The 122,442-nt window shown below is 43.2% G+C and overlaps 2 protein-coding genes across 2 annotated transcripts; one reads left to right on the top strand and one right to left on the bottom strand.

Moving 5' to 3' along the window:
• Window positions 1-37,777: 37,777 nt before the first annotated feature.
• OR10J5 (olfactory receptor family 10 subfamily J member 5) lies at window positions 37,778-91,232 on the bottom strand (the record flags this gene model as incomplete). The annotated part of the gene is given in 5 exon segments (XM_082703063.1): window positions 37,778-38,410; window positions 38,413-38,613; window positions 38,998-39,096; window positions 85,441-85,501; window positions 91,138-91,232. Coding segments are annotated over 5 exon segments (1,089 nt in total).
• Window positions 91,233-98,267: 7,035 nt separating this feature from the next.
• APCS (amyloid P component, serum) lies at window positions 98,268-99,406 on the top strand. The gene is made up of 2 exons (XM_082701780.1): window positions 98,268-98,475; window positions 98,588-99,406. The coding sequence occupies exons 1-2, from the start codon at window positions 98,412-98,414 to the stop codon at window positions 99,196-99,198; spliced, it is 675 nt and encodes a 224-aa protein (XP_082557906.1). The 5' UTR covers window positions 98,268-98,411; the 3' UTR covers window positions 99,199-99,406.
• Window positions 99,407-122,442: the final 23,036 nt, after the last annotated feature.

The raw sequence follows: 122,442 nt of genomic DNA, 5'->3' as shown, positions 1-122,442 counted from the left end.
GATGCGGGAAATGAACATGTAAAGATTGAGTCATTTTCCCCCACATTCACCAGCACTGAGCACTTTCCATCAACCTTCACCCTATCTGCTGTGTTCTTACCTCATGACCAGGTAATTTACACCATTATAGAATCATTACATCATACAATCATTGTATTATTATACCAAACTTATCAAGACATTTTGACATGGATTCCTCCAAATCTCTTAACCCAAATCTATCTAAATTCTCCCTTTCTTTGCCTGTGACCCTCTCTCTGGGGAAGCGTATGTTCTCATGGCCAACACTAATCTCTCCATTTGTAACTGCAGACAAGCAATGTAGTGGTGTTCTCAACTGCCAAGAAAAAATTATGCATTTCTGCCTCCAGGGAACACTGCCATTTTCACAGACTACGAATCAGAAACTGCTGATGCTTCATAAAATAAGACTAATGAATCTCAGTGCCACATTGAAAAAGGACATGTTCAGTAAAGTGTTCGTTAATTCATCACTTAGTGAGCACCTGCTAATGGGTCTGGTTCTAGCGGTGATAATAGAAAAGATAGCCAGCACCCCAAATCTTCGACCAGCTGTCTCCTGCTATAGATTGTTAATAGGGCATTCTAAGAATTCTTAATAGAGCTCATTCTTATAGATTCCTAATAGGGTATATTTTGTATGGAATACACTCTAGGAAAATGCATACTTGTCCCCCAATAAAGCACAGTGCCCTATTTTTGCTGACTTAGGCCAGCTCACATGTGCTGCTCACCATACCCCACAGCCAGTCTAACTTGAAAAGTCTTAAAATGACCTCTTGGCTTTTTCTACCAAGTCTACTCCAGGAATTAGACCCAAAGATTTCAAAAGAATAGTAAAATGAGGGAAAGACAGAACTTACGAGTAGGAACCTAGCTTCCTAAGGCCCAGAGTACAGTGACCCAAGAAGTGTCCTCCAGGCTTCCCTCTGTGCCCATTCCAGCACTGGTGGCTTTTCCTGGATCAGAGATGCTCCAAAGCCGAAGTTACTGGTTACTCCCGCCCCAATTGCAATAAGAGTAGCATCAATAATCCCAAGTGACAAGGCTCTTGACAGACAGATCTAATGTCTTTGATCCACCTGGTGAAGAACAGAAACCTGCTTCTCCCCAATATACACACTAAACCAGAGATTCCCAAGAAACTGAAGAACTTTTGCTTTATTCTAGGGTTGACAGTCACTTCTGTTGTTGAGTGCTCATCCTGCTTTTCAGGACCTGTCAAAAATAACCACATAAGTTACTGAGAAACCAATCCACAAAGAGGCCCAACATTTTCTACATAGGAGGATGGGGGTCCAGTTGACATCCTCACCACTGGGGTCTGAAAAGTCTGAAGAGTTGTCTCCATGGACAGACATCACCCACTCAGACCTTGCCACTCGAGTTTCATCCCCTCTCCTGCAGCTTCATTCCTACTTCCCAAATTGGGATTTCCTGCCATTGTAGAAACAATGGAGACTTCAAGAGCCATGGTGATGGATTTATAGAAAATCTTTACCCACTTCACAACTGGTTGAATCATTATTTCTCATTTAAAAAAAAAAAATCAAGTCTTCTACTTGTCCAGAATGCAAACCCAGCACTGCTAACTTTTTATTTATTTATTTATTTATTTTATATTAACATATAATGTATTATTTGCCCCAGGGGTACAGGTCTGTGAACCATCAGGCTTACACTCTTCACAGCACTCATCATTTCATATACCCCCCCACTGTCCATAACCCAACCACCCTCTCTATATGCCCCTCAGCAACCCTTAGTTTGTGAGATTAAGAGTCTCTTATTGTTTGTCTTCCTCCTGATCCCATCTTTTTTCACTTTTTCCTTCCCTACTTCCAAACCCCCACTCTGCCTCTCAAATTCCTCATATAAGGGAGATCATATGATAATTGTTTTTCTCTGATTGACTTATTTTGCTCAGCATAATACCCTCTAGTTCCATCCATGTCATTGCAAATGGCAAGATTTCATTTCTTTTGATGGCTGCATAGTATTCCATTGTATATATACATACACCACATCTTCTTTATCCATTCATCTGTTGATGGACATCTAGGTTTTTTGCTCTTGTGGACATTGCTGCTGTAAATATTCAGGTGCATGTGCCCCTTTGGATCGCTACATTTGTATCTTTAGGGTAAATACCCAATAGTGTGATTGCTGGGTTGTAGGGTGGCTCTATTTTCAACTTTTTGAGGAAACTCCATGCTGTTTTCCAGAGTGGCTGCACCAGCTTGCATTCCCACAACAGTGTTGGAGCGTTCCCCTTTCTTCACAACCTCTCCAACATCTGTCGTTTCCTGACTTGTTAATTTTAGCCATTCTGACTGGTGTGAGGTAGTATCTCATTGTGGTTTTGATTTGTATTTCTCTGATTCCCAGTGATGTGGAGCACGTTTTCAAGTGCCTGTTGGCCATTTGGATGTCTTCTTTGCAGAAATGTCTGTTCATGTCCTCTGCCCATTTCTTGATTGGATTATTTGTTTTTTGGGTGTTGAGTCTGATAAGTTATTTATATATTTTGAATACTAGCCCTTTAGCTGATATGTCATTTGTGATATCTTCTCCCATTCTGTCAGTTGTCTTGTGGTTTTGTTGACTGTTTCCTTTGCTGCAGCCACATCCCTTCAAGTGTTCGGGGAATCCTTTGCAATGTGTTCTTAGGCACAATGTCTGCTCTGATCCTCCAACACCTATGACATGAGAACTGTTTTAGGAAAACTGCCTTCAGCCCCAATATGGATGGCCTGACTCTCAGAACCCATCTTTGTACCATATGACCCCATCTCTGGTCAAAAACTGGTTGAGTCAGGAGCGATCCCAATGGGATAAGTCTTATTCCCTCCCTTAGGAATCTGGAACTGGAACAGAAAGAGAAATGTGCAGAAGTGGGGAGAGAAGAAAGAATAAACAGTGAGGAAAGATGAAAAGCAGTGGTCCATGGAGATAGAACATTAAGTTGGAGAGCTTTGGTCCGAGAAACAGGTCTCTGAGGAAAAAGAACTACATAGTTTATAGAGAGAAGTAGGCCCCAAAATGAGACATCATGCTGAAACTTCAGGGCCATGACCTAAAACTTCTTCTCAAGATCTGGCTACATTCTTGTCCCTGAGCTTTATGGGATATTTCTATAACTTGCAGTGATTTTCTTTTTCCTTAAGCTTGGCCTGATTTCTAGATTTGCAACCACCATAAAAAAGGTAAAATTCAAAATGATTAAATTTATCCAAGATCACATGGTGGGATAATGGATAAAAAATTCAAAATCAAAGTCCAACCCCCTGACTTCCAATCAATTAATTATGAAGAGATGTTCTACCCTAGAGACAGCTACTTAGATCAAGAGATAGTATGGAAAGTTTTGTACATTAAATTCAGAACAACACAAAAAATGAAAAAGCCAAGATAATTGTAAGTTGAATTGTGTCCTCCAAGAAGATATGTCTGCCAAGAACGTGTACCTGCGACCTTATTCAGGACTGGGATGCTGGAGGGAGTCTTTGAAGCTATAACTAAGGATCTTGAGGTGAGACCATCCTGGGTTAGGGTAGACCTGGATTCCAATGATAAGTGACCTTATAGCAAGGAAGAGGACAGAGAAGTTGAGGTAAGGACCGAAACAGAACATTTAGTTATGTATTTATGAGCCAACAGACACTGAGGACTGTCAGCATGCAGCCACCAAGCCCCCGGCCACTAGGGGACAAGCATGGAATGGGACACCCTGGGAGTACCTTGACTTCTGACTTCTAGCTTTCAGAAGTGTCAAGAATAAATTTAAGTCACCAAGCTTCTCATCATTTTTTATGGCAGCCACAGAAGTTCATACAATGACTAAAAGTGTAAATAAATAGGAAACGTGGAAAGAACTTAAGAATACATTATGATAGCCTGTGATATTTGAACTGTCATGTCCTGGTGAGAAGGGAGGTCAGCAGTCCCTGGGTCCTGTGCTAGGCACCCAGCCTCTCACACCTGCTCCATGCGCGCTGGGGATACTCACGACGTGTGAACCTGTGTTGGAGTTGCACTGTTGAGGTCCAGGCCACACAAGAGCAACTAATCTAAACCTTTTTATTTTTATTTATTTATTTGGTAAAGGATTGAGGATTTTTTTTCTCTTCTCTTTTCTGTTAAGGCTTTATCAGGAAAAAAAGAAGATATCTTTTTCCTTCCTCATTAACACCAACCTACACACTCTTTGCCCCTCCACCACCTCCATCACTTCAACACAGAAATGGGGAGTTGTTTCTCACTCTAGAAGCTCTGTGAGGCAGGACAGAGGTAAACACTGTTCTCTGTATCATTCTCAGAACTAGAAATCTTTGTGTTTCAGAAATGGAGTCCACCAGGGCAATTAGGATGGTGTTTACACAAGTGGGAATGATGGATGTCATGGCTTGAAGGAGAGGAGTGGGTGGCACAGATCCAGGGGGGCTGACTTCTCTAAAGCCCGAGAGGATTTGGTGGGCTGAAAGGGCTTGATGTCATGGAAATCTGCAGGCTCCTCATGCACAGCACCCCATAAATAGAAAGATCTCAGAGGGAAAAAACAGTTGTATGAATACCCATGGAGACTAAACTCTATGAAAAGAGCCAGCTTCATATTTTGAAATTAGAATATCTAAGGGCATCTTTTATTTGTTGCTTGAGAAAAAGCAGGTCAGGGGACGTGAAGGGTATCCCCCCCCCCCACTACCACTTTCTCTCACATAAAAAAAAAAAAAAACAACACACAAAAACCTAGTGATTTACAGAGTAATGTGTTAGATTAACATATGGTTGATTAGCTCACTTGCAATTTTAATGAAAAATTCCATTTTCTGCAACATAATGTATAATGTATTTTTATACAGAAAATGGAGACAGGTCTTATATGCTCCTCAGTTGATGGTTACATCTCAAGAGGAACTTAAATAACTCACACAAGTTAGGTATTTAATGAAAGAATATTCTAGGAGGAATTTGTGACAAATAACCCCAGAAGAACCTGTGAGTACTTCAGGAAGCTTAACAGAACCAGACAGAGAACCTCTATACAGGTAAGTTTCCTCTTTCAGTACTCTATGCTCACAAAGTTGCTGGACCATGAAAGTTCTGCAACCTCTTCTCATTGACCTTCTTAAGAAATGACCAACTCTGTCAAAAATGCAGACCACCTGACACAAGAGGGATCTTTCTTATTGGAGGGTTTTCATGGTTACATTAAAAATAATTTTTGAGGGGTGCCTGGGTGGCTCAGTGGATTAAGCCACTGCCTTCAGCTCAGGTCATGATCTCAGAGTCCTAGGATCGAGCCCCGCATCGGGCTCTCTGCTCAGCGGGGAGCCTGCTTCCCTCTCTCTCTGCCTGCCTCTCTGCCTGCTTGTGATCGCTCTCTCTGTCAAATAAATAAATAAATAAAATCTTTTAAAAATAAATAATAAATAAATAAAAAGTGAATAATTTTTGATAATGGCTAAGTGAAATATTTTAAGATTATAATCTTTATCTATAATCCTAATCATGACCCTCCATGGCCAAGCTTGCACAGAAAGGAATGAGCTTCAAAAGGACTCCCAGATGTAGGCATGAAACTTCCTCCTCACTGATGAATGGGAATTTCTGACAAACGTCATTTGACTTAGAAATGCAACACTTATTGTTCCTAAATACTTGTGAAGTGATTCAAATCTACCACTTTTCATATGAAATATCTATGCTCAAGATACTCAGATGTTTGTTACTCAAATAGGATCATGTGAGTAAAGTTGAATAATGTTGACTAAAAACTCATCTTTCATCTTTTGTAATGAGTATATTTAAGAAAATGTGATCTACTCTTAGTACCTAAGTTCTCTTTTCTTTAGTACCTCGGATCTAAGAGCATAGGTGGAATCCATTCTTTCCCAGTCACCAAATTTGGAAAAGCTACACCACTGGGACCCAAACGAATCATAAGAGGAAGAATCTTCACCCTCATACCTTCTACACATGACCTACTCCCCAATACTACCAGAGCAGCTTGTCCTTTGTGTTGAGGTAGAAGTACTGGTCACTCTCTGATCTCCAACTAAGTCCTTCTGGGCCTTGAGCATAAGTGAAAAGTTTTCCTGCTGATTCTCTTTCTGCTTGTGGAGAACACAAGCCTGCAGAACCCCCATGCTGGCGCTTCCTGCCTGTGCTCTCTGCTGCTCCCCCAGTTCCCAACAAGCCTCAGTCAACACTAGGGAACAGGCTCTCAAGGGATCGAGGATACCCACCTCTACCCCAATTCCCAGCTCAACCATCTTGGTCAGGCTTAGAAATGCATTTACTGCATAAAATAACATTTGCCTTTAACGCAACAAAATCCCAAGTTTCTGCTGCCTAGTCCTTAAAAATATATTTATTGAGCACCTATTGATCTGTTAGTAAAATAAATTTATGTGCATATTTTGTTATTGGCAATGAACAAAATGCCCAAAGCCCCTGCTGTTTGTTTGGTTGTTTTTTTTTCTAGGTGGTAACAAATGATCCAGAAATAAATCTATAATCCAGGAGATGATAAATGCTATGGAAAAAAAAAAGCAGTCAAGGGGGCTGGGGTACTAGGGTAGGTGGGGGGTCCTATTTTATAAGGGGTAGCTCAAAAAGGTATTATGAATAGATATTTACAGCAGAAACTTGGGAGTAAGGAAGCCAATAAGCAACTTTCTGGGGGAAAGAATATTCCAGACGGAAGAGAATCCTTTCAGAGACCTTTCAGCAGAACTGTGCTGGGTGTGTTGGAGGAATGGCAACATGGATGAGATGTTGTTACTTCAAGGAGTGCAGCAGCCAACACGCTGCAGCAGTGGCTCTTGGACATGGCCACACCTTGGAACCAGCCTGGGCAGGTTAGAAACAACAAGCTGAGGCCTCGGTCCACCCCCTGGGACTGGGACTTAATTGGTCTGGGAGCATGGCCTGTCATCAGGATTTTTTTTTTTTTTTTCCCAACAGTTGTCCAAGAAATTCTCATGAACAGGGAGGTTTGCACCATGAAAATGCGGTAAGGTTGCCTTGCTGCCTCTCAGCCCACATTAATAGTCAGAAACAGAATAGTCAGAGTGGTTGTGGTCTTCTCCAACCAGTTCTATTGCCTATAGTAGGTGCAAATAGATGGAAAGTGGATTGATCTTGGTTTGGAGGCTTACCGAGTGAGTACAATGAAGAAACAAGAGCATTGAGACTATGTGAGAGACTGGTTATCGTGAGAGACCAGGGAATCTAAGCAGAGGAAGAAGTTAGGACCAGAGAGGAAGGAGGAAGATTGTGATCAACCAACCTTTGCCCTGCTCCCAATTACAAAGTGTGGTGTTTTCCACACCACCAAGCAAGTTTCTGACACAGCTGGGGCCCCTACAAGTCCATGACACTGGCTACCCATAGGGGAGACGCTTAGTTCCACACAACTGCCACACACCACTCTTTAGATGCCAGTGGCAAGTCCAGGTGGTCACCTGTGCCTCTGACCAGACTAGCTAAAATAAGAGGTCCCACCACCTGTCCCTCAGGTTTGACTAGTTTGCTAGAGTGGATCACAGAACTCAAGAAGACAGCTTATTTATAGGGAAGAGCCAGATGGAAGAGATGCACAGGGCCAGGTGTGGGGGAAGGGTGTTGAGCTTTCATGCCCCCTCCAGACATGCCACTCTCCCCAAACTTCCACGTGTTCACCAACCTGGAAGCTCTCAGAATCCTGTCCTTTTGGGTTTTTAACGGAAGCTTCTTTACATAGGCCTGATTGATTAAATTGTTAGCCATTGGTAATTAATTCAACTTCCAGTCCCCCTCCCCTCCACAGAGGTCAGGGTTGGAGCTGAAAGTTCCAACCCTATAATTGCATTATTGGCCCTGCTGGCAACCACCCCCCATCTTTAGGTGCTTTCCACAAGTCACCTCATTAACAAGACACCCTCACAGTTCTCATTACAGGAAATTCCAAGAGTTGTAGGAGCTCTATGCCAGGAACAGGACTAAAACCAAATGCATTTTTTTTTTTCTTTAGAGAGGGAGTGGATAGGGGGAGAGGGAGAGAATCTTAAGGAGGTTCCATGCCCAGCACAGATTCGGATGCAGGGTGCAAACTCATGACTCTGAGATCACGAGCAGACCCAAAATCAAGAGTCAGATGCTCAACCAACTGAGCCACCCAGATGCCCCATAAATACATATTTCTTATAACCACAGTATCACAGAACCCAAGTCATATTTGGGCTGAAGATCTGTTCCTTTTGGTGCTAGAGGGACACATGGAAAGAGAGGCAGTTCTGGTTTTAGAGATTACACAGGAGATAGAGTTCTTAGTAATGGAAAGATCTAATATATGATCACTGAAGTAGGGGATCAAGGTATAGTGGAAAAAATCTTTGGGGGCCAAAACAAAAACTGAGGAGCCAGAGTTTTGGAAAGCTAGTCTATGTATGGTTACCAAAATCACCATGGACTACAGCAGAAGAGAAAATAATCTACGAGATAAAAACATTCAAGGAATGGAAAAGAGTAACCAGGGATATCTCTGAAGTACGACAACAAAGAGGAGTCCAGACAGTGGAGTCTGGTATCAGGAGCAGCAAAGCTACAAGGATTTTAAGGAAGGTAGAGGGAGGTGGACTGAAAGCAGGAGTGAGGAGCAAAGGGCTATCACCATGCCTGGACCCGGTCATACCAAGGAAGAAGGAGAGGAAACACCTGCCGCAGGATAAGACCACAGACGCTACACCTGCCCAGGAGCCAGGTTTTGGCATGAGCAAAAAGGTAAAGGAAACCTTCCAGAGAAGAATTAAAGATATTGGGGATGTTGTCACTGATGGGTCAGGATTCTCCCATGGGAAAGCCTGGGCATCGAGGGGGTGGGAGAGCAAATTCTGTTGTGAACGGAAACCTGAGCCATGAGTGTGGATCTGGTGAACTTGGCATGTTCTGACATGCATGGAGCCCGTCAAACAATGCCTGGTATATAGTAGTTTCTGTGTAAATGTCAGTTATTAACAGTATGGTGACTCGTGGGAACAAGTAGAATGTACAAGAGTGATGGCACATCATTTCTGAGACATGGTCATAAAAGGCGCTGTGTCCTTCTCCTTGCCCCTCTTCTTGGATCAGTAGCTCTGGTCAAAACCAGCTGCCACATCGCGGAGACTCTAAGGAGTCCTATGTCAAAGCACACATGGGGGAAATTGAGACCTTTCTCCAAGCGCCAGCTGTGTGAGTCAGCCAACACGGAACAGATCCTCCAGGACTGGCCAAGTCTTTGGCGCACCCAGGCCAGAACTTTGACCTCATGAGACACGGAGCCAGAACCGCACAGTGAAGCCACTCCCATCATCCTGAGCCACAGAAACCATGAGACAGTTTGTCCATCTTAAGCAGATTAAAGTTTTAGGGTTTTGCATTATAGGGTTTGCACAGCTAATATGTTAGACGAGACTTACTAATTTTTGAGAGTAAATCTTCCAAATCCCCTTCTTCTCTTTTTGGGTCTGACACGTTACCCCCCCACACCCTTCCTAAACTGGATGCACACCAATTTAAAAACAGAATGGAGAGAAGGTGTGAGGAGAGAGCTCTCCTTTCACTCATTCACTGAGCTTTGACCACCAGACATCTCAGACTGGGAAGCTGTGCACCAAATTGTCCAGGGGTCGTCTTTTGTTGCCTTTGTTTTATTTCTATTACAATTTGTTGGATTCTCCTTCCAAGCTTGTCCTACTTGCTGTAACAGTAAACTGCCAATGTAACAAGAGAAAGGTAACAATCTTCCCTCTCTCCCTCATTCCTGAAAAAGTCAATGTTCAGGGCTTGTTTGGTATCCTTTACTGCCCCCCCGCCATGTTCATGGACCTACACAAAGATATATATTTTTATTTTTACCCATCTTATGCCACATGCATTACTCAATATGCATTTTCTCACTTAAAATATAAGTGCCGTTTCGTATAAACACACACAGATGTAGCTATTGTTCTGCACAGATGCACAATATTCCCGAGTAAGGGACTCTACACTCTTCAACTATTCTATTGATTAAAACCATTCAAGATTAAAATGTAGTAGAATAACCATCTTTTCAAGTATATTTTTAACCTACTGAGACCTATATATTTAGACCTCATTTCTCAGTGATTTATGAGTCAGTGGTTAAATTTTTTTTTTTTTCCGGCTTTCCAGCCTAGTTGTTGAAACGTTTGTAGCCTTTCACAGTTGTGCCAATAGTACGCACCAAGCCATTTCTCCATCCTCTTGACGGGAGCTACAAAGTTCTGCAGCCTGTGGTGAATGGCACCTTCTCTTGACTTGCATGTCCACAGTATTCCCTGGACACCTTCTCCTAGGTTTCGGGACACTGGCTATTCTTTTTGTTTTCATGAGATTTTCTGAAGGAGATAAGGTGGGTTTTTTGTTTCTGCATTTTTAAATTAATAGGCTTTAGCTTTGAGAGTAGTTTTAGGTTCACAGCAAAGTTAAGCTGACAAAAAAAGTTCCTACATCCCCTGCTCCCAGCCCCCAACAGCCTCCCTCCTCCACCACCAGCATCTGTTCTAATCCATGAACCAACACGGATAAATCATTATCAGCTAAAGGCAATAGTTTAGAGTTCTATGTTGTACACAAAATTCTCACGAATTTTTAATATGATCTACCATTATCATGAATCCTACAAAATAGTTTCACTGCCCTAAGTAAAATCACCTGTAAAATCACTTACTGGTCTCTCCTCATAATCCTTGGCGGGGTGGGGAGGGGAGTGGGGATACTGAAGTCCCCCAACAGTTTTAAAGGAAAGGTACTTTCTGAAATAGGTGCATGTGAAAAAGGTCTCAGGCTGAGTTTCCCAATTCAATGCCATGGGCTGGACTCCATGTTCTGGTGGGCCTGCAGGCAGGGCCTCAGGGTCAGACAGCCTCACTTGGAGCTCCGCGATCAGGCAGGGCCAATGGCTGTCCTCCCCTGTTGGACAAGGCTGCTGGCTAGATTCTCTGTTCAGTCAGGGGCTCCGGGGGCAGCTTGTGGTTGGGTAAGGCTGGACACCATTCCCCATAGCTGGGCAGGTCATTGAATTCCCTGGTTAGGTGGGGACATGGGTTATTCGGCACCCTAAGTGGTTTCACCATCTGGACTCCGTCCCTGGGTGAGGTCACAACTGTGATCAGAAATCAGGCAGGGCTCTTTGACTGGGTTCCTAAGCTGTCCAGGTTCACAGTTTAGGCTACCTGATAAAGCAGGGTCAGAGGCTACACTCAACCACTGTACAGGGCTGCTGGCTTGGCTCTCTGCCTGAACATGGCTAGAAGATGGCTGCCTGTGTTCTCTGGCCTGGCTTCCTGCTCCAGTGGAACTTCAGGCTCCGCACCACAGTTGAGCTACCCTGCAAATCGGCTTCCATGCCTCGGTGTGGCTTGGGACTCAAATCGGACAGAACTGCCAGCTGAGCTCTCTGGACAGACAGGGCTGCTGCCTCCACACTCCTGCACACAGAAATATAGTCACCCAGGATCTGAGCACCTGGCTGCCAGGAGCCCACAGTCCTTTCTCCAACTCTCTCTGATCCCCAGGGACTGAGCCCCATCCTTCCCCAGTGATCTCCAGGAGGCAAGACCTGAGTGGGCCTCCTGGGACGCATCCGCAAGCTGTGGGAGCTAAGGGTCCATCAAGTGCTCTTTCCCACTGGAGGAGCTGCAGGCCCAGAGGCCCCCTCAGTGTGGTGCTCTGCCATTGCAGCCTGGGAGAGGGATGATGCTGTCAGCGGAACCTCTCACCTTTCTACCCCTCTCCTGCAGTCCCCCCTCTGGGTCTGAGTTCTGGCAGTCGGGGGAGAACACTTCAGCCTCACCCCCAGATTCGGGGATCTTTGCAAGGGTGTCTTATCTATGGAGAGCTGCTAGGTGGTCTTCCTGGGAGGAGGGAGACTGAAGCTGGGAATGATTGATGTCACCATTTTGATGAGGTCACCCCCCAGGAGTTCTCAGATCAGTCAAGAGGAACGGGCGCCTGGGTGGCTCAGTGGATTAAGCCGCTGCCTTCGGCTCAGGTCATGATCTCAGGGTCCTGGGATCGAGTCCCGCATCAGGCTCTCTGTTCAGCAGGGAGCCTGCTTCCCTCTCTCTCTCTCTCTGGCTGCCTCTCTGTCTACTTGTGATTTCTCTCTGTTAAATAAATAAATCTTTAAAAAAAAAAAAAAAAAGAGGAGCTGGAGTTGGTTCATTGCCCACTTCAAGGCCCACCACCAGGACTGAGGTCTGTGTGCATACTGGTCAGGCCTGACTCCTCCTGGGTCATACCTCCCGGGTATGGTGCTGGTGACAGAACCAAAGCCAAACAGGGCTGTAGCCAAGGTCTGAGGGGTTCGGAGGTATCTGCAGATGCATAACTGGGACCACAGTCAGAGCCAGTCCTGTTAGAGCCTGCCTTCTCCAAACAGCTCTCCCTGGTCTTGGGTGATACTGGGGTCCTCACAGGGTCCCACCTGGACCCCAGAGCTCCCACAGAGGCACTTCAGCATGAGGACAAATGGCAGCGGGTCAGGTCTTATTCAGCCATCTTGCAGATGTCACCCTCCCCAACCAGTGTTCTACAACTTTGACCCGACACCACGAACTGAAAAGGACAGCAATCATATTCAAAACTGACAGTACCTCAAAATCATGTTGGGTTTATGCCAGGAATACAAGATAAGGTTGACACATTATAATCCATTTATTTCACAATTATAGAAAGGAGGAGGAAAACTATCCTCCCAATGGATACAGAAGAAGCCTTTTACAAAATTTAGCATCCAATCCTGATGGACCTCAGCAAACTTGCATCCCATAGGAAAACTGAAAACGCACTGTACAGATTATGTGATGGCATTCCGGCTGTTCAAAATATATTCTGGTTTGCTCCTTAATTCCTTTTTGCTCAGGGCAGTAAAAAGCTGATTAATGAAGAGCTTAATAACTACACACAAAAGCCCTCTGTTTAGACAAAAGAAGCATTTCACAATGTCGACAAAGCATTTAAGAAATTAACAGCTTAATGGGCAACGTAAACAATGCAAAAGTAGTATTAGAAATAGAAGGAAGAGATTCTAGAAACAACGACCTTCAGATGCCAGTCATATTTGTTTCCCACTTGGTGACACAAAATACTTGACCTGAGTTCAAAGATAAACTCTTTTCAACTACCCTAGAATATTTGGACTGGAAAGGCACCTCTCACATGCACAAGACCCAGAATCTCAGAGTCAAATCCAATTATTTCCACAAGGAACAATCCCCATGGAACCCGTTGCTCACGGGAATCCTGCTCCTGTCCCACGGCGGTCCCGGGAGGAGCCTCCTTAAGGATGACTACCACATACTCTTCCTCACCAAGGCCTTGCCATTGACCCAGATCCCACTGATGTCTCCGCAGGACCCTCAGCACCGGCACTGAGGAGCAATGAGTGGTAAAGTTGCTGACCATGTTGGAGGCAATACTGTAGCCCCATTCTGCAAACTGTATTCTCCAATCACAGGCCTCGCAAGAACTAAATCAGAGCCCCTGTTCCAAGTAGTAGAGGAAAGGGGCCTGACAGTAAGGGAGAAGGCGCTGAAGGCTCTGTGACAAAGGACAACGTTCTACAGAAGCTGCTCCAGCTACGCAACCAAGCTCACACAGCAGACAGTGGGTTCTCTGGAGAATAATAACCCCTCCTTATGGTTGTCCATGAAGAAGCAGAAAAATATTTACACAATAAAATAGCAGGTAGGAAAAAACAGATGGAACTTGTTTTTTTTAAGGGATCACTTTCCTCCTGTTAGTGCCTAACTCTCCTCCCTGTCCGAGCAAAACCTACGGCCAAGAGCAGTGCCTGCACACACACAGCACAACCACCTCACCAAGTGCGAGCTCACCAGTCGGTAGGAGCTCAGACCTTCCAGGGTTCATTTACATACACGGAATGGGAGGGAGAGGGGGCTTCAGAGTATCAGTCTGTCAATGATTTTTCACGTCTGCAAACAAGTGCCAAGAGTCTGAATCTCTGAAAGGAAAGAAAGGAATGGCCCTTGGCTGAGAGATCAATGGTAGTTAATTATTAAAAGCACCAATTACTGCATGCATCCCAACCTCTGTGGCCCAGATTCCAGGAACGAAAGGACCCAGAATCATTCAAAGGCACTGAAGTCCAGGAATTGCCAGACTGAGGAAGAATGGTTACAGCTCACTCCTCAGTGTCCCAGGAGCACAATCTTAGAGGTCCTTGTTTCATGCTCCAAGGACACCTCTTTCCATGGTCACTGCCAGGTGACCATTCTCTTTAGCCATGGGAAGCTCTCCCTCAACTCCAGTCTCCAGATCAGACTCCCAGGGCATGTGTGTTGACTTCTCCTACCCTGCTCAGAACAGTCATTCTCCAGAACAATGTCCTCCATCTTCCTTCCTTCCCAGGGCTTTCTGAATCACTGCTGAGCCCAGAGCACATGCTGTTCCTGGGACCTGAGCTCAACATGGCCTCTGAGGACTTCTCCAGCACCCGGTCACTCCAAGGCACTGCTGTCTGTACTCCTGTCTCTGTGGGGTTGGACCTCCCACCTTCACAGATCACTCCTTTAGTTACACACTTACACTTGCATGGAGACAGGCCCACTCTTGGGGTCTTGGAAACATCCCTCAACATTGCTGCTTTGTCATCAATAGAAGATCAACATTCAGCTGGGGTCAACACTGCCATGTAGAGGTGGATACAAAGAAACAAACAAATAAATATAAACCTAACCTCTGACCTCCCGAAGCTTACAGTTCCCCTGCCACACTGTGTTCACAAACTCCCTCTTCAGCTCCTGTCATGCCCTTCATTACACTCAGTCCCTTTTCATTCGTCTTTACAGACCTGCAGGAACCTCTCCCTCTCCTCCTCAGAGCTAAAACATCAGACTCAGAACCCTTTTCTAATGCTGAGCACTTGGGGTACCCTGGATATTCAGAGTAGAACTGGCTAATGTCTCTTGTTCCCAGGTCACTGGTCTCAGGAAGAGACTGGGACACCCTTGTCCTCAGTGTTGAGGGATGTCATCATTTGATTCATTTCTTATTTGCATACCAGCCCCCACTGCATCGTCCATGGGCAGGCAGGGGGAGGGTCTTCCCAGTCTCTCTTCCCAGTACGCAAGCCCCCAACCTCATTCAGCACCCTCATGCTCAAACTGTATCAAGCAATTTCTTAAGGAAGATTTAAGGGGTCTTTTCACTTGGAACCCCAAAACCCATACTTTAACCCTCTCTCTCTCTGGCCTAATCTTTGGAAAAAACAATTCCCTACTGCTTCCCCAAGCCCAAAGATAAGAACTAACAGCACTTACAAATAATTTCTGCTTCATAGTCTGAGGAAGACACTTGGAAACTGCTGAGGGTTCATAAATGAGACCGTGGAGTCAGCACCATGTCAGAGAAAAATGCACTAAGGTGCTAGTTCTGCAAGTAGTATTCCCTATCATCTTAAGCTTTTAATAAATTTCTGTTCAAGTTTAAAGTTTTGCTATTACTAAACCAAAAAGACTTATTGGCACCTACTCCAAATATGCATATGGCAGATGTTCAAATTTCTGAAGAAAACATTTCCCAAGGGCAGCCACATGTTGCTTCTTTTCTAATAAAAACTTCGACATTCAAACATTAAATAACCATGATTATAATCAAGGATTACCTTCACAATGGTTCTCAGACACTGCTACTTCTTCCTTTTTCTCAGAGTTCCACCCACTACTGCTACAATAATCTAATTCTGGCCAAGACTTGGTAGGTAATGGCAGTGAGGTCCTGGGAAATATGAAAACTCAAAATTCAACCGTGGGAAAAACAAACTGAAAATAGACACAAAAAATGCATCCAGATCATGGAATACTACTCAGTAATATTGAAGAATGAGCTACTGATACATAGAACAACTTGGTTGGATTGGCTTACATTGGGTTTAACTAGCCTTCAGCTTTTTAAGGTGGATAGGTCACTGACTTTAGCCTATTTTTTAATCTTACATGAAAATTTAATGCTATGATTTCTCCCTAAGGACGGCTTTAGCTGCCTCACATACAAATGTTATGTACTTTGTTCTCATTTTCATTCAGTTCAAAATATGTTCCAATTTTCCTTGTGATTTCTCCATCAGCCAATGGATTATTTAGAAGTCTTGTGTTTAATTTCCAAATATTCCAGTATTTTTCACACATATTAGTTATTAATTTCTAATTTAATTCCACTATGGTCTTGATATTCTGCATCATTTTAATTGTCTTACAATGTAGTCAGACTTATTCTAAATCCCAGAAAATGGGTTGTCTTGGTGAACATCCTATGAATACCTGAAAAGAAGGTATATTCTGGTTGTAGAAGAAATATACTCAATAAACAGCAATTAGCCAATTTAGATGAAACCGGACTTTATTCTTCAATATATTTTTCTTCTTCATCTATGCTCTTCTAGATCTTTTTCTTCTATATTTTTACTGATATTATGTCTGTTACATCAGTTATTAAGAAAGAAGGGTTCAAATTCCTACTTGTTTTGAACCATGGTAGTAGGTGTACAGACATTTACAACTTAGGTTCTATTGAGAAGTTGACCCCTCTGTGACCCTTTATCACATTTTGAGCAGTCCCTATTTATTCATGGTAATATTGCTTACCCTGAAGTCTCCTTTCCCAGATAGCATATATCCTCCAAAGCCCTGTGTTCATATGGCATGTATTTTCCATTTGTTTACTTTTAACATAAGCTGGTATTTATATTTAATATTCATTACAGAGAAACCTGTAGCAGGTCCTGCTTTTTTATCCATGTAGACAACCTATCTTTTAATTGAGATTTTTTCCATTTATATTACATTATTTATAGAGTTCAAGTCTCCCGTGTGGCTACTTTTTATCTATTTGTCATTCCTTTGTATCTTCTTTCCTACTTCCCTTTGCAATATTCATGCATTTTTATAATTCCATTGTATCTTCTCTGTTAGCCTTTCATTTCCTCTTATTCCTCCTCCTTCAGTTCTGCTAGAATTTACAATATGGACATTTAAGTTGCCAGTGTCTACCCTGAATTCACATCATTTTTAGGAAATTTAGTATAATATCCCATGGTCCTTCCTCTTCCTTGTGCTTTTTAAAATTCATTTTATTTCCACACATATTATAAACCCCATAACACACTGGTTCTAACATTACACAGTTATCTTTTTTATAAAAAATAACCAAAATAATCTTGAAAAAGAACAAAGCTGGAACACTCACATTCCCAATTTCAAAAACTTACTATAAAACCAGAGTAACTAAGGCTGTGTGCTGCTTGAATAAAGACACACATAGATCAGTAGAATAGAACTGATGGTCCAAAATTAAACTCACCTTTTGGGCAACCAGCTCACAAGGGTGCTAAGACAACTTGATGGGAAGAGTAGTCTTTTCATCAAATGGATCTAGTACAACTAGACATATCATCCAACAAATTGTGGACTCCACATCTTTCTCAAGCTCCCATGGAGTGTGCTCCAAGACAGACCATATTAAATTTGTTTTACAGCCCAGAAAAGGACAAAATCTACACTGTGTCTGTTCTCAAATTACTGTGGAATTAGGTATCAATAACAAAGATAACTGGAAAATCCCAAGACATATGGAGATTGAGCAAAATGCTTCTAAATAACACAAGGATCAAAGAAGAAATTGAGAAATTTAAAAGAAAAATTTAACTGTGAAAATGAAAACATGACTTAATCAGAATTTTGGGGATTAAGCAAAAATAGTACTTAGCGGGGAAATTATAGCTTTGAATCCATATATTAGAAAAGAAAAAAGATCTAAAATTAGTAATGTGAGTTCCTACCTAGGGGAACTAGAAAAAGAGCCAAGAAATCCAAAGTAAGCAGAAGGAAAAAAATAATCCAAGCAGAAAACAATGACAAGGAAAACAGAAAAGAAAGATGATCAATGAAATAAAAACCTGGGGGAAAAAAATCAATAAACTCAACCTCTAGAGCCAGGTTAACCAAGCAAAAGGGGACACATTACAATATCAGAGGCCATGAACTAAAAGGACAATAAAGGAATACTATGAAACACTCAATGCCACAAATATGATAACATCAATGAAATGGACCAATTTCTTGAAATACAAACCTGCTAAAATTCACACAAAATGAAAAAGACAATCTGAATAGGCTTTTATGTATAAAAGAAATCTAATCGATTATTGATAAACTTCTAAACAGAAAGCACCAGGCCGAGATGATCAATGCTGGTTCATCAAGTGTAACAAGTGTACATTTCATTGGGGGATGATGGTAATGGGGGAGAAGCTGTGTGTGGAGGGAGGGATATATGGGGAATTTTGGTACCTTCCCCTCAATCTTGCTGCAATCCTAAAGCTTTTTCTAAAAATAGTCTTAATAAAAAATACAACCCACCCCCCCCGCCACTTCAAACCCCTCAGATTGTTTTTCAGAGTCTGAAAAAATAATGAATACTATTTTTCTGAAAATAAATTAATTAATTTAATTAAAAAAATACAACCCACAGGATGGAAAAAGTATTTCCAAATTACAGAAAGGTCTAGTAGCCAGAATATAGAAAGAACCCTTACAACCCAATAAAGACAAATAATTTAAAATGTTTGAAAGCACTGGGTGCTTATACACAACTAATGAATTGTTGAACACTACATCAAAACCTAATGGCTAACTGAACATAATTTTTTAATGTTTAGAAGTATTTTTGTATTAAAAACATTAGCCTTACTGTTAATAATTTCCTTTATGTGCATAGGATCTATTTCTGTATTCCCTCTTCTGTTACAGTGACATATATGTTGTTACCCTGTAGCTATGGTATCTAGATTAATGTAGATTTATGGTAAACCTTGATAGTCTCCTTTTTAAATATGATTTTGCTAGTTCTAAGTATTTTGCATTTACATATAAATTTTAAATTGACTTGTCAATTTCTATTTTTAAAAGCCTTCTGGAATTTTGGTTGAGATTATTTAAATTTATGCACTAACTTAGGGAGAACTAACAACAATTACTCTCCAGTCCATGTGTATCATACGTATCCTCGTGTATTCATGCCTTTAATTCCTTTCAGCAATATTTTATAGTTTTCTGTGCAGATGTTTTCACCTACTTGTAGAAATTATATTTTGATAAAAAATATACATTGTTTCCATTTCTAATGTTCACTAATATTTGAATACAATAAGATTCTACATACTGATCTTTCATTCTAAAAATGTGCTAAATTTACTTTTAATTCTAGAATATTTTCTATTGATTTCTCAGACTTTTCTCCATACGCAAGCAGATTATATCTGAATAAAATCAAGTTGGGTTTATTCCTTTACCATCTTAATGCCCTTAATTTCTTTTCCTTGTTGCACTAGCTGGAAATGGCAGACAATGTTGACTATAATTGACAAAAGAAGGTACCTTTACCTTACCCTCATTCTGACAGACAAAACTTTCAATGATTCACCATTAATTACAGTTATGCCTGTCAGTTCAAGTAACTCCCTTCTCTGCTAGGTTGCCAGTTTTTTTTCACAAGTCAGGGCTAAATTTTGTCCTTTTTCTTAACCGAGTTAATCATAGAATTTCTCCTTTATTAAATATATGGCATGTATGATGAATTTCATTTTTTCAAAGGTTAAACATTCTATTACTTGAAAAAGACTTACTTGCTCATTGTATAGGATACATTCTGTATAATTTTCTTTTTAAGTTTCCTCACCCTACATCCTCCAGAACTTCTTAGGTCTCAAGCAGACCTCGGTTAGGGTGATGATGATAGCATCTTCATTTTTATGCCCTTTATGTAGACATATATACATACACACACATATATATACAGAAATATATATATATATAGATATAGATATATATACCACAGAGCCAACCAGTTTATATATATATAAATAAATTCTCTTCAGCAGGCTCTTTACCTAGCATGGAGCCCAACACAGGGCTTAAACTCACAACTCTGAGATCAAGAGCTAAGCTGAAATCAAGAGTCAGATGCTTAATTGACTGAGCCATCTAGAGACTCCCATTTTGTGTATTTTAGTTCCTAGCATTTTTTTAATGAGTTTTGCACGTAGGTTTAGGAGGGATATTTTTCTTTTGTTTTCTTGTGTGTGTCATGTAGAAAGACTGTCTGATTTGGGGATTTGAATAAAGCTAGCCGCAAAGTGGAAAATACTCATTTTCCCTCTCACCTAGAAGTTTGTAAAGAATTTATACAAGTAATTCATTAACTGTTTGATAGGATTTACCTATGATGCCACTGAGAGCCCTGCAGTATTCTTAGTGGGGAAAGGCTATTCGAATTTTACGGTTTTTCTTGGGCCAGATTTGATCATCTGACTTCCAAAGGTTTTTTTTATCAACTTCATGTAAGTGGTTAAACTGGTTGACACAGTTTCTCATAACACTTCTTCCTTAACCTTATTTTTTTTTTTCAGTGTTCCAAGATTCATTGTTTAAGCACCACACCCAGTGCTCCATGCAATATGTGCCCTCCCTAATACCCACCACTAGGCTTACCCATCCCCCACCCCCATCCCTTCCAAAACTCTCTGTTTGTTCCTCAGCATCCAGAGTCTCTCATGCTTCGCCCCCCCCCTCTGATTTCCCCCAATTCCCTTTTCCTCTCCTTCTAATGTCCTCCGTGTTATTCCTTATGCTCCACAAGTAAGTGAGACCATATGATAACTGACTTTCTCTGCTCAGCTTATTTAATTCAGCATAATCTCTTCCAGTCCCACCCACGTTGTTAAAAAAAAACTTGGGTATTCATTCTTTCTGATGGAGGCACTATATTCCATTCTATAAATGAACCATATCTTCTTTATCCATTCGTCCATTGAAGGGCATCTTGGCTCTTTCCACAGTTTGATGACTGTGGCCATTGCTGCTATGAACATTGGGGTACTGATGGCCCTTCTTTTCATTACATCTGTATCTTTGGGGTAAATACCAAGTAGTGAAATTGCAGGGTCATAGGGTAGCTCTATTTTTAATTTCTTAAGGAATCTCCACACTGTTTTCCAAAGTGGCTGCACCAATTTGCATTCCCACCAACAGCATAAAAGGGTTCCCCTTTCTCCACATCCTCTTCAACACTTGTTGTTTATGGCCTTGTTAATTTTGGCCTTACTAACTGATGTAAGGTGGTATCTCAATGTGGTTTTGATTTGAATTTCCCTGATGGCTAATGATGATGAACATTTTTTCATGTGTCTGTTAGCCATTTATATGTCTTCTTTGGAGAAATGTCTGTTCATGTCTTCTGCCCATTTTTTGATGTGATAATCTGTTTTGGGGTGTTGGGTTTGAGAAGCTCTTTATAGATCTTGGATATCAGCCCTTTCTCTGTAGTGTCATTTGTGAATATCTTCTCCCATTCCGTGGGTTGCCTCTTTGTTTTGTTGGCTTTACTGTACAGAAGGGTTTTATCTTGACAAAGTCCCAAAAGTTCATTTTTGCTTTTGTTTCCTTTGCCTTTGTAGACATGTCTTGAAAGAAGTTGCTGTGGCTGATGTCAAAGAAGTTACTGCCTATGTTCTCCTCTAGGATTTTGATAGATTCCTGCCTCACACTGAGGTCTTTTATCAATTTTGAGTTTATCTTTGTGTATGGTGTAAGAGAACGGTCAAGTTTCATTCTTCTATGCATAGCTGTCCAATTTTCCCAGCACCATTTATTGAAGAGACTGTATTTTTTCCCACTGGTTATTTTTTCCTGATTTGTCAAAGATTATTTGACAATAGAGTTGTGGGTCCATACCTGGACTCTCTATCCTGTCCCACTGGTCTATGTGTCTGTTTTTGTGCCAGTGCCATGCTGTTTTGGTGATCACAGCTTTGTAGTAAAGCTTTGTAGTAAAGCATCAGGCAACATGAGGCCCCCAGATTTGTTTTTCTTTTGCAACATTTCCTTAGCAATTTGGGGTCTTTTCTGGTTCCATACAAATTTTAGGATTGCTTGTCCAAGCATTTTGAATTAATTGTTGAGGATCTTAACACACCACTCTCAGTAACAGACAGATCACCTAAGCAGAAAATCAATAAAGAAACAAGAGCTTTGAATGACACATTGGCCCAGATGGACCTCATAAATATATATAGAACATTCCACCCTAAAACAGAATACACATTCTTCTCAAGTGCACATGGAACTTTCTCCAGAATAGACCAATACTGGGTCACAAATCAGGGCTCAGCCGATACTAAAAGATTGAGATTATTCCCTGCATATTCTCAGACTGCAATGCTTTGAAACTGGAACTCAACCACAAGGAAAACTTTGGAAGGAGTACAAACACTTGGAAGCTAAAGACTAGCCTGCTCAAGAATGTTTGGATCAACCAAGAAATCAAAGAACTTAAGCAATTCATGGAAACCAATGAATTGTCCAAAGCCTATGGGATACATATGGCAAAGGTGGTCCTAAGGCCAAAATACATAGCCATCCAAGCCTCACTCAAAAAAACTGAAAAATCTGGGGGTGTCTAGGTGGCTCAGTGGGTTAAAGCCTCTGCCTTCAGCTCAGGTCATGATCCCAGGGTCCTGGGATTGACCCCCGCATCGGGCTCTCTGCTCAGCAGGGAGCCTGCTTCCTCCTCTCTCTCTCTGCCTACATGATCTCTGCCTGTCAAATAAAAATAAATAAAATTTTTTTTAAAAAATTGAAAAATCCTAAATACACCAACTCTCTTTACACCTCAAAAAATGGGAAAATCAGGGGTGCCTGGGTGGCTCAGTGGATTAAGCCGCTGCCTTTGGCTCGGGTCATGATCTCAGGGTCCTGGGATCGAATCCCGCATCGGGCTCTCTGCTCGGCAGGGAGCCTGCTTCCCTCTCTCTCCGCCTGCCTCTCTGCCTACTTGTGATCTCTGTCTGTCAAATAAATAAATAAAATCTTTTAAAAAAATGGGAAAATCAACAACAAATTAAGCCAACCACACACAAGAAGGGAAATAATTAAGATTAGAGAAGATATCAGGGAGTTAGAAAATAGAGATACAGTAGAACACATCAACAAAACCAGAAGCTGGTTCTTTGAAAGAATTACTAAGATCTATAAATGACTAGCCTAACTAATCCAAAAGAAAAGAGAGAGAACCCAAATTAATAAAATTATGAATGAAAGGGGGGAGAACACGACCAATACCAGGGAGAGAGAAACAATCATGAAAAATTATTATCAACAGTTATATGCCAATAAGTTAAGCAACCTAGAAGACATGGATGCATTCCTAGAAACCTATAAACTTCCAAGACTGAAACAGGAAGAAACTGACAACCTGAATAAATCTAGTAATGAGATTGAAGCAGTGATCAAAAACCTCCTTAATCTTATTTATGCAGTCTGTAGTGATGTTCCTGCTTTATCCTTTCATGGTTAGTCAGACTACACGTTTGTCAATTATTTTTTTTTTTTAAGCTTTGGTCTCCTTGGTTTGGTTTCCTGTTCCATCAATTTCATCTTTTACCATATTTACTTTTATTCAATTTGGCTCTAATTTCCTTTCTAGCTTCTTAAAGTGGAGGCTTAGATCATTGAATTTGGACTTTACCAATATAACCATTCAAAGCAATAAAATCCCAAGAACTGCTTTATCTCCATCACACTAGTGTTTATATCTTGTGTTTTCATTTTCATTCAGTTCAAAATATGTCCCAATTATCCTTGTGGTTTCTCCTCTAACCTCTGATATAGTCAGAAGCAGGTTGTTTACTTTGGGAATTTTGTGATATACACTTCATATGTATTTTCACATGCATTTCTGGAACTTATTTCTAATATACTCCCATTATGATCACAGAAGAAACCAGGATTTTAATTCTGTTAAATTTAAGCCTTGTTTTAAAGCCCAGAAAGTGGTCTTGGTGAATGTTTCATGAACAATTGAATGTGTATTCTGCTGCTCTTAGATGAAGTGTTCTATAAGTAGCAATTGGGTCAAATTGGTTGGTTCAAGTGTCCCATATTTTTACTGATTTTGTGCCTACTTGTTAACGATTACTAAGAGAATTGTTGAAATCTCCACGGACAATTGTGGCTCTATTGTACTTTTAGTTCTGTCCATTTTTCGATCATGGGTTTTGAAGCTCAGCTATTACATGTGCACATGTGTAAGACTGTTACATCTTCCTGATGGCTAGCCACCTGATTGTGAAATATCTCTCTTACGTCTGATAATGAATCTCACAAATACGATCACTGTACTACTATGTTTGGTGTTTCCATGGTACATGATTTCTCATCATTTCAATATTTTTCTTTATATATGAAATTTCATATAGAAAGCACAGTGTTAAGTTTTTTTTCCTTGCAAACTCATCTTAACTGGAGTGTTCACAACAATTAGGTTTCATGTAATTATCAATACAGTTGGGTCAAATAGAACAAACAAGATGGTAGCCCATCTGCTCTTTCTTCCATTTTCCCCCTTATTCTGACTTATTTGAATCAAGCATGTATTTGATGAGTCATTCTTATCTGCAATATTGGCTTAACTAGATTGGTTTCACATTTTAGGGGTTGCTTAGAGTTTATACGATGCACCCTTAAGTGGTCAGTAGGCCTGCAAAAAGCATTATACCACATCACACAGAACATAAGATCTCAAGAGTCCTTCCCTCTCCTGTCCTCTGTGCTATTTTGTATAGCTCTGCAGGTCTTAAACCCCATCTTACATTTTTAAAGGAAATTTAAAATAAGCTGTGTATCCTATTCACACAAATTTACTACTCCTTTCTTTTATATATATATATATCCACATTTCCATTCAGGATGATTTTCCTTCTGTCTAAAGAATTCCATGTTTCTTGTGGTGCAGGTCTATTGGTAATACATTCTTAACTTTGGTTTCTCTGAAAAATTATGTAGCCTCATTTTTTTAGTTCTATTTTCTCTGATTATAAAATTAAGCTTACAGACTGTCATTTAGCACTTTAAGGATATTGTTCCATCATCTTCTGACTTGCATTGTTTTTGATCAGAAATCAGATTTTTTTCTGTATTCCCATGTACATAATTACTCTTTCCTCTGGCCTTTTCATCCTCTTTCAAATTTTTATTAAATTTCTAATTAGTTAGCATAATGTGATATTAGTTTCAGGAGTAGAATTTTATAACTCATTACTAACTTGTAACACCCAATGCTCACTGCAACAAGTGCCTGCCCTTAGTACCCTTCCCCCACAACCTCCCTCCATCAACCCTCAGTTCATTCTCATTACATGTCTCTCGCAGCTTCCTTTTCTCCTTCCCATATGTTCATCTGTTTTGTTTCTTAAATTCCACATGAGTGAAATCATATGGTATTTGTCTTTCTCTGACTTATTTGGTTTAGCATAATACACTCCAGCTTCATCCACGTTGTTGCAAATGGCAAGATTTCATTCTTTTTTAAGGCTGGCTAGTTCCATGTATACACACACATCATCATCATCATCTTTATCCATTCATCAGTCAATGGACATTTGGTCTTTCTCTATAGTTTGGCTAGTGTTGATAATGCTGTTATAAACCGGTGTGTGTGTGTGTGTGTGTGTCCTTTCGAATCTGTATTTTTGCATCCTTTGGGTAAATACCTAGTACAAATATAACTCCCCTATGAACCAGCAATTGCAACTTTTCACGTTTCCTTTATTGCCAATCTCAGCAATGTGATTTGGATGGGTCGTGGCCTGGATGGGGTGTAGGTGTATTCTCTACTTTGTAATTCCTTGTTATATGGGTTTGTCATCTTTTTATCCGATTTTAATATGTTACTGCTGTTATATATCCAGATAATTTCATTGTCCTCTTCATGGTCTATTCTTTCCTTCTGAGATTCTGTCTTTGCATGGGGGTGCTAGATTTTTTTCCCAACAGCTTACTGAAGTGATCTTCAATCTCTTATTTATGGCTCTCTTTTAGCTGATTTCTATTGTTCTTTCTTTACATGCAGTGATCTTCTCTTCTACAGCTCCCAACTATGAACCTTATCCAGGGAGATTCATTGCAGACCATGTATTTCCTTATACATCTAGAAGGTACATCGCACATGGACTTCTTTTCGATCTTCCATTCTTCTCATTACATCTGTGTTTTCTTTTAATCCTTGGATGTACCCACAGTGTTTGTGATTACTTTAACATCCTTGTCTGCTCATTCCATTCTTTTTTCATTTCTTCTGATTTTTTTTTTCCTGTGGCCTTTTCCCCCCACTTCACATATCTTCTACTAGCAATTCAATGCTAAAGATTTTGAATTTTAGTAGAATGTTACAGTTTTTCTGGTTTACTTTTAAAGAGCATTGAGCTCTTTTCTGTTATGTAAGTAGGTTATTTGTAGAGCCTATTGAGCTCTGGTCTCCTTAGCCTTCAGCTTAAGGTTAGAGTAGCCCTATTCCTAAGATATGGTCCTACTGGAGTCTCAGCAGAGGACCCAGGATGCTAAGCTTCTCTACTTGGTCCGACACCAATGTCTCACAGCCTCATGCAGACTCCACAATCCTTTCAGCTCCCATTCCCCTATAGTTGTTTTGTACCAACCTTAGAGAGCCCAGTCCTACATATGTGTAGCTTAGTATTCAGCTCAAGACCAAGAGATGCTTATGCACCTTTCCAGGGCTTCTCTTTGTGTGGTTTCCCCCACCCCAACACACACTGCCCCCATTTTCCAACCACACTGTCAGATTTAATTTCTATTTTTAATCTCCTCAGCCCAGTAAGACCCTGTCTTCTGCTTAGACTTCACTTTCCTATCTTTTGCCAAGTACCTTTAGGCAAAAGGTCAGAGGAATCACGGAGCTCATCACTTGTGTTGGTCTTCCCTCAAGAATCATTCTTTTGGGGCACCTGGGTGGCTCAATAGGTTAAGCCTCTGTCTTCGGCTTAGGTCATGGTCTCAGGGTCCTGGGATCGAGCCCCACATTGGGCTGTCTCCTCAGTGAGGAGCCTTCTCCACCCCACCCCCCTCCTGCCTCTCTGCCTACTCGTGATCTCTGTCAGATAAATAAATCTTTAAAAAAATCATTCTTTCACTGCCCATTGTCCAAAATCTGAAAGTAGATTTATGTATATTTCTACTTCATAATTTTGTATGCTGCAAAGACTAAACAAGTAGTGGTTATTCCCTCCTGCCTGACTGGAAGCAGCGATATACAATTGTACAAATTTGTGTGTCATTTATCAATTTACTGCCCTTCAATTTCAAATTTCCTTCCTTTGCTTGCTTTGAAGAAACCAAACTGGGCCTCTGACCCTGGGCACATTAAGCTCTGTTTGGGACAGGACCCTACAGACGTATTTCAGGAGGAAGGGCCTTTCCATCCTGGGCCCCAAGTGCTCTGCTTGGCAGGTTTCTGTAACTTGCGCTGGCTTCACCAGCACCAAGGTCTTACAACATGGGCAGCTTCTCTAGCATCCAGCTCCTGTGGTTCATGCCAAATCATGAACACCCAGAAATAAGCAGTTTCCCTCAGCATCCCTCTTTGCATTGTTTCTAAAAAGACACCATCCTTGCAATAGCTTTCCCCAGCATGCTACAGGGCAAATTTCTGGCCAATTCCAAAGTGAGTCACAGTAAGCCAATATCATACCCTCGCTAATAAGGTCCAGATCTTAACCTTCATACAGAAAAGGTTGCCTCTTCCTTGGGTGTTTGCTGGGTTTTTAATATTCATCTTTATTAAATTTTCCTGAATGCACACATGAGGTTTCTGAATCAGAGCAGATTTCTTATTATGCTCCCTGCACAATCAACAGTCAGGATGACATTGGAACATCAGTCTCCCCACATTTGCAATCCTGCAGAATGATGTGATAAGAGCCAGATGGAAAATATATCCTTACAAGTGGCACACTTACTCTGGATTCAAGAGGTGAAGAAAGAGGAATGTCCTCCATTGGTAACAGGGAAAGAGACGATTCTTCCTCTGAGTGTCTCCTTGGAGACAGGATGTGAAGGATCTTTAATCCTTTGTTATGTAAATAAATCTCTCCAGGAGGAAGATAAACCCAGTGTCTATGGCTTTTACAACTTAGAAAATTTCTTCAGGGCTCCAAACTCCACCCCTTTTGAAATGTAAACAAGCAAGGAGAGAATACTCTAACTCAGGTGTCTAGCCTAAATAAATAAATAAATAAATAAATAAATAACCACCCTTGGCTCTGGGGACGATAAGTGCATCTTCATTGTATAGAAGCAATTAGCTCCACCATTAGAGAAACACATCGCTGCAGAGCTCATCTTCATTGTATGTAGAAAGTGAAATGATTCTAGGGGAAATAAAAGCAAACCCTTTATTCTGATAATGTGTACATTTCCATGGTTCAGGAACACCAAAATCCCTGGGAATATTGGTCTTCCCACCCTACCCTACCTTGGGCCTGGCGATAGTGGCAGTTCCTTTTATCTGCCATTCCAATGTTCTTCAGGATCACCTTTACTAACTGCTATGAATATTTCATTGCTCCAGTTCCTTGAAGTTAATAATTCTTTATATTAAACTCCCTATTCTAATTACTGTGACAGGTCTTCAAATTAGACCCTGACTGATGGAGAATTAGGATTTACCCTCCCATTTACGTCTTGCTAAACACCTGTAGTAATTGCTACTTTCTGTTCAACAGATCCAATTTGTACAATCTCATCAATATAGTTGATAAGTGTGAGGTTTTATGAAATGTTGTGACAAGCAAGATTTCTGTGGTCTATACAATGACAGGGAGAAGGATGGTCCTAGCTTTACGGCAAGACAATGCAAATATATCATTGGTCCTCCCAAATAAAAGCAACTGCTTCCAGTTACCTTGAAACTTGGCATGTAGAAAAATTCTTTATCCAGGTCAATAGTTACACACCAAATAACATGTCAATTCATTCCAGCAAAGATAGGACACCTGAGGACAAGAACTGCAACTGATATCACAAGGTGATTAGGTTGACAATACCCCATAGTCATTCTCTAACATATACAGGACTTCTTCACAGGCCAAACAAGAAAAACTAAATGGAAATACAATGAGCGTTACCATCCCTGTTTCCTTCAAGTCTTTTACAGTGCCATGAATCTCTACAATTTCCATAGTAATACCATAGTGCTTCTCGTTTATTATCTCGATAGAAAGAATACTTGCTACTAAAAGGGTAATCAGGGAGCCACTGTGGGGACTCTGCCAATTGCTAAGTGTATCTACCCTCATTTCACATTCAAGATGAGGAAATAACCACCGGGTGAGACCTGGAACCAAATGGCTCCAATGGGTCACACCCGAACTAACACTACATCTGTCACCTGACTTCAGTCACCACAGTAGAGTCAACCAGTCCAGTCTCTCCACCAGGTTCCAAACCTCTATCAATCCAAGACCCAGAGCCTCCTGACTGAAAAGGAGGCCAAGTCTCTTTGACAAAGTACCCTGCACCATTAATGTAAAAACACACTCTAAGTCTTCCACCAAACCTTCCCCTCCAAAGGGGACTTGTGCCAGTGTATTAGAATGACCTCAATGAGAGATATAAAATACCTGGACCTTTTAAGGACTACTTGATGTGGACCCTGAAGTGATGCCAGTATATTGGGACCCAAAATCTCACCATGGCTCACCAATCAAAATGGGGGCTCACAGTGGTCATGTGGACAAAATGGCATGCTCTAAGGATATCAGTTGGCCTCTTTCCCCAGCTACCTAAGCATTTGTTCAAAGGCCCAGGAACAAAGTGGCCATATTGGCAGGGGTAACCTCAACAATAAGGATGCCCCCTTACCAAGACTGACCTAACACTACTGTTAACACCTACACTGCTACAAACACAGACCAACCCACAGCCCTAAATGTGGCACCATTCCTTGTTGTAAAAAAAACAAGCAAGCAAGCACAAACACCATCCCAGTGGTAGGTTAATTATATTGGACCTCTTTCATCATGGAAGGGGCAGAAATTTGTCTTTGCCGGGATAGGCACATATTCTGGAAATGGATTTGCTCTCCCTGCCCATAATGCTTCTGCCAGCATCTGCCAGCATACCGTCTGTGGACACTCAAAATGCCTTAGCCATCATCACAGCATTCCCCAACATTACAGCTGATCAAGAAACTCATTTTGCAGTTAAGGAAGTACAGCACTAAACTCATGTTCATGAAACTAGTCTTACCACATACTCCATCATCCAGAAATAGCTGATGTATTGGGAAGATGAATAGCCTACTAATGACAGGGTTACATCACCAGTTGAGAAATATCTTGAAATGACAGAGTTCCGCTCTGAAGAAAGCAGTGTAAATTTTTGAATCAGACAATTCTACAACCAGAATTCATGGGTCTAGAAGTTAAAAAGAGTAAAAGAAGATGCTCCTTTCGCTTATTATATCTAATAACTCACTTGCAGAATATTTCTTCATGTGCCAACATCCTTGAGCTTCACTGGTCTTCATCTCCCTGGGGAAAATATTTCCACTAGGGAATAAAAAGATGAAGCCACTGCCTGGCCATTTGTGGCCCCATGTTGCCTGAACCAACAGGCAATATCATTAAAATTTGTTATATTAAATTTGCATATTCCAAGTACTCTGATTTCTGTCTCTTGAATGGACCACAACTAATACCCTACTTCTCTACACTTAGTATAGTGTATCATACTTTCTAAGCACTGCTGGATTTCACTTGTTTTAATATCCTACATTCCAATATCTTATTCAGATCAAAATTTTTTCCAATTTCTATTATTATTTTTTATTTTATTTTTTCAGTTTTCCAAGATTCATTGTTTATGCACCACACTCAGTGCTCCATGAACTAACCCATCAGTTACCAGTCTTTTAATTTCAAAATACGTAAATATTTTCTCCAGATTTTTTACTTATAATTGAACTCCATTATGGAGTTCATTATGGAGAATATATCAATCCTTATAAATTTATTGAATCTTGTTTTACAACATGTCATATGCTGTTGGTTCCATGTGCTCTTGAAATGATATTCTGCCATTAGTCGTAATGTTCTAAAAGTACCAATAGATTCAGTTGATTGAAACTGAAACAGCTTTTTTAGTACTTATCTTCTGTCTACTCAATTGCTAAGAGAGAAGTATTAAAATTTCCAACCAGAACTATAGATTTATTGACTTCTCTATTTAACTTAGTTTTTATTTTGGAGCTCCAGTATTAAGAACATGCTCATTTAAGACCGCTAGGTCTTACAGATGGCCTTTATCTTAATAAAATATCTCTTTGTAGTATTATTTGTGATACTTTATCCAATATTAAATTTAAAGTACAAATGAAATAATGAAACTTTGATCAAAATCAAAATCAAAATACTTTCTTTATTGCCAGAAATGTTATAGGGATTTCTGGAAGGTATAACCACTCCAGTATATATAGAGAAAGAGTTTGTATTGTATATTCTTACCCCCTTCTTTCAATTTATGTATTTCAAGTATCTCTCTTATTAATAACCTAGAATTGTCTTGCTGGGTTTTATCCATTCTGACAACGTCTGCCTTTTCATGGTTAGTATATTTAGGTTAAACATAATTATTAATATTGTTGGGCTTAAGTCCACTGTTCTGCTGTTTTTAATTTGCCCCATTTGTTATTTGATCCTCTGTCCCTCCCTTTATTCCTTCTTTTGAATATTTTGTGCGCTGTTTTCTCTACTGCCTTCTTAACTATACTTCATTGCTCTATTAACACGTTCATTTTTAAATTAAGTATTTTATTTATTTGAGAGCATGCACATGCAAGCACGGGGGGAGGTGGGGCAGAAGGAGACGCCAACTCCCTGCTGAACAGGGAGCCCAGTGCAGAGCTCCATCCCTAAGACCATGACTCATGGTGAAGGCAGACGCTTAACCAACTGAGCCACCCTGGTGCCCCTTAACACATGCATTCTTAACCTATCACAATCTTTCTTAGGGTTAGAATTGTACCATTTCTTGTCAAAGGCATCTCAAGGGTGTAATTAAATTTACCCTTCATTGAGCTACAGTTATATGTACAACATGCAGATACATTATGAGTCTGATAATATTTTTTTAAATATATTCCTTAAAAATCATTCAGAGAAGAAAAACAGAATATGTTATATTTACTCGCTATTGCCCATTTCCTGTCATCTCCATATCTATCACTTGCATCTGGTGTCCTCTCCCTTCAACCTGAAGAACTCGTTTTAGCATGCTGGTAGTACATAAATTAGTTCAATATTCACTTACCTGAAAATATCTATTTCACCTTTGGTTTTGAATGATACTTTTACTGGATTTAGAATTCTGGCTTAACACTAAACAATGTCATTTAATTGTTTCCTGGTCTCCATTGTCTCTAATTAGAAGGTATTGTTATTCCCTGGTATGTAATAGGTTTATGTTAATCTGATGACTTTCAAAGATTTTCCTTTATTTTTGGTTTCAAAGATTTGATCTCTGAAATACAGAGATTTGATAATCTTTTCACTTATCCTACTTGAGATTCATGGAGATTCTTAGATCTGCAGAAGTTTCTATTTCTCATTAATTGGTGAAACTTTTGGCCAGTAGGTCTTCAAGTACTTGACATGTTCTATTCTCTTTTTGAGGCTCCAGTTACATGGACATTAGACTTCTCATATTGTTGCATGAATCGCTAAAACCTCATTTTGTTCATTTTTTGTCTTCCTCTTATTCTAGAATTTATTGAACCATCTTCAGATTAATCGACTCTTCTACCAACTCCAATATACTATTTACAAATTGGCCAACATTTCATTTGTTTTCCAACATTTCATTTTAAATATTTTTTCTTTTTGTTCTCATGTTGAGCATTTTATAACTGTATGTGAGACATAGTGGGTGACCCAGTACAGAAATTTTGGATTCGTTAGTTGTGGTGCACTTGCTGTCTCTGTGCATAGACACAATGTTGGGATGTCCCCCAGAGCAATATTTGGACACACCAAACTCATTCACTGTGACCTGTTCCTACCATACAAAGGATATCCGAAGGATATACAAAGATGAAGGTCACCAACTAGGTTGTGCTGTTTTCTTCTCTGTGGTTCCATGGTTTTCTTGTATCACACTAATCTTTATCAAAATGGGTTGCAAGTAAATTATTAGCCACTCAACAGCAGGGCTCGAGTCTTATTTCTGTCTCCCTAGTGCCTAAACCAGAGGTTGATACTCAGAATGGACAGGCATAATTATTGATGTAACAAACAGAATTGTTTAAAAATTCAGGAATCCTGTAATGTTAACACAAAACTCAAAATCCAAGAAAATGTGGGTCATCTAATTCAGAAGAAAACACTCTATTATAAGCTCTGTTCAAGTGCAGACATCAGTGAACCATGAGATAAATTTAAGTGCCACGTAGTAAATATTTAAAGAAGTATATTCATGATCTTCAATAGGCTTTGTTTACAAAGGCAGAGGAAGAAATAGGACATTTCAGGAAGAGTCCATCGCTACTGCTAAAGCTTTCAATGAAGGTTTAGCATTTAAACACAAGGTTTACTCCTCTTACCTTACTCCCTGGTCAGAACAAGGTGTATGCATGTACATGGAACAATAGCATGGCATTCAGAATCAACAGATCTGTGAGGCTCACTTCTGTGTTCATCCTCTCACTCTCCCTCTTTTTTTTTTAAAGGTTTTATTTATTTATTTGACAGATCACAAGCAGGCAGAGAGGCAGGCAGAGAGAGAGGAGGAAGCAGGCTCCCTGCCAAGCAGAGAGCCCAATGTGGGGCTCGATCCCAGGACCGTGGGATCATGACCTGAGCTAAAGGCAGAGGCTTAATTGCTGGGCCACCCAGGCACCCCATTCGTCCTCTCTTCAATGGTGCACGTGACCTCGGGAAAGTCACCACATCTATCCCCATTATATTTGTCTGAGAAATGGGGAAGTACTATGTCCCTTACAGGAGTGCTGGGAACCTTGAGTGAGGTCATGAATGTAAACTCTAAAGAGCTACATAAATATCAGCGATACTGAAGACATAGTAAAAACAAGGCATTAGTGCTTATCACGGCACCCATCACATCTAAAACTCCGAAATATTCTCTCTCCCCACAAAACACATATGTGTGCTCAAACACACGTGATTGGATACACACACGGAGACACACTTCAGCAAGGGTACAAAACTGACTTGAAACCTTGCACCTTTTAAATTGGGGGAAAGATGAACCGTGAGAGACTATGGACTCTGAGAAACAAACAGGGTTTTAGAGGGGCGGGCGGTAGGGGATGTGTTAGCCTGGTGATGGGTAGTAAGGAGAGCACGGATCGCATGGAGCACTGGGTGTTGCACGCAAACCATGAATCCCGGAGCACTACACTGAAAACTAACATAATAATAAATTAGGTATACCTCTGTGCAAGTTAAAGCAGTGTGTGCCACATACTCCCTGGCTGCCTTTTGGCTTCATTATCTTTCCTGCTGACCCCCCTCCCCTGAGACATTTGTGTTCATTAAGAAAATGTTTGTTGTACTTACTGTTGGGAGAACTGCAACTCTTTTCTCCTCCGATCCATCATGGATCATTGTAAGTAGGATGCGGAAGGGTCTCACGTGAGACTAGTTTTCTCTAGAGAAGCTATGAAGTCAACACCAAAAATTTTATTTCTGAAGTTCAAAGACCCCTAATAGTTGATTTCATTTTTTTTTCTAAAAAGTTTTAAAATACCTTAACTCTTGGCTTTATATGTCAAGCTCTCAATCACTTTTAAGTCTGTTATTAACTTGGTTATAGCTAAAATACACTAACCTGGCACGAATCCAATTTCCTTCAAAAGGAGGATTTTTCTTTTGTCCAGTTTTAAGGGACCAACAAAATACATCAATGTCAATAGTTTATGAAGTGAGAACTGCTTGTAGGCAATCCCACAATGGGGGAAAAATGATTTTAAGTAGCTTTTCTGTTCTTTTCTCTGTTGGTTTACTATAGGTGAGGGTAGTCTGTAAAGCAGACAGAGGTAATAGGACAGATCAATCCAAAAAAACCCCTGCAAATCCACAGATAGGATCTTATATTCAATAGGTGTTCACACGATCATCTATCCTAAGACATATGAAGAACCTACTATTTGTCAGGTTGATATCTGACATGGCAGCAGGCACACAGAGATGAATAAACTACCCACTGTCCTGACACACGCAGCCTTTATAGGCTCGTATTCTCTGCTCAGGCTCCTTCCCTTTCCCTGACCACCTCCTAGACTTCAACTGACCCAAGGCCACAGAAATTTCATTTCACATCAACAAATGCTTTCCTAGCCTTAACAGATCTGAGCAATTCTCTGTGTACAACACCCTTCACCCCAAAGAAGAATCCTGTGCACATGCCGGTAGCACGTTTTTGCTCTTTATGCTAATTTGTCTCCCCTACTGAACTGTGAATAACACGAAACGCCCTGCATTCCTCATGGTCGAGGAATAGTTCCTGTAGACCAGTACCTGCAAGTACGGGCCTGACACAGTGCTTGAAAAATATAGATTTAATAAGTTATGGGCATTTTTCTGATGAACAAAAGAGCTGAACAAAAAGACGACTAAAAGGATAGAGGTGCTGGTAGCATGCGAGATGAAGTGGGTGGGTGGAGAGAGTCTGCAGGATGATGATAACGACGATGAAGAGAGATGGCTGGCTGACATGAGGGCTAAGCGTTACGAATTTAGGAGCCGCCAATAAAAGGAGTCACTGATCTGGATTCATCCTACTGGGAGGCTCTGTGGCCACACTGGCCTACACACCCTTGTACTGTCTGCTGCACATCCCTTGTGGGAGAGGAGTCCTCCGTGGAAGCTGAAGCCATGCAAAGTAGGAGGACAGGGGCTGCACCTGTTCGTGAGATAGGAGGGGAGTGGCAGGACTGATGTGTAAAAACTTAGGGGATTTGGCGGGAGGGGTGGGAGAAGGCAAGAAAACTCAGTAAAGAGGAGCACATGTCCTTGTGATAGCCACCCACCCCTCTCCCCTCAGCCTCAGCCAGCAGCTCTGACCGCCTCCATTTCCTCAACTTAATGAAAAAGCAGCAACATGAACATGGGCGAAAATGGACAGGGCCAAAGAGTGCTTCTTTGGGAGAGTTTAAGGAAATTGTGGAAGCAAATGATCTATAAAAGAGGGAAGTTGGATCTTGTCTGATTTCTGCTAGGATTTCAGGGAAGCAATGGTTATACCAGAGAAAATTTTATAAGAATATGAAGGAAAAGGCCCATTCATTTTTGTATTCACGATGTAATAATTTCAGAAAGTTCAAATGCCCTCTGAGGTCTCTCCAAGCACTCCTCACAGGACCAGGACACCTCTTTCAGAGGGAGAGCTGTGCTGGTCATCAGCTGATATCAGCGACTAGCTCACTCCACTGTGACAGTCAGCCACAGGGGACACTGCACAAAGACTCCCTCAGCCTTCAGCCGGTGGCCTCAGAGGGATCTGTAGAGCAGAAGAAAACTACAGCTCACCTAGAAGAGGCTTCGGTGCCATTCCAGTGGCACAGAACAGACAGACACAAATGGAAAGTAAGGGGCAGGAGCCAACATAGGGATGGAATAACTGGGAGGAGCGGGATTGCATGAAAACACGTTTCCATGTCTATTTTAGATCTTCCAGCTCAGTCCAGGTAGAGATAAATTCTGATGGGAAGGTCTACAAAAATACTCAAACAATCTTCCTCCTTAAGGGTATACTATAATATAACATGGTTATACTTATTTGGATATAAACACAGGAGAAGTATGAAGTTTTAACTGTTTACTGAGAGAAGGGAGTTTAATGGCATCTTCTTCAGATTCTAGAATGAGTGCAGCCAATACCTGACTACTAACCTCAAATCCACTGCAGGTGCTACAGACCAGTTAAAAATCTAGAGGGGGTGCCTGGGTGGCTCAGTGGGTTAAGCCGCTGCCTTCGGCTCAGGTTATGATCTCAGGGTCCTGGGATCAAGTCCTGCATCGGGCTCTCTGCTCAGCAGGGAGCCTGCTTCCTCCTCTCTCTCTGCCTGCCTCTCTGCCTACTTGTGATCTCTGTCTGTCAAATAAATAAATAAAATCTTAAAAAAAAATCTAGAAAGCTTCCATAGGTTGGAAAACCATCTTTATGGAAAATGTATCTGGATAAAAGTATGGTTACAGAAATGCCACCAGTACGTTCTCTCCCCACCTAGCTTCTGGGGAACAAGGGTTTTTGCCTTAGTCCACAGAAGTAGGGGTACACATAGAAATGAGTACTGCTGGAAGAGCTTACACGTTTGAGTAATAAAGTGAGTTTTGCTGAAGCTGTTCATTTTTCAATCAGCAAGAAATAAGGAAACACTTTCTGAAATGATTGCTACAAGGCAAATGTTTTAATTCCTGAGGATGAAAGCCATCCTTGGGCTGTCTGTCCTGCTTGTTTTCTTAAGACCCCATCTGTGTCTGTTCCAGCAGCCTCCTCTTCACATCTCCTTACCAGACTAGGTCAAGGACTTGACTGAGAGGAGCCAGATGAAGTGAGGGCCAGAAGAGGTTCCCAAACCAAAATCCTGAGGCAAACAAGTAATCCTAAATCTGGCTTGGAAGTATTCCCATATCTAAGGAACAATATTCACTAGAACATAAAACTGCTTTCTACCTTGTCTCCAGAGCATGAAAAAGAAAAGCGTTTCTACTGTTTGACCTTATTCTCGAGAAGAGCTGTATTTGATGAACTCGTGTACTGCGGCATGTTTGTGAGCAGACACACATTACACTGGGCTAAAGGTCTCCTGACAAAGTGGTTCAATCTGTTGAGAAATGTTTTTTGCCTACAACTCTGCGTAGGGCATCCTTGACCTTCTTGTTTCTCAGACTGTAAACAACAGGGTTCAGCAAGGGAGGGATGATAGTGTAAGTCACAGAGAGAAGAAGGTCTTTTTCTATGGCGTTCTCAGACTTGGGCTTGAGGTAGGCAATAGAGGCACAGCCATAGTGGACAATGACCACTGTGAGGTGGGAGTCACAGTTGGCAAAGGTCTTCTTCCGGCCCTCAGTGGATACAATCTTGAGAATGGTGGAGATGATGAAGACATAGGAGATGAAGATCAAGCCCACAGGGACCAGGATCACAAATGAACTGACACCATAATTGATCATCTCATTAAGAGTGGTATCAGTACAAGAGAGTTTCATGACTGGATAAATGTCACAGAAGAAGTGCTCCACCACGGTGCCACAGAAGGACAAACTGAACATGACTGCCACATGGAGAACTGCCATAACCAGGCTAGTGCCAAAGGACCTACATACAAACATGGCACACACTCCTTTGTTCATGAGGACTGTGTACCTCAGGGGGTTGCAGATGGCCACATAACAGTCATAGCCCATTGCTGTAAGCAAGAAGCAATTATTAGTGGCCAAGATGACAAAAAAAAGAACATCTGAGTTGCACAGCCTGCCAAGGAAATGGGCTGGTTATGGAAAAAGAGACTGGAAAGCATTTGTGGGACACTGACCAGCGTGTACACAGTCTCAGAACTAGCCAACATGCTCAGGAAGAAGAACATGGGGGTGTGGAGATGACGGTCAACATGGATGATGGTCACAATGACAACATTACCAGTTAGAGTTAAAATGTAGATGCCATTTGCGACAACATGGATGGAACTAGAGCGTATCATGCTTAGCAAAATAAGTCAAGCAGAGAAAGACAACTATCATATGATCTCCCTGATATGAGGAAGTGGTGATGCAACATGGGGGTTTAAGTGGGTAGGAGAAGAATCAATGAAACAAGATGGGATTGGGAGGGAGACAAACCATAAGTGACTCTTAATCTTACAAAACAAACTGAGGGTTGCTGGGGGGAGGGGGGTTGGGAGGAAGCGGGGTGGGGTTATGGACATTGGGGAGGGTATGTGCTTTGGTGAGTGCTGATTCACAGACCTGTACCCCTAGGGATAAAAATACATGTTTATAAAAAATAAAAAATTAAAAAATTAAAAAAATAATAAAAAAATGTAGATGGCAAGCAAAACCACAAAGAGTGTTATCTGGTGCTTTCCGAAGATTGAGAATCCCAGGAAGATGAATTCTGTCACTTCCGTGAAGGTCTTTCTCTACATTTTGCTAGATCAGTGTCTGAAAGCAATAAAGGAAGTCATCAAGGAAAACATTTTCATCAGCAACTGGACTGTACGGGAAGGGACAATAATACCTGAAGTGAGTGAGCCCAATTCTTTCTTTTAGGACCACTGAGCCCAGACCCGAGGTACTTGCACCTGAAGAGAGAGCTACCAGTGTCTCCTTGGGGCTCACCCACATGTGCATTATCATTGTGGAGTAAACCATTTCCTGTGTGTGGCCAAGACTGCTAAAGAAACGCTTACCTCACATGCATCATACTGATGTGAAGGAAGAAAACTACGAGGGGGAAGTCCTGCTCTGTGTCCCCACCGGTAATGACGCCCACCACTTAGAACAAACTCCGTTAACCAGGTGACACACAGAAGAGGGCTTCAGTGGGAATGATACCGCAGAATGGAGGAGTCCGGAAAGAGGAACTTGGAAAAGTGGTCACTGGATTTGGTAATAGTCACCAAGGCCTTTTATATGGCATTTCATTCAGTTGAGTTCTGAATCTAGAAACTTCATTTCAGAGGGTTAATATGGTCCAAACAGGTCATCCGAGCCTCAAAGCAGACTTTCTGCCATGGTCACTTCACTGTTTACTCAAGTGCCGCTGAAGAGATCTCTTTTGCTGACTCGTCATCAGGAAGAGAGAATTGTGATGAGAGGACATTGCTTTGTCTCCACGGCAACAGGAGCATGTTAGAGTTAAGTCAAGGCATGGATATGATATTGCAAGCACCAGAGCTGAGACAAGAGGAGGAAGGAATCTGCTAGCTGCTTTGGGCTAAACTGGCTTTTTTTTTTTTTTTTTAAATCTGGTGCACACTGGATTTGATATAATGTTGAGAAATAATTCACTCATTAGTCCCCTTTATCAGAAGGAATGCCCATCCTATGCAGAGAGCATGCAGCTGCTCCTGTGGGTCTCCACCGCGGCCATTCCATGGTTCTCCCTCTTCATTTTCACACTAACTAAAACGCACTTCCTCTCCCTCCCTTCCCAATTCCCTGAAATTTGACTTCATCATGTTCACTTCCATCAAACTGTTCTCTCAAATGTCACCAGAGTCTCCATGGCGAAAACTGTCAGATTTTGCTTTTTCTTCTTTTGACATTTCTAAACATTCTTCCTCCTGGAAAGCTTCTGTGACCTTGGTTTCCATGACACTATGTGAGCTCTCTCTCTTCTCGGTGCTCAGGTAGTTATAACCCTCCATGAATCTGCTCACTTCATCCACGTAGTAATTGTAAATGCTCTTCTATGCTTAACACTTGGCCCCTGCTTTTCTCTCCACACTGTCCCATCATGTTCTTCTGTTACTATTTCCAGGTCGATTGCTCCCAAATCTCTCCTTCCATCCATCTTTTCCCCCCAAGTCTACAACTTCCCATGGACTTTATTTGTGGGCCTTGAAAACATAATTTTATAATTTCAAAAGTAAATAAAACAGCTCCCCTTCTGATATTCAGAAATCTCTCCATCGCTATTTTTTTTTAACTTTTTATTTTTTATAAACATATATTTTTATCCCCAGGGGTACAGGTCTGTGAATCACCAGGTTTACACACTTCACAGCTGTGAAGTGTGTCCATCGCTATTTTTCCAGCTTCCTCAGTGACCACACCATTATTCCAATCTATCCGAGTCAGTGTTTTAGGTCCAGAGCTATTCAAAATCACATGCAGTGAAATTCTTCCTTAAGCATTGTCTCAAATTTGTCCCAATTTCTGGATTCACAATGATTCAACACAAGATAAGGATGCCCAAATCCTCTACCTGGGATAATAAAAAAAAAAATCCTAATCCAAAATTTATATGGAAATGCAAAGAACCAAGAATGCCAAAACAATTTCAAATAAGAACAAAGGACTTAGACTATTTCATTTGGAGACTACAGTAATCAAGGTGGCATGGTATTCATATTACACACAACTCAATGGACCAAAAACAGTCCAAAAATGAGTCACACATAAACAGTCAATTGGTTTTTGATGATGTTCTAAGATATCTCAAAGATATTTTCAACAAATGCTATAGCAACTGGATATCTATATGATTAAACAATTAAATAAACCACAAACCCTACCTCATGCAATACACATAAAATCATTCAAAATAAATCAAAGGCCTCCATATAAGAGCCAAAATGAAAAATTCTGGACAAAACTAAAAAAATCTTCACAACGTTGAAATAATCAAGAGTTCTTAGATACAAAACAAAAAGCATAAACCATAAGAAAAGCCATAAATTTAACTTCATAAAAACTAAAGCTTCCATTCTTCAAAAGATGTTAGAAAAACGAGGAAAGCCACAGATTGGAAGAAAATATTCACCATAGATATGTATAAGCTTATATTCAGAATATATACAGAATTCTTACAACTCAATGCTAAGACATTTTTTAAGTTGGAAAAATATTCGGACATTTCACAAAGGATATACAAATGGTTGAAAAGCACATTAAAGATGTTCAATATCATATCATTAGCCATCAGAGAAATGAAAAATAAAACAATGAGGTTACCACTACACACCCACTCCCATGGCTCACATCAAAACTTTAACACCGAATATTGGCAAGGAGGTAAAGGAACTGGAACCCTTAAGCATTGTGGGTGGTGATACAGAACGGTATAAACAATTATTACAATAGTTTTGCAAGCTTTCAGAAAGGTAAATATATACTAATCTAACGACTCATTGATTTTCCTAAGTACTTACCTAAGAATTAAAACGTGACCACACAATGTCCACATCTGTGTGGACATGTGTACAGACATGTTCATGGAATGTCCTTAGCAACTTCATTGCTGGAAGCCAAAAGCTGGACACTCCAATGTTTAGGGTCAATCAACAGGTCCCTACAATGAAATATTCAAGCAATAAAAGCAACAGAGTACCAGTACAAACAAAACATGGCTGAATCGTAACATTCTGAATCACAGAACTCAGAAAAGAGACATTCAGTACAATCCTATTTATAGGAAACTCTAGAAAATGCTAATTTAATCTATAGAGCAAGAAAACCAATCAGTGTTTGCCAGAATTGTTAGGAAGTTGACCACAAAAGAACACAAGGGAACTTTTTGGAATAAAGAAAATGTTGATTACGGTGGTAGTTATAAGATGTATAAATTCATCAAAACTCAACAAAATGTATACTTAAAATTGGTACATTTTGTTCCATTATTTATATTGCATAAATAAAACCGGTACATTTTGTTCCATTATTTATATTGCATAGCATGGTATTGTATCATATTAGGTAATACTGTAATGTTTTATACCTCAAAGCTCATTTTTAAAATGATTCTGTCACAAAGTAGACTATCTCTGGAAATGTCCTGGCTAGACCCACAAATCTTCAGGGGCTCATTAGAATGTAAGAAACATAGGAATTGTCCGGAGCTTGGGATATCCGGAAACTTATCTAGAATCTTTCAACATCAACCATGTAGTTTTGGACAAATCACTTAAAATTATCCTTAGTATCAGCTCTGTGATAAGCAATATTTTTTTTTTTAGGAGTCAACACAATGAAGAAAACAATGAGACAATGAAACACGAGAGAGACAGAAATGTATTTTCGGATCATCTTCTTGGGAAAATAAAAACACCACAACAGGCTAAGGTAATGAAGAGTTAGTGCAGCTGATGTTTCTGTCAAGAAGACTGTATTCCAAATAAAAGAAAAAAAAATTCTAAGTTGCAAAAGAATTGCATTTGTAAGGAAAGAAACTACTACAGAATTTGATACTTAGAACAAATCATCTATCTGTTATTTATTCCCTAACAGTGAACCTGTTAGGGAAAGGGAAAGAATTTTAGAACTGCAGTTTAGGCCAATATCCTGAAAATTGATAATGCATGTAAATTACTCTTGCAGAATATAGACAAAACCCTATGGTCTCTTCTCCAGAGACCCTGAAACAAATACTCTAAGATGCGGGATGGATAAAGTGACCTCTTTTAAAAATCTGAAGGTAGTGGAAGAAAAACAATCATAGTATGCTAGGAAAGAATCTGCAAGGCTGAGCTTTGAGGACATAGCCTAATTGGCTTATCTTTGTGGTTTTCCACCCCAGAACCCCAGATCCCAGCACAAGGTGGATGCAGAAGCAAGTGGGACTAGAGCCTGCTCAGGGACATACAGGCATCCCCAATGTCTCTCAAATCTAATCTGACAGCATCTCCAACAACAACAACAAAACCTTGTGCCTTTTCAAGACTATGCAATCTTACAATTACCTACATCTCTCCAGACAGGACTAGAGCTTAGAACAAGCAGCACATGACCTGCACACTGGCTCTCGTGGCTCTGAGGCAGTCTGTAAGAGAAGGAACGCCTATAAACTCAGCCATCAAGAGAGGAATCTCCAAGGAAAAGCCTTGTTGACTCTCCTGAATCTCTTTGTCAGAACTTCCTAAATATCTCGAGGGAATCAGTCGAGTTAGACTCCAGACAGGTTTCAAGGGATCTTATTAAAAATGGAACATCTTTATTTTTCCAAGTAGTTGGTGCTTTGTAGTTTCTGGGGCCATCTTCTCAAATGGTTTCCTTCCCTATCCTTGACTTTACTGAGGGGATGTCACGGACAGGCATGTGTGGTGCAGGGACTGTCATCTTTAGGAGACAGGGGATTAGTCTGTGGAACATTTCTAAGACAGAGGGTGCCTAAGTAAAATTCAGTATTCCCCAATGATGCCCATTTGTTAATAGATTCCATTTCAGCAGGATAAATGATATTGGTAAATCATAGCCTGAGTGTAGTGGTTAGACTCCTTGCAGGAGACTTTCCGATGGCTAGATCACATTCCTGGAAGCCAGAGCTCCCTATATTTGCCTAATGTTCACTCATCTCATCAGGAGCAAGCCCCTTTCCCCTCTCCCCTCTCCCTCAAGAATCTTCTGAGGCTTCAGCAAATGTTTTAGTTTTCCATTTGATCTATGTTTACTCCTCCCTTAGCTGCACAGACGTTATAGAATGGTAAGATTTTAGTGTACTTTTTACCTCCCCTTTATACCAATAAGACCATTCCAGAAGCCTAGGAACATGCATTACAAACACACACACCCCAGATAAGGATCAAGTAAGTCCTATCAACTACAGTGCTGGTTCCATCTACTGCGGTTAAATGTCTTTAAGCCTCCCAAGCTTCTCCATGGAAGTCACAACAAGGAACTAAATAGCCCCCAAATCCTGTTCAACCAGTTTCAAAGCCAGTAACTTCTTGATCCAGTCTTTCCCCAACTGTGCAGTAGCCTCGCTGTCTTCCATAACCCTGACTTTGGAAGCTACCTGAAGCACATTCCATAAATCCCTTCCACTTCACTTACCTTTCCCGGCCCATCTTTTCCCGGCCCATCCATGCAATCATGGATGCCTGCTCCCCCAACATTCCTTTGACACTTTTAATGTGCTTTAAAGCTCATGAGAAAAGTTGGAAATCTGATGGGAGAAACCCCTGCATACTCTTTCCCTAGATTCACCAGTTGTTTCTGCTTTGCCCCATTTTCTTCATCATCTCTAACTCTTAACCAGCTGAAAGTTAGAAACATCAGACTTCTTTAAATACTTTAGTGAGCATTTCCTTAACAAGGAAGTCCTATTACATAACCATAAAATGACAGAGACATGGAGTCAGGAACCATGATGTCTCCACCTAAACACAAAGTGGCAGAAAAAAATTAAGACCTAAAGTTCAGTCTTCCTCCACCCCAGTGCTTCCCCTTCACAAACTGGAGAGTACCCTATTCTTTCTTGGAGTTCCTGATGTTTTAAAGGCTTCCCCCCAAGGCCCTAAGGATAACTTTTTCTAGAAAAAGGTAGGGGAATTAAAACCCATCCTTTGCTTACCTCTCCCCATCCACCTGATCAAGAGCATTACTTACCAAGAGGCCAGTGGTCTCTGCAGGGTGACTGATCACCCAGTATGCAGGTCTATCTAGAAAATCTGTACTAGTCACTCCCATTTTCCATGACCCAAATCACTCATCCTTCTTTCCCCTTGACCATGCCTCAATCATCATCCCAGGCAAGATGGCGTGTCACTTTCTCCAAATTTTTCACACTTTCTTCCTCCTCAAATTCACAGAGAATGTGAAGGTGCAGCACAAAAGCCTGGAACCTTCAGAAAGCAGGCTGTTAATAGAGGGTTCACCACCTTCAAATACTCCACCCAGTACTTCCCTAAACAATGGCACTCACCCACAAACAAGCACCCACATCAAGAAATGAACTCTGATTCACTACCATCTAATTCCCAGATCCCATTCAATGTTTTGCCAACTGTCCCTGACCATATTTTTAAAGCAACCCACTGCAGACTCAAGCTTCACCTTCACTAGCATGGGATGCAAAACTCCTCTCTAGAAGAGTTCTTTCATCTCTCCTTGTCTCTCAGGACCTGGACACTTCCAAAGGTTACAGGCCAATTATTTTGTTGAAGACCCTTAAAATTCGCTTTGTCTAATGTTTTTCTCACGAGAAGACTCTGGTCACATCTCCGGCAAGATGGCGTATCCTTCGATCCTCCACCGGATGGTATCAAGAGGCACAGATTCTGAATGACATTTCTAACGATGCTCCACTGGACTGCGTAAAATGGCATAAATCACAGTTCTCTACTTTGAAGTCAGTTTTAAATTAGTATTTTGCAAAGATGTAGTTTGAAACTATAGAAATATCCTTTTCTTCCCACTTATGTATTCATCTATATCATTTCAGATTTATGGTTTACCCTTTTCTTCAATGGGCTATAATTACTTCCAGTATTTATGTTAATTCTCAAGTTGCTCCCAGTGTGGTCAGTGGGATCCCCTTCACACTGGCTCCGGTGTTCTCCTGACAGGTCTCCATTATTATTTGCTCATTTACTTTCTTTCTGGCACAAAACGGTAATCCAGATTCATCTTCTGCTTTCTGTGGCCCAGACCTGGAATTCGCTACTTCTCCAAGGATCCCTGGTTCTGCTCAGTGAAACACAGTGTCTAGTAGGCAAGGAATTCACAACGAAACCAAAAATTCTCATCTAACACCACAGGGTAATCCGAAGTTCTCCACTTCCATATCAAACTCTCCTTTAGAAAGCAGATACAATAAGAAAATATATTAAGGATAATGGGTATCAATTCTCTTGCAGGTAACCAACTTCACTTTCTGCCCGCCCCCACCTCCTCCTCTGCCCCACCCTCCCCACTCCAGAACCAGCTCCTACTCCCTTCCTGACCCCTCCTCTGTCCCCTCCATCGTGCTGAGTCACCCCACATCCTTAAGAATCCTCTCTCCCAAGTGTATCTTCCTTGTCTGGTCCCATCTAATGTCATAATCCTAAATCTTTCAGTAAGGAAAAGGAAAAAGAAGAAAAGAATTTTGTTTCTTTGGGATGCTTTTTCACAAACCACATGGTAATTTGATTCAGGTGAGGAATTCTAAGTAGTAGGCATTCACATTATTCTCTGGTAAGAGTCTTTAATCCATAGGAGGAAGTATAGCAAAGTGCTTGGGCTCAAAAGTATTTTTCCCTTCTTTTCCCTTGTCTCTTCACTTTTTAAAAATTCTACCCAAGTATTCATCACCGCTTGTTTAATCCAACAAATATCTACTCTGTCACTAGTATACAGGAAGCACAATCTTAAGCAATGGATTGGACCCAGGGAAAGAAAATAGAGTCTTTTATAAGGTTTTGTCTGGGTGTTTGGATGAATACACAAATACCTATAATGAGACAGAATACTGTAATGCCATAAAATGTCATAATAACAATGATTTTCAAACACTCTGGGTAAAGCACCATGCTAAGTACTTCCGTGTGCATTTACCAGCCACTAACGCCCCAGGAATGTGAGTGGCTGTATTACCACTTCACCTGGGAGGAACTGTAGATGCACAAAGCTTGAACACTTACGTTTTCAACATTTAGAAAAAGAGCACTGGGTTTGGAATCCACATCTGTCTGATTCCAAAATCTCTGCCCTTCCTCACTGTGGCATTCAGAAGATGGAAACACCGTTTCCTATCAGAGAGTCAGGAGAGACTCCATGAAGCAGATAAGGGATAGACTTAGCCCCTGGAGGTCTGAAAAACAGAGATTCTCTGAAAGCCACTTCAAAGGAAACAGATCAGGACTAGAAGAAGGGACTCGGAACATGCCCACAGGTAGAGTCTAGGGGTGCAACGGGATTTGCGGAAAGAGTAACGCAAGACCAGTAGCCTGGGAAAGCACTGTGGTTGGCTCTAGATCCCAGGACAATGAGCCTGCATTTCATTCAAGCAGCATAAGGTAACAAAGCCCAGTTCCCACCGTAAACTGCACTCAAGTGGTCAAAGGAATGATTGTGTGGGGGACGGCTTCCAGGAAGGGGCACTAAGGGTCTGATCAGCACTGAGGATTTGAGTAGGAGACAAGAGATTCTGGATGGTGGTTACTGAATCCAGACAATTCAGCCCAGGAGGCTGGGAGGGAAGATGAAGGGGATGAAGTGCCATCCAAAATGAAAAAGGCAGATGGATCGGGGACTGTGATCACAGTAGCATGGAAAGCAGTTTAATAGGATTGAGGAAATGGAATACATGGACATTTTTAAGAAATTTGCTTGAAACCTGAAGAAAAGAACAAGATGGAATCATCACAACTCCAATACGTGAGGTTTAATGTCAAAGAGTGGGAGGTCCCTGGCCACAGCCCATTAGAATAGTCCTCTCATCTGAAATACCTGCATACTGCACTGCACAGGGCACACAAAAACCTCATGGAGGGAGCACACACCTGAATGAATGCTAAGGCAGCAGCACCACAGAGTAATACTGAAGCTCACTGAGCTGCTGGAGACAGGAGAAAGCAACACAGTCAGTCAGATGCTGACGTCGAGGGACCCTGAAGGAGGTAAGGAAGGCCAGTTAGAATGGCCAAAATTAGCAAGACAGGAAACAACATGTGTTGGAGGGGATGTGGAGAAAGGGGAAACCCTCTTACACTGCTGGTGGGAATGCAAGTTGGTGCAGCCTCTTTGGAGAACAGTGTGGAGATTCCTCAAGAAATTAAAAATAGAACTTCCCTATGACCCTGCAATTGCACTCCTGGGTATTTACGGCAAAGATACAGATGTAGTGCAAAGAAGAGCCAACTGTATCCCAATGTTTAGAGCAGCAATGGCCACGGTCGCCAAACTGTGGAGAGAACCAAGAGGCCCTTCAACGGACAAATGGATAAGGAAGATGTGGTCCATATACACTATGGAGTATTATGCCTCCATCAGAAAGGATGAATACCCAACTTTTGTAGCAACATGGATGGGACTAGAAGAGATTATGCTGAGTGAAATAAGTCAAGCAGAGAGAGTCAATTATCATATGGTTTCACTTATTTGTGGAGCATAAGGAATAATACGGAGGACATGGGGAGATGGAGAAGAGAAGGGAGTTGAGGGAAATTGGAAGGGGAGGTGAACCATGAGAGACTATGGACTCTGAAAAACAACCTGAGGGTTTTGAAGGGGTGGGGGGTGGGAGGTTGGGGGAACCAGGTGGTGGGTATTAGAGAGGGCACGGATTGCATGGAGCACTGGGTGTGGTGCAAAAACAATGAATACTGTTACGCTAAAAAGAAATAAAAAAATTTTTTTAAATAAATAAATAAAGGGGAAAGGAGGAGAGGCACCTGAGAAGTTGGACCACTTCTCCAGAACTCAGAGGTGGTGTCTACCATTTGCCTCAATCTCTACAGCAAAAGGCTGGCATGTTTTGAATTGACGGGGAGAGGGAGGATTTTCAGGGTCTTCGGCAGAAAGCAAAATCCCAGAATGTCCTACAAACAGAGGTCTACTTCGTGAAAAAATGAAAGGAAAGCCTTGCACACACAGCCCACTAAGGCCAGAGTTCAGGAGGTCTGGCAGAGGCTCCAAGAGAAGAGGGGTAAGACTCCTACTCCCATAGGCTGACTAGACCCCTCCTGTCACCCTCAACTCCACCTCTCCCAGGACCAGGTCACAGGGGCGGCACCCTAGCAGTCCCTTGTAGCTAATAAATAATCCCCAGGGTTTTCCAGGCCAGGCCCATCCCTCTTCCCCTCAGCAGCTCTGACCCTGGGCACTTGAGCAGGCTGGCAAATGCCTCACACATCCCTGGTGCTCTCCAGCCCCCATCCTCCCCCACAGCTGCATATAAACCCTGCGGAGCCTGAGGTCTAAGAGCGTGAGCCTCGGAAGCTGGGGGACAACCACGGTGCTCTCTGTGCCCTCACCCCAGTCCCTCCACTGCTAACACAGCCCCAGGCCGAGAGCAAGGACAAGCTGCTGCTTCTGGTCCCCGCCCTTGCCAGTCTCCTGAGGGCCTTTGCTCACACAGAGTGGAAGATCATGGGGGGGGGGGGCGGTGTCAGGAGAGGTGGGGACTGGAGGGACTGGCCACAGGAAGGAAAGATGAGTAGTTGCTCTATATAAGACTAAATATGTAATTTTCTTTCCTATTCACATTCTACGTGAAGGTTATTTTATCCCTTTCCTCCTGTAGCTGACAAGTAGGAATGTGTTTTCCTAAGAATACTTACACTGAGCTTGATCACACAGATGGAGAACTATCTGCTGCTTCAGCTGACCCCTCCAGTGCCCATGGCCTCTTCTATAACATCAGAGGAAGAGCAATGAGACTGAGATTGAGAGTACAACATCATCGATGGGGGTGAGGGTTGACAAGATGGTCTCCAAGGTCAATGAGGAGTTCCCCATCCTGGTGCAAACCAACCTGTGCCCATTGGGTGGGAATCCCCTTTGGGCACTGCTAAGCTCCAGGTCAACAAAAGCCTTGGTGAGAAAGTGGCTGAGGAAGGGTTCCCCTGGGGAAGCTCACCCCCAGACTGTCCTGGGGCAGGAGTAGGTTTCCCATGGAGGAAACTGTGAAGAGAGACTGTCCTTCATGAGAGAGCCTGGGATTTGTACAGGTGGGTCTCTGCACCATCCTCAAAAGAGAACCAGTCGGTATACTGGGGTATCCACACCAAAGCCCGTATCCCAGACTGGCAGGCCCTGAGCCAGGAGACACAGGAGAACATGTTCACTGAGCTCTACAAGTAGACAAGCAGCTCTGCTCCAGCAGGACAAAGTTACTGGGAAGGAAAGTCACCGACAGGAAAGATCCACTCTGAAGACAATGAGGCTTCATGCCCTAAGGCTAACTCCTGTTTTCTTTGATCTTATCTATTGAAGGGCTTCATTTGTAACAGAAGGTTCAAGGCTTTAACATTTGTTCAGCATCTTTCAGGGCCCCAAGTATCTACTATTTAGGGATCACATTTTTTAGTTTTTCTATTTTTTAAAACACAGGGACTCACTGGGATGTAACAAAAATACAAATTTGTTATAGGAAAAAAATAATAAAGGGCTTGATTACTAGGAACAGCTTTTCTACTTTCAACTCAATGGAATTTATTCTTACCCAACTATTTCTATGGAACTTAGATGAAGACCTGCTACACTGGGCTTCCTGGTCACAGCTGATAGAAACAGAAAGGCCTAACTGGTCTGGGGCCCCTCTACTCAATAAAAGCTCCTTCCCTTTTCTGTGGCACAACCCCACATCTAATAAAACACAAGCCTGAAAAGTATGGGAGCAGTACTACCTGGGGCCACATAGTCCTACATCCCTGGAACATTCTCCAACACTTGTTGATCCTGCCAGTGTTCCTAGGTCATCCAAAAATATTACAGGTCTCATGGTACCTTTGCTTAAAATCCCTGGAAGATCCCCAGGCCCTTATGATAGAAGGTAAACATCTCAGCATGGAATACAGGATCTTACAAGCTGTGACTACCAGGTAGATCTTCCAGGGATTTTAAGCAAAGGTACCATGATGTTCAGCCACTGATGAGCACACAATACATATTATACATTATAATACTGGTATATTACTTGTTTTGTTGTAGTTGCTGTTTTCCCCTAAAGCACATGAGACACTACAATGTTGTTGGTGCTCAAGGAGAGTATGTTTCATCTGTTAATTCCTTTCCCAAATGGAAAAGAGCAAACCAAAGAGTTGCCAGTGCTCAACTTAGGGGGAGTCCCAGGTAAGTACAGCACAAGACACATTGGTCCTAATTTGCACAGAATCAAGCCAGTGAAGAAGACATCTGGATAAATCCAGAGTTTTAACAAGAAACTTGCTGAAAACCATTTGTAAGTGCAGATGAAAGGCACAGCACAACGTAATGAAAACAGACTCCAAAAACAGATGATCACACACTGTAGCCTATGAAGAGTTCCTAGGTGCTAAGGGAAAGCTGCTGCATGGCTTCTCATAAGTCAGGTCCCATGAGCCACCCCACTGAGTGGTAAGAGAATGGGTCAGTGGACCAAGACAGTTAGGCAGGTGTTTTGTTGATAGCAAAGAAAAAAGTATCTCCTGACTTAACTATGTATTTTCCATTTATGATACATCTCCATAATTTTATATTTTGCATACTAAAAAATAAACCCCAGGTATAATCCTTTTCAACAAATGTAATTGGAATAATTTCTGCAAGCATTATGCATTTTAGTTTCTCCTTTAAATTTTCTCCCCTCTGCAGCCTCCCCATTGTGGGACTAAGCCACATGATAGATTGTTTCAGGGCAAATATGCTCTACTAAGATGAATTTAGTGGGCAAACAAAAAGTTTCCTCCAATAAGACTATCGTGAATAATATTGATGCTCACCTATATCTTGTACTCTTCTTCAAAGATCATACTTCTAAGTCCTCTTGCCAGAAATCAAGGCCCTGTTACTAGTTCATTAACTCTGAGAACTTAGTGTTACACCTCTTTGCTGACCTATTTCAGAGAGGGTGTGAGTTCCCCAGGAGTTCTCTCCCACTCACATGGGAAAATCTATTAAGATCCAACCTGGGGAACCTATAAAATGGCCTGAAAATAAAGCAAAAGATACCAGGTGTGTGTGTCCTGATCACTCATTCTGGTCTGCCTACATCATCACTGGAATTGTCCTATCAAAATGAAGTTGGTGGCTCAAGCTGATTAAGAAAATGGACCTAGAGCTTTAGCTTAACTTGTGATCTTTGTTTCAAAATGAGACAAGACACAGTAGTTTCCCTTTTCAAGGAAAAACCAGAGCATAATAGTTAAAGCAGAAAATAGATCTTCTTCCAAACTCCTGGAATAGGGGAAAGAGACCTCCATCAAAAATTGGACCAGGTGGTGAGTATTATAGAGGGCACGGATTGCATGGAGCACTGGGTGTGGTACAAAAATAATGAATACTGTTATGCCGAAAATAAAAAATAAATTAAAAAAAAAAAAGAATTGGGCTCAATTCTGAATACAGCAGGGACAAGAGGTAGGGTAGGAGTCATGGGAAGAGAAATTACTATGCAGAAAACCTCAGAGATAGGGGAGATTCTGGTTCAACAGACTTGACAGGAACCTTCCTGGAGGCAAACCAGGGTGGTCAAATACCAAGGGTAGAGGGTGAGGATTTTTTTCTAAAATTGGGTGAACTGCAGGCTCTACAAGGACTGACAAAGGCCCAAGGTCAAAGCTTTGTGGAGAAGAGGGCTTAGAAGAGCCTAACTTGTCTGGTCAAGGAGAGGGTCACAGTCCCTTTCTCTCTCCTGTTAGTCAAGAAGAGCAGAGACATTTCTTTCCCATTGAACAACATGAAGCCATTTCTTGTTTAGTTGCCTTTTATTCATGAAGGACCAGCTAGACCATCTTCAGGGACTTGCTAGAAAACATCTACTGAATGATACAAGCCCTATGTCTAATGTGGGGAGTTTTTATGAAAAGAGAAGCAACCCAGTTGGTAAGTGTGGGCAACCAATGGAGAAGACAGCACCATCGGGCATGATGCATCACGAGTGCTGAGGCAAGGATGACAACGACCATCCAACAGACTTGCTGGTTTGAAGTCTGAGCATCTTTAGTGACAGCACAGACATCAATATCACAAGCATGGTCATCTCTCAGACCAGAAACAGCAACATCCAGTGTCAGCTCACAGGGCTTCCTTAAATGGCCCCAAGAAGGATCACAGTGGTCAGGCTCTGGTTCTCAGGGGAGCCAAACAAAGAGAGTAGAAGAAAAAATGAAAACATTAGTTTGGAGAATTGGAGGCAGATATTGGAGAAAACTAGAAGAACTGAGAATTTGGCAAGGGCTGGAAAAATGGGCAAATGGACCCAATCCATTTTATAGATGATGTCTCAAAGACCATGAACAGAGCTAAAATCTAAAAACCCACAAGAGCAGGTTATGGTTTTCTATTGAAACAGAAAATTTCTCTATACTTACCTCCCTTTTGGATTTCCTGCTTATAAAGTGAGTCTGTTTTCATTAGGTTTGGTCTGATTATTTGTGTAAATGCAACAAGAATGGACATTGAATAAGTCTTTTTGAGTTTGCTTTGCTGGAACTTCTCACAAGGACTCTCAGACTTTCAAAATCCTCAAGTCTTGGTACCCAAGCCGAGAACTCACCACCCAAGTTCTCCTTCAGTACCTATAGATATGGATAGATTCCTCTCTTCAAAATATCCAAAACTTGCTGAGCTTTCTGGGAAGTGACCTTCCTTAACTCACCTCATAAGGCTGGAAACACTATTAAATAAGCCAGATACCAAGCTGATTTTTTTTCCCAGAGGACTCTAAGCACTAGCTCCATAAAGTCAACCTTAGTTCCTTAATACTGTGTGGCCAGATCTGATTCTATGTACCATTTTCAAATAGGATATTCCAGTCTGAGCCTAAATATAACCAGTGTCTCCAATTATGTCCTGTTACAAGGAGAACAGATTTTTATTGAACTTAAGCAAATAACTGGCACAAAAACAAGAACGCACAAGGTTTTCCAAATTCAGGAGGGAACAGGGAGATACAAATGATGGGAATACAAGTTGGTGCAGCCACTTTGGAGAACAGTGTGGAGATTCCTCAAGAAATTAAAAATAGAGCTTCCCTATGACCCTTCAATTGCACTACTGGGTATTTACCCCAAAGATACAGATGTAGTGAAAAGAAGGGCCATCTATACCCCGATGTTTATAGCAGCAATGGCCATGGTCGCCAAACTGTGGAAAGAACCAAGATGCCCTTCAACAGATGGATGGATAAGGAAGATGTGGTCCATATACACTATGGAGTATTATGCCTCCATCAGAAAGGATGAATACCCAACTTTTGTAGCAACATGGATGGGACTGGAAGAGATGATGCTGAATGAAATAAGTCAAGCAGAGAGAGTCAATTATCATATGGTTTCACTTACTTGTGGAGCATAACAAATAACACGGAGGACACTGGGAGATGGAGAGGAGAAGGGAGTTGGGGGAAATTGGAGGGGAAGATGAACCATGAGAGACTATGGACTCTGAAAAACAACCTGAGGGTTTTGAAGGGGTGGGAGGTGGGAGGTTGGGGGAGCCAGGTGGTGGGTATTATAGAGGGCACGTGTTGCATGGAGCACTGGGTGTGGTGCAAAAACAATGAATTCTGTTATGCTGAAAAGAATTTTTTTTTTAAAAAGAAGCATATGTGGCAGAAATGTTATAATTATTAAACCAGATTTTTAAAAACTATTTTAAAAAAGCTTTCATTTTTGTTTACAAAAGTATAATCTAATTGTTACAAATAACACTGGAGAAAAGAGAAAGGGGAGTTCTTACATCCAGAAAATGGAACATGAACAGTCTACCAAGGTTCCAAATGAAACCCACCGATGTCCCTTCATTAGTCCATTCAGTCCCTTGTAATTAATTCTTGTTCTGCTCTTCCTTGGGCTACCAGTTTTATGAACCCATCAGTTTCCCCTTTTAGTGTTCTGGAAATCCTTAGTCCAGGAGTGTGGTCTCAAGAGTATTAAAGCAATGCCATCAGAAGCCTGTAAGCGCAGAGCACCTGTCACAGTCCTTTCCATGGGTCTGAGAAGACGCACCATTCTGACCTGCAGCTAACTGCAAATGCTTCCAGGGAAAAATCAGAGTAAAATAAAAGCCATCTGTGGATGGCAGACTTAAAATAGTCATGGTTTAGACCTGATAAGCGTTTATTCAATAAGAACATCTGGTTTCTATAGCAGACATTTTAAGGCAATTACTAGAATTATGGCTGATAACATACTGGACATACCATGCATAGAGAATACTGACCAAATTCTAGTAACTTCATACAATTTCCAAACTATTTGTGTTAATATTTACACAGACAAATACAACCCATGGAAAGCTAGTATCTTTCTTATTTGACAAAGCCTTTCCATGCCATGCAGCATATCAAATAAACCAAATTAGTTTAACATCTCTTTTTATAAGGTAAGAGAACAAATCCTTTGAGATTTTCAAAGGTGCCTCTGGGAAATCTCAAGCCACTTTGAAGTCAAGAAGATTTCATTTAGGATTTGATTTGAGGAAGGCAAAATTATCAAAAGTGTAAAAAACCTCAGCTGTTTAAAAAGTGATAAGACTTGGTTCTCTTAAATAATCAAGAACATGCACCATGAGGTTAACATAAAGCACAGGAAGTTATTCTGATAAGACGTGGAATCTTTGTTTCCAATGTGGATTACTTAAAAAGTAAGAAAAACCTCCTACAATCTATTAAGAACAGACCAATAATGCAAGAAAACTTTGTCATTTTAACAGAGGAAAACCAAATTCTAGTTTCGTATCCTTATACGTTTGAACTTTTTATAACCCTATAGATAAATCCATCCAATCTTCCCCAGCTTATTGCCACATAAAATTACTTTTCCACAAAACCTTCTACACTGGCTATATCCAGGAGTTCTCTCTGTATGTTTCCTTTTTCTCATTTTGAACCAGTTTCTTTAACTTAACACAAAATTAGCCTCATTTCCCTTTAATGAAAACACATTTTCTGTACCTTTCCTATATCACTCATCAAAGACCTACCCTATTTTTCTTGTATACTTTGCCTAAATAGTTATTTCCCTTATTTGGGGTAGTTTTATTTTCCAATACTAATTGCAATACTTTAATCGTTAGTGACTTTTTACAGAGAATGCTACAAAGCGGACAATCATGAATTGTCACATACCAACACTACAGCATATTTTACAGCTACACTATCTCAATTTTACAAGGACGTGCTTCCTCATTTTTCAATGTGGCAAAAAAAAAAAAACAAAAAAAAAAAAGAATGTGTAATAGTCTCCCGTGTCTCACTTCTCTATACCACATAAAATTAAGGAGCCCACAGTATATAAACTTAAATTTGTCTCCAATAGTAAATATCTCAGCAGTTTCTTAGAAATGATTAAGATATTTAATAAGTATTACTCCTTAACTTAGCATATTTCTAAGGTTGTAAGTTACCAAAAAGATTTTAGAAACAATTTTTAGGAGACATATAACCAGTAAACAAAGATAGCCGTGGTCTCATTTCCCCTTTAACTATTTGTACAATACATGTGTGTTAGGGAAGTATCATCAATTAAAAAAAAAGACACTGAAAAAAGCCAAATACTTGTTCTATTGCTGTGTTTGAAAAAGTAATGAATATCAAGTAATTCATTTTTACTGCATCTTTACCTGTACCTTTGTTTTTAGGTTGTATTTGAAACTTTTATAATCTTGAACAGCCAGTAAATACTCCTTATTTGACTAGTAAATCCATGTAGAATGAAAATATTTCCCAAATGATACTTATTGCTGATAACTCAGACATAGCTGTTTTTATTAAATCAATGGTATTACACTCATCTTCAAAGATTTGCTCAAATCACATGAACCAGAAAAACATTTGGGTTAGCTTCTGATTTCTGGAAGTTTGGGAATATTTCACTTATATAAGCAATCATTTATCTCTAATCTAATTTGAATAGAACTTCTTTACAGGATTTTATAAACTAATTTGGTATACCATCCAGGGATAGAACGTATTTAGGTATATGTACACACACGCGTGCACACACACACACACACACCCATCTTCTACTTTTCCTTCTAAACTTTTGGCCATGAGTCATGTAAACAAATACAGTAATAGAAAAACCTCACTGGTCCATCTCCAATCTGTATTTTCATCCTAATTGTTTGACAGATAGAGTAAGTTAAGGTTACCGACTCAATGTGAGGGTTAAATATTTTCCCCCACATTTGTGGAGGAGATTAAGGTTTTCTTCTGCCCTGATAAATCCTCTTATGGAGGCTCTGAACTACATTTTAGGTAAGAGACTGAGGGCACACAGAGCAATGGTCTGGAGGTCTCCAAAGTCCGAGGCGAGAAAACATCCAGTCTGTTTCCAGCTGCCTTTTCTTTTCAACCTCATGCAACTGCTTTTGGGGGCCCCTGAGTCCCTTGAGAGTCCTCACGGGGACAGGGAGCACAACGTTCAAGGACAGAAGATGCAGGAGGTAGGGACTAAAGGGGGACAAATTAAAGGATTCAAAGGAGCTGAGGGAAATGAAGGTGATAAAAGGAGCGGAAGCAATGGGAAGGGAAAGGTCTTAGGGGAACCAGGTTGGGGAAATCTTCAGTTTCTCAAAGAAGGCACTGAAGTACCATATGATCATTAGCAAAGCCATGCCCACAAGAAAGCAGAGTTAGCATGACATACAGTCAGCAGGTTTGAGAAGGGAGCTTCAGTCAATTGAGAAGCTCTCACAGGAGAAGCAAGACCAAAAAGATCGAACAGAGTTCACAAAGACCCAAGGGAAAAAATTATCCATAGGAGTCGAAACAAATTCTTACTTGAGAAAGAGCCAGGAAGAATCTTCTAGGCCAGGCAGTCAGAAAGTAAGTTTCCACCCAACACAAAGAGCCAAGAAGAATTCTCTGGCCCAGGGAGTCAGAAAGTAAATTGCCATTCAAAACAAAGAACAAAGCCCAGGAGTCAGGGAGTGAATCTCTACTTGAAACAAAGAGCCAGTAAGAAAGATATCCCAGTAGGTACCTTGCAGACAAGGAGGACTGGCCCTTTAACACAGCTTCCAGATGACACTCAGAATCTTAAAAATCAACATCTGTCAGTGGACTGTCATCTGGAACGCTGGGTCAGAAGCTCAACTCACCAATGGACCCCTGATCAAACAGACAGGAATAAAGACAAGGATTCAAAAGTACACAGATAGGAGCATGCATGAGAGGTCCTGGGGTCCAACAATGAATCTGTACCTATCCAAGTCACAGCACCATGATGGTCAACAAAAAACAAAACAAAACAACAACAAAAACAAAAAACAACAACAACAACAACAAAAAAAACAGTGCCAGACAGATGTCAAAGCAGTAAAAACAGATCTTACTCAGAACTATTAGAATAGGGGAAAGAAGAAAGAGATCTCAGTACAGAATTGGGCTCAGTCCCTAATATAGCATGGACAAGATGGGGGGATTTATAACCAAGGAGTAAGGTGGGGGTTGGAGGTAGAAAATTCAGGAAACACCAGGGGGAAATTCTGGTTAATGACTTGATGAAGGCATGCCAGAGCAATCAGATATAAAAGGTGGGGGATTCTTTTCTGATGGACTTAGTAGGATTCTTGCTAAAATTGGGTGATGTAGGTCTGATAAGGACAGACGTGGAAGCCCAAAGTCAAAGCCTACTAGAGAAGAGGGCTTAGAAGAATGGGACTAAAGTTTGCTTAAGGAGAATCTTTGTCACCCTGGATCCTGGGAGGAGTTCAGAAGGCAGTTGCATTCATCTGTAAACTTCTAGGGGACCGACCTGGAGGGAGGAGCAAGGACACCAAAAGGAACTGAGGACTACTAACATTCCCTTTCTTCACACCTGGTCACAATCCCTGGGGAGCACAGGGAAGAGGATGGAAATAGGAGACATTGACCAATTATCCCAACAGACTCTCCTCTAAAGAGAGGGCTTGTTCAGACTAAGTTTTAAACTAAACATTTTGTCCTCACTACTGACTCATAGCTCATAAAGAATACCAGAGAGTCACAGTAGGAGTAAAATACTTAGCTCCACTGCACAGTAGTCCTACTGGGAACTTATGGAAATGTGTGTTGACCAAGATTTTTTTATAATAGTCAAGGCTGTTTTGGTTTTATAGACCCTTATCTCTGCAAAGCATGGGGACAGTCTCAGGGCTGGTCATAGAATTTTGCTATCACATAATCATTTTATTCATTCATGTATCTAATCAACTTGTATTTATTTCTTCTCTACGATGTGACAGGCCCTATGCTAGGCACAGGAGATACAAAGTTGAGCAACACAAATGGAATACTTACCCCAACGGTTTTGTCACTGGAATGAATACCTCCAGTTAAACAATTAGCCAACTAAATGGCTTCTAAATTTTGGCTTTTCTCCAACTTTCAGCTGATGCTGCACCTTTCTTCCCAATCACTCCAGCTGGAGAAGAGATTAACCTTTTTCAGAAGTGTTAATTCCCTTGGTGGCTAAATCAGTTGAGCATCTGACTCAATTTTGGCTAAGGTCATGATCTCAAGGTCATTGGATTGAGCCCCACACTGGGGTCCATGATCAGCGAAGACCCTACTTGAGATTCTCTCACCGACTCTGCCCCTCCTCCACTCACACACACACTCTCACTAAATAAAATCTTTATTTTTTTTTAAAAAAGAGTTAATTCCCATTGGGAATGTCTATAAGCGACAACATAATATTTTTTCTTAGCAAACCTAGTGGTGTTAATTGAAATGAAACATCTGGTAATCTTCCCTGGGTGCATTTTATAACTGTCAGAAACACTGGCAGCAGGAGCAAAGGAAGAAAATCTCAGCTGGAGAAAACACTGTGCCATTAAAATCCACCAGAAAGATGGACGGATCTGGACAGCACAAGGGCCCAGAAATACAAATGGAAAAAGACTGGAGTTAATGATCATAATTTCTCACTCTTCTGGTAGTCCTAGGGCCAATAAAGACCTAGAGAACAACAGATACACTCATACGATAAATGCCCATTGGGCAGAGCTGCAATCATGAATATCAAAGTCTTTCGGGGGGGGGGGGCGTTATCTGCTGCATTTGCAGAAGGATTTAATTCCTCTATAGGGGCCAACCTGGCTCCAGTAAAAACTCCTCCTCTGCAACCCACTGAGGAATTTTCCAGGATAAAAGCACATGCAGTACTATTCTACCCCCTACCACTCTATCCACAATTCACTCAGGTATATTTAGCATAAATCACTGAGCTTGAACCACTTTACTTCAGCCTCCAGTAAAGCTTAGTTTCAGACTGAATTGGGATGAAAACAAGGTAAAGATTTGGCCTGGAAGTGCTAATTTTTAGCTCCTTTGGAGTGTGAGCCTGAACCTTTCACATGGCCCAAAGGGATACCCAATGCTGTTCTCGAAAGAGGAAACAGACCTGGATCACTTTTAACCATTAACTTGGTAAAGATGATGGCTCACTGGGCTACAGATTGGCTTCATCTGTGTGTCAGAGTCGTCTAAAAACCCTTCAGGCTGCACATCCTAAGTGGCACCACATGAACTTACTATTTGTCATTAAAAGTTTCAAGTATCACCAGTTAGAATGGCCAAAATTAGCAAGACAGGAAACGTGTTGGAGAGGATGTGGAGAAAGAGGAACCCTCTTACACTGTTGGTGGGAATGCAAGTTGGTGCAGCCTCTTTGGAGAACAGTGTAGAGATTCCTCAAGAAATTAAAAATAGAACTTCCCTATGACCCTGCCATTGCGCTCCTGGGTATTTACCCCAAAGATACAGATGTCGTGAAAAGAAGGGCCATCGGTACAGCAATGTTTATAGCAGCAATGCCCACAGTCACCAAACTGTGGAAAGAACCAAGATGCCCTTCAACGGACGAATGGATAAGGAAGATGTGGTCCATATGCACTATGGAGTATTATGCCTCCATCAGAAAGGACGAATACCCAACTTTTGTAGCAACATGAACAGGACTGGAAGAGATTATGCTGAGTGAACTAAGTCAAGCAGAGAGAGTCAATTATCATATGGTTTCACTTATTTGTGGAGCACAGCAAATAGCATGGAGGACAAGGGGAGTTAGAGAGGAGAAGGGAGTTGGGGGAAATTGGAAGGGGAGGTGAATCATGAGAGACTATGGACTCTGAAAAACAATCTGAGGGTTTTGAAGGGGCGGAGGGTGGGAGGTCGGGGTACCAGGTGTATTATAGAGGGCACGGATTGCATGGAGCACTAGGTGTAGTGCAAAAATAATGAATACTGTTATGCGGAAAATAAAAAATAAATAAATAAATAAATAAATAAATGCCATTTATAATTATCAAAAAGAAAGAAAAAAACACGCTTAATAAATTTAACCAAGGAGTTAAAAGACCTATACACCAAAAACTCTAAGACACTAATAAAAGAAAACGAAAACACAAATGAAAAGATAACTCATGTTCACGGATTATAATACTATTAAAATACCCCTATTACCCAAAGCAATATATAAATTCAATGAAATCCCTATCAAAATTCTAATGGAACTTTTCACAGCGATAGAACAGACATCCTAGAGTTGGTATGAAACCAAAAAGCATGGGGACAGTCTCAGGGCTGGTCATAGAATTTTGCTATCACATAATCATTTTATTCATTCATGTATCTAATCAACTTGTATTTATTTCTTCTCTACAATTTGAAAGGCCCTATGCTAGGCCCTATGCTAGGGCATAGGCCCTATGCTAGAACAGACATCCTAAATTTGGTATGAAAAAGACCCAAAAAAAGACCCCAAATAGCAAAAGCCACCTAAAGAACAAATCTGTAGGCATCATGCTCCTGGATTTCAAACTGTATTACAAAGCTATAGTAATCACAATTTGGCACTGGCATAAAAACAGACACATAGATCCACAGAAGAGAGAGCTCCAAAACAAACCCATGCATAGTCGATTTATGACAAAAGAGATAAAAACCTACAAGTACGAAGGATTGGTCTCTTGAACAAATGGTGCTGGGAAAACTGGACAGCCACATGCAAAAGAACGCTACTAGACCACCATCTTAACACTGTACCCAGAAATTAACTCAAAATAAACACTTGGGTCCTTGAAGCCATAAAATTATTAGAAAACATAGGTGGTGAGACACTTGACAAGGGTCTGACTCCAAAACCGAAAGCAACAGAAACAAAAACAAAAATTTCCTGCATAGCAAAGGTAACCATGAAAAGGCAAACTTCCAAATGGGAGAAAATATCTGTAGTTCACATGATCAATAAGGATTATATAAGGACCCAAGATATATGAAGAACTCCTACAACTCAAAATAGCACAGAAACAATCTAAAAAAAAAAAAAAAAAAAAAGGCAAAACAAAAAAAATGGGCAGAGGAGCTGGATAGACTTTTCTCCAAAGATGATCTTCAGAATGTAAAGAGGTACCTGAAAAGATGCTCAAGATCCCTCATCAGGGAAATGCAAATCCAGACTACAATGGGACACTGCCTTACACCTGTCAGGCTTATGTAACAGATAAGAAATGACACACAACTGTGTGAAGACAGGGGAGACCCTCATGCAATGCCAGGCATACATGTACATTGAGACAGCTACCACGGAAAACAGTACATTGGGCCCTCAAATTAAAAACTGAACTGCCCTGTGAATAAGATGTGTTATATACACTTGATGGAATGTAATTAAACCTTGAGAAATGGAATTCTTACACTGAAACTAATGTAACTTGTGTGTCAACTGTACCTCAATTAAAAATTTTAAAAATGAAATTCCGATAAACACTGCCCTGGGTATCTTGAAAACACAACCCTCCATGAAAGGAGTTAGGTGTGAAAGCTCAGCAGCACTGTGATCCCATGTATATAAAGTAGCCAGAATAGGCATATTCACAAAGAAATTACACTGGAGTTGTCTGGGGCTCAGAAGAGAGCAAAGTGGAAGAGCTCGTGTTTACTGGGGACAGAGTTCATTTGGGATGATGAAAAAGTCCTAGAAAGGGGCAGTGGTCACGGTTGCACAACACTAAATGTTTTTAATGCCACTAACTGGTACACATAAAAAATGGTTAAAATGGCAAGCTTATGTCTATTTACAATTAAAAAAAAACTAAAAAAAAAGAAAAACAACTACCCTATGATTCAGCAATTCTGAGCATTGATCTGAAGACAATGAAAACACTAATCTGGAAAAAGACTCGCATTCCTAAGTTTGCCAGAGCATCTTCACTGCAGCCACGCTATAGCGATGACCAGTGTCCGTTAGAGGATGGGCGGTCAAAGATGTGGTCTGTATACACCGTGGAATCTTCCTCCGCCATAAAGAATGAGATCCTGCTATTTGCAACAACATGAATGGACCTTGAGGGAATTATTCTATGTGAAATAAGTCAGTTGAAAAAAAGAAAAAGAAAAGCCACCCTACGGTTCCACTCACACGTGGAATCTCAAAAACAAACCAGCAAAACTCAGATAACTGTCAATACAAGGATGGTTGCTGGGGCACAAAGCAGATGATGCAGGGGACGGTGAGAGATACAAACGTCCAGTTTGAAGTCATGCAGACGTGACCTGCAGCACGGGGACCACGCTAACACTGCAGGGCACGGCTGAATATTGTTTAGACTAAATCTTGAAAGTTGACTTTCTATAGGAATAGAAGGGACCTGGATTTATTAGGGTGACCACTTTCCAAAGAATACCCAACTTTTGTAGCAACATGGATCGGACTGGAAGAGATTATGCTGAGTGAAATAAGTCAAGCAGAGAGAGTCAGTTATCATACGGTTTCACTTATGTGTGGAGCATAACAAATATCATGGAGGACAAGGGGAGATGGAGAGAAGGGAGTTGGGGGAAATTGGAAGGGGAGGTGAACCATGAGAGACTATGGACTCTGAAAAACAATCTGTGGGTTTTGAAGGGGTGGGGGGTGGGAGGTTGGGGGATCCAATGTGCCCAAATACTGACTCATTATGTCATACACCAGGAATCAAGGTTATAGGACAAATACACTTCAAAGTTTTAATGTTAAAAATTTTAATGAAAAAGGAGACCCCAAAAGGGTCCATTTGGCTACATCTGCACTAGACTAATGCCCTCCGGTAGCTGCAGAGATGTCTCCTGTCAGTGGGGCCTCTCGGGCATGGTCTCCCGCATCACACAAGCTTGGACAGAAGGGGTTCCTAAAGAGGAAGGGAGGAGGGAGGGGGGGAATGGGGGAGGGAGGGGAGGAGGACATACGACTTTACAGCGCCCTCAGCTGCCCAGATCTGAGCTCCTTCCAGACTAACAGTGGTTTAAACTTACAGATCTTCTTTCTGTCTCTTATGCCAAAAAGTAGATGGTCCAGCAAGAACTGGTCTAACAATTCCTCCCTAACACGTTGGCTGTAACCTCACAGGTCAACAATGGCTTCTGCAGCTCTAACCATCATGTTCGTGCTCAAGGTAGGGAGAAGGGGAAACAGCACCAGAAAGCTCTATCGCATTTTTCAGAAAAGCAAGTTTCCCTAGAAACACACCACCCCAGCCAGGCAGAAGTCCGTTACATCTCCTTGGGTCCCAACTGGGCTAGGCAACACCTACATGAAAACGATGCTGGAATAGCAGTTGTTCGGTGGCGAGCCAAGCTGTGGCAATGCCGAGTGTCCCAAAGCAGCACTCAGGGCTCTGCTGACTGGCTGCCTGGGTTTCAAGAGACTGCTGTGGTAGCCATCACAGGGAGAACCCAGTGGCCCCATGTCTGGCCACCAGCTACGCTGCAACTCAAGAGCCTTAGCCCCGGTGGCATCGTGGCTTCCAAGTCCTTGCCACTTTCAGCATGGCCTCCTGATCCCTCGGCCTCCCTCCTGTGGAGACAGAGGCAGGCTGGGTTAACAGCCTGCTGTGGGACTTGTTCCTAGAGGCACAGTCCAGACCCCGCCCCTGCAGTACTCCCCCACTTCAACAACACTTCCCCCTTACATAGGTTTTTGGTTTCTGCTTCCTGCAACGGGGCCCTAAATGACACACGAGCCCACTACTCTCACCACAGGCAGCGAGGCGGCACGCTAGCTCTGTGGGGCCTCAGCCAGGCCTGGCCTGGCCAGATGAACTGAAGAACCCACTCCTCCCAGTTACCCCAATCTTCTCCGAGAACACACAGCTTCTGTAGGCCCAGCTTTCACCACAGTCCTCTGAGTCTAAGTGTCCACACGGTGGCTGTTTCCCACCCCCTCACCGCCACCCCCCGACAAATGATACTTCAATTCACATCCTTCGATTTTGGGGTTGCTCTATTTTTCTTTCTCTTACAAAATGACTTCAGGACTAACACTCTGGGGCATGGATCCAACAGAGTATTCAGCCTCTAATTTATAATGAGTTTTGGAAGCTCTTTCTCTATAAAAGACAATTTACTGGGACTTAACAGATTTCTTCTTTCAGTTAACTTTGAATAGAAACTGTAGAGAAAGACAGATGCATGAAGATTCTTGGCTGCAAGTGTGCACTGACTCACAGCAGGACACAAAGACCGACCTGAACTCAAAGCAGCCGGGACACAAACTCCCCAAGGTAAGGGAGTTTGTGTTTACTGCTGTTTGGCACCAAGAACAGAGTCACAAATACGGGGCACTCAGTGAGCGCTGAATTGCTGAATGTGTCCTGACAGCTCAGAAGGGACTCCCCATCCAGCCTCTGACATCCGTCACCAGGCAAAGTCACCGGAAATGCCATCCTAGCCGTGTCCCCGCACTGTCCTTCCTCCACTCAGGCAGGGTACCTGCTTCACTCTGGATACAGAATATCAGGGTGTAAAAGAAGCAAAGTTTGTGGTTTTTCCCAGGGCCCACAGGGGACTTTTGCATCTACTGCTTCCCAGACTTCATCTCTGATCGCAGGGAACAAAGCTCAAATCTCGCAGCTAAGCTGCGTGGGATTGCTTTCCTATCCCAAGAGGCAGATCAAGGAATGGATTACCCAGGCCATTTTCCAGACTGCCAGCTCTCAATGGCACTTCTATAGCTCTAAAGTGTGATGAGATGGGAAGAACTATAATACTTAAGAAACCAGATATGAAGAAATATTCTGGAAGTCAATTGAGGAGTCTGCGTGTGCCTGCCTGCGTGTGCGTGCTGTGTGGGAGGGCAAGGCTGCCAAGGAATATGCTTAAGTAATAATAGATACTCTCTAAATAGCTGTGTTAGTTACCAGTTGAACACACAAACATTTATTATCTCACATAATTTCTGAAGTCAAGAATCCAAGAGCAGCTCCGCTGGCTTGTTCTGGTCCAGGGTCTCTCCTGGAGGTTTCCAACAAGAGGCCACCCAGAACTGCAGCATCTGGAGGCCTGGTTGGCCCTGGAAGATCCAATTCCAAGATGCTCCCTCACACAGCTGTTAGCAGACACCTACATTCCTTGCTGGCTCTTGACAGAAGGCTTCAGTTCCTCAGTAGCTCCTGGAGGTCCTCACAATGTCAGAGTCACAAGCAGGTGAGAACAAGCATGAAGCTACAGTGTGCTTCTGTGACCCCATCCCTGAAGCCACATCCTCAAACTTCTGCTTTCCCTATTCATCTGAAGCCATTCTTGTCCACACTCAAAGGAAGGGGAGTAAGACCCACCCACTGAAGGGAGGTATTTAATGAAGAATTTATGGACATTTTAGAACAACTGCCATCCAAGGTAGGCAGAGCTTATTTGATACAGGGTGCCTCCTAAATTCAGCATGCAATTTTAGGGTCAGGGGTGAAATGCTCAGAGGACTGGAAGAAGTTTGCCCTCCTCTCAGCAAATGTGCCTCAATTTTCCCCTATACAAACATATGACAACTCCTTGTAGAATACTCCCCAGCTTGTGAAAGAAACCATTCAAAACTGAGAAGGAAAGGCAACTGCACAAATCTACCCCCTCTGACAATCCTGCCTCACATAAGGGGAGAGAAAGAGAGATATATCTTTCTAAAGTCACAGCCCACAAGGTGGAACAGAAGTTTAAACATAGGGTTACAAAACTGTCCTCTCCAAAAAGTAACAACCACCTCAGAGACCCCGCATAGCCATAGATTACAAGTAAGAGAGCTGAAGGCATGCCTGTTTAACAAGGAGTTACTAGAGAAATCCAAAGAAAATGGACAAAAATGAGGACACTAGAGGAAATGGGCAGCTACAGCTACCACAGTCAACACAGCCTAACGTTAGCTAGATAAATACATCTGGAACCACACACTGAAGGTCTATTTACTTCAGTTCCTATTACCTAATACATCATGCCCAGTTTACAAGAAAAAAAAAGTACATGGCATGATAAAAAAGGAAATATGTCTGAAGAAACACTGTAAACCTCAGAACCGGACTGATATGGCAGAGATCTTGCATTATCAGATGGGGAATCTGAAATAACTCATACACTATTAGTTCTAACGAAAAAATGGACAACATGTGAGAACAAGCAGGTAACACAAGCCAAGATATGGAAACAATTTTTTTTAAAAAGGTAAAGGTTAAAAATGACTTTAACAGAAATGAAGACTGCCTTTGATAGACTCATCAGTAGACTGGACATGATCCAGTCTGGCAAGCTTGTTCAGCCATCACAGAAACTTCCAAAACTGAAATTAAAAAAAGGAAAAGAATACCCAAGAACTATAGAATAATTACAAAGGGCATAATACACATATAAAGGGGATACTAGAAGGAAAGAAGTAAAAAGAAAAATATTTGAATTGTGACAGTTTTCTAAAATTTATGACTGATAACAAACATCCACAAGATGCAGGAGAATACTGAACAAAATGAATATCAAAAAATCTAAACCTAGGCATAATATATTAAGTTGCAGAATATCAAGGGCCAAGAGAAAAATCTTCAAAGAAGCCAAAGAGGAGAGAAATTCCTTTTCTCTAGAGAAACAAGGATAAGACTTACATTGGACTTGACTTCAGACCACTGCAAAAGCCTGCATTAGTAGATTTAAAGTGTTGCAGGGAAAAATCTTCACCAACCTAGAATTCTTTACCCAGTGAAATTATCCTACAAAAATGAAGGAGAAAAGATTTTTTCAAGAAGGCAAAAGCAGAATTTGTTATCAGACCTATCGTGCAAAAAGTGTTAAATTTCTTCAGCAAGGAAAATGACAGAGGTCAGAAACTCCTATCTACATGAAGAGAGGAGAGAAAATAAATGTAGAATAAAATATTTTTCTGGCTTTTTAACAGAAAACTTTCTTCAATATAATAGTAACCATGCACTGAGTGACCACAGCTTATGAATAAGCAAAATGAATGACAGCAATGTTAGAAGAAACTTGAGGAAGGAATGAAGAATATGGTTATAAAAGTACCAGCACTGTCCATGAAGCAGTATAGCATTATTTAAAAGTGGACTTAAGGGCCCTGGTGGCTCAGTTGGTTAAACATCTGATTTTGGCTTATGTCATGATCTCAGGGTCCTGGAACAAAGTCCCACATCAGACTACCTGCTCAGCAGGGAGTCTGCTTCTCCCTTTCCTTCTCCCCTGCCCTCCCTCTGCTCACATTCTCTCTCAAAAATCTTAAAAAGGAAGTAGACTTAATGATTTGTAAAGAGATACTACATGCTGTAGGATAACCACTAAAAAAATAATAAAAACTTTTTATGAGAAGTACAACTGATATTCTAAGAGAACAGAAACATCATCACATAAAATGCTCAATAAAAACCAATGAGGGATGGTTACAAGAGGGAAGGTGTAGAGGGATGGGTGAACTAAGGGTATTAAGAGTACACTTACAAGACAATAAACACCAGGTGTTGTATGGAAGTGCTGAATCACTAAATTGTACACTTGAAACTAATATCACACTGTATGTTAACAGGTATATAAATAATAAAGCTTAAAGTGGACAAAAAGGGAAAAAATTAAAAAGAATACAATCAATAAAAAATGGCTACCCATATGGTAGACATTAACCCAGCTAGATTGATAACCATTTTAAATGTGAATGGTCTAAATATACCAATTAAAGAGACAATCAGAGTGAATTTATTTAAAAAAAAAATCATGGGGCACCTGGGTGGCTCAGTGGGTTAAAGCCTCTGCCTGTGGCTCAGGTCATGATCTCAGGGTCCTGAGATCGAGCCTCGCATTGGGTTCTCTGCTCAGCAGGGAGCCTGCTTCCTCCTCTCTCTCTCTCTCTCTGCCTGCCTCTCTGCCTACTTTGATCTCTGTCAAAAAAATAAATAAAATATTTTTTAAAAAATAAAAATAAAAAATAAAATTAAAAAAAAAAACATGATCAACCATAAGTTGTGTACCAGAAACCAACCATATATATATAGGTTAAAAGTAAAGGGATGAGGGAAGGAGAAAATGGCAGAAGTGTAGGGGACCAAAATATCACCAGGTCCCAGGAGTTCAGCTAGATAGTTATCAAACCATTCTGAACACCTACAGACTCAACAGGAGATCAAAGAGGAGAGCAACAATTCTAGGAATATAAAAGTGACCACTTTCTGGAAGATAGGATATGCGGAGAAATGAATCCAAATTGACAGGAAGATAGACCGCAGTGGGAGGGGTCAGTTCCTGGCAAGTGAGAGCAATAGAGCACAAAATTGGAACTTTTAGAAGTCTGCTCCACTAAGGGACATCGCTCCAGAAGCTAAGCAGGAGGTGGACCCTTCACAGGGACAGTGTGGTCTCAGGACCTGTGGGGACACAAAACAACCAGGGTTGTCTGAGTGTGGCAGAGCTCCCAAGTATGGGAGCAGGGAAGCCAGGTACAGAGACAGAGCTGAAAAGGGGCTCTCAGCTCAGGGTTACCTTAAACCATGATCCAAGGCAGTTGTACCACTACTCTTTGAGCAGGGACCCCGCAAGTGGCAGATCCAGGAGACTCACCTTCCTCCTCTGGGGGAGAAGCATGGGAGCCCGCTGCAGGAATCTGCTGGGTTTGGAGACTCCAAACTGGCCCAAGTACCAGAGATAGAAAATGCTTGGTCACAGGCCAGGTAAGCTCAGAGTGCAGCTGGAGACTAGGGAGATGGGCAGGATTGACTGTTTTTCTCTGAGGGCACACTGAGGAGTGTAACCCTGAGCTCTCAGCTCCTACAGACTGGAGATTGGAAGGCCACCATCTTTATTCCCGTCCTCCAAAGTGGTATGGAAAGCATTAATGGAACAAAAGCTCCAAGAGTGAACCCGAGCAGATTACTTAGCCCGGCCCCCAAGCAAGGGCAGTGCATTTCTGCCTTGGTCAAAGACATTTCAGAATAACTGCAACAGGCCCGTCCCCCAGATGATCAGCAAGAACATCCATCCAAGACCAAGTTCATTAATTAATGAGAACTGCAGAACTCCAGAGCTAGGGGAAAGCAACACACAGAATTCATGGTTTTCCCCCATGATCCTTTAATTCCTCAAAGTTAAATTTTTTTAATTTTATTTTTTATTCTATTTAATTTTCCTCTTTCTTATTTTAATGTTTTTAACTATTTTATCTTATCAATACTTTTTAAAAATTTTTTTTTAATTTTAATTGTTACAGTCATATTTAATCCCTTCATTGTATTTAACCTTATTTTTTGTATACATATAATTTTTTTTCTATTAAAATGCTGGGATACAATCTCTTCTAATAGATCAAAATATACCCGAAATCTAGTGCATGGCTTTGTTCTAGTTTCCAGCCAGATCACATTCTTTCCTCTTTTTTTTTTCTTTTTTCCAACCAACTTCTTATCAATTCTTTTTTTAGAATCTTTTTTAATTTTTATCCTTACAGTCACATTCCATCTCTTCATTGTGTTTACCCTTATTTGTGTGTGTATATATATATATATATATATATAAGCTTTTATTTCTTTAAAATTTTGGGAGATAGTTTTTTCTAACAAACCAAAATACACTCAAAATAAACTGTGTGGCTCTGTTATATATATATATATATATATATATATATATATATTCTTTCTTTCCCTCATTCATCTCCCCCAGTTTCAGGTCTCTTCTGATTTGATTAGTTTATATTTTTCTGGGGTCGTATTTTGTTCTCTCATTCATCTGTTCTTATCTGGATAAAATGACAAGATGGAAAAACTCACCACAAAAAAAAGAACAAGAGGCAGTACCTAAGGCTAGGGACCTAATCAATATGGACATTAGTAATATGTCCAAACTAGACTTCATAATGATGATTATCAAGGTGTTAGCTGGGCTCAAAGAAAGCATGGAAGTTATTAGAAAATCCTTTCTGGAGAAACAAAATCCCTTTCTGGAAAATAAAAGAATACTAAAATCTAACTAAGTTGAAAGTTGCACTAAGGTGCAATCAAAAACAGAGGCTATTACTGCTAGGATAAATGAAGCAGAAGAGAGAATTAGTGATATAGAAGACCAAATGATGGAGAATAAAGAAGCTGAGCAAAAGAGAGACAAACAACTACTGGACCACTAGGGGAAAATTTGAGAGATAAGTGATAACCATAAGATAAAACAATATTAGAATAATTGGGATCCAGATTCCAGAAGAAGAAAGGGGGGGTGAGAGGTATACTGGAGCAAATTATAGCAGAGAACTTCCCTAATTTAGTGAAGGGAAAGCAAGCATCAAAATCCAAGAGGTACAGAGAACCCCCCTCAAAATCAATAAAAATAGGTCAACATCCTGTCATCTAATAGTAAAATTTACAAGGCTCAGTGACAAAGAGAAAATCCTGAAAACAGCTCAGCAAAAGAGGTCTGTAACATACAACAGTAGAAATATTAGATTGGCAGCAGATCTATCCACAGAGACCTGGCAGGCCAGAAAGGACTAGCATGATATATTCAGAGCACTAAATGAGAAAAATATGCAGCCAAGAATACAATATCCAGCTAGGTTATCATTGAAAATAGAAGGAGAGATAAAAAGCTTTCAGGACAAACAAAAATTAAAAGAATGTGAAAACACCAAACCAGCCCTAAAGGAAATCTCTAAGCAAAGAGAGAGCCTAAAAGTAACAGACCAGAAAGGAACAGAGATAATACACAGTAACAGTCACCTTACAGGCAATACAATGGCACTAAATTCATATCTTTCAATACTTACCCTGAATGCAAATGGGCTAAACACCCCCAATCAAAAGACACTGGGTATCAGAATGGATAAAAAACAAGAGCCATCAATATGCTGTGTACGAGAAACTCATTTTCAACCCAAAGACATCTCCAGATTTAAAGTGAGGGGGTGGAAAACAATTTACTATGCTAATGGACATCAAAAGAAAGCTGGGGTGGCAATCCTTATATCAGATAAGTAAGATTTTAAGCCAAAGACTATAATAGATGAGGAAGGACACAACAGCATATTTAAGGGTCTGTCCAACAAGAAGATCTAACAATTTTAAATATCTATGCCCCTAACATGGAAGAAGACAATTATACAAATCAATTAATAACAAAATCAAGGAAACACATCAACAACAATACAATAATAGTAGGGGACTTTAAGAGCCCCCCTACTAAGCAAAAGATCAACAAGGAAATAAAGGTTTGGAATGACAGATGGACCATATGGACATCACAGATATATTTAGGACATTATATCTCAATACAACAGAATACACATTCTTCTCTAGCGCACATGGAACATTTTCCAAAATAGATCACATCCTGGGTCACAAATCAGGTCTCAACTGGTACTGAAAGATTGGGATCATTCCCTGTGTATTATCAGACCACAATTCTCTGAAGCTAAACTCAATCACAAGAGGAAAGTTGGAAAGAACTCAAATACATGGAGACCAAAATAATAGCCAATAGTATCCAACAGTACATTAAAAAAATTATTCACCATGACCAAGCAGGATTTATTCCTGGGCTGCATGGTTGCTTCAACATCCACAAATCAATGTGATACAATACATTAATAAAAGGAGGGACAAGAACCAAATGATACTCTCAGTAGATGCTGAAAAAGCATTTGACAAAGGACAGCATCCTCTCTTGAGCGAAACTCTTCACAGTGTAGGCATAGAGGGTCAAACCTCAATATCATCAAAGCCATCTATGAAAAACCCACAGTAAATATCATTCTCTATGGGAAAAACTGAGCTTTTCCCCTGAGGTCAGGAGCATGGCAGGCGTGTCCACTATCACCACTGCTATTCAACATAATACTAGAAGTCCTAGTCTCAGCCATAAGACAATAAAAAGAAATAAAAGGCATCTGAATCATCAAAGAAGAAGTAAAACTCTCACTCTTTGCAGATGACATGATACTGTAAGTGGAAAACCCAAAAAAATCCACTCCAAAATTGCTAGAACACATACAGGAATTTAGTAAAGGGTCAGGATATAAAATCAATGTTCAGAAATCGGTTGCATTTCTATATACCAACAGCAAGACAGAAGAAAGAGAAATTAAGGAGTCAATCCCATTTACAATTGCACCCAAAACCATAAGATACCTAGGAATAAACCTAACCAAAGATGCAAAGAATCTATACTCTGAAAATTATAAAGTACTCATGAAAAAAACAGAGGAAGACACAAAGAAATGGAAAAATGTTCCATACTCAGGGATTAGAAGAATAAATATTGTGAAAATATTTATGCTACCTAAAGCAATCTACACACTTAATCCCTAACAAAATCCCATCAATTTTTTTCAAAGAAATGGAACAAATAATCCTAAAATTTATATGGAACCAGGAAAGACCCTGAATAGCCAGAGGAATGTTGAAAAAGAAAGCCAAAGTTGGTGACATCACAATTCCAGACTTGAAGTTCTATTACAAAGCTGTCATCATCAAGACAGTATGGTACTGGCACAAAACAGACACAGAGATCAATGGAATAGAATAGAAAGCCCATAAATAGACCCTCAACTCTATGGTCAACTAATCTTCGACAAGGCAGGAAAGAATGTCCAATGGAAAAAAGACAGTCTCTTCAACAACTGGTTTTGGGAAAATAGGACGACTACATGCAGAAGAATGAAACCGGACCATTTCCTTGCACCACACACAAAAATAGACTCAAAATGGTTGAAAGACCCCAGTGTGAAATAAGAATCCATCAAAATCCTTGAGGAGAACACGGGAAGCAATGTCTTCACCTGCAGCCACAGCAAAGTCTTCCTAGAGACATCACCAAAGGCAAGGGAAGCAAGGGCAAAAATGAACTATTGAGATTTCATCAAGAGCAAAAGCTTTTGCACAGCAAAGGAAACAGTCAACAAAACCAAAAGACAACTGACAGAATGGGAGAAGATATTCACAAATGACATATCAGATAAAGGGCTAGTATCCAAAATATATAAAGAACTTGTCAAACTCAATACCCAAAGAATAATCCAATCGAGAAATGGGCAGAGGATATAAACAGATATTTCTGCAAAGAAGACATCCAGATGGCCAACAGACACATGAAAAAGTGCTCCACATCACTCGGCATCAGGGAAATACAAATCAAAACCACAGTGAGATACCACCTCACACCAGTCAGAATGGCTAAAATTAACAAGTCAGGAAATGACAGATGCTGGCGAGGATGCGGAGAAAGGGGAACCCTCCTACAGTGTTGGTGGGAATGCAAGCTGGTGCAGCCACTCTGGAAAACAGTATGAAAGTTGCTCAAAAAGTTGAAAATGGAGCTACCCTATGACACAGCAATCGCACTACTGGGTATTTACCCTAAAGAAACAAATGTAGTGATCCGAAGGGGCACATGCACCCAAATGTTTACAGCAACAATGTCCACAATAGCCACACTATGGAAAGAACCTAGCTGTCCATCAACATACGAAATCTTGCCATTGGCAACAACATAGATGGAACTAGAGGTTATTAAGCTGAGCAAAATAAGTCAATCAGAGAAAGACAATTATCATATGATCTCCCTGATATGGGGAATTTGAGAGACAGGGAAGGGGATCATGGGGGATAGGGAGGGAGAAAATAAAATAAGATGTGATACGGAGGGAAACAAACCATAAGAGACTTTTAATTTCACAAAACAAACTGAGGGTTGCTGGGGGGTTGGGGGGAGAGACAAGGTGGTTGGGTTATGGACATTGGGGAGAGTATGTGCTATGGTGAATGCTGTGAAATGTGTAAGCCTGATGATTCACAGACCTGTACCCCTGGGGCAAATAATACATTATATGTTAATAAAAGAAAAAACAAAGGGATGGAGAAAGATATACCAGGTTAATAAACAAAAGAAAACTAGAATACCTTCATTAACTTGAGATATGAAGACGTCAAAGCAAGGAAAATTAACTAGGATGAAGAGAATCATTACATAATGATAAAGGGGCAGATTCTCCAAGAAGACAGAACAACCCTCAATGTGTATATGCCTAAACAACAGAGCATCAAAATAAATGAGGCAAAACCTGTTAGAACTGAAGGGATAAAAGACAAATCCAGTACTACCTCCCCTCCATCAGTAACTCAGCAGGCTGAAAATCAGTTAAGGACATAGTTGAACTGAACATCACCATCAAACAACTGGATCTAACAGATGTTTACAGATGACTTCATCCAAGAGCAGAATATACAGTCTTTTCAAACTCACATGGAACATCCACCAAGACAGAATACATGTTGGGCCATAAAACACAAAATTAAAATAATACATACTGGGCCATAAAAAAACAAATTTAAAATAGAAGTCATACAAGTATGCTCTTAGACCACAACAGAATTAAAATAGAAATCAGTAAGATAGCTGAAAAATCCACAAATATATACTTCTTCTAAAAAAGTATAGTCTAAGAGCTCTCAAAGGGAATTTTTTAAAAGATGAAAATTCAACTCACCAAATTTGTAGGACAGAGTAAAAGCAGTACTTCAGGGGAAATTTGTAGCATTGAATGAATATATTAGAAAAGATGATCCAGAACCTGTAATCCAAACTTCCACTGTAAGAAACTAGAGTAAGAAAACTAAATAGAACCAAAGTTATAGCAAAATTAATAAAACTGGAAGCAATGAAATAGAGAAAGCCTGTGAAACCCATAACCTGGTTCTTTGAAAAGACCAATAAAATTGATAAACTCCTATCTAAGCTAGCAAAGTCAAAAGTCACTGATAGAAGTCGAAGAGGTAATGTCACTACTGATTTCATGAACACTAAGAAGATAAAAAGGAAAATCAAACAACTCTGTGTCACCAATAGTTACTTAGAAGAAATAGACAAATTCTTTGAAAATCTCCATCTTCCAAAACTGACACAAGAAGAAATAGATCTAAATAGGCCTATATCTTTTTTGGTTCCAGTTCAAGAAGATGGCAAGGTAGGAAGACTGAATTCACAATTCACAGGAGATACCAAATTGCTCCTTTTAATAAGTCAATTCCTCCTAAAGATCTGAGGGCTGACTGAACAACTCCTGAACTGAAGACAAAAGGATAAGAGAAGAGCAAGAGAGGAAGACATGGTCAGAAGGTGAACCTACACCCCAACACTGAGAATGGCAGAGGGAAGGACAATACTGAGGGCAGAGGGGGAAAGCTATGTTTTAAAAGAAAAGCTAGCATATAAGAGATAATTCTAGAACTCTGCCAAGCAGTGAAGGAGCTGCAGGAACATGGTCCATGTCTGAGGGACTGGAGAACAGCACTCCTACTGGGTGGGTCCAGCTCTTTCTGTGAGTTTGCATTTCAGTGGACCCAGGATCCACAGACCCACACCAGCCCTAGATGTAGTCAAACATGGGGGGAAAGGACACTGAAAAGTGGTAAGGAATGACAGGAACATGCTGTCTGACCTCCACCTCAAATGAGGTGAGAATCTGGCTACCACAACCAGCAGGTCAGACTGGCACAGCGAGCTTGCCACCCCAGCATGCCCAAGGCTTACAAGTCCACACCACCAGGGTGCTGGGGACCAGAGAACAAGCTGCAGTTTGGTGGGGTTTTAATTTTACTATTTTAATTTTTGTGGGGTTTTTTTACTTTAAGATTTCTCCCCCCCCCCCTTTTTTTTTCTTTATTCTTCCCGTAAAAAGTCAAAGTTTAAAAGAGTAGCGTATACAGCCACAGCTTCAGCCACCAGCAAAAGTCACCATGCACATAGTCTGCAGAAGGGTCACCATGCACAAGACCACTCCCTTCAACTTCAGAAGTAGCCACTTTGCCTCACCCATAGAAACAAACACAGACAGTCAAAATGAGAGAAAATAAGGCTTCAAAGAACAAGAAAAAAAGTCAGTGAAAAAATCTAAATGAAACAGAGATAAGTAATATACCTGATAAAGAGTTTAAAGTGATGATTATAACGATAATCACTGGACTAGAGAAGAGTGGGGGAACTCCATGAGACCTTCAATAAAGAGAGAATATTAAAAAGAACCAATCAGAGCTGAAGAACACGATAACAAGTGAGCACACCAGTGGGAACCATCAGTAACCAAGAGAATGCAAAAGGTTGTGTCTGTGATCTGGAAGACATGTAACAGGAAACACAAGCTGGACAGCAAAAAGGAAAGAATTTTAAAAATGATTAATAGATCTCTTGGACAACATCAAGCAAACAAACATTTGCACTGTGGGGGCCCCAGAAGAAGAGAAAGTAGAAAACTTATTTGAAGAGATAACTGAAAATTTCCCTAACCTCAGTTGGTAAGCACAAATCCAAGTCCAAGAAGCACTGAGTTCTGAAGAAGAGAAGCCCACGGAGGCCCACACTGTGTCACTAATTAAAATGTGAAAGGTTAAAGATGAAGAGAATCCTAAAATTGTCAGGAGAAACCAAGAGTTACCTCCAAGGAAAAAACCTAGAAGATTATCAGCTGATTTTTCAGCAGAAACGTTGCAGACCAGAAGAGAGTGGGATGATACAAAATGCTAAGAGGGGAAAAAAAAGAAAAAAAAAAAACCTACAACCAAGAATACTCAACCCAGCAACATTCCTGTTCAGATTTGAAGGAGAGATAAAGAGTTTCCCAAACAAAGAAGATTATCACCACTAAACCAGCCTTACAAGAAACATGAAAGGGACTTCTTTAAATGGAAAAGAAATGGCTGTTAGACAAAATACAAATAAAAATGTATGATATGACAATGTCTCTATAAAATGTGGAAAAGGGAGTAAAAAGGGAAGGGAAAGGGGAAAGATCTGTTTTCCTTATAATGTGTTTGAAAGTAAATGACAATCAGATAAAATCGACTGTTATTTACCAAGAATGTTAAATATGGACCTCATGGTAACCACAAACCCAAAAGCCAAGATACACAAAAATAAAGAGAAATCCAAACAAAACATTACAGATACTTACCACAAAGACAGACAAAAGAAGGAATTAGTAAAACAACCAGAAAACAAAATTTTTGAAATGACAATCAGTACATACCTATCAATTACTTTCAATGTAAATAGCTGAAATGCCCCAAAAGACAGAGTGGCAGAAAGACCCATCTATATGCTGCCTACAAGAGACTCCTCTCCAACCTGAAGATGAACAGACCGAAAGTGAAGGGATAGAAAAGCATTCACCATGCAAATGGAAGTAGGAAAAAAGCTAGGGTAGCAATGCTTTTATAAACCAAATGGACTTTAAAACAGACTGTAACATGAGACAAAGAAGGGCATTACATAACAATAAAGAAATCGATCCAACAAGAGGATATTACCATTGTACATATCCACACACCCAATACTGGAGCAAATACAGAAAGCAAAGAAAGAAACTGATGGTAATACATTAATAGTGGGGCACTTAAACCCTCCACTTACATCAACGGATTGATCACCCAGCCAGAAAATCAATAAGGAAACAATGTCCCTAAATGACCTATTGACCGACAGACATAATAGCGGACATTCCACCCAAAAGCAGAATACACATTCTTTAAGAGCGCATGGAACATTTTTCAGAATACATCACGTATTGGGCCATAAAATAAGCCTCAATAAATTTAAGCATTTGGTAAGATTCAACATCCATTCATAACAAAAACTCTTAGCAAAATGGGGTTAGAAGGAATATACCTCAACATAGAGGTCATATATGAAAAGGCCACAGCTATCATCATCCTCAATGGTGAAAAACAGCTTCCCAAAGTCAGGATCAAGACAAGAATGTCTAGTCTCACCACTTTCATTCAACCTAGTACAAGTTCTAACCATAGCAATCAGACAATAAGAAAGAGGAGGCATCCACATTGCTATTAAAAAAAAAAAAGAGAGAGATAAACTGTCACTATTTGCAGATGACATAATACTACACATAGAAACCCTGATGATCTCCACCAAAAAACTAAAAACTACAAGAATAAATGAATTCAGTAAAATGGCAGAAAGCAAAATTAACATTAAGAATACTATTTCTATACACTAACAACAAAGTTGAACAGAAATTAAACATTTAAAATTGTGCCAAAAAGTATAAAACACCTAAGGATAAATTTATACAAAGAGGTAAAAGACCTTTACCCTGAGAACTATAAAAAACTAATTAAAGAGACTGAAGATAACACGACCGGAAAGATAGTCCATGCTCACGGATTGGAAGAACATTGCCAAAATGTCCTTGTTACCCCAAGCAATCTACAGATTCAGTGTAATTCCTATCAAAATACCAACAGCATTTTTTGCAAAACTAGAATTTGTATGGAACCACAGAACACCTGAGTAGCCAAAGCACTCTTGAAAAATAAAGCTGGAGGTCTCACAATTCCAGATTTCAAGATGTAATACAAAGCTGTGATGCTACAAACTCGATGGAATTGACACAAAAACACACAGATCAAGAGAACAGGATAGAGACCCCAGAAATGAGCCCACCTTTACAAGATCAATTGATCCAGGACAAAGGAGACAAGAATATACAACAGAGAAAAAAAATTTTTTTAAAGTGCTAGGAAAACTGGACAGTTACATGTAAAAGAATAAAACTGGACTACTTCTAACACTATACACAAAAATAAATTCCAGCTGGATTAAAGATGTAAATGTGAGACTGGAAACCACAAAAATCCTAGAAGAGAACACAGGGAGTAATTTCTTTGACCTCAGGCATAGCAACCTTTTTCTAGATAGGTCTCCTAAAGCAAGGGAAACAAAAGCAAAAATAAACTATTGGAATTACATCAAAATAAAGAGGTTTTTGACAGCATGGGAAACAACAAAAGACAACCTACTGAACGGAAGTACAGATTTGCAAATGAGGTACCCAATAAGAGGTTAGTATCCAAAATATATAAAGAACTGACAACACCAAAAATCCTGATTAAATAATGGGCAGGGGACCTGAAAATTTTTTTCAAGGACCTACAGATGGCCAACAGACACATGAAAAGATGCTCAACATCACTCATCAGGGAAATGCAAATCCAAACCACAATGAGACATCACCTCATGCCTGCCAGAATGGCTACAGTCAAGAGAAGAGACAGCAAGTATTGGCAAGGATGTCGAGAAAAAGGAACTCCCATGCACCATTGGTAGGAATGTGAATTGGAGCAGCCATGGTGGGGCGGGGAAAGGCAGTATGGAGGTTCCTTAAAAAATTAAAAATAGGGGCGCCTGGTGGCTCAATGCATTAAGCCTCTGCCTTCGGCTCAGATCATGATCTCAGGGTCCTGGGATCGAGCCCTGCATTGGGTTCTCTGCTCAGCAGAAAGCCTGCTTCCCCCCCTCTCTCTTCCTGACTCTCTGCCTACTTGTGATCTCCATCTGTCAAATAAATAAATAAAATCTTTAAAAAAAATTAAAAATAGAAATGCTATATGATCCAGTAATCCCCCTATTGGGTATGTAGCCAGGGAAAACAGAAACACTAACTCATAAAGATATATGCAGCCTGATGTTTGCTGAAGCTTTATAACAGCTGAGACATGGGAGCAACCTGAGTGTCCATCAACACACATGGAAAAGGAAAATGTGGCATAAATACACGGTGGGATACGACACAGCCATAAAAAAATGGGAAATCAAGCCATCCGAGACAACATGGCTGGACTGAGAGGGTATTTTTTTTTTTTTTTGAACTGAGAGGGTACTATGCAAAGTGAAGGAAGTCAGACTAAGAGGAATACCATATGATTCCACTCATGAACAAAAAGCCAAATCAAAATTATAAATACAGAACTAACAGTTGCTAGAGGGGAGGGGCCGCGGGGTTGGGCAAGATGGGTGAAGAGGAGAGGGAAACGGGCCAACAGCTATGAAACAAGTCACAGGAATAAGTAGTACAGCAGGAGGAACACAGTCACTGATGCTGTCACGGCAATGTAACGGGGCAGATGGAAGCTACGCTTGTGAACACAGTGTAATGTATAAACTTGTCAGATCACTTAGTCGTATACCTGAAACGAACACTGGGTCAACTATACTCAAAAAAAGTGTACCACATGAGGATTTGAGAAGTTAAAAGGAAGCCTAAACCTTTTAAATTAATAATTAGCAGCCATCTGGGGAAGAAAGCACCAGGCCTAGAAGGTTTCATTGGTGAGTTATATAAAACATGTAAGGAAGAAATAATGCTGGTTATCTAACAAGCTCTTCCAGAGAACAGAAAAGGCAACATTCCCTAACTCCTTCTTTGGGGATGGCATTATCCAAATACCAAAATCATAAAGATATTACAAGAAAGGAAAACTTCAAAACATTCTCTCTCAAACACAGATTCAAAAAAAAATCCTCAAAATTTCAGCAAATCAAATCAACAGTACATTAAAAGGATTACCATGAAACTAGGTAAGCTAAGTTTACTTCATATAGTAGAAGGTAACATTTAATGAAACTTTCCTAAACATTAATCATAAGAAATTCTTGAAAGTACAGAAAATTCAGTATTGCTCTAAAGATCACAGGGTCCTGGCAGAAACAGCTGTCTGGCCATCCACCAACAACTGGTGCCCCCTTTCCAGAGGATGCCATGGTTACTGGGAAGCAGCTGCCCAGACCACAGCTCAGTTTCCCAGCCTCCATGCTTCTATGTGTGGCCACAAGAACTCCTCCTAATGGAGTGGAACAGGTACCACTTCCAAACTGTTGAAGTGAAGAAGGTAAGGTTTTGTCATTGTCTTTCTTCCATGTCCCCCAAAGGCAGAAAACGAAGCACAGGACTTTGAAACCCTACGGACGACAGAGCAGTAACACAGAAGGTCTTCAAACGGAGACTTGGAGGACAGGTTCTTGCCAAGCAAGACCAGGCACTTGTATTTTACATGAGCTAAAAGTCAATGTCCACAAGAGTGTGCCAGGAAATTCTGTAGGTAAGCCTGTTACGGGACCGTGCGATCCTCATCTAACAGTTTTTAGATCTTCTCTGCTTCTTGAAAAGCAAAACTCAAAAGATGGTAAGACCAGAGGGTCTTCCTTGCACAAGGTAGGTGGGCCAAACAAATATGTTTCCTGGAGTTCAGAAACCTATTGATTCTTTAGCAACTTTTTAGATTTAAAGATACATTCAATGGGCATGTAGGGAACCACGTGGCAAATGTAAAAGACCACTGAGAAAAATAAATGGTGTAATCATTGGAAAACACTGCTCTTCCTCCCTTCCTCAGTCTCCCCAATCTCTCACTGCTCTTCTGCCGTTCCCAGGAGACTTTCTTTGGGCAAGTCATGGTGGTAGGGTCCCAAGGAAACTTCGGCTTCTAAAATTGCCTGAAATCTCTAGCATACAGAATTTTAGGAGTAAAGCATCTCAACTTACAGGCCACTGTCTCAGAGAGATGGCCCCTTACCATCCACTGGCTACTTGGTTTGCCAAAGCATTAACCTGAAACCACCCTCCCGGACTCTCACCCAGATTTTTACAGAGAAGATAGAATGCAAAAAAGCAAAAAGGGAGGAGTCCTGGCATGCTCGAGAAACAGGCAGCACTCAAGTAAAGACTCCAAGAGATACTTTATTGAGGAAGGAAGCCCGTGAGTTGTAACACAGCCTCCTGATTTGTGTCCTTGATTGATCTTCACCAGCCAGTTCTGTCAGGCACCTCTCCTTCCCTCCTCTAAAACCCATCAAAAATATTCCTATACCAACAAGAATAAAATCCAAAGTGCTGGGAGGTGCAGGTAAAAGACGGATGGTGTTTAAGGGTACAAACTTGTCATGAGTTGTAAATAAGCCACAGAGATCAAATGCACAGCGTACTGAATGTCAACTACACTGAGCTATAATTACATCATGTAATATGGCTACATTACCCCAGCCACACGACGGTATATTAATGCATCAGTAACACACCCCACGTCTTACCTTCACACAGTCTTCAAGGTCAAACATAGTCACTAATTTTATTTTTTTTAATCCCAAGTCCTTCCCATGGTTTCAGCTATTCTGTAATTTCTCTCTCATCTTCATGTTCCTGAACACAGCAACCAACTTCCTATACTCTCCAACTGTCTACAATACCTTCTTTTCCTGGTCCAAAAGCAGACTTTTATCCATCTTTCTTAACCCAATTCAAGTACTGCCTCCTGTACCAAGCTAACCTTCAGCCAACCCTCCACCTCCAGTGAGAGTCAGATGCCTTCACTCACAGTCTTTGCAGGACTCCATAACGCACCCTCCAATGCTCTTAGGCTATCACGTAAGGGAGAGCAACTAGATGGTCCTTTCTGAGGACTGGCAGTGACTTAGGTCTGCCTCCCTTGTGCCAAACCCAGAGTCTGACACTCAGAATGAACAGCATTTGGTGAAACTATGGAAAAATAAGCAAAACTCAAAGTGTAAGCAAAAGCAATGTGAACAGCTCAGCAAAACCACGCATGTGAATATGTACCTATTCAACCCGTCAAAACTATCCAAGAATCATTTTAAGCCCTTTGGTCGATCTTCAGAGACGTACCACAAACTGAACCATTCATTGAGCAGAATCTATGGGAACTTGACCAAAACAAACTTGGTTTAAAAAAAAAAAAAAACAAACCAGCAGGAGACTGCTATTTGCAGTCTGCACCATCTCTACCCCGCCATGCTCGGTGCGAGCTGTGGCACGTGGATGCGGCAGGTGGGGAACAAGCCCGAATCCATCCCTTCAGCTTCATGGCATAGAACATCTGTTCTGGAGGAGGCCAGTGCCCACTCCCTCGTCCACAATGCCTGCTCTGTGGCATTGGTGGGCCAGCCAGCGAAGAGCCAGCAAGGCCCACCCCCAGCCCATTCCACAGATGTTCTTCCAGGAAAGAAGGATAAATTCTGACCTATCACTGCCTCAGCACTGTGCTCTGCTGATCCAAAGGGAACCACTAAAATCTAGCCTTAAAAATGGAAGCTATCTGAGCAGACACACTAGAGGTTTCACACTCCAGGGAAGGGTCAGGGGTGATCTCACGTATTAGTTCATCCAGGTCACTACACTAGCCAACAGGTAAGAACAAGAAGTTCTGAAAAGAGAGGTCAGTACCCCGAGTTGTTACATAGGTTTTCTTTTCTTTTCTTTTTAATGTTATATTAGTCATCATACAGTCCATCATTGGTTTTTGATGCAGTATTCCATGATTCATTGTTTGCATATAACACCCAGTGTTCCACGCAATATGTGCCATGCTTAATACCCATTACTGGGCTCACTCGTTCCCCCACCCTTTCCCCTCTAAAACCCTCAGTCTGTTTCTTAGAGTCCACAGTCTGTCATGGTTCACCTCCCGCTCTGGTTTTACACCCCCTTCATTTTTCCTTCCTTCTCCTAATGTCCTCCATGCTATTCCTTATGTTCCACAAATAAGTGAAACCATATGATAATTAACTTTCTCTGCTTGACTTATTTCACTCAGCATCATCTCCTCCAGTCCCATCCAGGCTGGTGCAAAAGTTGGGTATTCATCTTTTCTGATGGCTGAGTAATATTCTATTGTGTATATGGACCACGTCTTCTTTATCCATTCGTCTGTTAAAGGGCATCTCAGCCCTTCCATGGTTTGATGATTATGGACATTGCTCCTATGAACATTGGGGTGCATAGGGCCCTTCTTTTCACTACATCTGTATCTTTGGAGTAAATACCCAGTAGTACAATTGCTGGGTCACAGGGTAGCTCTATTTTAATTTTTTTTAATATTTCAACAGAAAGTTGTAAGGCATGCAAAAAAATGTGTGACACAAACAGGAATAGAAAATGCAGAGACTACTGCAAAGGGTCTCAGATGTTGGACTTAGACAGACTTCACAGCAGCTGTTACTAAAATGCTACAAGAACCAAAGAAACCATGTTTCAAGAATCACAAAGAGTAACCATGGATCTACAGATTAAAAATTGCAACAAGCTACAAGTTTCTAGAGTTGAACAGTTCAGTGACAAATGACAGTTACTGCAGGGGCCCAGTGAGAGATCTGAGCCAGCAAAACACATTGAAAACCACAGTACAGAGCAACAGAAATTACACAGTCTTCATTTCTATTCATTTTGCTATTTTTTTTAAGAGCCTCTAAGAAATGTGGCACACCATTAAGTAGACCAACATACACATAATGGAGTCAGAGGAGGATACCTGAATATTTCCCATATTTGATAAAAAGAACAATCTGCAGTCAAGAAGCTCACCACACTCTCAGATAAACAAGGATATTCATGCTTCGATACATCACTGCCCAAATGCCAAAGCCTGAAAGCAGCAAGAGAAAAAGGACTCACACATGAGAGAATCCCAATGAGATTAACTAGTTCCCTAAAGGTAATTAGATAGGACCTATAAAAGATAGCACAATTGCATATTCTCTTCTCTATATTCAAAGAGAAACCACATAGAACCAAGCTAAGACTTCCACTTCCAGGAAGATGAAGCACAAGGACTTTCTGTATTCTCCAAGCAGTGTGAAAAAGCCTGGATGTTGTATATGGAATATACTGAAAGGCAGAGGGGGAAGAAAGACCAGCCAGAGACCACAGAGCTTGAGGAAGGGGACAAGAGTGAGTCCGTTCAGGTTTCTTTCTGCCTCCTATATCCCAGACTGGACAATAGAAAAGTCGATGGGTGCAGACAAGAAGTCCCCATGGAAAGTTTGTTCCCTCTAGACAGAAGACCAGGAAGGGGGTGTCCTAACAAGACAGAACACTCTGGAACAACAACTACTCCATTCCTACAGAATACCACAGGAAAAAATGGCCTCCTCAGATGCATCTCTGCTGGCAAAGGCCAGGCAGAGGGCCTGGGTTTCTACCTTCACCTGTAATGAGACACCCAACACCCACTGGAATGGTGTCAAAGTTTAAATTCCTGCTTCTGCATTCCATCGTGCCTGCTAGGCAGTAACAACTGCCCTGCCAGCAGCCTCCGGGGCAACCTGGTGTGGAGCTGGTTCTTTTGCTTCATACAGTGCTGATAAAGTGATTTCACCCCTCCCTACAAGGGTGGTGTCCAAGGAGGCCAAACAGAAGGTCTGCATTTCCACCACATTCGGCAGGAACAAGGCCACCCCCTATAGGGCCCACTGGAAGGCACTGAAGAGGTGTCCCTACATCTCCCCACAAGGTGATGGCAGTCACATCTACTCTGAGCCCGAGCTCTCACTGACCCCCAGCATTAACAAGAACCCCGTCTGTCCACAGAGGCTGCCCAGAGGACCTGGACTCCCAGCCACACCTGGCCGTGAACAAGTGGGGACTCCCTTCCTGCAGAGCAGTCTCAGAGGAGACCCACTGAAACATCTTTTAAATAAGATCCAGAGTCCTACAATGTAATACTCAAAATACCCAAGTTCCAATCAAGAATTCATCATACCAAGACATAGGAAGACCTCAAACTGAATGGGGGGGCGGGGAGACTCCATCGATTGTAACCCAACACGACACATTAGAATTATCAGACAGAAATTTTAAAGGAGTGGTGTGCCTGGGTGGCTCAGTTCCTTAGGCTCAGGTCATGATCCCAGGATCGTAGGATCCAGCCCCACATCAAGCTCCCACCTCAGTGGGAAGTCTGCTTCTCCGTATCCCTCTGCCCAACCCCCCCAACTCGTGCTCCTGCCCTACCCACCCAATAATTTTTTTTTTTTAATTTAAAGGAGCTACTGTAAAAGTATTTACATGAACATGCTTGAAACAAGTCTCAGCACCAAAGTCCCAGAGGAAGGGCAAAGAGGAAGACCCAAACAAATTCAGAATTAAATAACAGAAAGACTGAATGGATAAGCTCAACAGAACAGAATGAACCGTAGAGGAAGAATCAGTGAATTCGAACACAAAGTCTCTGATCTGAACTGAGGGACGAGCTGCTCAAGAACAGTGGGTAGAGTCTGAGGAACAAGACTATAATAAAAGACCTACTATCTGGGTCAGAGTGCCACGGAAGGAGAGAGGGTCAGGACACAGGGCAAAGTTTCCCAAGTTTGTCAGAAGACATAAACCTACAGACTCAATCTGAGTAAACCCCCAGCAGAATAAACCAGAAAATATCTGCACTGAGACCCATCATAGACTTTTTGAAAACAAAAGGAAAAGAAAAATATTTGAAAGCAGACAGAAATAGTAAAAACAGTTGGAGTGACAGTGGAGTTCTCACCAGACACTAAAGGACAGGAAGGAGGGGCATGAGATTTTTCAGGAGCTGAAAGAAATGAGCTGTCACGCCAGACTTCTGCATCTAATGAAAGGAGTATTCAGGAAGAAAAGAGACCTTGAGACATATTCAGAGAAAGGAGAACTAAGGACTGTCACCAGCAGACCTGCCCTAAAAGAATAACTGAAAAAAGTCATTCAAGGGGGACCTGGGTGGTTTAGTTGGTTAAACATCTGCTTTTGGCTCAGGTCATGATCCCCAGGTCCTGGATGGAGCCCCAAGTCCTGCTCTCTGCTCAGTGGAGAGTCTGCTTCTCCCTGTCTCTCTGACCCTCCTCTGTGCTTGACCCTCCCCTGCCTCAAAAAAAAAAAAAAAAAAACTCCTCTAAATTGAAAGGAAATAAAGAATCCTTATAACATTAGCAAGAAAGAATGACCACGGTAGCCAAAAATTATATAACGCGCATGTATGGACATCCGTTCTCCAGTTTTCCAAATTATGTTAGACAGTTGAAGCAAAACTTATAATCCTATCTAATAGAACTCTTCCTGTAGGCAGAGGAGACAGTCAAGCATTTATTATGAATGGGAAGATAGGGGATCTCCCCCACAGGTGCATGAGTCTCTACAAGGGACAAGACAACAGAACCACACACACCCAGGACCTATTTCAAGTTCCTGACTTGGAGATCACACTATGATTACAGAAGATGTAACCACTGGGGAAAACTGGGTGAAGGGTCCACCAGACTTCCCACACTATCTACAACGTGCCTGTCTTTACCAGGACACCACAACTAAGGGCTTTTCTCTCACACACACACGAACACACAACAAAAAGACTCACCCTCAGACCAATGTCTCTTGTGAACACAGATGCAAAAACTCACAAAATACTAGCACACAGATTCCAGCACAATATAAAAAGGATTATATGCTACACCCAAGTGGGAATTAGCCCAAGAATGAAAGGGTGATTGAACCAAAAATCAATTACTATGGTATATTCACCCAACAGATTATTCAGCCGTTAAACGGAACAAGAGGAGGGGCACCTGGGTGGCTCAGTGGGTTAAAGCCTCTGCCTTCTGCTCAGGTCATGATCTCGGGGTCCTGGGATCAAGCCCTGCATGGGGCTCTCTGCTCATCAGGAAGGCTGCTTCCCCCTCTCTCTCTCTGCCTGCCTCTCTGCCTACCTGTGATCTCTGTCAAATAAATAAATAAAATCTTTAAAAATAAATAAATAAAAAGGAATGGGAGGTACCTGTGTACCCTCCTATACCATAGACCTCTGCCGCGTCACCACGTGAGCCTTGAAAAAGTAGGAGAAGCTACAGAAAGATCACCCACTGGGCGACTCTGCACACGTAAGGACATCCAGAAGGGCAAACCCAGAGGCGCGCCTCCACAAGGACTGGGGGCCGGCGGCTGGGGCCGCAGGGAATGCGGAACACTGCTAGTATGCCCGGGCTCTGTCTCCAGGGCAGGAGGTACAACACTGATGTACTTAGAGCATGAATGTTCTGGTTAAGTTGTATCTCAAAGTTCTTTAAAAAAAAAAAAAAGAGAAAGAAAGAAATCACAGAAATGCTTTGCAATCTGTTGGTATTGTAATACAGAGGCAACACCTCCCACGAATCTCAAATTCCTGAGCTCGAAACACTGTCAACATCTGAGGAAGCTGGTGAGCATGTACCCCTTGTTTAACAGGGGCAGAGGAGGAGATCTTCGAGAAAGCTCCGAATGCTGTTTGAATGGAGGTATGTTTGGGCCCGAACGGATGGGCTCAGCTAGCTGAAAATTTGTGCATATGGTTCCCCACCCTGTGAGGACAGATAAATGGGGAGAGGCAGGGGGGTAAGTCTGGTTGTGGAACGTAGAGTCCTACAGGTCTGAGGCCCAGTTCCCCCCGAGCCCCGTGCTGTCGCACCCTGTACGAGCACCCAAGCCCCTCCATCTGCTCTCGGGAGCGTGGGCTCCACCGTCAGAGCGCCTGAAATGCCAGGTGTCAGAGCCCCTCTTGGGTGGTCGTGAGGGTTAAAGGTGGACACCTGCAGACAGCTTAGGCCAGTGCAGCACCTAAGGCAGTTGTCCCACCAACCACGACGGAGGAGCGGATGACAGCAGGGTTCACTGGGGTACAGAGCACCTGCAGAAGTATTACAGAAAGTATCAGGAAAAAGCCAAGCAGATGTCTTGTGAAGTTCTATGTGATTTTTAGGAATTAAGTGATGTGATTTTGGACTCTAGTGTTGGTCACATTCTAGACCTCCAAATAGTAGTTCCCTTCCCCCAACCTGACCCACACACAGGCAGACACTTGAGTGGGTGTCTGGTACCATCTAGATCTGGTTTTCTAAGAATGGGTCTGTCTGCCACGCCCACCCTCTGGCCCTTCACGGACACTCCTCTCTTCAGCTACCTTTTCTTTCCCTCAAAGGCTCCGTACCCTTCACCAAGACTGCACCGGACTTGTCACTGGGCTTGCTGGGGAGGAGAACGTTGGCGTGGAGAGGAGGCAGCTTAAACTAAAGGAACCTGATGGAAGAAAAGGAGCCCCCAGCAGTCTGTTCTACTGGGTTCTTCCTCTTTAGGATGGAGAGACTGTGAGGGGCCAGAAGACGTGTGGCTAGATGGTTCTACCAGCTATGGTACCCCAGAAACCACACTCCCAGGCCTTGCTCTCAGGAAGTGCTCACCACCTCACCCAGGCAGAGACCACACGGGGTCAGGCCCCACGTCGGGTGCCTGCAGCGCAGTGTGGGTCTACTTTCCAGCAACCAGGCCTGGCCAAGTCGGAACTGGCCACCCTTTCTCACCCTGCCCAAGTTCAGTTCTCCTCCTCGACGACCCTCAGCTTCCATTCTGGATTCGTCCTCTCTCAGGAACCCCCGCCCCAAGTAGAACCGAGTGGACGATCCTCGGAACGGAACTGCCCTCACTGCCCCTCCCACTAGCACCTCCCCCGTGTGCACCTGTCCGGCACCTGCTTATTTTTCCCCCACATTTGTCTCTCGAGATCTTGAGTTCCTCAAGGACACAGGCTCTTCCTGGCTTGGAGCCGTGATGGTTCATTATAAATACTCAGCACATAGATTTTGGAAGTGTGACAATTTTCCATTAGAAGATACACTTTAAAAAAAAATACACCACGATTAGTACTAAAATCTGAAAAGCATTTGCAAAGAAGAGTAGAAGCAGGGAGAGAGAAGGAACGAATGCCGCCCCGGAGGAGGGGAGGGAGGAGGGGGCAGCCGTCCACCGGGAGGACCACCCTGAGGGGAGCAGCCCCACCACAGACCCTCCCCACTCCGTTCTCACCCCTCCTCTCTGCCACCCACGCCTGGTCAGTTCTCAAACGTCCCGTGATCTTCCTCTGACTTCAGGCTTCCTGTCGTTTCCGGGGAGTTCTGATCAATGCACACATCCATTCACGTGTGTGCCCAGAGCCCCGCGACGGAAACGCGCTTCTTACTGTGGGTTTTGTCAAAATAGTTTTACTCAATCCTGGTCTAGAGCAACACATTTTTATCTTTGGCAGAGCTTTATATATTTTTTTAAAATCTTTGAAACTTTGATTTAAAAACGCAGACGTGCCCACACTCACGACATCATGCCCCCAGCTTCAGAGTCTGCAAAACCACACAAGGGCCCTTCGGGATCCACGGGCCTCGTCTCAGGGCCGCCCGAAGGGGCGGCGCGTGCTGACCGTCCCAGGGACACTGGCATCGCTCATGGACTCACCGGATCTCCGCGGTGAGAGACAAGAGATTGCAGGAGAAGGCACCCACTGTGCCCGGGCCCTTGACCTTCAGTGGTCTGTTGAAGGGCGGGATCATCGTAGGTCCCTGGGACATGCCCCCACCATCCTAATTTTGTGGTTAAAAACGTGATAAGAAGATATGACAGAAAACGGAAAGAATGACTTTGGCACTGAAATAAGTCCCGTATTTCAGAAACACGGGAGCGTGTAAAGTAGGTGTTACTATATCAAGGATCCCCCGACGTATTTGCTAGCTCGAAGGGGAGATACATGAGTTTCTTCATTAAACATGTAACTATCCAACCAAGGGGGGAAGGGGGTAAGAGATGAACAGAATAGAGCTCTTCAGAAGAACCATGACGGGAAAATTCGTGGGAGAAAAATACTCCTTCAGCCCCCACCCACCCACCTGGGGAAACCGCGGTTCACACTCCAAGAGTAAGCGAAGCCATTTGACCAGAATTAGCTGCCACTGCGGAATTAACAATTCTCACAGGCTTTTAAGAAACAAGATACGTTTCCCCAAAGAGGAGTCCTATGTGAAGGCACCATTCCTTCCAAAGAGACACCCATCTGCTCTCCCTGAGCTCAGTTTCGGGGACTGCGACAATATTGTAGTTTAGAAAGGCCTTTGCTGGGGGTTGGGGGTGGGGAGTCCTAGGGGGATCAGTCCCTTAGGCGTCAGCTCAGGTCATGATCTCAGGGTCCTGGGATCGAGCCCTGCATCAGACTCCCTGCTCCGGCCGGAAGCCAGCTTCTCCCTGTCCTTCTTCCTTTAGCTCCCCTGCTAGTGCTCTCTGCCAAATAAAAGCTTTAAAAAGATCTTTGTTTTCTCCTACAAAAGTAAAGGGTAATCTGTTGAGTACACCCTGAGTGCCCAATGGGGATGAATTCATGGAAAGAAAGGTCTCTCTTTGTGGCAACTATTTATTTTTCAAACAAATGGTAAGGCAAGTCTTTCTGAAATGCCTGTGTTAAGGATCCTATACTGAAATCACACAAATGGGGAAGGTCTCAGATGGTCCCTGGGATTCTATAAGTGAAGTGACACTGTCCTTGTCACGAGGTCTGCTCCAACCTCCAACAAAAGCCAAGCACCAAATGGCCAAGGGAAGCGGGAGCCAGGATGTCAATGCAAATGCTCGTGCCTGAGAACAGACCATCGAAGGGTCCTAGGAGGCTGCCCATCCCACAGTAACATGTGTCCTCAGCTGAAATCCCAGCTCCTGCCTTCTTTCTAGAGCATAAGAGCAGGATCCGACCTTGAAGCTGGTCACAGCCTAGCTTTCTATTCTGTCTACCCATGAGATAGAAACTATTTGTAATCAGGAAAGCCAACTGGTCAGGACTAAAGGTCTCCTGATGAAATGAGTCAATCTGATAAGAAATGCTTCTGTCCACAGCTCTGTACATGGTACCCCTGACCTCCATGAACTTGTTTACAGTCTGAGGTTCATGGCAGAGTAATGATGGTGTTGGTCTTATGGTGTATTTTCTCTGGAATTCATCAGCTTGGCCATGAGGTAAACAAGAGGCACACCATACTAGACCATGACCCCCTGAGGTGACAGGTACAGCTGTCAGAGAAGGCCTACAGAGGCAGCTATCCTAAATGTGGTCAAGGTGAAGTGTGTGCTCATGAAGGAAATGTAAACCAAGCCCATGAACACCTTAATATATGTGTGGGAAATCAAAAATTGTTTGCTTCAGGGACAGTAGTGTCCATGCAGGATCAGTTCACGGCAGGAAAGATAGCAGCAAAGAAATGGGCCACCACAGGGTCACCAAAGTACAAATGGGACATGGAGGGCATCTGGACCAGTGCTGGGACCAGGCCAATGCCGAATGCCACACACCTTCCTATTCCTCAAGACCAGATATCCTTGGGTCCCATGACGAGCAGAGGGAGTGGCCTGGACCCGAGAGACACGGTCCTAGCGAGCTGAGCTGACTGGGGAGAAGATGCTCTGTACCCCACCCTACAGGTGTGGACCACCTCGGACTGGAGGCAGGCTGTACACCCCTGAGAATAAAGAGTTAAGAGTTGATAATAAAGAAAGGGGGGTTGTAGGGGGTGGGAGAGACTACCTAGGGATTTCCAAATGACCACCTGCCAGTTGGTGTGGGGTCAGGAAAATCAAGAACAGGATGACTGGCTGGTTCTGAGACCAGACCAGAGGGCACCGTGGAACGATGACGAGCACCTGTGGTCTCAGAACCAGCCAGCACACTCAGGCTAATGCAGAGGGAGCCAATGTGGCATTTCCTGCAGAAGACAGGGCAGTTCACAAAGCTAAAGACACCCGGTGAGATAAACCATCAGCTTCCCTGAGGCTTTTTCCCTATATCCTATAGTTTTGGGGACAGGAATTTTAAATAGGTCAAAATGAGAAAATTCTTGTTCTGCCAGGGACTCTAGGTCATGGGCAGAAATGGCACAGAAGAAGACAAGGCAACAACAGTAAAACAGGATTGCTCCCACCAAGGGCTCCTCCAGCCAAAATACGTGGGAAGCCTACCCCTGCTTCATCAACACACCCCTCTGCCACGATAGACACACACACTCCTGTCCAGAGCACACTTAACACCGTTACTTCGCGTCCCCACCATTTTCTCTCACTTCTGTGTCTCCTCCCCCAGATGCCGTTTACCCACAGGGTCGAGTGGCAAGGAGATGGTAATTATTAGGACATTCTAGAGAAGACTCTTCTTCAAACTCTGAATTCAGAAGTGAGATCTCATGGAAGTAGTGTGGTCTACACATAGGACTGAGCCCAAAAGATGACAAAGTTGTCCAGGATTTTCTTTTACAAATGAACCCCGAAACTAGGAATAGAAGTGAGATCAAGGACAGACTCCTATGTGTCCACAGGACCTAGACAGAGGCCCACTCGGGACTCTGCCAGAACTGGGAAGGGGACTCGGAGTCTGCCAGCAGCCTGCAGTCTGGTCTCTTGAGTCTGAAATAAGTATTTGGTAGAAAGGTCAGTCACAATCTCAGGAGGACACAGGTTCTTCTTCTGGGTCCTTGGGTGAAATATTACAGGGTGAGGGGCACAGACACAATAGCTCTGTCAAGAACAGAATCTAAAATCAGTATGAAAAAACCCACTGGATCCTGAGTCCCACCAGAAGTCCTGCTGCTTTCCTTCTGTGGTTTGTCAGAATTACTGAACCTCGGGAAGCCGACTTCTTTTTCTCCCTCCATCATCCCCTGCAACCTGGCTCCTGCCATGCTCGCTTTAAGGAAACTGCTCTTCCAAAGGTCACCGATGAAGTTTTTATTGCTAAATCCAGCATCTTTTCTACTGAGATCTCACTGATGCACTTAATGTCACTGGACACTGCTTGCCAGTCTCTCCTGGAAACATGCTAACTCGGTTTCCATGACACTATGGGCACTGCCCTTTCTCTCTGCCAAAACTTGCTATCTCCCTTTCTTTGCCTCCAACCCCAAGAATCCAAGTCAGTGCTTTGCCTCCCAACATTTTGTCTTCTTTTCCACTGAAGGAGAGAATCCATTTGTTTTTTGTTGTTGTTGTTGCTGTTTAATTTCTTTTCGGTGTTCCAAAATTCATTGTCTATGCACCACACCCAGTGGGCCATGCAATACATTCCCTCCATAATACCCACCACCAGGATCCCCAACCTCCCACCTCCTGCCCCTCCAAAACCCTCAGATTGTTTTTTAGAGTCCATAGTCTCTCCCTCCAGTTTCCCCCAACTCCCTTCTCCTCTCCCTCTCCCCATGTCCTCTGTGTCATTCCTTATGCTCCACAAGTAAGTGAAACCATATGATAATTGACTCTCTCTGCTTGATTTATTTCACTCAGCATAATCTCTTCCAGTCCAGTCCATGTTGCTACAAAAGTTGGGTATTCGTCCTTTCTGATGGAGGCATAATACTCCGTAGTGTATATGGACCACATCTTCCTTATCCATTCATCCGCTGAAGGGCATCTTGGTTCTTTCCACAGTTTGGCGACTGTGGCCATTGCTGCTATAAACATTGGGGTACAGATGGCCCTTCTTTTCACGACATCTGTATCTTTGGGGTAAATATGCAGGAGTGCAATTGCAGAGGCATAGGGAAGCTCTATTTTTTTTTTAATATTTTATTTATTTGTCAGAGAGAGGGAGAGAGAGCAAGCACAGGCAGACAGAATGGCAGGCAGAGGCAGAGGGAGAAGCAGGCTCCCTGCCGAGCAAGGAGCCCGATGTGGGACTCGATCCCAGGACGCTGGGATCATGACCTGAGCCGAAGGCAGCCGCTCAACCAACTGAGCCACCCAGGCGTCCCGGGAAGCTCTATTTTTAATTTCTTAAGGAATCACCACACTGTTTTCCAAAGTGGCTGCGCCAACTTGCATTCCAATCCATTTGTTTCCATTTGTTATATGCCGATTCTTCCAAAACTTGTGTTTTAATCCCAAGTGGCACATATCTATCACAACGTCTCCACTGGTTTTTTCAAAGTTTAAACCACACTATCATGTCAAATGCAGCATTTGAATGACCTGACTTCCCTCTACCTCCTCCAAAGGAACTTCCTCCCCTCAATACTGCACCACTAACACCATATTTTTCCAAAACATATGCAATCATAAATTTAGAGAAAAATCTGATTCCATATTCCATATACTGTTACAAAGCTCATCTGTAGGATGCCTGGCTGGCTTGCTCAGGTCATGATCTCAGGGTCCCGGGATAGAGTCCCGCATCGGGCTCTCTGCTTGGCAGGGAGCCCGCTTCCTCCTCTATCTCTCTCTCTGCCTACCTCTCTGCCTACTTATGATCTTGCTCTGTCAAATAAATAAATAAAATCTAAAAAAAAAAAAATGAAATCTTAAGACCCTGCCATCAGTCTAAGATTACATGCCTTTGATTTTACACAAGCACCGATGAAGGCAGTGCTCAGTTACTCTGGACATCTCTGTGGTCTTTCCATTGCTTACAAATACTTTCAGGTTTCCTCACAGCTAACAGAACACATGGCAACTAACCCTTTATTAGTGCCAAAATGCTGGTCAAGCTCATGTTCTCCTTCTGGCTCTGCCTATCTAGTCTTTCTCGATCATTACTAGGACTTTGTATTCTATAAACACCCAAGGCCTTGAAAGGGGTCAAATATTCTTCAGTCCCTTGGGTAATGTTCACACCTCTAGCTTTCTCCAGCTCTGAGTTCATGCTACACTTTTTCCCGGCACTGCTCTCTTCCCGCGGCCCCATGCTTCCTGAAAGCAAACTTTACTGACCGCCAACTGACGGAACTGAGACCACTCAACTTGAGGCACACTGGTGGCCCTGCTCTTACTCCACACCCTCAAGCCTTCCAGAACCACGCAGACAGGAACCACAGCTCTCCCCTGAACTTCCACTGGCAGGGAGGCACCCAGGAGCCTCTCAGTCACCATAGCTGTCATTTGCTTAGAGAATTCCACCCAGTTCTGAGGCCCCCAGATTCATTTTCCTCTGACATCAGAGCCTTCCTTTCTGCAACAGGAAAGATCTGGTTTCCAATTTGAGGACTCCTAAAGCTCAGACTGTTCTCTGCCAAGAGCTAAGAAACATATTCCAGGGAAGGAAACTAAAAAGGAGAAGTGCCCCCCCGCCCTACCACTGATGCTGCCGCTGCCTTTTCCCATCTACTATGAGACCTACTTCCCAGCTGGTCTTTTTACTCAGTGTCTAAACACAGTTTTCAAGTCCAGCTCTAACCCTGGAATGTGGCCCTAATAGCAGTATCAACTCTTACCTCTGACCTCTCCAGGACCAACCCCACCCCTGGCAGGCCAGACACAACTTCATATTGCATTTGAAAAAATTAACGGAACAATTTATGATGGAAACCAGAAGCAGCTGGTGAGCCCTGTGTTCCCTTAACTTTCATGGCACCCGCTAATTACCATCTGGGGAAGGAAATCAGACAGTACCTGTGTTCCTGGGGGAGGTTACCTCCCCACTCCTACTTTCAGCATGACCTGCTCCTATCACTCCCCTGGATTTACTTTTTATTGCTGCAGTTTTATGTAAAAAGCGCTCACCCTGTTTGAATCCTTTGATTCCACAAATATATACTGGGCTCTTTTCATATGTAAGAATAATTAAGTAAAATAGGTCACCTCAAAATGAAGAAGGTGGTCAGCTTCAGTCAAGAAAGGATAAGAGATAAATACACTAGTTATCGGTAATAGGAGACAGACAATGGTAATGTCCATCAAGAATTCAAAGTAATACCCGGACACCGTGCTGTGCACTCTGTGCACATTATAGTAGCTCATTTAGCCTCACAAGAACACAGAGCTCATAGATGTTTCTTGGCTTTTCAGAAAAGGAAACCAAGGTTCACAGAGGTTTAGTGATTCACAATAGTCAACTGCTAGTCTATCCTACTCAAGTCTTTGGTCTTAACCTTACGGAGAGTTAAAGGTGAAAATCAGGTCTCATCGAGACATCAGGACAGTCTTTGGAAATTGTGAAAAATGGTACGAAACAAGTGGATAAGAGACAACAACTAGAAGTGATGAGATCAGGAGAGCCCAACACGCACGAGGACCAGCAAGGAGAGAGGCAGCGGGAGTACGGCAGGATCCGGCTGCAAGTTGCAGCGGAGGGCGAGCGGCACCGACTCCCACGCTGAAGGACCTGGGTCTAATTCAGGCAGCAGAAGGGCAGAGGGAGAAGCAGACTCCCTCGAATTCTCTTGTCCCTTATCAAAGGCAAGACCTGTTGCTCAATGTTGATTAATCAAAGGGGAAGAGACTTGTCAGGATCTACAGAAAGCAGAATCCCAGGATGTCCTAGACAGAAGTCCACTCCACAGAACCATGGGGAGAGGGAGACCTTCCACACACAACCCACAGAGGCTCCCACATAAACAGGGTGAGCCGCCCTACCTCCCTGGGCCAACCAGACCCCTCCCTGCCAGCTCCACCTCTGCTCTCCCAGCCCAGAACAGGTCACAGGGGCGGCATCCTAGCAGTCCCTTGTAGCTAATAAGTAACCCCCAGGAGTTTCCTGGCCAGGCCCGGCCCTCTTCTACTCAGCAGCTCTGACCCTGGGCACTTGAGCAGGCTGGCAAATGCCTCACACATCCCTGGTGCTCTCCAGCCCCCATCCTCCCCCACAGCTGCATATAAACCCTGCGGAGCCTGAGGTCTAAGAGCGTGAGCCTCGGAAGCTGGGGGACAACCACGGTGCTCTCTGTGCCCTCACCCCAGTCCCTCCACTGCTAACACAACCCCAAGCCAAGAGCATGGACAAGCTGCTGCTTCTGGTCTCTGCCCTTGCCAGTCTCCTGGGGGCCTTTGCTCACACAGGTAGGGTGGTCGTGGGATGGTCAAGGAGCACAAGATGAGAAGGGGGTTTGGGTAAGTTATTTGTCTCCCTGCGCGTAGGGTAAAGGTCGTTTTTCTCTACTTCCACCCCCAGACCTCAGTGGGAAGGTATTTGTGTTCCCTCAAGAATCTTCTACTGACCATGTGACCCTGACTGCAAAGCTGGAGAAGCCTCTGAAGAGCTTTACCTTGTGTTTCCGAGCCTATAGCGACCTGAGCCGTCCCCACAGCCTCTTCTCCTACAATGCCCAGGGCAAGGACAATGAGATCCTTGTCTTCAAGGAAAGAGCTGGGGAGTACTCCCTGCACATTGGAAAAACCAAAGTCACCTTCAAAGTTGCTGAGGTGTTCCCTAGCCCCACACACATCTGTGTTACCTGGGAGTCTTCCACGGGCATTGCTGAATTTTGGGTCAATGGGAAGCCACTGGTGAAGAAGGGCCTGAAGAAGGGTTACTCAGTGGCAACTCAGCCCAAGATCGTCCTGGGGCAGGAGCAGGATTCATATGGAGGGGGGTTTGATGTGAACCAGTCCTTCGTGGGGGAGATCGGGGATTTGTACATGTGGGACTCTGTGCTGTCCGCGCAACAGATCCTCTCTGTGCGGCATGGCTCCTACCTCCTTGGTCCCAACGTGCTGGACTGGAGTGCTCTGGACTATGAGAGTCGAGGCTACGTGGTCATCAAGCCCCTGGTCTGGGACTGAGGTCTTCAGTCCACAGGAGCCCCTGAAAGCGAAATGACCAATGTGTGAGGAACCCGCTCAAGACAACGCCATGAGAGATCCCATATCCAGAGTGCTTTTGCCTTTGAATTTCCTGTCTCTGTGTCGCTGAGTAGGAAAGTGTGTTGTGTCATCCCACCTGCATTTGTTTAGTATGCATGGTCTTAAGCATTTTGCTTTGATCCACTTACTTGGAAATCAGTGGGTTTTGTTTGTGTTTGGTTTTTGGTTTTTTTAATCATCCAGAACAACCGGGTTGTAAAGTGGGATAGGAGGGGAGCCCATAACTAGGAAGATACATCGCAAAGCCAGAGCCCTCCGAGTAGGGCAGTGGCAATCCCGACAAGCTACTACTTCGTATTAATTCCAAATGTGTGTAAAATTTCAAAACGGATCCTATTTGGTTTTCCAGCTAAAAATCAAAAAGAGGGTTGAGGTTATAGCAGAAAAAAAACTATAATGAGATAAGTAAAAATAATGTAGACACTGACATCAAGTAATGAGGGAAACTAGCAGCAGGAATGGAAACTAAAAATGTGTAGAAGTCTGGAGTCCTTGTGCAAGGCGGCAAACATGTCTTTTTCTAAAAATTCCCAGTGGTATCATACGACACTTGATTTTCAGGATACAGTCCTGAAGTCCTCAGGAATACTGCTCACGACTCCCAGTTCTTCTCACAGAGAATGTAATTTAAACCCTTCATGTGACACTGTCCTCCATAACCTGATCCCCACTTACCTCCTTCAGGTACAACCCTGAGCACCCAGCATCCTAACTGTAGTACTACAAAATACTCGCCCAGTTTTATCAATAGTTCCTTCCATCACAAGAGCCACAAACCACAGTTCCTGGCCCATCCCCAACAGAAAGACAGTGCCTTCCTAGAGAAGGACCCCAAAGAGAATTTCACTGCATGAGGAAAACAAGGCAGACTTTGCCCTGATAAGGGGGCATGAAGCCAAGGGAAATCAGAAAGACCACACCCAGGAGAGCTTCAAAACGATAACAGGAGGCATTACTTCCAACTCCTGCATTCGTTCACCGGGGGTCAACGAGGAGACAGGTGCCAGCTACAAGGAAGTAGATTAGAACCCAGGAATCCCATTAGCGCAGCAATAGGGTCCAGCAGGGAGAATCCGAGATCTGCCCGGGTGCTCCACTAGATCAGAGGGACTTCCTAAGAACACGGCAACCTCTCTGCTGACGTAGAAACCACCCAGAACATCAAGCTGGCTAGACAGGGACTTCAGCAATGTAGAAAATTTGTTTCCATTCTCCAGCTCATGACTCAAGGCTTTATAGTTTAACGTCAGCCACCTTTCCTATACTGTGAGCACCATGTGTGCTAAGCAGAGACCAGGCTCTCCCTGTAGAGGACAGATTTCCTCTAGGAACACAGACACGTTCACGGAGACACTGTGCTGGGGCTCATCGGTAAATGGCTTTGACTGAACACCCCTCTTGGTCAAGGAACCTAAAACAGTTTTTTTTTAAATCCAGTCAATGTACAGTCAAGTGGCTTTACCCTTTTTTTTTTTTTTAATTGAGCACTTACTCTTGTGCCAGACACTAGACCGGGTGCAAATACAGCACTGAGCGGATCATGGTAGTGGTTTCGGAGTTTATATTCTAGTCGGCCTGCGTTAGAATCCATACCTCTCCATCTTTAAGCTTTCCACAATCTCAGGTTGATATTCTACTCCCTGTCTCAACTCTGAGTTGGATGGATTATTTACCCTCAGTGATCACTTGTCACTTCTTCCCTGTGCCCTAGAATCTAGTATCTGCCTCGTTTCTTGCCTTTGGGGACCCTCTACCTCCTGAGATGACTCTTATGGGAAGAACACAGTAGGACTACACACCAGTCCTTCCTTCTAGGGGACCCACACTTCATCCCAAAGAAACACTCCTGTGTCCCTGGTCCCCATAATCTCTAGGGGTCCAAGATGAACATAATGCAGAGGACACTTTTCTGCTTCTACAATGGCTTTAGCTGTCCACCCAGCAACCATCCTGTTGATGTACCAGGAACAGGACCCGTGATTCTCTCGAAGCAACCGTAGCAGTTCCTCCCTATCCCCACATTCATCCCCTCTGCCTGTGTTGTTCTGGCCAAAGGATACAAGAGTCCTTGAACTTGTCCACCATTTCCTCTGAAAATTGCTGTCAGTGGATCTGTGTCATGTTTTTTATTAAGTAATATCACACTGATGGCTCCTTCCAAACTGAAGAAAGGTTGCATTTTAACCTCGTTTAAAATAGAGACAGGATTTCTGCCTACTTGCTTTAGGCATTTTTCTCAGGTATCTTGGTTGTCACAACACGGAAAATAGCAGAACTCACAGAAAACCACTTCAGTCCTTGAGAATCCAGAAGGAAAGAGGAAGGACCTCTAAAGCAGGGTGACCCAGGAACTTGATCAGAGAGGGATTCTGTGTCAGAAGCTGTGGTAATGGCCACTTTCCCCCACACTGACCACTAAGGCAGGGGGAGCCATGGGATCAAGCAGTGCACAGGTGCGCAAGGAGTACTGAACCCTATAGACAGTGCTCATAACAAAAGCAATTTTTGAGCCTTTATCACGTACAAGGATGGATCTGGCTCTATTTATGAAGCTATAGAAAACCAGGTCAGAGCACTTAGCCTCATGGCTCCAGGACTGGCTTTTACCAGAAAAGTCTATAAAGGATTTTTCTTTGATAAAAGGGCTTACAGTTTTGTTTTATAGGGGGAAACTCTGGAGGGGTCTGAGGTTAAAACAATGAGGTCTCCTTGAGTTTGGGATATGCCTTAATGTAGACCTGAGTTGGGGTGAGGACACAAACCTTTCTCTTCCCTTTACTCAAGAGCACCGGTGTGTTATCACATCTGGAGAGTAATGTCAAGATGTTCGAGGTATTCATGGCTCTTTCTACTGTTCGCGAGAAGTGAACAGTGGTATCCCAGAACACTCCAACAAGAGAAGGCAAATACAACGTGACCTGAGTCACTTTTATTCTTTACCTGGACCGGAGCAAGTAGCTAACTTATAAACAAACCTCCCTTTGTGTTCCAAGATGTCCCATTTAGGTTTTGTCTGACTATGGCCATTCTTCTGAAAGTCCAATACAGGAGACACCGTACATACAGCTGGGACAGGGGCAAAGGCACACATGTCTGCTCACAGCCACTGGATCAAGAAGCAAAGTTGCTCCTGTTACAGACCCACTGCACTGGGGCCCAGAGTCTGTGGGGGTGGGAAGGAGAACTAACCCAGCTGTGTCTAGAGTCAGAAGGCAAAACACAGCATTTCACTTCAAGCTCTGGCTGAGGCAACAGCTCCTAAAAAAAAAAAAAAAAAAACCCTGCTCAGCAGGTGGTCTCGTGCAGTACAGGGGATCCCTGATAGCAAGGGTGGGATGAGGGGAGGATTACCCCAACTTTAAATCCTCTGCCTTCATGTTCTGGTATCCTCCTAGAAATGAAAAGGACTGTCCGTGCTCTATATTCAGTCCCTGCCACTAAGCCTGATCCTTACTTAACCAGAGCCAGGTAGGTCTGCTACCACAAGAAAGGAGAAGCTCCTCCCATAGATGCAGATGGGCACCACACCCCACTGTTACGGAAGGGCATTCTCACTAACACTAACAAGGATGATATACTAACACGGATTCAAAGGGACAGAAGACAGCACCATGGGACGCGGAGCACATCTTCATCTGAGTCGAGCTGTTCTCCAGCCCGTCCATGCAAGACGGAAGCTGGCCCGGTGTTCCCTGCATGACCTCTTGGTGCAGAAATCCCCTCGCTCGTTTCGGGATTCTGACTCCACACAGACCCATGGGATGCTCAATAAGTCTCTTGGCAACCAACCCAAGAGACAAAAGCTAGGCAGAAATTCTCCTGAGAGTCCCTGCCAAATCCAAGTATAAAGGGGCAACTCTTCCAAAGGTACAGCCAACAGGACCAGAAAAGCTCAGTGTGAAGGTATCACCTGTGCCTTCACCAGAGTCCAGTGACACGTAAGTGAGCTAATCCTCTACGAGAGCAGACCTAGAACCTAGTAGGGCTGAGCTCTAGAAGACACCAAGACTCTTCCTTTGGCCAAAACAGGAAATCTGTTTTCTTGACATTGCAATGATTTGCAAATAAATCGTGATTGCCTGGTATGCTCCAAAACCATGAAAGAACACAAGCAGACCCCACAAACTCAAAGTGGGTGGGCTCTTGGGTAGGAGAAGACTGCCCTCCCAAAGGAGTCACCAGTCACATTTAATTTGAATACTTCTCCATAATCCTCAGTCTCTTGCCTCCCCCCTGGTTGGTTCCCTGGGTCTACCGGTTTTAAAACAAAAGGAAAAGTAAAAAAGATAAAATCTAGGGGTGGAAAAAAAACAAAAAACAAAAAACAGACCCACCACCACCACCAAAAAAAACGTGTTTTTTTTTTTTTTTAACTCACAGTTTCTTCACACACAAAAGGTCATTACAGGGGCTCAGCCTACCTGGCATTTTTAGGTTTTTTAAAAGCATAGATTCTGTTTCTAGGCACATATTTTGCTTATAAAGATTTAGGCATTTATAAACACCTATGGCTTTTGTCATAATTTCTTCCCTTTGCAAATGGTGTTTCCTGTACACCCTTGGTGTTTTCTCCCCTCTATTTGTCTTTTTCTTCTAGTAGAAATATTGGCTTCATGACTAAAATTTTGATGCATGAGCACATTTCCGTATTCTTATTCCCCCACAGGGTTTCTATCCTTCTGGAATGTATAAATCATCTTGAAAGCTCTCTGTGCTACACCGTGCTTTCGAGATTATCTGCTGGTGTGTCCCTTACACAGAAACACCCTTAGGATGCAGTCACAAGAGGGCTTGGTTCGGGTGGGAGAAGGGCTGCCTCTCAGTGCCCAGCTGCCATCACTTATGGTGGGCAGTCTCAAAGAGCCAACCCTCCTCCACCCAATGTCAAAATCCTCCTAAAGTTCATGGACCCACATTCTAACTGTTGAGCATTTATCCCAGGCAATCTGCAATGGCAGAAACAACCCAGCCACTCCACACCCTTTTGGCTTCATGGTGCTCTCTGGGACCACCTGTCTTCTCCCACCATGAGCCCTGGTGTCTGCTGCCACCAGAGGTCTTCTGTGTAGGAACTCCCGAGGAGCGTGAAAGGAGTTGATCTCCTTCCATGTCCCCAGCTTCCCATATCGTCCTCTGGGACCACGCTCATCTCCAAAGGCGACAAGAGCCCTGCATTTGTCATCTGAGTCTTATGCTCCTCTCCAGGAATCATCCTGGAATAATGTTGCCCTTCCAAGAGGAGTGGAGAAGTGAGCTAAGTGGGCGATTGCCCTTCATCTGAGTACGATGCTCAAACATCACGGGAGACGTAACAAGAGGCAATAGAAAAGAAGTTCTGAAGAGTAATGTGGTTGGGAAGAATGTGAGGAAGAGTCAGGATATGCAGAGGACAGCGGCTGTAGGAAGCCTGTCTGGCCACCTGGGAGGACAGGCCGTGTGCAGGTGACGCCCGCCCATGGAGCACAACCCTCCACTGCCCACTGAGCACCTCGGGGAGGCAGAAGCGGTAGCTCTCCCTAGCGGTGGTGCTTCTCCCTCTCAAACGTCACACACATCTTTCCCCCAAAGTGGATACTAACGCACAAAGAACACTTCCTGAACTTTTGGGACTTCATCAAAATCAAAAGCTTCTGCACAGCAAAGGAAACAGTCAACAAAACAGAGGCAACCCATGGAATGGAAGAAGATATTTGCAAATGACAGTACAGACAAAAGGTTGATATCCAGGATTTATAAAGAACTTCTCAAACTCAACACACACAAAACAGATAATCATTTCAAAAAATGGGCAGAAGATATGAACAGAGATTTCTCCAATGAAGACATACAAATGGCTATCAGACACATGAAAAAATGTTCATCATCACTAGCCATCAGGGAGATTCAAATTAAAACCACATTGAGATACCACCTTACACCACTTAGAATGGCCAAAATTAGCAAGACCAGAAACAACATGTGTTGGAGGGGATGTGGAGAAAGGGGAACCCTCTTACACTGTTGGTGGGAATGCAAGTTGGTGCCGCCACTTTGGAAAACAGTGTGGAGATTCCTCAAGAAATTAAAAATAGAGCTTCCCTATGACTCTGCAATTGCACTACTGAGTACTTACCCCAAAGATACAGATGTAGTGAATAGAAGGGCCATCTGTACCCCAATGTTCATAGCATCAATGGCCACGGTCACCAAACCGTGGGAAGAACCAAGATGCCTTTCAATGGGCGAATGGATAAGGAAGATGTGGTCCATATGCACTATGGAGTATTATGCCTCCATCAGAAAGGACGAATACCCAACTTTTCTATCAACATGGATGGGACTGGAAGAGATTATGCTGAAATAAGTCAAGCAGAGAGAGTCAATTATCATATGGTTTCACTTATTTGTGGAGCATAACAAATAGCATGGAGGACAAGGGGAGATGGAGAGGAGAAGGGAGTTGTGGGAAATTGAAAGGGAAGGTGAACCATGAGAGACTATGGACTCTGAAAAACAATCTGAGGGTTTTGAAGGGGCAGGGGGTGGGAAGTTGGGGTAACCAGGTGGTGGGTATTGGAGAGGGCACGGATTGCATAGAGCACTGGGTGTGGTGCAAAAACAATGAATACTGTTATGCTGAAAATGAATTTTTAAAAAATTTTTTAAAAAAAAAGAACACTGATTCCAATGTTCCCATTGTTCTCTGCTTTCACAGGTCTTCATCCATAGGAGAACATGTGCATTATTTCCAAGTTTTAGGAAGGTCTTAAGGTAAACTTTCATGGTCTGTTCAGTTCAATCCAGCCCTGCACCAGCCAATAAAGTTACCAGGAGTCAACCATCCAGTCTCGACCTTTATTATCTCCTCAAAGACAGTCAATTCATAACTACCCAAGGCATAATGACACAAATCTGGCTGGTTTGGGGTGATAGTAATGCTACTTTTTAGATCATAACTTAAGGATACCAGGGATTTTCTTCTTCCTCCTCCTGACAACTCAGCTCAGTATCTTCCCTCAGTATCTCCTTCACCACTAATTATCTCTCATTGCATCAGGCTCAACTAAGAAACTGAAAATGCAGATGGGATCTGTGGTTCTCCTCCATGAGCTACTGAAGTTCCTTGTTCACTCCCTGTAACCAGACTTTCAGACCAGTCATCAACCAGCCCCTTGCTCAATCGAAGTTCTCCTCCTTGACTTCTCCTAACTCTTTTTGAGCCATGCTTTTATGTTCTGTAGCATTTTAGAACAATGGTCACCATCCTCACTGTAAACACATGTAAAAAGTCAGCCGAGCTTCCTATAACTTCACTCCCTCCATCCCCATATAACAGTGAACACATCAGAGTGTCAGGTAGATCTTTGGATTTTTCTTGTACATACAACGTATGTGCATTCACATATACACATACACACATTTTAATCATATTACCCTTCTTTCAAGGGTCTTGTCCAGTGTAGTCCACACATCCATCCATCCATCCATCCATGGTCATACAGCAGCCCCATTCAACAGACCCTTCAGCAAGAGAGAAAGGTTTGAGGTCGCTACCCAAACTAGTTGCCTCTAGTCATATGTCACTTTTTGGCCCCAAAATGCAGCCATGGAGACCAAAGAATTAAACATTTACTTTTATCTTCAAATCACCCCTCTACCTCCTTCTTTCTACAAATCTGCCTTGAGTCGCACGGTTGCTCTGGAATCCTTACCTTTCCAGTTGGTTTATCTCTTAAATTACTTTGTGGCACACGCATTTCTCCCTTAAATGCATGCTTCCTTATTTCCCATGCTGGCGTACTTTCCAGAAAATCTGCAACATTTTCTAGGTTGTGTTTCCTAGATTCCTAGTGGTGGTTTCTGTGATGTGCCCCAGCTCTGAAGCCTGTGGTTACCTTGTTCTTTAAACATCTGACAGACGGTGGCTATCTCCCAGGGTCCCTCACCAAACTTGTAGGAAAGATGGCGAGTGCTCACAGGGGAGAGGTGGAACCAGAGAGGCCCTAAGGTTTCTTCCCCTGTCCTGCCTCCTGCCAGCTGCCTCTCTACACTGTGCCATCACCCAGAGCTCTCTATGCCCGATTCCATGAACTGAAGGCTGCACATCGGGAGGGGCTGGTATCACAACATAGTATAACATTTGATTTTAAGTTGTTGACCTTCTTTATTCTTCAAGTTCCCTCTGCCGAAAAAGGTCAGGTAGTCCTTTCATTCAGTTATTTCTTTTTCCTCTTACCAGTCTTCTTCTCCCGCCACTTCGGCCTCTCCCCTTCCTTGCCCCTCAACAGTTCAAGTTCCTCTAGGCACGTCGTTACAACAAAGCAGCCTGCCAACAGCATGACAGAACATCTCCACTGGGCCCAAGATGCCTCATCCACACACCCGTTCAAGTGTTCCTGAAGAGCCTGTCCCTGAGAGTAATTCTACCAACTGTACAGTGTTCCGTGTTTTTCCTAAGTGACAACGACCCATCCATGACTATTTCCATAAAATCTTGACTCCCCAGTCCCCCAATTCCCTGTTCTGGTGGCTGGTCCTTTCCCTGGAAGAGACAAGGAAGGCCGGAGCAGCACGGGCTCGGGCCCCCGTGGGCTGTTCTGAAAGAAAATCCTCCCATCCATGCCCTACAAAAACAGCATTCATGAGGAGACTTTGAAAAGGCACGTGGGGTGGTCTCACCTAACAGGAACTCCTGGGCCAGGACTTAAGGAAGGATCAAACAGAGAGCAAGAACTGAAATGGGGGGAGGGGGTCTGCCAGCTCTAAGACCTATGCAAGCCCCCAATTCGAGAGATGACAGGCGGTGTGCGTGCCGGTATTCTCTGTATCCCTTCCTCTATCGCTGTTCGAGCCCACATCAGAGGCAACCTGCCCCGAGTTGACACCTGCATTGTTCTCAGACATGGAAACTGAAGGCTGCAGGGAAAGAACCTCACAGAGGTGAGGGAGTGTGATTTTCTGGGCTTCTCCAGGTTTCATGACTATCAGATCACCGTGTCTGTGGTTTTTCTTATCTCGTACACATCCAGCCTGGCTGGCAATGCTCTCCTCGTGACCCTCATCTGCACTGACTGTCCCCCTGCATGCACCCGGGTGCATCTCCCTGAGCACGCTGGCTAGACTGGAGACCGCATACACGCTCGCCCCTGTTCCACGGATTCCATCTGGTCTCCTAGCCCAGAATCAGCCCATCCAAATGTTCTTCTTTGTTGCCTTAGCCAACAGCAGCTGCCTTCTGAGTACAGCCATGGGCTGTGACTGCTATGGGGCCATCTGCAACCCAAGGTACACAGATGTCGTGAGCAGGAGGGTATGTACCCAGCTGATGTGTGGCACCTCTGGCATTGGTCTGGCCATGGCAGTCGTCCAGGTGACACCCATATTTGCCTTATTCTTCTGTCACAGAGTGGCTGGGCATTTCTTCTGTGACATCCTCCCTGTCCTGAAACCCTCCTGTACGGATATCACTATCGATGAGATCAACTTTGTCAGTTCGTGTATGATCCTGGTCCCTGTGGGGCTGGGTCTTCATCTTCTACATCCTCCTCATCTCCAGCATCCTCAAGATCCCCTCTGCCTGGGGCCAGAAGAAGGCCTTTGCCATCTGGACCTCCCACCTCGCAGTGGTCACTGTCCACTATGGCTGGGTCTCCATTGTTTACCTCAAGCCCATGTCTGAGGGTTCTGAAGAACAAGACCTTGGTCTCAGTGACATACACCACCATCACTCCCTTGTTGAACCCTGTTGTCTACAGCCTGAGGAACAATGAGATCAAGGATGCCCTATGCAGAGCTGTGGGAAGAAACAGTTCATCTGTTGACCCTGCCTATATGAGACATTGACCACTGAGCAACACATCTTCACAGCTTCCAATCTTAACATGGTATCCCATTCTGCAGTGGTATGTGTCCATCTTGCTTCATCACCCCTCCCATGAAGTCTTAATCTTTGTTTCCATATATTCCAAAGTTTGGTCCAGGCATTTTCATCTGGATATCTGAAGGGTCAGGGAAGATGGGCACGACTTTTAAGGAAGGAGATCCCCATTTCTAGAGTGGGGGAGGGAACTTCTTAAAATCACATTAAATGTGGTAGTTTCAGGTTTGAAAATTAAAATGTAACTTCAAGAATATACCCTATAGAGAATAAAACTGGACAAAAACTCCCAAGCAAGGGAAGAACAGTCAATAGCAAAATTACCTCAGAACCTTTGGGAAAGGTGAAATGTGTGTTTAAAAAAAAAAAAAAAGTTAAATTTGGAAGACACTGGTTTAGTCCTTGAAAGTTTAGCTTGTATTTGATTTACACTAAAGTCCTTGCTTCCATTCAGCCTGGTGCCCAGAGCGCTGGTCATGGCTGTATGCTGCACAGCCCTTGTGTCCGATCTGACCATGCTCATCAGAATCTCTCCGGCTGCTGGGTCTGTCCATGGATCCAACTTCTTGTTCACTATTATGAAGAAAAATAAGTGGGTCAAAAGAGCTGTGCTCTGTTTGGAGTGAGAACCATGAAAGTCTTCTCTTGCACAGCCCATGGCCCTTCTTGGGTCAGACAAAAAAAATAGGAGAAGACCCAACCAATGCCTGTAGTCAGGAGTAGATGCTCAAGTCACCTTCCCAAAATGGAGAGGGGCTAAAAAAAGATTCTGTCCTCCTACTAGGCCTCTTAAGGGATTGTCCTTTCCCCCAGAGCTTCTGGGAGTTACTCTGGTTTCCTGCCCGCACATACCTCTTACTACCTCGGGCGATGGTAGGGAGGGTTGGGCACTTCAGTCTCGTGCCTCCTTCTCCTCAGTGTTGTGTCACAGATGCTCATATCTGCTCATTCCTTAATGCCATTTGTCCTTCTAAGGAAGTGCTTTCCTTTTCCTTCACCTGAGAAAGGGATGGTGACAGTCAAGGAGCTCATCCAGTGGAAGGTCTGGCTGGACAGACGTCTGAGATTCTAGGTGGGAAAACCAGAGTTCACTCAGGGTCTGGTCATCCCTTTGTAGTTCTTCCTGTGGCTTTGAGATTTCTGCATCGAAGAGGCAAGCCTTATTACAGAAGCTTTTGAGAGATCCAAAGCTGGGTCAGAATGCCCTAGATCTGCTATAAGGTCTTCCCTGACCGTATTCTCAGGTTCAGCAACCCTCACCAGGAATCCCTCCCCAACATCCAAAGATGGCATGCTGGGGGATGTGCCTTCCTCCAGAATAAAAGGGTCTCTCCTACTGTATGACAGGGCCTCTCCCCCCTGCCACCAAGACCATCCATAGTGCCAACTCTTATCCTCAATTCCTTTGGGACCAGTAACTTCTCCTGTCCCCAGGCCTGTCCTTCTGTGTGCAGAAGGGAGGAAGTGGGATAGGGAGAGCTGCTCTGAGCAGGAAATGATCTTTCCCCCTTTGGGGATCGGTCTGGGCTATGAGCGATCCCCCTCTGAGCCGTCACTGTGCTGGACAACAGCAGCAATCCTTTCTCGTGCACGGTCTCCAAACTGGGGTGGATTAGGAAGAGCGTGTGGAAACAGAATTCCCGGTGAAGAGCGTCCTCAAGACTATGCGGTGCACAGGGGTGGAGAACACAGATCTGGAGTCCGATGGCGTTCTAGTGTCACCTCTGCCACTCGCTGGATGTTCTAATCTCTTTGTGTCTCCTCCAGGGTGTGTAAAATGGGGCAGGGATTGTATCTAGAGGAAGAGCTCATTGTTCCCACGTTTCTAGCTGGAGTTTAGCAAGGTTAACTTCATCAAAGGTCTACGGCATGCCAGATATCGTGCAATAGCAGTGTTTCAGGCATCAGGCCCCTCGCCTTCAGAACATTGAGAAAAAAGCAGGGGGTCCGAGGGTTAAGTACCTACAAGGAGGAATCTTATCATGGGAGAAATATGGGATGTTAGGAACACAGTGGGGGGTTCTAACCAATACAGGAGCCTGACAAGAGCTACCAGGGGGATTTAAGCCTGGTAAGAGTCAGCTGGATGAAAGGTCAGGGAAGAGTCTGGAAAAGGAAGATAAAAGGTACATTCCAGGCAGAGGAAGCTGTGTTTGCAAAGGTATGGAAGAGAAAATTTGAGAAATGCGGTTTTCTAGAGCTGCGGTGTAGGTTCTCAGGGCACGGCAGGCGACTGAAGTCCACGGTGGAAGCAGTCACAGGACCTTGAGAGCACAACTAAGGACGACTCATCATAGAGACAATGGAAGGCACTCATGGGTCTTTAAAGCAACAAGGCGAGTTACTTGTAATGCAGGAAGTTCCCCACTGGCAGAGGGAGAACCAGACTGGAGGCCAAGACCAGCAGGACATGGATGAGAAGCCACCGCCGGACTACAACAGAGGGGACAGTAGCCTGAGCCAGCAGGGAAGCAGTGTTGGAGGAGAGAAATAGACAGACTTGTGATCCTGGGCAGCGGGTCTGGCGTTTCCCGGGTCTAGGTTAAATGTGGGGGTGAGGGAGTCAGAAAGGACATAGGGAGTCCTGGCTTAGGCCCTGCGTGCATGGGCCTGGGGCTCAGGAGCGTGTGGGCTCAGATCTAGTTGGAAAGACCCGAAGGATATAGACAGGGACTTTCGCTGACAGTCAGCCAGGGCTGAGAGCCGAGGAGCAGAGGAGACGGGTGGCAAGTGTGGGCATGGGAGGGTGGTAGTGACAGTCCGACGAGCCGTCAGGGGAGCAGCCGATGGCGAGGAAAGGGATTCTCTGCTCCTAGTGACTGGGCAGTCTCCTGTCCCTCAGTGGAGGAGAGGGAGCGGAGGACATCAGGAGCCTCAAACCTCACTGACGTCGGCCCTGGGATCCAGCAGCTGTTGTGCAGAAGGGGAAAGAGCTCCCTCCTTTCTCTCAGACCCTCTTCCTCCTTCCTTCAGCCTCCCAGAAGTCTGGCCAGATGGCGGGGGCCTCTGCCCACCACACAGACCGCTGGCTTAATGCGAGATGGGGGCCCCCTCCCAGCCAGCCCCCTCCCCCACCCACTGCCTTCCTCACAGAGCACGCTCTCCCCGAAGCTGGGGGTGCACCCGAATGGGAGGGAAGAAGAGTGTGGGCTCCAGGTGAAGCTGCGGCCAGGAAGGAAGCCTCTGGCAGGCAGCACACATCCTTCTTTCTGTGCTTGTGCGGCCACGCTCGCAGCTCTGTAACTCCATCCTGGGTGTCTCGGCACAGAAACAGTGTTCTAAACTGTCCCACTCCCATGGAGACACAGTATGAGGGGAACAAAAGAAGGGCTAATATTCCCCTAACCCTCATGGTGACACGGGACACCTCTCCCTAGCCTGGGCCCAGGTGCCTTTGGAGGAGTCTTGCCAGGAGGCTGCCAACCCTTCCAGGAACAGGTGTAGGAGGGTATCTTGTTAGCCCAGACGTAAAACCCTATCTGAAGGGAAAACACGTTTTAGAGACGGTCACTGATATTTGGGGCTCACCCAGGAACCCTAGATGCAGCCTTACTCCCCACCGCCAGTCAGAACCACAGCCTTGTCTCCTTCAGTCTTCTCCCCCAGCCTCACAGAAAAGCACACCAGGGGCTGTAGGATCCCCCCCGCCACCCTCCAGTTCTGAGTCCCAGAATCCCGCCTGTCTGGGGCAGTGCTTCACGAAGGGCGTCCCGACCTCCCGTTCCCCCGCTGGAGGTTTGCTCACACAGCAAAGTCCATGGTCTGTCTGACCCAGACGGTGAGCATAAAGGGAATCAGACGGTACATTCTAAGGCCTAAAATTCCACATGCTGCCCCAACGTCTTGGAACCTTCCAGAACCCCCAAGGCCTAACCATGAATCCCCCCATCAAGTGAGAAAGGTCTCTTGCCCAGTTCGTGTCTCCATCAGCTGGACCAGCTACGTCCCGTCTGGTCCTCCGACTAAGCAGCTTCACCTAGCCGCCAACTTGCAAAAGTCTTCAAACGAGCCAATTATTTTCCCACGGAAACCAAGGGTCACCTCACCTAGTCCCTGCAAAGCCAGCCTACCTCCTACGTCACTTCTGGTCACCCTGCTCTCTAGTCCCCGCATGGCCGGTGGCGTCCTCCCCCAGTCTGTGCGGGGCTGACCAACCACAGCCAATCTCTTGTAATGTCAGGCGTCCCGGCTTCGACCACCTCACGCCACCTAGGAGCGGGGGATCCCTCTTTCTCCACCAGGGTAAATGGGTGCTCAGACATAGGGCAGATGGCAAGACAAAAAAAACACAGGAGGTTCTTGCAATCAAATGGACCCACTGAGTGGACTAGGCTGGGGGAAAGTCGTAGGTCCCCACCTGAGGGTGGCCTGCCGAGGGCGTCCCACAACGGCGCCCTGTCTTCTGGAGGAGGGTCTCAGAGAGCGGGGACTCCGCATCCCCATGTTTAGGCAGTTTCATAGGGCCTCCCAAAGACCCCATGCATATGCCCGAGTGGACATTTAGAGGTCGATGATGACCCAAAATCTATCCGCAGCAGCTAAAAAAACCGCAGAACATGTACAGGGGACTGCCAGGAAGGCTGTCAGTCAAGTTAACAGCCCCCGGTCTCTCTCCCCTTCCCCACCTCAGTGCCTCGAAGAGTGAAGCCTTGCAGCAGGGGACAAATTTCAGAGCCAGACCTGCAATTCCCCCCAACCACAGCTCCCAAGGCTGCTGAAGCCGAGGAGGGAGATGCTGAAATCCAGCCTGCCTTTCTAGCGCTCTGTCCCCATCACGGACAGCTGGAGGGAGAGGCCAGTCACAAGGACCAACCACAGACCCGACTGATCTTTGGATCTTCCAAACCACAAGTCCACCCGTGGACAGGGCCGGCAGAGTTAGGAGAGAGGATCTCAACTTCCAGTAATTGAAAGAGGAGGAAACAGTATAGACTGTCGGAAATAACATAAAAAGTCAGGAAATAGAAATTCTACAGAGACTGGTTGAAACAGAAGTTGGAGAAAAAAGAAAATCAAACTGTTTATCCCCATCCGACTGTGTTAAAAGTCATCAATAAACTGATTACACATACATCGGGTTCTGCAGAATTGTTTAGGGCTCAGTGGCATCCACCTGCTAGCAGGATTTTCTGCAACCTTCAGAAGTGGGACCTTTGGACACATTTTCAAAATCGTATTATTCAGGTGTGCAGGGGACGGTACCTGCCATTTTACAGGAGCTCAACAAGCCTTTGTTGAAGGAGAACAAATGTGTGGAGGTTGGCCTTGGCCACAAAGAATGGGGACAGGCTCTGAATGAGGCCAGGCTCTCGACTAGCTACAGACAAAGCTTGGCCCCCAGAGGGGAGAACGGCTTGCTCTCACTCGGGCAAGAAAAGACACCCCTGACCCGGTCTGTAAGGAAAAGGGAGCAGAGAAGAGAAACCTGACTTCTGACTCTTCAGAGGCGTTCCTGCTCAGGCTTCGGTGTGATCAGGAGGGCGATCCCCTGGAACGAGGCTTCACATTCCCTTCACGGCACCTCTCCCTCTCCCCCAACCTAATACCATCCCTCTTAGGACACCTTGAGACACCTGGGAACATTCCTCCAACCCCTTTATCTCCAGGAAACACCAGCTCAGCGCCGAGAGCCAGTGGATGAGGAACCAAGCCTCCACAGAGGTACAGGGCCTGATGCCATCCCCAGACCTGCCCCCCAGATCAAAGTGTCCCCCCAGCCCCTCCCAGGGGCACAGGACTTCTCGCCCTCAGGCCCTCAGGCTCTCAGGCTGCTCCCCCAGGGGCTCTCTAAAGACTCAAGTGTGTAGTTCGGGAGCCTCTCATATGGTTAATTAACATTCGTAACAGGAAGCAAGTGACTTCTCGATTTAATCCACAGGCATCACAGGAAAGTCCCTCTGTAGCTGAAGCATTAAGTTTTCGACAGGAGACCTCCGACCGGGGACACTATGATCTTCAGTTCTTTTCAAACGTCCTGTGAAAAGCCTTCATCGGGAGACTGCGCTGCCACTGGCTGATGGTTAAGTTTGCCCTCCTTGATCCTGGATCTAGAACCCTACCTTCCCAAGCCTCCTTCCCACAGGGAAGAGAAACGGTATGGAGAAGGAAAAAAAGTTGAACAAATATGACAGTACAAAATGGGACTGTATTTACACATTTGAGTATCTGTCCTCTATTTTCTGTAATAGGACTGACCTATGAAGAATGAACACGTGTCTTTTGTTAGGGACTTGGGCTCTGTTTGAAGAGGCTACCAGAGTTCTTCCCCATCGAATAAAAGGCTGGAAGTGAGGGAGGCGGGAAAGGAAGGGGGAAAAGTGTAGCGGTCCAAAGACTGGGATCCTGAATAAAAGAGGGACTCGAGAGAAGAACCACGGTTCAGGAAGCGATGGCCAGGCTGGCGTAGAGAGCACACAGAGGGGGCAGCACTGCTGGAGCACGGAGCTGCCCCCAGACACCCCAAGAATGAAAAATGCACACGGCCCACACAGAGGGTTTGCGTCAAGTGACCTTCCAGTCTTCGCTCACATAGAAACTCCAATCCCCCTGCACCTGCTGACCAGGGACAGGATCCAGCTCACGGCTTTTAACTGCGGCGGACACTCTATACTCATTTAGTACGTCGCCTGGAACGGGACATTGAGTTCGGCATTAATCTTTATTACTATCCATGCTGTTGTAAATAAACAATGTGCTAGCCCCGTGCCTGTGCAAGAATAAAGCAACCCGGAACATCTAAACCTAGAGCTTGGTGGGAAGCTACTGAATAATTCCAGGATCCTGGAAACTGTGTACACCGAGCCAACAAGAAGTCTAAGCGTACGCCCAAAAAGATGGGCAGTAAGGACAGGAGTGAGGCAAGCATGACTGTGGGAAGGTGTAAGGTTTAAATTAACTGCACCATAACAGAGAGATAATAGATTTCTTCAATTTGATAAATCAAGAAATAGTAGAGAGATCGAAAGTAAATACCAGAAGACATTGCTGAATGAATTGCTCTGGGAATTAGGTCTGAGGAGGAAGGGACGAAACGTTTTCATTACAAGCTGTTTAGTGTTGCGTGATTGTTAAACCATGGGTGTGTATTACCTTAAGAATAAAAATTTGAAAATTTAAGTCAAACCCAGAAAAATAGCCTTAAGGGTAAAGATATGGAAGATACTGTATTAAGATTTTGAATTTCAAGACGAAGCGAACTTTTTAAAGGTTTAAATGTATATAAAATTACATTTCCCTCTAGAAAAATTACATTACCCCAGTAACAAATAAGAGCACTCTTTTCCTCATATCCTCACTAATATTAGCAATTAACTTTTAAAACCTCTTCACGGTAGGTTTTTGAAGCAAGTCAGGGAGTGCTTGTTTCTTCAAAATGGATATTTAGACGTTACCCTCAAACACACACGGCCAGCTCAGCGCTATAATCAAGTGCTGGTACAAAATGAAAACGTAGAGTCCCTTGTGCAGAAGCTACCAGAAATCCAAGGCAACACCCAACCCGCTTTAAGCCAAGCTCGGCGCTTCCACAGCCAGGCCGGCGCACCTGCCCAGGGCACACGCCCCTGAAGCCGGCTCTGCACGCACGTTTGCGTTCTGCTGCTGAATTCTGAACAAGAACCTGGGAACACTCGCTCGTTAGAACCTCGGCTGTCCTTAATAAGCTCTACTTTGGAAATGACCCATGACACCCCCCCCCCACCATGAGGACCAGGTTAGCAGTGAGGGCACCTGCTGAGGACAGAACCAGGTTTAGCTGACTTGAAGGGGAGAGAAAGGGAACAAAACAGAAGTATTAACTGTGGAGCACTTCTTGGTCTTAATTCATGACTGACATGATGAAGGAACCAGATCCCATCCTGAGAGACAAGGACACGCATCATTCCACGGGCAGATGGCACGGACCGGAGTTCGGCACTCAGGCTTCGGTGTCACAGGGGCACTAGCTGGCAAGGGCACAGCAGGGCCCCCGTTCCAATGCCTGGAACAGACAAACCAGGTCACTGGAACAGAAAGGGAGATCAGAGAAAAGGAATTCATTCATGAACAGATCAGCCGCTGTTTCCTGAGGTTTGGGGATACAAAGCCCTGCTCCAAGAGCCTTACAAGCCAGTGGGTCACTCAAGCAAGTGCAGAGATGTTAGGAAGTGTCCCAATAGAGTCCTGTCTAGGATGCCAAGGGACTGGAGGTAGAGCCCGATGGAGAGAGAAGGCAGGGCCTCCTGAAGGAAGACGTGGGGTCGGGGGGACACAGTGCAGCACGAAGAGGGGTGCCGTACTGGGGAACAAGGGGAAGCCGAGTACGGCGCATGGTGTCTCGGGCTGGTAAGAGGGACCGGAGCCCTGTCACCAAATCACAGGCTCCGAGAGAAAGCTTACCAAATTAGGGGAAGCTGAATAACAGCGAAGACAGGCAAACAAATCCTGCGTAGCTTTTCACGGAGTTCCCGACCTCCCTGGGAACCTCCGTCCTTCAGACCAACATTCTCAAAGGAAAACGTAAGACCTGAACAAGGAGGGAGGGCTGAGCACTAACCCGGGGACGCACATCCCTGCGTGAGCACACCCCCTGCGCCGGCCAAGCTGGGCCGTACCCTCGGCCCCAGGCTGTATCAGAGGCTGCGGCTCTGGTACCTGGAACAGCACAGTCGCCCCCCACCCCAGAAGAACACATGCTTGCCTGTTCTTCCCTGAGAGCCGTGGCTGTCGTGCAGGCAAGCTGTGGGGCTTTTCTTTCCAATTGTGCACTTTTTTTGTTTATGTCCAATTATCATAAATTACTTAAGAGATTACTTAATCCATTACTGGTTCCCTAGAATTTACTTGTTTCCAAAGACCTCAGGAGAAATAGCCACGGGTTAGTTCTACTGTAGTCATTTACACAAAAATCTTATTTACAGAGGATTATCTTAGATTCTCCTATTCGAATTTGTTTCCTTACAAGACAAGACACCCTCCAGGCACTGAGCTTGTGTATCAATATCTCCCACCATCAGCCGCCTGCCTCCCCCACCCACTGGGTAAAGGCACGGGCCATGCACACACCACTTGCCGTCCTGACAGTATTTCCACAGTCTCTCATTCCTATGGAGTTGTCTGTCTTGTGGTATTTTACATTTGTACCACCACGGTCTGATCTCTGAGACTCTCCCGTAGAAAGTTCCCTGACAGCATCCTTGTACAGAGATACCTCTAGACCTCGGAGACAGAAGAGTCCAGCGTTCAGAGTGTGGCTCCCGATGATGGTGCACGTCAGGAGGACGGCAGGATGGGGTTAACTGAGGGCCATAAGCCTGAAAACACTAAAGACACAAGTTCCCTCCCGGGTCTCCTCAACCAACTACGGGGAAGACGGAGAGCACGGGCATGCGAAGGACATGCGAAACTGCGATAGGATTGGCTCTATTTCTTCTGAAGGCTGGCCCTCCCGTTCTGGAGGGTGCACCACGGTGGGAGTTCTCCTGGAGAGAAACATGGGCACATAATGCCCTCTGCCCCTGGAAACAAAGGGACACACGGAAGGCAGCAAAGGACGAAACTGACGCCCCGTTCTAACGGTGACCCCACGCGTCCCATGTGCCTCCTTCTTCAGAGCCTTCGCAAGACCCAGAGGGAAGGAGCCCCCGCGCCCGCACACCCGGCAGGAGCCTGGCCTGCTGGCAGAGAGGGAACTGGGACGATACGAAGCAGCCTCCCAGGTGGGGCTGAGCTAGCAGGGCCATGAGAAAGAGGCACAGGGTGTCCCCAGAAGGTCACCAGCTCGAAGGATCATTCAGAGCCAGCAACTCGATCCTGATTTTCTCCTCCAGAGAGGGGTGCTGGCCCGGAAGGGTCAGAGTCTAGAAGCCCGATGTTAGTAGCGCGCTCCGTCCTGGCTGCCTGATGCTCAGACCAGCTGCCCTCCTGCTGACCGGGCTCCTTACCAACAGCAGACAAGAGAGCGGAAAACAGCCAGAGGCCCCACCAGGGATGGAAGAGTCCAGGGTAAAGACGGTGTAGCCGAATTGGAGTCGATGCAACGCAAAGGAACAATCCCAAGCTGGGATAATAAAGGACAGGAATGAGGGAAAAGGAACTCTGCATTTTCCAAACCCAGGGACGTTCTGTCTCAGCCACTTACGTGCGGTGTGAACTTCTGGGTCAAGATGTTGAGCACAGAATCAGTGACCCATCTCTTTGGGGTTTTTCCATATGGAAACCCAGTAGCAAACTTTGCTATAGTTCAGAGTTAATATAAAGTAACTCCAACAAACGTTTCTTGGTCATTGACTAGAAATTTAACATCGAGTTAGAGGCTAGGGAGCTACCATCAAGACACTAAGCCTTTCCTCAGGGTGTCTATAGCTTAGCATTGTTTTAAAAAGTATTTTCACAGATACGAGACACTGTAGACATCATAATACTGTACATAAGACTAGGAAAATGGAAATGATACTCTCAAGAAAATGTTAGACGTAAAAGCTTCTCTTGGGGCACAGGAGAGTCGCTGGTAGAAACAGATGGAGAATTTGGTTTCTGAAATACTAAGCTGCAAGACACAAGGAGGTCCACAGCTGCTAATACAGAACAGACACTCACTCAGCAAGCATTCCTAGGTGAATGAATAGTGGTGATGCAACATGGGGGCTTAGGTGGGTAGGAGAAGAATAAATGAAACAAGATGGGATTGGGAGGGAGACAAACCATAAGTGACTCTTAATCTCACAAAACAAACTGAGGGTTGCTGGGGGGAGGGGGGTTTGGGAGAAGGGGGTGGGCTTATGGACATTGGGGAGGGTATGTGCTTTGGTGAGTGCTGTGAAGTGTGTAAACCTGGTGATTCACAGACCTGTACCCCTGGGGATAAAAATATATGTTTATAAAAAATAAAAAATTTAAAAAAAAAAGAATTATCAAAGTGTTAAGGAAATATCCTTGATGAGTCAGCATAGACAACAAAACAAGTATAGATTTCTGAAGTCGCGATGAAAACATTTATTTAAGGGGCCCCTGGGTGGCTCAGTGGGTTAAAGCCTCTGCCTTCATTTCAGGTCATGATCTTGGGGTCCTGGGATCAAGTCCTGCATCGGGCTCTCTGCTCAGCAGGGAGCCTGCTTCCTCCTCTCTCTGCCTGCTTCTCTGCCTACTTGTGATCGCTGTCTGTCAAATAAATAAATAAAATCTTTAAAAAAAAAAAGAAAACATTTATTTAATGCTTTTTACCTATCAGGATTGTCCTAAATGAATTAACTCATTTAAACCAAATGAATGTTTGCCTCACTCTCACCTCACACATGAGGAACTTGAAACAGGGAGAGGATAAGACGGTGCCACCATCACTCAACACAGTCAAGACTTGAAGCCTGACAGCTGGGAGTCCAAAGTTCACCAAACTACCTACCTCGCCATGTTATGCTTTCCTGTTCTTAGGACACAGAAATGGTAGATGTCTAAGATGAGTGAGATTGAAGAGAAATGGACAGGAGCCCACTTAGACTCAAGACTAGGAGGTGGGAATAGGGCCAGAACTTGGAAAAGCTACAAGGTGAGCTAACAGAGAGGTCTCTAAACCAGAATGGCTTACCAGTCAGACTAACTAGGAAAGCAGAGTGCACTTTACATATGGAAGACCAAAGGAATGAAGTTAATGCAGGAATTCCAACAGGATACAATGCAACAGGCCAGGGATTAATAACATCAGAAACCTGGTACAGCCCTACACTGGACTGACTAAGAGAAGCAATGTCTTGACTTGGGTTCACGGTCTCCTACAGAAGTTCAGAGCCCAAGACTAGTGCTTATGGCCAAATACAACCAACTCAAACAATGAAAGGTTTAGGGGCACCCTAACCCCTGCAGTCAAAAGTCCAAGTATAACTTCTGGATCCCTGATATTTAATTACTAATAGCCTACATTTGACCAAAAGCCTTACCAATAACGGTTGATTAACATATACTTTGTATGTTCTGTGTTATATACTGTTCTTCCAATAAAATCTGTAAATCCATTTACAGTATTTTTAAAAATCTATATATGAATGGGCCCATGCATTTGAAAGTCACGTTGTTCAAGTATTAACTATAATTTAGGGGAGGATTCCAAAAAGCTAGACGTGTTAAAATAAGTGGGAGGGGGAGGAATGCAGCCTAAGGTGCATTGTTAAGGTCGCTGCTGTGGGCAGTGGAAGCCCAGTCCCACCCCAGGATCTCCTGAGGAATAGGTAGGACACTCAGATCTTTCCACCCAAGGATTGACTGGGAGAAGTATTTGTTCATCGGTTGACGTGTCTCCTTTACCTAACTAAAGTCATCTTCAGGAGGCTGATTTCCTATGTTTCCTAACTGTACATGCTTGCCAAGCAAGCTTTTTGAAATCTCTGTAAGCGTAACAGGAACCCCAGGACAGGAGGTGAGAGATGTAGTCGTGCCTGAGGGGAGTTGAAGCTGTCCAGCTTGGTTGGGCTGAAATCGGGGTGCTGAAAGGATGGCCGTTCGGGCACTAGTGGGGCCTAATAGCGCAAGAGCTCACAAAACCCAGGGTTGGCACCAACCAGTAAAAGCTGGAATTCGAGTGGGGACCATGGAGGAGATACAGCTCCTGCTGGAGAAACTACCCACAGCGGGGGTTGGAAGGGGTGAAAGGAGAGGAAGGAGAGAGCTATCCTTACTTCTGTCCCTTCCTTCTGCCCTCCGACCTCCCCGTGACCAAAGCCACCCGACAGTCTGGCAACCACCCCCAGCAAATAAGTTCTCCCCCTGTGCAAGTGCCGCCTTCTCACTCCAACAGTGTCCTTCATATAAAGACATTATGTTAATGTAGTTGGATTCACCAGTCTTGCCCTTAATGGTTAGTGTTTTGGGTAGCCCACCGAAGGAACCCTTTCCTTCCCAAGGTCATAAAGATGTGCCTAAATGATCTTTTAGAAGCTTTAATCCTTTCCTCTTACAAGTTTACACCTATAATTTCCCTCAATTTTATCTTGGAGTACGGTGTGAGGCCGGGATCAGAGTTTAATTTTTTCCAGTTACATATTCAATTAATCGAGGATTGTTAGGGGAAAAAAATTTTTCCCACTGTTTTTCAAATGCCATATTGTCATAAATCAAGTGTCCAAGTGTGAGTCTGTTTCTGGCCTACGTTTTCATTGGTCTGTGTGCCAAAACCACAAGGTCTTAATCACTTTCACATTAAAGTATTTTGAAATCAAGTAACCCTCCAACTTTCTTCTTTAAAATGTTCTTAGCTATTCATGGTCTTTTGTATTTCCATGTAAATTTTAGAGTTTTCAATTGACACAAAATAAACTATTGGAAATTTTATGGATTTCATG

The sequence above is a fragment of the Mustela nivalis genome (genome assembly GCF_964662115.1).
Source record: "Mustela nivalis genome assembly, chromosome: 16".
NCBI lineage: Eukaryota > Metazoa > Chordata > Mammalia > Carnivora > Mustelidae > Mustela > Mustela nivalis.
The sequence above is the reverse complement of the archived record's forward strand: the minus strand, read 5'-3'. Positions and strand labels throughout refer to the sequence as shown.

Excerpts from the sequence above, each read along its gene's own strand:
- APCS (XM_082701780.1), top strand. The coding sequence starts at position 98,412 with ATGGACAAGCTGCTGCTTCTGGTCTCTGCCCTTGCCAGTCTCCTGGGG. Across the intron at positions 98,476-98,587 it reads GGGGGCCTTTGCTCACACAG|ACCTCAGTGGGAAGGTATTT; the intron begins GTAGGGTGGTCG and ends TTCCACCCCCAG.